This window comes from Amblyomma mixtum, chromosome 3 (assembly GCF_055824585.1).
Source record: "Amblyomma mixtum isolate Tamu chromosome 3, ASM5582458v1, whole genome shotgun sequence".
NCBI lineage: Eukaryota > Metazoa > Arthropoda > Arachnida > Ixodida > Ixodidae > Amblyomma > Amblyomma mixtum.
Window position 1 is genome coordinate 219,216,731 of NC_143014.1, and position 130,594 is coordinate 219,347,324.

At 45.9% G+C, this 130,594-nt stretch overlaps 2 protein-coding genes across 2 annotated transcripts; both read right to left on the reverse strand.

Moving 5' to 3' along the window:
* Positions 1-1,624: 1,624 nt before the first annotated feature.
* LOC149353725 (nose resistant to fluoxetine protein 6-like) lies at positions 1,625-53,882 on the reverse strand. The gene is made up of 16 exons (XM_089582753.1): positions 53,837-53,882; positions 46,207-46,796; positions 38,584-38,795; positions 35,391-35,502; positions 30,369-30,453; positions 24,576-24,667; positions 23,674-23,850; positions 17,512-17,605; positions 15,864-15,956; positions 14,163-14,328; positions 10,014-10,096; positions 8,757-8,879; positions 7,758-7,878; positions 5,625-5,814; positions 3,690-3,832; positions 1,625-2,533 (listed from the first exon to the last, which is right to left on the reverse strand). Exons 2-16 carry the CDS (start codon positions 46,562-46,564, stop codon positions 2,321-2,323), a joined length of 2,262 nt encoding a protein of 753 aa, XP_089438879.1. The 5' UTR covers positions 46,565-46,796; positions 53,837-53,882; the 3' UTR covers positions 1,625-2,320.
* Positions 53,883-57,629: 3,747 nt separating this feature from the next.
* Positions 57,630-113,059, reverse strand: LOC149353726 (nose resistant to fluoxetine protein 6-like). Its single transcript, XM_089575852.1, has 15 exons — positions 112,750-113,059; positions 110,765-110,976; positions 107,603-107,714; positions 101,504-101,588; positions 97,394-97,473; positions 94,972-95,148; positions 90,190-90,283; positions 87,990-88,076; positions 86,874-87,039; positions 80,895-80,977; positions 69,605-69,727; positions 68,466-68,586; positions 60,388-60,577; positions 59,460-59,602; positions 57,630-57,862 (listed from the first exon to the last, which is right to left on the reverse strand). The coding sequence occupies exons 1-15, from the start codon at positions 113,057-113,059 to the stop codon at positions 57,650-57,652; spliced, it is 2,196 nt and encodes a 731-aa protein (XP_089431978.1). The 3' UTR covers positions 57,630-57,649.
* Between the last annotated feature and the right edge of the window lie 17,535 nt (positions 113,060-130,594).

Consider the following 130,594-nt stretch of genomic DNA (forward strand, 5'->3'; position numbering starts at 1 on the left):
TTTCTAACACATACACCTGTGTTTGAGAGAAAGGCTATGTATTCATAACTGGGCGCGAAGCAAATGCCTGTCCTTGCTCCTCAATACATGCGTAGTGTAATATATTTTATGATCGTGTATGAAGGCTATTACAAAGGTTTCATCGAGGTTCCCACTCTATATGCTTTCGAGATTAACAGCACGCGTGATTTCCGCACGTGTATCTTATATATAATTTCCCTGAAGGTTTGGTCTGAGTACACTAAAGATGCCGCTGCTGTGATTCACGGCGTTAGCAAGCCACCCTCAAAAGTCACACTACGCGGCGACGACACAGTGACCATTTGTGGCAGAATAGTCGGCCTGAGCACGTGCGCTCTCTTTTTGAAGCCAAAAATTATTCAGCATCGGAAGTTGTTCTATTCAGTGCCATGCAATTAAATATTGATTGAGACAAAACTAGAAACAAACAAGTTCCTGCGTGTCGCGCAATGCGAAATATGTGGCTTGTGTGACATTGATAGCATGACGTCGTGATTGCTTCAACATGCTTCCCTTGTCCCTTTAGTACACCTGCCACGGTCAAAAATAAGCGCACCGTACATGCAGACGTTAACATACCTACCTTAACAAAGCGAAGTGTCATCGTGGAGCACAGCCTGCACCAGCACATTTAAATACAGAAAAAGTGTTTATGTGTTCGTTGTAAAACAAATAAATCTATTTAATCGTTGGCGATTAGCATGTATCCTGAAACAAATACCGCATGAAAGTTTTCGTGCTGCGTGCGCAAGCAAGCGGTAACATTGAAGCAACCGAAAAACAAAAGCGCTCCGGTTTTGCGAAGCAATGTAGATTTCAGCTGCTGTATGGAGCCAGCAACTCCTACCCCGCGAATTGTACTTAGAGTGTACAGCTTACTTATGCCACTCAACTACCTTAAAGCAGTGGTATGCTGCGTGGGAAAAAGTCAACACATGCAGGGTGGCGCGCATTACGTCGCTTGGCGTTCCTGACAAACTACTTGCTTCTTCGGGCATCAGCCGCTGGCTGGCAGACGCCGTTTGCTGTCTGCTCTAGAAGCTCAGTAAACATGTTAACTTACATTCGCCACGAGTGGCGAAGCCGCATTGCATTAAGCAAATTAAACCTTTCATTAGAAAGCAACGAAAAAGTAAGCCGCATGCGGATTTCCATACGCGTCCAACCGCCCGAATCTATCACTGTATCCGCTTATTCACTCGGCAACGACGGAAACAAGTAGAAAACACTTTTCTTGTAGCCCTCTTCAATGTGGCACCTGTAAACGCCGCGGTATGGCGATGATTTTGGCGTTTTTTTAGGTTGCCTTTCCGCAACACAAGACGCGGTAGCTCCATTCGTCCTGTTATGAAGTGCGGCGATGGCCGCTAGGCGGCGTTGATGGTAGGCGGGGAAACTCCAGCGCTGTTTCCCTATATGCGCATGGTAATTGTGAGCTTGTATTGCTTAAACTGTAGGCAAAGTGGCTCCATCACAAACAGTGATAACGCCAAACGAAAACGAACACAAGAAGCCAAGCAAAACATGTTCAGAATTTATTTTTTACTTATCTCGATAGCCCATAATTCTTTGGAAATATCTTAGAGGAGCTGTGGGATAATAACCTAACTAATGTTTAAGGTGTGAACTTTATCCTGCTACGCATAACCAATGTCCCCGTCGAGCATGATTAGCAAATAGTAAAGTTGGGTGGGCTGACACGTCCCCTAAACTATTCTGTAATGCCATGAAAATCTGTACAAATGTGATGCAGAGGAGGAATTAGTAGTGCTAGCCTCGCTCTGAACCTCATAGACAGAGCAATTCACGTTTCAGGTTCTCTAATTTTATTTCGACAATTTACTGGTCCATGCTAATACTCACCTTCTGTGGAACTATGAACCAAGTGTTGTGAATGATTGATGAAATCCAGATGGGGGATGCAACCTAATATTTGTCATAGCTATGACAACTACTTAAGGTCTACCTCTCATCTCGGTTTCATCCATCATGTACAAAACTGTTCTCTAAAAAATATATATATATACATTGATGATAGCGGTGCACCCTGGCTGGCGCCCTCTTATCGTTAAGCTCAGATTTTTCCTGCCCTATTCAGCTATAACGTCACCGTCTCTTAATAAAAGCCGAACATATGAATGATGATTTTGGTTTCAAGTTGCAAGAATGATGACTGTTATGGCCTTGCGAGCTGAAATTTATCTGGTGACCCTTTAGGTGATACCAGCGGGCAGTATATTTTTGTGAGTGATTTCCTTGGCGTGGAAATCGCCTCTGAAGACCAGTATTCAGAATATAGCTATTCCGAATGAACATGGTTGGTTTCGGGCTTCTCCGCGGATGCACCGTTTATGCCCGCCTGATGCAATTGGTTGCGCTGCGCAGTCTTTCCCCTTCGGGTAAAGGTTCGAAAAGCCGACTTCTCCAGGGTTGCTGTTGGGCCCTCGCAAATCAGGAACTCCAAGTACGCTAGCAGGAAGCTCCAAGTCAGCACCCCAAAAAACAGAGTCAGCTGAAATAAAATAAAGTAAAAATGTTTTCCCTTTGTCAGCAATATAGAGAGACAATGCAGCTTCTACAAGGAATTCCATTATAAAAGTTCCCGCCATCTGCTTACTAAAAGTTGAGCCGTTCTAACGGACGGTGCGCAGAAGAGCATGCAGGGAAATCTCTGGCGGTAAACTTGTTCATTACTAGCAGAAAAATAACGCATTCATATATATAGGACGTCATCACAACATACGTGGTCTGGGAAGGAAGAATACTAACCATTTGCAGGTTTATTTTGGTGGCTTATAATGTTCAAAAAAAAGAAGAAAATAGGAAACACCTCCTCCTCAACCTTCGAAGTTAAGGGATTGCCTAATTGAGTGCTATCCACCTATCCGATTCGCAGTCCAAATCATTTTACCTCCTCTTTTTACTAGTAGGAACCTCCTTGATGCTTTAGCCATGCTTCTCTCCCATGCTCCTTCAAGTCCATCCATCTAACATATGCCGTAACTGTGGGAGATAGAGTTCTTTTTAGCAGCACATGCGCAACATACACGTGAAATGGTCGCTTAGCAACACGCTGTCCAAAGAAAATTCACGCCTTGGCCTAGCTGTTCACGTAATAATGCTGACTTCGTTGTGGCCGATGCATACACAATCACAGGAACGTGGATGCAACTGCCGTGATCGCCACCTTGTGCGTGCCTTTTCTAGTTCTTAAACCACCGCACCTAGATAATGCAAAGCGGATTTCCATGGTTACACCGCTTATTCCTGCGGAGCACAGATTCGTTTATTCTTTAGTCGCTAACTTCACGACAACGAGAGCTAAGCATGCGAGCCTCAGTCGCATCGAGGTATCGAAATGCGAATTTCACATCGAGGTTTTTAGTTTCTGTGCTAACAGGGGATGCTTGTGTAATATCGAGATTAGTTGAGGAAAAGAAAAATACCCTAATGGGATTGAGAATGGTGGACCGAAAGAGAATTTCAAGAAGGTTGTTGGCATTCCAGCTAAGGTGGCATAACAAACCTTCACATGGTTTTCTGCGCGTCGGTTTTAGTGTCCGAAGAAGCTTGCGCTGATGCTTTTGCTGTAGGAGCTGCCCTCTTAAAAGAATGTTCTTTTTTTGTTTTCTGACGTTTAGCAGAGCGCGCATGGCAGAGGCGGTCACCTGATTGAAGTGCGAAAGGTATAGACGTTCCCTGGACGCATGCAGCAAGAGCAAGATGAAAGGGAAGTGGATGAGGTAGACGCCGCATGAAAGCTTGCTCAGGGGCACGAACACATTCGACGATAGGAACCGCTCGAAAAATCCTGCGAGAACAGAAGACCCGTCGTTAGAGCATTGCGAAGTCATATTAATCGCTTCTCTAGCTCAGCAACTGAGCTAAACTTGACATAGCGCGTTCTGATTAGACGATGGTTGTGAAGGTGACTGCGGCGGTACAGTACTGATTTCCAGCCTGCCCTACCAACCGAACGTTTTATGTACTTGGCCCAATTAGATAATTAAAATGCACCACTCGACGCTGCACACGTCGTTACCTTGACAGCGGTGCCAGCGCCATTGGCGCTCACCCATGGTTCGCGTTCTGGTCGTTGTTCCTGTTTGAAGACACGAGTGCGGGCCAAGAAGAGCGTCGCAGGCCTCTGTAAGCATTTGCAATCCCTTTCGTTGTCTCAAAGAATTGTTCACCTAAATGCGTCATCGAAGTTTGCACAATACGTCACATTTTTTTTTTCGTTTGAAACAACGCTTGTTGTGCTAATGAAGGTATTTTCCCAGTGCATACTTCCAAATTACGCATTTTGATAGCCCAATAATTTTTGCCTGACATCGCATGCGCGAAATACGATCGATCTAATTCTTCTCCACACTAGGCTTTAACCGAAATGTGGTTTTTATAGGTTTTTCTGCACTTCGCAAAACTTGTTTTGGTTTCCGCTGAAATTTTCTTGATCGTAGAAGAGGGTGCCTATTCTATTTGAATTACATTAAAAAGAATTCAGGGGGGGGGGGGCAATTTGTTGACCTAAAGTGCGGTGAGGCGAAAGCCTTAAGCGCGGTGTTGCTGCTTGTGTCACTGATGTGTGGTTAAGGTGTTAATAAGTGCACATTTGTTTCCGAATCTTAAACGCTGGAGACACTGGAGGGCGTTTGGGAGGCATCCGTGTGATTCGACGCCTTTCTGCAAACGCTCTCCAGCGTCCTGGACAAGGAGAACTACATATGCGTTGGCATAGAGTAGCGTAGCCATTAGCACGCTCGGCTGCGGAACGCCAGGATGGTGGTTCGAATTCCATCATGCACAAAGATTTTTTTGTTTCTGGCCTGACTAGAAAAGCGTGACACCTCTGCTAACAACCTTCTGTCGTCAACCTTTTGTCGACAACGATGAGGCAGTAAAGGCTTTGGCCTTAATATTTATTTTTGTCACCCTTTGCTGCTGGTACAGGGACTGCCGTGCTCCCCAATCACCGTCTTAATGCGGAAGACTTGATGAGCTGTTGGCTGCATGCAATACAAAATCATCATGATCATTATGGAGCCGGTATAGCATTGAATTTTTAAAATTCATTCTATTCTGAATCTTTTTCCTCGTTCTGTGGCGTCACAGCCTCCTAGGACTGGCATCTACCTTTGAGCGTGTCGAATGACAAAAATGTAACAGAACTGAAGGGAAACCATTGTTACATATTACACCGTATGGTGAAAGTAACTCAGAAATGACAAGATGCGTTCGAGCGCAAAGCCGTTTCGTTTCTCACTTGCCTTTATCCTTTAACCTTTGCCCAAGGACTGCGTATTGCGAAGAAAGCACTTGCACATTCGTTGTCATAAATGACTGACGATATTGTTGTATCTAATGGTTTTTCAACCTACCCAAAGACCGAATTCGCGAAGGTATTCGTTTGCGCGAATGGCTTGTCCTAAGGGATACCTTGCCTGCTGAGTATTTGTTATATTGATCGCGCAGAGCGCGGCTGAGTGCAATAGTTGTGAGCCGTTCCAAGCGCGACTAGCTTTCCAAGCTCGACATGGTGACAAAGTCAGTGGTTTTACAAAGCACTGCAGCTCTTTTGAGACATACTGTAGCAATCTTACCACCTCTGCCCGTGGAACAAGCAAGCGTGGTCCAGGCAAGAAAAATTGACCAAAGGAAGCGGTCAGAGACGGTTGCCACCATTTTCACGAGTAGGGACGTAGGGTCCGGGCTTTTGTACCAAGGAATCTTCATGAAGACGACGCAGAGGCAACAGCTGATCGCCGCGCACCATCCCGCTAGTTTTATACCCTGGAATAGATGAAAAAGAGTGAAACAGCCTTAATGGCCCATAATGCCATCCGCTCCCGGTGCAGTTAATTTTTATCTCAGTTTTTCTACTCCTCTCAGCTACGCAGCCATGCGTGACGTTACATTGGAAGCCCAGGTGCAGTAAAGGCGCTGCATGCAATCATCCGTCAGTATGGTGCGTAATTTTTATCGGTTTGAAAGACTTACGTCTATTATGAAAGTCAGTACAAGAGATTCGAGACATTATCTTAATTTTCATTGTTTCGCTTGCAAATAGCTCATAGAGAGCTTCTCTCTTCGTGATTTCCTCCGGAAGTGTTAATTTACCAAGCTTATCGATGTTCCTGGCACGACTGCGTTTGTTGCCACCTCCAATGAATCTCGAATTAAAGGTTTTTGCGGAATGATTTCTGATGATGCAAGTAGTAGCTTAAATATCTTTTTCAGCATTAAATGGGTACAGCGGACTCTTGGGGACTTTCCTCCTTTCCATGAGAGCATTGAGGGCTTTAGAACTTAGAAAAATGAATTCATTGTTAGACAAGGAGACGTAGCAGTGCCTGATAGGCGCACTCCGTAAGAAAATCACTGCCACTATCTGGAGAACATGTGCTACACGAAAATATTCTGGTAACACTTGGGAACTTTCAAATGTCACTGCACGTTAGATCACCGGAATGTTGAAAATTCTACTGCAGTGTCTTAGCAATTGAGCATCTCCATGAGTGCTTAGCACTTTCGCGAAAGGGCGAAACCGCGTACCAGCTCAATAAGGAGAAGAAATGGCGCTCCGGTTAGACGAGGTTAACATTAGAGACATGTTTCTGACACTCTTACCGGTTATGAAGACTGTATCATTCGATTCCTGTTATATTCGTCGATAAACATTATGCGTTTTTGCGCAATCGCAAACTAGGCTCTAATCCTTAATACCATGAGAAGACCAGGTAGCCATCAAAACTTCCCACTGTCTTCTCATTAAGGCTCGACCAGTCGGTATACGAGACCGGTAAGCGCGCTTCCTACGCTTTGCGCGCAAAGAATTGTTGGCAGCACAAAAAATAATTTAAAGGGCGGTAACTGCGCTTTTAAAGTGCGCCCTTTTCGTTGGCTTTGTAAGACATGCCCAATAATGTTTATCGGCCCACCACCCTGACTAGCATGTCACGTTCTATGTCCGGCACGTGGTCGCCTGCTCGTTGCCATTCGTTTCTTTGCAACTTCCAAGAATGTTCGGTCTTTACATTTTCTAACACTGCAACCCGTGCTCTTTTGAAGAGCCAGCAGGGTGCAGGTGCAGTTTGGGCGTGCAAGAGTACCTTTACCATAGGATCGCCCCTCCTCGAAAGAAATAAAAGAAAGGTAGTTTGCTGAAGATCATGATCCCCTTACGAGAAAGAGGGCATGGTGAGGTCACGCCTGCGAATAAAAAGACGAAATCGCTTGAGTGCGACGCCTGTAACTTTGTTATTCTGAAGTATTGCTTAAATTCTTGCTATGGCGTCATGGTAAATACCTCTTAAAACAGAAGAAGTACGCAGATATTTGACGAGAATTGCTTTACGGGCCATTGGGCGCCTTCATACGATTCGTCCTTCCTGTATTGTGGCACTAAATGTGTCGGAGCAGCTTGCGTTGACGTTACATTAGGTTTTCGTACGAACAATACGCACACCGGGAAAAAAACAAAGATTTCATTGCTCTTCCGTTTCCGACATCAGCTTATTCACTGCTTTCCAGACAAGGAGATACTGATGTAAAAATGCGCCAGTGGTAACCAAACTAAGGCTTCGAGCTTTCTGCACAACCGCCTTGATACCCAGCAGCGAACATTAGTGCAAAAAGGGCAGGAAGCCCTGCTCTATATTATCTATATTATCTACATCTATATTAATTGCGCGATGCTCCTGGTGCGGCACTTATATTCATTAATTGTAACTTACCGTCGACATTTTCAGACGCCTGAAATCGTCCATGATAAGGAATGTCATGCAACCACTGAAGTAGCACACGGCGTGATATGAAGGGCGTATGTAGAAGGTGTTCAAGGTCTTAAGCATAACGCTGAAATGAAAGAGGGCAAGGAGGGAGTATATGAAATAAAACTTAAAATTATACCCTTATCAGCATGCATACGATCGCTTAATACGCAGACCAGCTTATTTTGAGCCTGGTCGTACGTGCGCTCCCTGACTAGTACAACACATGCGTCTGGTTCTGTATCTCTTTTGCGCATTTTGTAGGTAAAATATGACATTTTTTTGGTTTTAAGCGCGAGCGCTACTGCAGAATTCGCTTTCATTTCATCCAACATCTACTAATATTTGCTATGAAAGTTGTAAAAGGAGTGTGATCGCCGAAGCGAGCTCCGTATTATTCTGGCCCTGACTGCACGCAATACTTCATTCGCTTCTGAATCTTCTTTGTTGTCGGTGCACTTAACGTGACCAGCTCTGAGAAACGTGTACAATGCAGATCACTTCAGGTCCCCAGCCGGAAGCCGGCGTGTTTTGTTTGGAAATTAATATCCTGTGCAAGAAAAGAACAAAAGCATGTTTTCAACAACCACAGCTTTAACTCAGTTTGATAACTTGGCAGAACCAGCCATTAGATAACTCGGCCACGGAGCCCGAATGGCAGGAGTAATAAGCTTGGATTTATCGGTATGCGCTTGCACTGTACAAGGGAAGTTACAAGCATTTTAAGGTAGAAGCATCAGAAGCAAGTGTGACTGCAGACGACACCAAGGGGGCTGTTCTGCGTACTTATAACGCTTTTACAGCTTGGATGAGCAGCAAGGCTGGAAAGGTGAGGACGTTGAAATGTGCATATTAAGCGCAGTTAGTGTACGGCAGGGTCCAGTGGAGATGAAATCAAGACAGTTATTTTATAATACATGCACACGTCTGACCAGTAGAGTAGATAACACGTAACGCCCTCACCTCGCTTTGAAGCCGGGAAGCATCATGAATGGCGTAATCTCTGAGTCGCACACAGTCCAAGCTGAGATGAAGCAGGCCAGCAGAGACAGCGCGGCCAGCGCTCCTAGCGTCGTCGCTTTCCGGCTGTGCAACGTTCATGTGATGTATAACGAAACAAACGGCAACGATTCATTTTTTTTTCTTTTATCAGCGTAATTTTTACCGGACGCCACCTTCGTATTATGCGGCACAGAGTTTGTAGGGAAATTTGTGCGAGATTGGTGCCACATAAGAGAACTGCGTCATTCCATATCACACCACGAGAAACTGATCATGAAAGTAAGTGATAGAATAGATCAGTTACGTCAGCCGATGAAAAATGCCTTGACCACTCAGGATACACATGAACGCGCGATAAGTTGGTGAAATTTCCTGGCGGCTCAAACATGTTCGTTCTTCGATGATCTCCTTGAAAGTAATTTTTCATATTCCATGTCTGTACTCTTGATCCGTATTGCACCTCTTTGAGTTGATTTCAGCTCTTCTACACACCCATATATATATATAAGTCTATAAAGCCACCGTTTTTGCCTCTTTCACATTTGCTATACCGTAAGGCACTATTTAGCAGAACCATTCATTAGTATAAACGAGAAGTACTTTGATTTGGGCTAGTTGGTTCATATCTTGAAAGTAGTTCATATCTTGAAAGTAGTGGCGCCCGTCCTGTTGTGTTCGTGTCTCCTTTGTCTTTGTTGTTTTCGCGCCGTCCGAACTACTTTCAGTATAAACGAGCTAAACTCAAAATTTCTTTCGTTGTTCCTGCAAACCCAGCACTCACAGCTTTAGTTACCGGAGCAAATAGGGTTACGGATTTTTAATGCACCTAATTACAAGCTGTGCACAGTGGCTCCTAACTCGAAGCATTTGCCATCCTTAAGCGAGTAGAAGTGTGTGCCACTTGGGGCAAACTGTAACTGAGTTCGTTTGACATCTTAGCTTGATTTACACGCTTTCTTACCCTATGGAACCGTGCAAACATCGCATATTATATATCCAAAGCTCTGGTGAAAAGATTATATCCACAACATCTTACTGCAAAAAGAGCTCCGCTCTAGGCGGGCTGCTTTGTCATAGCTATCATTCTGGCAGCCTCGGAGAGTGCAAACAATATTAAGAAAAAAAAACTCTTTTACCGGCCAATCGCATTATGTTCTTTGTGATCCTAACCACAGAACGATTCAAATATCTATTTACAGTTTTAGCGGCTGAACTTACTTTTTCAGGGTCAATAAAACGAGAAGAGAAACGAGAAAAAGTTGAAAGTCCACGGAGAGGCTCCATGTGTGGAGGAACATCGTCTGCCAAATAAAAAACATTCATTCTCAACTTAGTGAACATTTTCGAGTTTAGAATGGACACTGCGAGCTAACGCACGAAAACCAAGTCAGCAAAGAAGCAAACATAAAGCAATTTATCCCATCATGCCTGTAAGGCTGTCAAAAATAAACTGCCCCACATGGAGGAATCCGTCGCAGCAAGAGGCAGGGCAGAAGGAAAAAAGTGACCCACTGCATTGGACGCACAAATGATAGAAGTATTATCCAGTATTGATGGTTTGGACTGACGTCATAGCAGCCGCCATGTTGGTGCACTAGGACGGGTGCAAAAGCCTACGAGCTTATCTAATCCGTTTATCTACACCTGATTTGATGTGAGCTGTGGAAGCCGTACGTGGTCCGCAATATGGTGCCTGTGGCGACATGTGAATACAATCTATATACTGAGGAAAAAACTTCTCGGAGGGGCAGATGTCACGCAGAACAGCAGCATGCTAAGGTAAAAAAAGGTGGCTGCCATCGCTCTTGCCATTATTTTACCGCTGCGTGTATTCATCCTCCTTTTTACTGATCAGAACGCGAGGCTCACTCGTGTAAGCTTCGCAAGTGAATTTGGAGCGGATGCGGAATCCACAGAACAGCATCTGAATCCGCCTCAAAGCGACCGCGTTGTGACGGACCAGAACAAATCAAACAAGCTCCTGCAAGGAATTCGGTTCCACTGGTCACTCGCAACCGGTTCCGGAAGTTGTACCGTCAACCCACGCGCCAAATTTTCTTCTGGCATATAAGTATTAATATGGAACAAACCATATCGGTTCCCTCTGTATGTGCGTCCCACGGCAACCGCCACGAAGACTCAGTGGCACATATACTATATACATACCTACGTATCTTTACATTAAGGCATCAAATGAACCTAAGATAATCGATTTTTTCTGGCGCACTTCCAACATAATTTTTTCATGAATTATCTATAGTAGGATACAACTTAAAAACTAACGGTTCCTAACACTGCGCCACGCAGTCCGCGGCGTTGTGTATTACTCCGCTGGCCAATCGGAATAGTAAATGGAATCAACTTTTTAATGCTTGATTATATATTAAACAAGACAAGTGCCAAAATTCTGTAACTTGCAATTTTTCTCTTTTGATAATTGCTTCTTGATTAGGTAACAAGAAAACTTTGAGCAACGGACTACTTTTTCGTCGTGGAGAAATTCTGTGCGGCGGTCCTGAATATGGGCGGAGCTTCGCTGCACACTTTAGTTTTATCTGACTATACAGTAGGTACGACTTCCGACGTCGAAGCAGCTGCTCTGTTGACTGCATCAACTAACAAGCATAGCCTAGGGCGAGACGACCTGTTTCCAACAGCGTAGAGATCGCACGTGGCTGGATATGTGGCCCCTGCGCATAGTCTCCAAACCTTGTTTGTTTATTTATTTATTTATTTATTTATTTATTTATTTATTTATTTATTTATTTATTTATTTATTTATTTATTTATTTACAGCACCTACAGTGCCCAACGGGCATTATTGTAGTGGGAGTACCGAAAAAAAAGGGGGAACAAGAGTAATTCGTACGTACATACGTTCATTCATACCCCGCGGTTACCGACAGGTCAGCAACACTTCCTTTCAAACATCTAAGAAAAAAAAGTACGATTCCGTTGCATACATTTAATACGCAGGCTCTGCACGACATAATAATATACACCAGAACTAAAGTGAAACAAAAAGCCAAACTGCACCAGACACTCTGGTGACAAAAACATAAAAAACATTTAAAAAATAATCAGAAGTCAGACATGCAACACAGCAGTTGAGTTGAGAAAGATGAAGAAGGAGCAGTAACAATATGTTCAGGTAAATTATTCCAGTCATGGGTTGTTTTCGGAAAGAAAGTGTATTTGAAAATATTGACCCTACATCTGTATTCCCGGATTTTCATCGAGTGATCAATTCGATGAGATACGTAAGTTGGTGGCTTCGTGTATATGTCCCTGTCAATGCCTGTTCTGCCGTGGAATATGTTATAGAAGAGAAACAATCTGAGATATTTCCTTCTGGTTTCGAGCAGTGGCCAACGCAAATCATTTCTAATTGTTGTGGTACTTTTTCTGAAGTCGTAATTGCCCGAAACGAAGCGGGCTGCATGTTTCTGCAAACGCTCAAGCTCGTTTATGTTTCGCTTCGTGTAAGGATCCCAAGCAGAACAGCCATATTCTAATACTGGACGCACATTGGTCAAGTATAAAATTTCTTTAAGTTCAACGGGGGCTTGCCAGAAATTTCTTCGAATAAAATTAAGTGCGCGGCTGGCTTTAGATGATAAGTATCGGACATGGGTATTCCATGAAAGGTCGCTTGCAAACATGACTCCCAAATATTTGTATTCTGTAACTGCAGTCACGCCTACCCCACCCAAGAAAAAAGCTATTGATTTTAGGATTCCTTTTCTTTGCGAATGAGATTGTGTTGCATTTCGACAGATTGAGGGCCATATTCCAATCTAGACACCAGGAAAAAATGTAATCAAGATCATTATGCAGCAGTTCCGAATCTTTTTCACAGAGGATACTGCGGTAGACACAACAGTCGTCTGCATACAATCTTATTGAACTGGTCACATGTGCTGGCAGATCATTGATATAGATCAAAAACAGATTTAGATCAAAAAACAGTTTTCCCCTCTCTTACCCTCCGCCATCGGCCCCGTAGCCCTGGGGGAAGCGAGGAGCAAACGCAGTTTCCAGAACTGTTTTACCAGTCTACATGCACTGGATGTTGATCACAAATGTGATAAATGTGTAAAACCTATCGAAGGTCTTCGTGCAGAAATGTGGATTAGTATGTCCTAGGCCACATGCACTAATGTGGGAGTTGCAGTCGTTGCGCGGAACAATGCCCATATAAGTTCACTTATGATAAACCACGGCTTTTCATTGTGTTTAGAGCAGTAAGCCTTGATTATATTACTTACGGCACTGACTTTTCGTAAGACGCAAGGCTGCACTGGAAGCACGTTCATCCTCAATTCCGTCATTATATATTTTCCAGACGACTGAGTAAGAAAGAACCACTACTTTAATCTCTGGACGTGGATGGTCGTTAGTATGCTTTACGAGGAAAAAATGTTGGCAACGACAGCACAAGAGCAGACAGAAAGGTACAGAATTTGTTGCAAAAGTCGCATACGATTTTGTAAAAAAAGGCAATCCCATAACATTGCATCTGATATCACCATCCCTGTATGAGGCTGTTACAGCGCAAAAAAAATCCCGGACGTCAAAAGGTCCCTGCGGAACCACCGCGGTTATTCAGTGGTTGCTGAGTTCGGCTCCTAGTCCAAAGTTCGCAGGATGAAGGCGCTGTGTACAAGGGCTCTCATGCTGTATGACGTCAGAGAACGTTAAAGAACCCCACTCGGTCGAAATTATTTTGGGGAATCAACTACGGCGTTATTCATAACTAATGGGCGGCGTCAGTACGTTAAACGTACCTGAGTACGAAAACATTCCCTGCCTTCGAGGCCCGAGGCACTTCGCAAAACTCTATTAATGCATTATAATTGCCCCATAACCACGAGAAAGTTTGGTCAGTTTGTGAGGTCGTATTCAGCACCCTAGTAGAGATGCAAGTCGCACATGTGCGACGGCAGTGAGCATCATGAATAACAAAAGAGTTGCACTTCTAAAGCAAACGCTGAGTGGAGGGTATTGATGGTACGGTGCTTTAATGGCTTGGAGAATTACTTATAAATGCATACAAGATACCTTTCATGGTGAACGTCGCGTCGTTCCTACCATCTCTTGCACAGCGTGGACAGTTCTTGTGAGTTCTGCGTTCACCCACGACGGAGCACGATGACACCTTAGAATTGCCTCGTACACTGAGGAGCACCAGAAGGTGACAACGAGCCTCCGTATCCGCGAAGGTGTCGCAATCACAATACTCGTCCAAAGAAATACAACTTCAGGAAAGTAATTTTGTTTTCTCGGGCTCTGATGGGTACCTCCGCGATAGCAATGGTAACGGAAACCTTGGAACGCGAATTTTCCAAGTTCAACAGCATAGCTTACCCGGACTGAGATCTCGGAAAAGTTTCTGATCTGAAACAGCAGGCGCCACCACTCTTCCGCTATCTCGACGTAAAACTTGTCGAAGAACGCCTTGGAATTCGGTCCGATGACGAAACATGGGAGAACGTAAAAGCATATAATGACAAAGAAAAGCGGAATGCACACCCTGTAAGGAAGAGCAAAAGAAGCCGTGTAAGTGGGCTGGTCATGTTTATTTTTCGCCCGAATGCTAAATGTTCAGCTTCTACAAACTGCTCGGGCCGCATTCGACACAGGAATTCAGCTTAGCTCTAAGTAAAAACCAATATGGCATTCTAAATGCTTTGCTATAGAAATTTAAAAACCTGCGTATATTGAAACGAAACGCTGCAGTATCGCATTTAAATATGTACTATCACAACAATCTTGGACACAATTATTTTTTTTCTTCATAGTTTTCATAGGGAGCATATTCTTGAAGAAAAAAACTAGCTAGTGCAATGGTAGCGCAATACCTCTGAAGTGTGTGTGTGCGTGCGTGCGCGCGCGCGCGCGCGTGTGTGTGTGTGTGTGTGTGTGTGTGCGTGCGTGCGTGTGTGTGTGTGTGCGTGCGTGCATGTGTACTGCCACTGCAAATTAGAAAAGGAACGCTGAAACTTGGGATCAACGTTGCAGGAACTTAAAGCAATGGGTTTGTTGCGTACTCTTTTGCCAAATTGGCTTCTGAGGGGAGAGACACTGCAAGCTTGGTGTGGCAGTAATATCAAGTTCATCATGCGCAAGAACGGAAAGGAACTAGCGTCTCTAGCGCCCCGCTTTGCGAGCATGGAGAACATTGCAAGCATTGCCAGAGGACGACTTAAAAGTGGTCGCAAGGGGTATGTTTCCTGTGATGGAGTTTTGCAGCTGAGAAGAACCTCTCCTCAAATTCATGTCTTTCGTCATATCCGAGGGAGTTATTGGCTTAAGAGAAATTATTAGGCTTAAGCCGAGGCGCACTTTCCGCATTGGAATGCGCTAAAAATTGAGCAGTGTTCTAATTACAAAATTGATGGGCTGATTTGGATACATGAAATTATAATGTAATCACATTTGGAAGCAACAATTCTTTTTCCTGCTTTTTGAATTTTTTGTGACCAATGCTTCAACGATATAATACCAAGAATGTTCATTTTTAACGGCGGGTAACTTGGCAACAAAAAGAAATGTAAGTGTCTGTTAATCCTATCTCTGACAGCATATAAACGGAGTGACGGATTCCCACTTCACTTTATTCTCTCCGTAAAATTCTTCATACCCCATGAAAGTGAACTTTTCAAACCCTTTCTTTAAGAAATATTTGAAAGATTTCTTACAATATAAATTTATTATTTTGCACGCACGCCTTGACATCTGAGGTGTGCAAAAACCTTTTAACTATTTAGGGAGCTGTACCTTTGTGAAAATTAAATTTCAAAGTGTCAGAAATTTTAATAGGAATAATTTTTTATAAACTGCACCGAGAAAAATAAAACTGCACTGGAAAGATGCTATGTAGCAAGACTTCTTGTAGGTGCAACTTACAATAAAATTAGTGTAATGCTGCAGAGCGCAACCGTACTGGTCTTTGTATCTATGTAGGCTGCAGTCAATCTTCAAGTGCATCGTACGATGTACCACAGCACCACTTGTCTGGTCATGGTGCCAGATGCACCGCGAAGATAAGAGAGTGTAGATTCTTGCCTGATCAACCGTCGAAGCACAGCGACCGCGACAGCAAAGCCTAGGGGCGCGTTGCTATTTTGTGCCATGACTATGACGCACAGGAAGAATCCGCTGCAAGACAAAAGAATGTTCGTGTCAAAGCTACTACCAACGTCCCCAACTGCCACTTAAATCAACGCGAATCAGCACGCCGTTGTTTTATTCAATGACCTCATCTTAGTCTTTGCGTTTGTGGTAATTCAGAAAAACATATCTTGCCTTACAGAGTATACGACTGAATATTAACCGTTTGGAGCTTAAAGACACGTACAAAAAATCTTGACGCGGGCGCCATTCGACTGGTTTTGCTCTGTTCGTTACGGCTTCTCGCTAGTTGCTTGGGCAAGACTCGTTTCAGCAGTCACGAATCAGCTGAAATGAGTCTAGTGTCGTAAGTGATTCGCCATTGTAAATGCACCTTGTTCCTAAAACACTTTTTTTCAAAAAATTACTCCGTCAATGCCGAAAATCTTGTTTGTATTTTAAATAATGTATGCACCACAAGTAGCAATAGGTATGCTACCAGACACTTCATTCACCTGACTGACACAACCTAAGAATAAGCACATCTAAGACTTTGCACTCGACGCTTTAAAGCACAAAGCGGGGCTGCTTGGGGGCCGGCGCTTGCATGATTAAATGGAACAACTCATTTCATGACGAACAATGACCAGAACATCTTGGATTAAATTTGATTTAAAAAATTTGGTGGATACCGAGCATCATAGCTCCTTGTCCGCACCCTCTGACCCTCTGGGCAGTATCCACCGATTTAGAAAATTATTCACGTAGCGGTGGAGCGCTTAAGGGCATTTGGACTTTATTTCTATTTAGATTTAAGCTGCTCAAGTGTATTACTTATTAAGTGTATTATTAAGTGTATTACCCTTCCAATCGTACGCCTTCCAGAGCAGCTAGAGAGCACGGATACATGGCCTAGAAAGAATCCTCTCGGGCACTGTATTTTCTATAGAGACATAGGCGAAGCCATTTCTGGTACCATGGGTTTCTTGTATAAGCGCAAGTACCCGGACGCATGAAAGAGTCGCTTGCGCTTGGGCACTTTAGTGGTGCTACACGGCACAAAACGCAGCCGGCGTCTCCTGACGCCTTGCATGCTACGCTAAAAACATGAAGCGTTGTTTGCAACTATGATAGTTCTTGTACTAGATGCAGATGAACATTTGTGTCGTGTTTTTTAAGTAGCCGTATGTTTTTTCGTATTTTTTCTCTACTATACCCACTGATGCATGGGCCATACAAGGGATTGCAGTAGATATAAATAAACGAATGCACAAAAATTTACGTGCTACTTTCTAGTCGAATACTGTAGCTTACGTTGGGGCTTCGAAACCTCCCAAGACAAATATGGCACCGGGTAAAAGGAACACTAACTTACTCCCCCTGCGGAAATGCGGCGTCTATGCTCTTATATTTCCAGAGTAATCTTTGCTAATTCTGCCACAGTGGAAGATGCTTCATATGGTAAAATGTTCGGAGTGCTGCGCTTGTCCCTTTCGTCATTCTTTTGCTTTTTCGCCTTTGGAGGAACACATCAACCTTAGCGCATACCGTAACTAGCGAAGTCGGTACGAGCCTTTTTCTTTACCATGTTATATGTACTTGCCTGAGAAAATACATCGTGTCAACACTGTTGAAAGCGGACGTTATAATCATGCTGTCCCATTCTGAAACACTGCGGAGTATAAGGAGCTGATTTCCTGAAAGGCAATAATTTTATTGTCACAATCAATCGTACATGCCAACACAGAAATGAGAGGCAAGCTCAAGTGCAAAAACAGCAGGAATTATTGGCAGAATAATACGCATCTTTTGCCTCATTTTCCTTGATAATACATGTACCATGTAGAAAAACGCAATACATAGCGACGCTCTTTGTTAGAAACCACCAGTCCAAAGATTTGCATGCATTGGAGTCGAAGATTTTATTTTTATTCACATCGATTGCGATGATGTCTCTAAATGCGCCTATAAATGCGGTTAACGTAATTTCTTGGGCTAATTGCTGCGTTGATTTGGTAAACGTGGCAGTGTCGAATCTCAAAGAGGTTGTCTTAGCAACACACCCCTTGCCTCTTTGTCTGGATGTTATCTATTCTGGCGTGTCAAAAGTTTGATTTTAAATTTTTCCTCAGGAGCTTCTCTTGCCTTTTTCCTTCAGATCTCCAGCTACTAGGAGCTTGCCAATGTTCTGCAATAAAGAATAATGAAATCCTTGAGCATGACCTGGAGATTATTATGGCGATTTTCATTACTGCTGTGCTGGTCACAACAATACAGCGCCTGATCAACTCGTCAGCCAAGTTTATTTCCCGAGAAACATAACTTCTCCCAGACACATTTTCATCCGACCAATTTGTTCTATGTGCTCAGCGCACATTGATTTGAAGAACAGAATTCGTCTGGCTGAGTGGTCGAGAAAGATTTACACTTTTGTCACGTCATATAATAACCAGTTTATCTCCCATAGTAACATAATTTCTCTATGAAAAAACGGCTTCCGACAAGCGTGCTCTCTTTTCCAAGGCATGCGGATTTGAAGAACAAGATTCTTTTGGCTGAGCGGTCGATAGAAATTTCAGCTTTGGTCGCATACTTTCCCCATGAGAGATTGGCTTCCGACCAGATCGCTCTATTTGGTCAGCGCGCATTTATATGGAAAGTAGAATTTGCTTGGTTGGGTGGTGCAGGGAGATTTACGCTGTTGTCACTTTAGACAATACTAAAGCTTATCCCAGCGTTGACGACAAACTTCTGGTCAATAAGCACTTTTGTCTGGGCGAGTTGGTTCATAACAGCAATTAAAGGAATAAACTTGCACAAGGGGATTACAGAATGAAACGAAACAGACGGGAGGACAGGACAGAGCGCTCTGTCCTCTCCTCACGTCTATTACGTTTTCTTCTTCAATTCCTTTGCGCAGGTGTATTCCCCTAAACCTCAGGTCTTTCGTTTGAGGAACTCTTTCGTTTTCAAGACGGTTTCTCTTCGCGTAGATAAAAGCAGTCTAGAGGTGTTCCTCAAGGTTCTCTACTCTTCTCATTTTTATTTAATTTTTGCCTCTCTTCCATACTTCTGTGTGGTGATGTCCATCTCTCTGTGTATACAGACGACATCACTTTCTTTTGCTAGTCTGCGCACATCCATATTCGCCGCCATTCTCAGCAAGCTTCCGAACAAGAGTTCTGGCTTGGTTCCTTTTCGTCCTCACTGAACGCGAATAAGTATTTGATTCGTGTTGTTCTTATTGGCCATCCAGTATCCGTATCTTTCGGAACGCTAGGAGCCGATCACTCAGATTGACTCCCATAGATATTTTGAGGAGTTTCATTTTATCACATTTGTTTATTGTCTTAGAACTTAAGTTGTGAACGGTGCATATTCGTTCTGCCGACCATATATCGAGCGCACTGTGTGGAAAGAGGTGCACACCTTGGGTGTGCTCCATCGTGTCAGCCGCAGCAGGTCTGGCACGCAAGGAGACACTTTTGTTACGATCTGTAAGCGTTACCTCCGCCGCATGCTTGAGTTCCCGGCGTCTCTTCCTACTTACAATTACTATATCTTCCGGTGTATAAGACGCGCCTTTTTTTCAAAAATCTTGCTGCTGCGTCTTATACAAAGGTGAGTCTTATACGCGATTTTTTCAGGTTTTTTTGCGTGTTCATAAATTACTTAGGTTCATGTTCAAGTTTTTTTTTCTCCGAAAAACTATCACTACCAATAACGCGGTTGTAACACGGTTAATATTTGAATACTGGGACCGCCGTGCGCAACATTCTTAGGTGAACTTTATCATGAAACGGGGATGACGACTTCCGGGATCACAAACACATGGCCGTTTCGGAGGCCCCAAGCAAAAGTAATGTGAAATGCCAAACGATGACGACAATCGCGCTTCTCGCCATTGTCAAGACAAGCCGGCGTTCTTTTTTAGTCACGCTTTCCAACTTTGTTTGCTCCGTGTACGTAGTGCGAAGAGAATGTTTCAGCTGCGTTGCCTCCAGAAATGGGCGAACTTTCTGATAGCGCATCCGAAGATGAAGACTTCGATGGTTTTAAGTAAAAAAAATGTTGTTATGGACATAAGGAGAGTTCATTAGTTTTTTCTTTCTTTTTTTGCTAAACGTGGGCGGGCATGGCGCGAGTTTTAACTTTTTAGATGACTCTCATTGGTACGGTGCATTTCGCGATATTCACGCAAGTGTGTTTAATTAAGCTTCAATAGCCTATCTGGGGTACGTCTTGAACATAGGTGCGTCTTATATACCGAAGTTTTCAATGACGGCCTGCATATATGGGGGGTGCGTCCTATACACGGGTGCGTCTTTTACACCGGAAAATACGGTACACAGCGCAAATACAAACATGGACAAGGAAGGTAACACCACAAAGCGCTGACTTCAACAAAACTTCATTGCTGCGCGCAGCGTATACATATACCATATCTCGCGCATGCGCAGCAACGAAAGGAAGAAAAGGGAAGATGTCACGCTTTATCTGGCACCGGCATCACATTGCGCCAGGACCAACTCTCCCACGAACGGGCAGGCAAAACACAGGCTAAAAGACTATAGCGCACGAACCCAAGAGGCACAGAATGAAATCCGCACATTCCTAACTCACTCCTGATTAGATTCCTGAAAATGGGCGCTTTTTTTTTCATTCTAAAACACCGATGGCATTCTGACACAATCGGCCGCTCTCTCAGCGATTTCACAAGCTTCCGCTATCTCCCTCACCGCTTTATTTACGTATTTGAGAACTATCGTGGTTCTTTCGAAGAAGGGACCGCGTTCCTTACATTGTCCGCAGTCACGGCAGTGTATGCCGAGATGGCGAGATGCCCCGATGACACAGTTATTGTGTTCCGTCAGCTTCTCGTTAAGACATCTGCCCGTTTGGCCGATGTAGGCTCGGCCACAGGGAAATGACATTCAATGAACTGCATTTTTTGCGCACCCTACATACGGTTTCCGGTGCCTAACAGTGCAGTCATTGTTTGCAACAACGATGGAATTCGCTTTCCTGCACAACTTGGAAAGTTTCTCTGGTGCAGAAAACACCACACGCACCCCTGTTTCTTTGCCTTTTTTTTGTTGAGGTCGTGGGCGATCACATGCATGTAAGGAATCACGGCCACTTTCTTCACCAGATCTGTGTCAGCTCCACCTTTGTTTGAATCATGAATGGCGCGAGTCAAAGTTTTTGAGGTCGCTACCCTTAACGTTAGAGGCTTGCGGAATCGATGTCGGTAGTACCAGTTAAAGCACCTATTTCAAAGCTGTATCGTGAATATGGCTACAATTCAAAAAACTAAGCTGGCTGTGGATGACGTTGCAGAAACTGGTCTTGAGGTGTTTGTACCCTGATATATTATCGTCAACCATTCGAAACGCATGTCTGGAGGGTCCATGACTGACCTGTCGTATTGCACTAATGATGAGAGGTGGGTCATATGTTGTGACCTCGCCATTTCGGGTCAGCAGTGGAGAATTATTTTTGTGTATGCGCATGTAATGCAGCAAGATAGAAAAGTGTTTTTCTTGTCCTTGGCAATCCTCCTCCGCACGGATCGGGAAATTTTACACCTAGGAGATTTCAACTCTGTATGAAACCATAAGGATCGATCAGTATATCTTGGACGTTATCACCTTAGTTTTTCTGTTCTCACCAAGTTAGTAAGCACAGCCTTGTCGACAATGGCCCATTGAAAAGCGATAGAATACATTTCACGCATTTCTAAACCCCTTCGAATCCCAGACTTAACAGGATTTGCGTTTCTGCTGGCACATTACCTACTGTGCATGCATATTATTTTGGGCCGATATTTTTCAGCGACCACTGTATGGCGTCTGTTCAGATAAGAAGGTACACTCGGCTCCTTCACCAACCGCGGTAGGAGCTATGGAAGCTAATTCCCTCCTCTCAGGTTACATTTTTCAGCATGTTGTAGGTGCTTGCTTCAAAGAGCTCGTGCAGATCTCTGTCTTTCAAAAGTGGGATTTTAAAGCAGGAGGTTAAGAATCTCCTACCCAAGCATTATCACGGATAACATTCTTGAAGCGCCTTCACCTTCGTGAATTGAAGCGCACCCTGAACGAATTGCATGAGTTGGAAATAACTGCTCCGGCATCGTATCTTGATAATATCAACAATATTAAAGGGCAGTTACAAAAGTTTAGCGCCGAAAAATGTCAGGTTGCCTTGACTAAGTCGCGAGCATGGAGGTTTCTTAATAAACAGCCGTCTCGCCGCGCGTTTAACGATGAACGAAAGCGGCTCTTAGGTTGTAGAAGGTTTTAGAAATTAGATGCGGAAGTGATATGTACACTGGCAGGCCAGGTATTCTTGGTGCTTCCTTTTACATGCGGCTCCAAAGAGCATCATATAGTTTTTTTTTCAACATTTTCCACCAATGGCAACACCTTCCATAGCGCACCTGCCATGTGCCACTGCACCGGTGCTCATCTGCCCACCAAGTGGCTTACTTGCCATGGTGTAGCCGGTGGTAACCAGACGAGAACGTGTGGCGCTGATTGGGTGGCACCACCCCTAAGCGCCTCGAACTAAGCGGAATGAGCAGCACCGGTTGGGAGGAGAGCGTGACTCGAATTATGGCTGCATAGTAGCTAGCGGAAGAAGTAGGGGTGGTAATTAGGTGGCAGCGTGGTACCACTTAGTAGCTAGTAGGCCGTAGCTCTAACGGACAATTGACGTCATGATAGCACACATATCGGCTGCTTTCGTTCGACGAAGACATTAGCGTCCGACTGTGCGTGGGCGAGAGTATGTGAGCCTACAACCGTGGTGTGAAAACCATAGGTGGCACTTGTGTAAGCCCTCTACGTTTATGAGTTTCGTGTCTTTGATTTTTCAGTTGGTGTAAGCGAACTGTTTGACCTGAGTGTGCAAGTTCTCGCAAGGGATCATAGCGGATGACAAGCAAGGCTGCAAAGCTTGGCCCGCCTATGATTTGCGTTGTACCGCTATTTCAGAAGAGTTGACAAATTGGTGGAAGTAAGTTACCCCGCCAACAAATAACGCGCATCCGACACGCGTGAAACTACAGAGGCAAAACGCAGTCGTTAGGCAGCATGGAGTTTTAGATAGCGTAACAATAAAACAGCATGTTGATGAATCTTAATATCTGAACCAACCAGTCGCACTAGACACTGTCTTAAAGTCTCGTCGGAAATGGGGACCTTCGTTCTCACGAAGTGAACAAGTTAAGATTATGCGCAGTTAGTGGCATGTTAAGGCAGGTGTACATGAAGCAAATAAGAATACTATTAAGCTGCTGTAGCATCAGGATGGCAACTATAGCTTGTATACGGCAGGTATAATTTTGTACACCAGGTTTTTGCGTTGCCTTAACAGTTCAATATCGCGGCGCTTTTACGCAATCGCGAGTGCAGCTCAGCGCCTTCCATGGTCACACGCTCCCCAACTGTACCGAGTAACAGAATGCGAGCAGTACGTTGCTGGTGACTTTTCGACGTTCCATAGCGACAGTTGCGCCATTGCCACGTCTTCTGCAACGCGGCGTAGCGAGCCGTGGTGCGCTCAGGGTTCGCCTTTTAATTTCAGCATGGTGTAAGTGTCGTAGTGAGCTTATATATGGGATCGCATTTCAACGCCGTCTGGAATTGGACACTGTCATATTTTTTGTCTCGTCGAGCCCTGTTTTACTTCTAAACGCGCTCAACGGAATAATCAAAGCGCGGCCTCTATGCAACCATTACTTCGCACATCAAATTAGACTTACCCCAAACGTCAGACACAAGGCCATATGTATGTGCAAGTACGGTATGGGCTGAGGCGAAGAATCGTAGCCCGTGGAAAAACTGCAGACGGTGGCTGGGGTCAGTTTTTTCGGCTGTATGCAATAATGTCCGCGTATTCGCCGCCGCTGAGAATGCGGTCAGTATACTGTGAAGCAAACCTGGAACATAATTGATTTTATGCATTATCTCAGTGGTAAGTGCGTTGTAGTAATGCCCCCGAAGCATCACTGCTGACAGCTGGCTCAGCAAGAGCGCTTCTTTATTATTTTCTTACTTAGGTAATTAGACAAAAATACCTGCTTAACTTTCGTGCAACCCGAGGAGGTTGAAACGTTGCAACTGGTAAGATGTAGGCAGCCCATAAATGGCACAAATTCATATTTACGTACCTTATCGCGCTGGACACATGAATAGAAAATTTCAAATCTTGACTGCAGCAGCATTTGTTCTAAATATCCAGCGTCTTGCATTAGATTCTTAAATTGGCCGTACAATTAACGCCTCTTTGTTAGCGGCGCGGCAGACGCTGTCAGCAGGCGAACGACCCCATTATTTTTCTTCTTCCAACTTTTGGGGGCCTCCGGAAATGTTTGGTATTATTTTCGGCATAATTTTTAAATGGTGACATTTATGGTTTCTTGCGACGTTTAATCAAACTTCGGGCAAAAAAATCTCGTGGTGAAGGCCCCCTTTTTCTTGCTCTAATTGGAAGTTACAATTCTTACACGCAGCGGCCGGCACAAATCTTCCAGGTTGCCTGTGTAAATGATAATAGAATTAAGTGTTTCTTCCGCTCATAAGAAACGTCTGGCGTGGGTTTCAAAAACTGTGCCAGAATCAACAGCCAGTTAGTTGAAACGCCATCCGTCGAATGGGCACTCACCGTTTTTATCCAGGTGCTCTTGTTTGGACTGCGTGGCGAGATCGATCAACGTTGCGAAAATTACCGTGACGACAAGTAATCCTAGGAATGCGCTGGAAAACGAAGAAGAGTCATTAGTATGCATAACATGCTTTGTAATAGCCAGACATATATGCACAAAAATTATTGATGTTCCCTTGCTGCGCTGCTGTCTTTGTATTATTTCTTTGCATGAGTGTGTGGCCCTTTACACTTGCTCTAGCAGATTTGTAGATCTTGCACTTGAGGAGTGCTTGAAAAACACTCGTACAACGTGCGAGTGTTTTTCGTACAACGCCTGTTGAAATATCACTAAATTCTGTAAATAGCTGGAAGTATTTTTAGAACAGCGGGAAAGATAATGTTGCATCGACGGTAAATGAAAAGGAGGGTGGTTATAGCATATGGGTGTCTCAGTGGTTGAAACGTGCGAGGTGAAAAAGCGATTACATCATTTTATTGGGTCGACCGCGGAAGCTGTTGGTATGTAGGGCATAACGTCAAGCTGCACAAGCCTATGGTAGAGACCACGGCGGAGGACTCCAGATTAATTTCGACGGCGTGGGACTCTTCAAGTGCTCCGAAATCGCGCAATACACAATTGTTTAACATTTCGCTTTCAGCGAAATGCATCCGTCGCAGCCAGGATTTTATTACCCAGACCCCACGCAAACAATGGGAGGTCTATTTCCAAAGCATAGGAAGAAGCAGGCGTGCGCGTTGCCGAACTAAAGCCCGGCAGCGCCAGGCTATCCCCCTGGCAACGGCCATGTACACTGTCTCCGTTCACGCACTTTCTGAACCATTCTGAGGCTTATGACCCTCAAACAATAAGTCGTTCAGGACGATAAGCCCCATTATGAAGCTTTACTCCACGCATTGAGCTAGCACCTCCACGTAGGAAGGCTGCTGCTATTAAAATTACGATGAATTGCAATCACAGATTCCGAGCCCTTCTAGATACAGTTTCTTTGACACTTTTCGGAGCAAGGGTGCACGAATCGCAGGTCGGGATCGCGAGTAGCATGTTTCAATGCCAGACTGTGAACAATCGCCGAACCAAGGTCGCCCCGCGCAGTAGTCTAGACGTCTGCGCCAGATTCGGCGGATTCAAGGACAAGTCCGCATGCCGTATTTCCTTTAACAGAGCGCTTCCTTTTGTCCATGGAGTATCTAAATATAACTTGAGGGAAAGCCAGGAGCGCTACACTTCGTCCACGATCAGAGGCGCATGATTACCGGGAAGATGAGGTTTTCTATTTGCTTTGGCTAGTGTTAGGCTCAAAGCGTGGATTGTATCTCCTATAGGCGGTGGAGCCAGCTTTCGCTCTAGATGGTACTTAGAAACTATGCTTTTGGCATCTTACTGCCTCCCGCTCTGAAACAGACAACGCATGCGCGTGAAAGACCTAAAAATCCGGGGAATCTCTTCGCCAGCGAAAAGCCAACTTCTACGGCGAGCTCTGGCCGGATCTCGAGTGTTCTAAACGGAGATTTGGGGCGAGTGCTCTCCTACTTTCTCGGCGCTCTGTCGCACTGCGGGCGGACCACTCTGGAATGTGAGAGTGGAATACCCCATTATGCTTTCAGGGATTGTTGAAACAAACGATGAGTAGAGCACGAAAGTGGTCTGCGCGAATTGTTTGTGGAATCAGGCAGGTAGAAGTAGAAAGATATTTGCACTCACCAGTTTCCTAGTTAACTAAATACGGTCATTACATTTTTACTCACTGCCTGCCGTGGTGGCTCAGTGGTTATGGCACTCGGCTACTGACCGAAGAAAGGCGCGGGTTCGATCCGGGACACGGTGGTCGAATTTCGATGGAAGCGAGATGACCGTGCACTGTACGATGTCGGTGCACATTAAAGAATCCCAAGTGGTCGAAATTCCCGGAGCCCTCCACTGCGGCGTCCCTCGTAGCCTGAGTCGCTTTCGGACGTTAAACACCGTAAAACCCCTTAACAGAAACTTTTACTCTGTGCAATGAGCATGAATCTTTATGTAAGAAACAGAGAAGGAATCGTATTTTTAGGGTATTTCATTTGATAGAATTTTCCGTATTACAAGATCATTCCATGATATGCGCCTTAAATTTGCAACTTAAAACATGCGATTCCGCGTCCATGACTTCAATGATCGACGCCTAAGGGCCAACCTCCATCGGGTAATCTTCTATTCAGGAACTGTCGCGGCGAACGAGCTCGACCGGCGCGCCTGCCTGAATTTGTCGCACAATCCTCTATGCGAGGAAGGAGCGATTGCCTCCAGCGTGCACTGCCATTTGTCCAGGCACAGTGTTTAACCGTCGCATTGACGCTTTCGTTAGTCGCAGTGGCTGCAGACCGACAAAGGTGTGGCCTAGAATACGATCAAAGAAGATACAAAAACATAATATAGCGTAAAGAAAAAAAAGGTTTGGCGGGCACAGGCATTCTACCCTCTATGTCTTAGTAGCAGTAGAGCCAAACTGCCCTTTTTACAGGCCGCTACAAAGTTTGGCTGCCGCCGCAGGTTTCTCTTTCTTTCAGGGAAGCCGGCCACTAATTTTATTGCATTAGCAATGCTACTGTAGGTTTCGCCTCGTCCCGTAGCCCGGATCGGTAGGGACGGATGACCTTGAACAGCGTTGCTTCAGCCGCGCTCCGCTAGATGACAGCGCCGTCAGCGCGCCACGCGGCAGCGGCGCCGAGCAGTTTGCTCTCTCTACGACACATGGCGCCACTAGGAGGTCCGCCACTTCTGGCCTTGGAAGCCGGAGTTAGCAGCCATTGGCGCGCAGTGCATTGATGGCATTCGAATGATATCGGTTAAGCAATTACCCTAATTTCTAGTCAGACCACAAAAATAAAAAACACCGAGTAGGAAATTGGCCGAGTTGGGGAGTCGAGCCAGGGTCTCCGGAGTGCGAGACGAGCCCGCTAACCACTCCGCCATGCCATCTCGATGGTTTGGAATGAAGAAAGGCGCGTCTAGTGAATACGGTGCCTTCGTTCACTCCCATTTTCCTCCCTTCCCGTTACGGCGAGGTTCAGGTGTCCACTGAGATATGCGAGACAGATACATTTCGTTTCCTTAAAAACCGATTTACCGACGAGCAAGGCGTACAGCCGAACGGGCGATGGCGTTCTGTGGACTCCCTGGCAGCGTGGCGGAATACCAAACATGGGGGTGCCCATGCTCCTGAGCTGTAAAGCGTCTATGAATGCGCGCTTGCCTTGGCGTGAATGCTTTGCTATGCAGTCCTCTAAGGAGAAGTGGCAGCGACAGGAAGAAGCGAGAAAGCAACAACGTGCACAAGGGACGCCAGAACATCGTGAAGAACGTCTTGCAAAGCGTCGTGCTAAGGATACAGCTCGGCGAAGACATTCTACCTCGCAGAGTGATTCCACGTCATCGATCACCAATGAATCTGAACACCTGACTGGTCAGGAACGCCGCAATGCTACCTGGCGAAGGCAACGCGCCGAAGAATCACCAGAAGAACGCGCGCACCATTGCTAACGCAGTTCACCTGGTTTAACCAGAGCTAATCCACTGCCAATTTTTTTTTAATATAGCCTTTTGGATGTATGAAGATAGATTTTTCGAAAAGCCATACCTCTGCTAGTTGACGTCAGGAAACAGGTGAATCATGTTACCTAATGGGCTGGCATTTAAAAAATTAATTTTTTAACTGTTACAGATATGCATGTGGTTGCGATGAAAGTTTTTTTTGTGAGAGTACGTATGTTTTTAGAATTTCTAAAACGCGATTGCCCTTGTCGCTGGGGCTTAATAATGTTTGCCTATTTCACACTTAGTTTAAAAATTGCGCGCCGCTGTGTGCACACGCGATGTCCATCGAATCGCGTCACTCCTCGGCGCATGCGGAGAACCAGAGCAAGATTTGTGCGACGATAGGCTGTTCTCCACCGCGTGGGAACAATGCGGACTCCCGAGAAAAAGATTTTACCAAGATCTTTTGGTGCAAACAGCCGGTTTTCCCGCCGCTGCATGGTGGTAACACAGGCGGATTCTCGCGTTATTCACAGGCTTTTCGCTCTTTCTAAATCGGCCTTTATTGTGACATAGCTGCTCCTTATACAGAACACAGAAGCAAAAATTGAAGGAATATTTTTGTAAGCTCCACCTGTCGCTATATGCCGTTGGCAGACGACGTGTCACGAGCACCAGATTTGTCATATAGGAAGAACGCGTAACGCGGCCGTGATCAGAGGATTCTACAAACGGAAGTGTCTGGGAATACGGGCGCCTCTATGCTTCCTATATTAACATGCACGCTAATAGCAGTGTTGGGAAAGTTATTAAATGATTTAAATTATTTAGCAGGTTGACGACAGTTCTCTGTTGATTTCGTGCTGTCCCGTTCGTGAATGCTATGTGGAAAAATAAGGCTTTCCCATAAGGCTCATCCTTTGCATTTAAAGACTCTGAACTCTTAGTTTTAAGCATCTTGTATTTCAGACATGCAGACTTGTCACCGCTGTTCCTTCATTTGCGGTGTTCCGTACTCAGCTTTGTGCACACCTCTATATTCATTTACTCTCTTCGTTGATTACTTTGTGACAGAAAGTCACTTCAGCACCACCTATAACTGAAGTTATGTTATCGATGTTTGGTGCTAATTATTCAGAGCAAGTAAACGCAGACCGTGTGAAAGACATCAAGTAAAATAAAAGAAAAATTTGTTAATGTAATTTGTGGTAAGTTTCAGAACCGCATGGACGACGCAGTGAAGGAACCACAAGAGGTGGCCACTAACCAGCGTGTCTTTAACCGAACGTGCGCTTTAAGTGGCAGAGAGCAACATTTTGAAGATTGCACATTTTTCTTTTGTAACAACAAAAAAATGGCCCATTTGTAAATTTCTTACATAAGAAAAGCAGCAAATTTTTGCCGAGAAAAATTTCTTGCAAGAGTAGCTACTGTACCTATTGCGTATTTCGTTGCTCGACACTATAATCTTTCCGAGCTATGGCGATCGCACAACACCTAGTTTCCACCATTCTACTCGTCAAGTCAACGAATACAATAAGTTGGACATACAGCTGCAGAGGAGGATCGCCTGTCCTTGTAGCTAGCAGGCAATGCTAAGAGCCTGAGCCTGCTAAGATTTCTTAAAGAAAATAGGCTCCACGGCCTACTTTACCTCATGCCACATGCGAATCTTCCCTTTACAAATCTCCATCGCATCCAGGTGCCCAGAAGGGAGCATGCTCGCTAATAAAATAAAACAAACACCCCTTCGAAAATCACGATACAGTAGTAAATGGTATTCAAATTAAGAAAAGACTGCACAAAATGATTAACACGTACGCTAATTAAACAACGTCTTTACTATGTTTACCGACATGTTGCCCTGTGATAGGATACACCGATAGTATCAATGTTTCCCAGCAGTACGCCACTCCGCTTAGTTTTGTGCCATTTTTTTCCGAAATAAACTTCCTCGTGTCGCGAGCTGTATTGAAACAAAACAAAAGAATCCAATTTCCTTTCTACCACATTTGAATGGCAGGCTTCCGGCGCTTGTCAGTTCTTCGCCGAGGCTTCCGTAACCAGGCTTGATCAAGTAAATCGTTCAAGACATGGCCTTAACTGTAATTGAAGTACGCTTTCTACGGGGGACTACATGCGAAATTGTAACCGAACGGCGAATGTGTAACATGGTACTGAGGCTCTACCGACTGTTTCCTTTCCCCGATCAAAATTCGGTACTTTGAAAGTTTGTCGCTATTTCGCTGAGATATTCTTCTATTACAAAAGCAACTTACCTGATCCCTAATTGTGCTTTGCTCCATGGTTGAGGCTCGGCTGTGGTGCAGTCCGACACTTCAGCGGTGATCACCGAAGGCGTTACTGTAAAAGAGAGGGTGACTCGAGCTATAAATAATCTATAAGAAGGCTGCCAATTTGCCAGAGCTGCTTGCAGGCAAATTGGCCTGATTGTTTATGTTTCTTATGTGTTCGTTTAAGGACAACAGTGTCGACAATTCATACTCCTAAAATGTGCTCTTTACCATTGAAAAAAAAAAGGCTACCAAATTACATGCGTGAAATAAATGCAACCGAAGATATTTTCCGGCAGACATCGCTCGCCGTGAGCGGGCTCTTCAGCGAAATGAGACTGGCAAGGCTAAACGAGCGGCGCAAACCACAGAAGGACGAGAAGAGCGACTTGCCAAGAGAGGGTGTGAAGAAGCGACAAAGGCAAGCCACCGGCGACACATCGGTCTCAACTACTTCTACCACCGACTCTGAGTCGCTGATGGACATCGTTAGCTTTCGCTACATGAAACTCGGTTCGGCAGAGTTGAACCTGTGTAATTTTTTAGAGCGCAGCTCTTACGCGCCCGTTCCTGCGTTTCGCGGCGTCACCGTTGTCCGTTCTAACCAGCTCCGCAGCCGAGGCAGCGCGCTGCTGTAGTTGCGCGAGCTCCTGGCGCCATCTCCCGCGACCTCCCGATAACTTAATCGCTCTCTTCGCTCCTCCTCCAATGCCACCCCTGTGCGGCGGCAATCAGAGCGCCGTATCGGTGGCGGCGGATCTCGATACGTGCACCGCCCGAGCCGAAACGCATAGCTGCCGGCGTTCGCCACTGCGAACCGCCTGCCTATATAAATAGTTTATTCCCTGCCAGTTCTTTCTGTGCCATGAGCGAGGCAACCGGTGGAAGGCCTTCGTCTGCTGCTGCTGCTAAAGGCCGATTCACACGACGGACCGTTCGCCCGCGGCCCGCGCACTACGTATTCATGCGTCATCACATTGAGAGGCGCGCTGCCGGCCGTGAGAGGCCGCGGCCGGCAGCGCGCCTCTCAATGTGATGACGCATGAATACGTAGTGCGCGGGCCGCGGGCGAACGGTCCGTCGTGTGAATCGGCCTTTAAGTTGCCAGAGCAGAGGCCCAGCACCGTCGCCGCCAGAATCCAGAGGTCCGTGCCACCGAAGCAGAAGCTTAAGGCCGATTCACACGACGGACCGTTCGCCCGCGGCCCGCGCACTACGTGTGCATACGTCAGCACTTTGAGAGGCGCGCTGGATGCATGGATGGATGGCGGCCGACAGCGCGCCCCTCAAAGTGCTGACGTATGCACACGTAGTGCGCGGGCCGCGGGCGAACGGTCCGTCGTGTGAATCGGCCTTTACCGTCACCGCCGTCGAATTCTTGGCCTCAATCTATCGCAAAGCTGAGACCGCTGATGAGCTGCGCTCAAATTTCGCATTCGGAAGTAACGTAATCGTAGGGAAATTTTTTACAACCTGATTTGGCTGTTGAAAAGGGAACGTAACTCGGTCCACACGTTCTATCGGCATTACGAAGAATATACCGAGATTTAGCTATTGCTTTCTTAAAGTTTATAGGGGGTGCAAGGGAGCTATAAGGGTATACACCCTAACTTTATTTTGTTGTTTCTTCGCTTCCTTGCAATCTTGGGTCCGCCACTTTAAGGCCGTATCATACCACTCCTGGAGACTGAGGTGTAGCTAAACATGCCACAGCAAGGATAAAATTTGCGAGCTTTCCATTCATTTGATCAACATTTTCTAAAACTGTTTTTAAAAATGGCTTCCGGTATAAAAATTTGATACTCTGCTCAATGAAGCTCCCAACGCCGTGGTTTCGTTGAGATGACTGATGGTGGGGTGGCAGGCTGATTACAATAGTCAATAGGAAGATTATCTCCTCCATGTGTGTTGTTCAAAACATCCAATTTAAAATCGATCACAGTAGATGATGCGCTAGAAGACAAATCGAAAGCGCTAATTTTCACCAATGTTGGGGAGCAGTGTGTAGGTTTACCAGTGTTCAGTAAATAAACATCACTACAGAGCGTAAAATCCTCTCTCAGTTGGCCTTTTGAGTCAGTTTTTTCACTTCCCCAAAACCAGGATTGGGCGTCAAAATCTCCAACTACTAAATACACCTCCGGTAGCTGCCCTGAAAAGTCTTTCAATTTATGCACGGTTACTCTGAGGTGTAGTTGTAGATATATGCAACACACTGTTATTGTTTAGTGCATTAGCAGAGTGGCTGCTATAGCTTTACGCCCAGTGTTTAATGCAAGCTTGAAAGCTGCGACGTCATTTTTTACTATTATGGCCACGCCACCCGACAGCCGGCTTGCCCGCTATTGGTTGTGGTGAAATACTATATTTCTTGAGCATATTTTTGCGTTAGGGGTCGACATTTTTTCTTGTATACAAAAAGCCACATGTGAGAGTGTAGCTAAGATGTCTTTTATGTCTAGTAAGTTATTTGATAATCCTTTACAATTGCAGTGGAATGTGAAGGCTGTCTTACGCTGTCGGAAGTGAAAAAACTAAGACGTTGTTTTCGGCCCCATGATTTGGGGCTTGTGTTTTTTTTATACTCTAAGTAGTTCCGCGGCCCCTGTGATGTCGACGGAACAGGGCTTCCCTGGCATGTTGTGTTCATCGCCTCTTCAGAGGCGCTCGGAGATCGTGCAGAACGCACGGTTACTTGTGAGTTAGACTTCGTTGTATGAGGCGGTGATCTTGAGGTCCGCTGACCTGGTGGCCCGCACAGCCTGCTCTGCGGAAGGTGCAGCAACGCCAGCTGCTTCCCCCGGGGGAGCGAATGGCGCTACCCTAGGCTCACTCTCTGTCGCCTGGGCAGGAGCCGAAGACCGCTGTGATGCCGCGCCCTGTTGCACCACAGCGGCGTAACTAGTATGTCGAACCAACGAAACTCCCTTTCGAGCTTCTCTGAAAGTAATGTTCACTTTGACTTTTTGTGTTACTTATTCTTTTTCCTTGTTCCAGGCTAGACATGACCGTGAGTAAGCCGGATTGCCCTCACAGTTTACGCAAAGGTGAGGTTCAACTTCACAGTTTTCAGCGGGATGGTCGGACGTGGGAAGCACATTTGGCGCATGTCTGTTGGCCAGGCAGCTCTGCGAGCCGTGCTTGTGCCTCTGGCATTTATACGATGAATGTGGATTGGGTATGTATTGTCTGAATTTGAGCTTCGTGTAGCTTACCTACACAATATCGGGAAATATGCTAGACGAAAAGGTGAGGAGAAATTACTTCATTGTTGTTTCCTTGCTGTCCGTCTTAATTTTTTCCTGTAGACATCAGTAACATTTTGGTGTTTCAGTCTTCGCAGTAGTTAATTCTCGCTTAGGTATTTTAGGTCATCATCCGAAATCACTCAAGAACTGTGCTGAGGGATCGTTGTGGGCTGATTGTTAGAGGAATTTTCCTGCATGACGTGATTTCTGACAGTTTCTCATATTGAGCCTTATAAAGAATTTTCAGAAGCAGATCTCCGTTTACCAAATTTCTCCTCTTCTAGCCTTGTCCTACGGCACCGGTTCGGGTTCTCGAAACTAGGGATGGTGATATAAGCCGTGCAGTTTTTTCAGGGTATGCGCTGTGCACTACGTGATAGCGTAGAAATTTAGACTTGTTTCCAAAGAATTGATAGTCTCTTGGGTGCGCCCTGGTTTTGGAGTGTGATCAGTGGAGAGAAGGCAGCAAGAAAATCTACTTTTGTTCGCCTATAGTGCGAGAAACTCATCATGGAGCCCAGCAAGAGTATGGGACATGAACTTGTAAGCAAGGCCTGCCCAAGCGAGCTGTGCACACCAGCTATAACCTAACACGGCGTAACACAGGGAAGTAGCCACAGGGAAGTAGCCACCGAAGGTGAACCCTAGCCGCCTGGATAAAAGGAAAGCGAAGACGGGCGTAAGAGACAGGAGATTTGTAAGAAAAGGATATTAATGTGAAAGACAGAAGGATGGGTAAAGGCGACTGCCGATTTCCCCCGGTCGAGTCTGGCCCGAGGTGCCGCCTACAGGAGCCTGGGGCCAAAGTGGTGTGTTGCCTCTGCGGAGGGGCCATAGGGGTTCTAACGCTCCGCACTGGCTCTACCGCCAGGACCCCCTTTTTCGTGGATACGACGCTGCCACGCACGGCTAAGCGTGGGTGCTCTTGGGGCCGTTATATCACACAGTGCACACAAACACCTGCTTTAACGGATGCCCCCTGCGTGCCAGGTATGTTTCAATGTCCGATTATGCAGGACAAGTACCCATGCAGCAATCAGGCGACCGCCGGCAAAAAGCCAGCCGCGGCACTGCTAGCAACACTTTCTCCATATAAACATCAAGCGGTCCAGGATTACGAAATGTAGCTGATACAGAACTTTTCCTTCAATTTCGCGTAAAATTTAAAAAAAGCAAAATAATTGTAGCACGGGTGCGGTAGCAAGTTTTTCTGTTGCAACCGCGCCATACGCCGCCGGCGCGGTCTACTGTTCACGGCTCCATGAAGGGCGGTGACACTCCTACCAACCACTTCTGTCGCCGAACCGACTTCCGGCTGCGGTTTCATCGCCATTATAGGCATTGATCGACTGTATCATTGACTATATTGATCGGCTATATCGTTGCTCAACATGAAAAGTTGAAACATATTTGTTCGTGTAGTATCTGTAGCTGCGACTAGGCTCCCATATCTACTCCGCGATTAATTTACCATGCACCTCTGGCAGTAGACTTCGGGATCTAAAAGGCAAAGTGGTAGAAAAGCTGCAACTGAATGTGCACACTAGTTGTCGTCCTTGTGAGTGCTGAAGAAGGCGGGTTTTAATGCAGGAATGCATTTAACAGCTGCATTTTCACCTCTTCTTGTTCGCATTTTTTATTTGGTCTCTTGAGTTTGTTGAACTCTCAGCATGAGGTACCAAATACTCCAAATTGCTCAAGTAGCCGCTGTAATATCCCCTAGTTATCGTGATTTGAACAAGAAACCTGCCACAAGTACCTGACTCCACGAGAGCTTGTACATCTTGCTTGGAGCAGTCGTCGAGAAGGCAGATTCCGAGGCGAACAAAGTACGTATCAAGGTGAAATAATTGGTCCTGGAAGTCAAGCAACTGAAATAAAAAGGGAAGAAGATAAACACCTCTAATATCAAGTTCGAGGTAGATCTCTAAGGTGCACCATTGCGAAGAAAGTGCATTTCGACAGGAATAATTGAAATCGAATCGTCTGTACGGGAAGCAACATTTCGGGGCGTGAAAGCTTTGGAAGACAAGCATTGTACAAGCAGGTCAATAGGGGCCACGGTGTCGAGGAAATTTTTTTTCGCGCTCCTTTGGAATTTAATTTTAGGCCTTTCAGGATCGGTTTGAGTAGAGCTCTGGCGAGTATTCTGTTTCAGTTCGAGTCTGCTCATGCGGGATCAGATGAAATGCACAAACCAGACACGGTCTCCATGCAGCCTAATTATATTTAGTTCAGCTTCGGTCAGAGTCAGCGTGATAAAAAAAAAACTATATTGTCGAGTAGTTGCAGGCTCGCATTTCAGACTTCATTTGCAAGCTACACACCCACGGCGTTTCATGCATGCGGTAATCTGAATTGTAAGGCAAGGATTTCTCGGGCGACACTGCAGTTAAAAAGAAAACTGAAACGGATCAAAAAGAACCAAGCAGAGTGTCATTCTCCAGAATTGGAACAAGAAATCATTTTGCTTACTTCTCAACTAAAGCAGAACACTGTCACTGACAAACAGCGTTACTTTAATGAATGTTTGCCCAACTTTATATCACAGTACCCCGAGAAATTCTGGCGTTTGATCTCCCCAACCTCAAGGATCAATAGTGAGTTTGAAATCAAAGGTGTTCTGGTCAGTGATGCACAAACTATATCTAATGTATTCAATGAACACTTTAAGTTCGTATTTACTGATGACAATAATATCTTTCCAAAATTTGAAGCTTTCCTGCCGCCTCTGGATTACCTTGTAATTGGTGAGCATGTCATTTTAAACATGTTACTTAACTTTGGACCAGAGAAGAAATAACCTGGACCAGAGAACACACCTAATGCCTTTTTGAAAAGATATGCTCAGTGGACATCAAAATATTTGTTTTTTTTATTTACAAGTTCCTTAAATGAAGGTCAAATTCCGAGAGACTGGGGGACTGCTAGAGTGAAACCGCTTCATAAAAGTGGAGACAAGCGATTGATCAATAACTACCGCCCTATTTCACTTACATCAACTGCTTGTAAACTACTTGAACACATAATTCACAATCACATATCAAACTTTCTCGAAGCTAATAATTTTTTTACTAAGTATCAGCATGGATTCAGGAGGGGTTACTCAACTTGTAGACAGCTAGTCGAAACTATACATGATTTTGCATCGTCAATTAACAATGGAACGCAGACTGATGCCGTATTTACGGATTTCTCGAAAGCTTTTGATAAGGTTACTCACGAAAAGTTACTTTATAAATTGGACACAGTACTTCGAAACGAACAATTAGTAAAATGAATTTCAGCCTACCTTTCAAACAGAGAACAATTCGTCGTTTTTAATGATCAATCTTCTGACAGGCTTACAGTTCACTCTGGCGTCCCTCAGTGCTCTGTTCTTGGTTCTCTGTTGTTTTTAATATATATTAATGATCTTGTTGCTAACATTCCTGTGAAAATAAGACTTTACGCTGATGATTGTGTTATTTATACAGAAGTAAGAAATGTTTCCTATCAGCTATTACTTAATAGTGCGTTGCAAACAATGTTCGCATGGTGTGAAGCATGGCAAATATCCATTAATTTTGAAAAAATTGTACTAATGAGAATCACCCACAAAAAGAAAGTCTTACCTTTCAATTATTGTATTAACGGCATGACACTGACAGAAGTAACAGAATATAAATATCTATGGCTCTGGGTCACTAACACTCTTAGTTGGAATAAACATATTGACTTCATAACGTGTAACGCTTTTCGTAAACTGTTTTTCTTGGGACGGGCATTGCGATTGTCTACCCCATCTGTACTCCTACTTGCTTACAAATGTATTGTTCGGCCTACCTTAGATTATGCTTCCATCATTTGGGACCCGTTCACGCAAACTAACATGTATAAATTAGAGAAGGTTCAAAAGAGGGCGGCACGATACATATATAACAATTACCGACGTACATCAGTAACACATCTTTTAATCCAAGCTGGCTTTCCGACAATATCGGAGCGAAATCGTCGTGCACGACTTAAATTTATGTATCAGTTAATCAAGCGACACTACAGAACGGAACTCACCGATTTGCTTGTTTTTTCGTCCGGTTATGCGTCGCGACAACGACACCAGCTAACTTTAACTCCTTATCGCGTTCGAAATAACTGCTTTAAATACTCATTCCTTCCACGAACTATTTCCGATTGGAATAACCTTACTAACACTGAAGTGCTGCAGCCGTCGCTGACGTTGTTCTCGCAACATATCACCTAGATTTTATTGCATTTGCTATTTCACTGTTCTGTTGTATATGTTTAATTGTTGCATTCCCAACGATGCAGAAGAGCTTCAATTTGCATTGTTACTTTTTGTTTACTTTTGCCTGTTTTGTTCAACTGCTTAATTTGTATCCCCACCCTGCTAAAATCCCAACTACGGGATTGCAGTATCAATAGATAAAAAATAAATAAAAAGGACTTATGCGCTTTGGAAAATTTAAGCGTTTTGAATGGCCTTATCGGGCAAGCTATTTGTTGAGAAGGCTGGCCGATGTACTCATTAACGTTACCTTCAGTTCTGAATAAAATACAGTTTAAGAAATATACCTAAACATTGAGGAGAGACCTTTCTCAAGAAACGCTTGTTATGAAAAACAGACGTGCACATACCTCATGTACTACCCTGAAGGCGACACTGGGAGAAACAATGACGCAACCTCAACGGTGACCGCATTTGGTGGTGTTCCTCTAATATGTCATTTCAGTATTGCTCATTCCGAGAATGCAGAAATGTGTGCTGACTAGAACTCTTGAGCGCCACCTTAGCACCACGGGTGGGAATATAAACAACGTACCACGGCTGAGCAGCAGAACGCTTAAGCCACGGAGCCGCTGATGTCAAAATCAAGGTCTAAACTTGAGCTTGCTTGATGCAAGTTCACCTCAGTTATATGACGCTCCAGACACAGGTTGGTTTCACTTACCCTGGGATTTAGGACGTCCGAGAAATATGTCAGGAATCTCTGCCATGTGGTAAAGTTGCTGAAACTGAGCTCAAGGTTGCAATACTGGCCCCTTGACAGCTCATTTCCCGAAGCACCGCGCACCTCGGTTTCGATGCACGAGTCGAACGCTCCGAGCTCCACGCGGTTTAGTTGGAAGAGGCCCGTTGGGTACTTTCCACTCGCATCAAACACTGCATGGGCACGTAACCGCCGCTGAAATCCTACAGGAGGCAAGTGCCCGTTGCTTGGATTCAATACATTTTCATGCTCGTGTCACATGAAATAAAATATATTATACTTTAATGACAAATGCAGCAAGAGCGAGACAACCTCACGTATTAAAGCAGAAATAATAGCAGCGCGCTTTCAAACGCTCATCAACTTTACAGTAAATACGCTAGAATCGACTGGCAATTTTTTTCATTCTCCCGATATCCGCAACGGGACATGTATACCTGTCTTATTTGGGGTTAATTGTTCTCAACGTTCACTAGTGATTGAACTTGCGATGAAATCTCAGCTCGTGTTTTTTTGTATATTTCCGGCCTACTGGAATGAATCAGCTTCATCGACGCAGTCGAGGCCCGCTACTTCGCAATATAGAAGAGCAGGCTGAGCGATCACGTCAGTTATTACTTTAAGAACAGCAACAAGCGGAGTAATCCAAAGGTAATCCGTTATGAGAAAAGCGAATCCCTGCTACAGCTCGAGCCCTTTTCTGGCGGCACTAGCCATGGAGAGGAGCCCCGTATGTGTCATTTTTGTTACGAGGTGCAAGCTGGTCATTGTAAAATCGAGTGAACGGTAGTTGTCGCCGGGATAATACCCGTAGTATCTCTCTGTTTGGAGGAACCAAGGCGATATTTTTGCAAATAGCCTTGCGCATACAGCAATTCTTATTTCTTATCGGCCTATTACGATTGAACTATTACCTACTGAACATTTGGATTTGGATATTAATGACAATTTCCAGACAAGAAGTCGCATATATGTTGAATATTCGAGTCGTATCCAATCTCATTTACACAACATGGTAATTCATGACATTTAAGAGCCATTCTAGCGCCATCTAGTATTTGCTCTGAAGACGTCAGTAGGCATTTAATTTGTCAAAGGTCCAGTTTATGCGGTTAGAAACATTTTCTTTTGGTGAAAGTTAACGATTTTCTTCTTGACTTCAATTTTGTTGCAACGGTGGTCGCAGCTAAATGTGACAAATATATGAAAAGTATACAGTGAAAGAGGAGTAAGTGTGAATGCTGTCAACTGCATTTTAATAACAGTATGAAGGCCATGAAAGTAATTTTTTTCGGTTCAAGTGCTTAGTGAATAGATGAGATGCAACTAAATCCTGAGAGTCGTACAAAGTGTTGAGAACTGCGAGACTGAACCGTTTTCAAATGTTGAGCATTTTTCGCTCAAAACTATCTCTGCAGCAAGCACCAATAAAACAAGCTTGTTTTTACCACGCGTGTTGTTTTCGTCGATGTTTTTATTTTGAGATATTCTTTTCTGCCGCTCACTTGATAACAGAAATCATGCCTTCTCGTGATGCATTTCTTATTATTCCGAAGCTTATAATGCAAACTGTAAATAAAAAGTTGAATTCTCTTACGTGATTTTGAACACTGAAAGCGCGTACGATAGATTTATATGCCTGATTCAAGCGATGAGCTCGCCTCTTTTGAGGCATAAGGATATATTTTCTGTGATGTACTTGTCAGGACGCTAAAATCCCGTTTCAGAAGCAAGTGAGTAATTACACCTAAATCATCCTTCGTGGTCTTCTACAATGCTTCGCTATCTGGCAAGCCGGCGGCCAGCCTCTGCGCGCTGAACGAATGGTTGAACGCCAGCAGTAGACAGGTGTGGAACATCTGGCAGCAACAAAGCGCCCAGCATAGTCACGGCTTAGCGGCGGTACACAAAACGAAATGGCATGGAGCGCATAGTCTCTTGAAGCGCAGTGTTTAGAAAATGCCACGAAAATCAGTGCGTGGTCCCTGTTCTTATTGTAAGAGTCGATGTACAAGATAGCATTGTATACATAGAAAGGAGGATGGTAGGCATAGATTTTGCGGTGACTTGCGCCACTGCGCCGCATAGTTTCCTGAGTGTGCTGGTGTAAACGCCATTCCTCTAACTGTTAAAACTGCTGCAGGGGCAGTGTGACGGTGGAGATGCTAAAGATGAAGATTCTGGCCATTTGAGCACTGGTGGCGCAGGGAAGGGCCTCCGTCTCCAGTACCTGGTGGGGTAGTCGGTGGCGACCCCAAAGTACCTGTAACCTAATGATGACCGCGAAAATGGCTGGCGTAAGTACATGCAAAACCAGTGGAAAGGAGTTCGCGGCGCATCAATGGGCTTCAGCAGTCCGGCCAGCTTGACAGGTACTGTCTTTCGACGTGGGCACGGGCGCCGCATCTTAACGTATTTTTGGACAACCTCAGCAAGCCTGGGCTAGTAGTGCATCTGTCGTGCATGTGGCAACGTTCGAGCGAAGCCGAGGTGCCCGCAAGGAAGCTCGTCTTGGCGTGCTTACAATTAAAACTTCGTCGCCGAACACTGTCGGAACCAGTAACAAGTGCAGCGTGCCTGAGGGTCCGTACTTTCTCCTCTAGAGGACTGCATGCCGCAAGGAAAACGACGACAGCCTGCGCCTGAAGACACGGCGCGGCCATGAGACGTGTTCTTCGAGACACCCTACGCGGGGTCCCAACTCGGCGCCATCTCTTCGTAGTTGAGCGTCGTTTTAATCTTTACGTCTGCGTGATGTTAGGGGAGTTTGCAAAACAGTCTTGGAAAGAGTAAATGACAGTTTACAGGCCTCCTTTTTGATCAGCGGTTGCTATAGCATTCACATAAGCCGTACACTGTCATACCGATAGTCCCTAGAGTTTCTGGAGTTTTCATAAATAGCCACGACAAACAATCGGTGACCGCCTCACAAACTTCACCGCAATATACTACTGCAGTTTATATCGGCAAATTTTGGTATTCCAAGCTAAAGTTCGTTACCTCAAGCTCACTTCACTGGTTCTGCAGGCCAAAGGCTCCCTGGCCAACACTGACTTATTGGCTTAGCAGCAATGAGAGGTTCTCATCCGCGATGCCATGGGTATCACTTAGGTTGTCGCACTCCACCATGATAAACAATCCGGCGCTGAAAGCTGGCCGGCCTCGTTCACCGTCGTCGGCAATGACGACGTCATTTGTTAGCATCACCATTTGTTCTTGGAGGTACATGGTCGCACTATTTTCCCAAAATAAATCCACGCAGATGGTCAGGTACTTTGAGCATTGAGCCAACGCCGCTGTGCAGCCCCTTCCTTACAGCTCATTACAGCCAGTAAAGGTTTCGCCACGAATCTCTATTCTAGCCGTGCAGACGCAGAGCGGCGCCACCCCATGGTCGCTTGCTGTCCGTATTTGGGTCCCGTGCCAAGGGGCCATAACGATTCGCAGAACAGTTGCAAGATCATGACTTGTAATCCATAAATTGGCTCTGGTATCTACGTTGGCAGACACGGAGTGTTTGTGAGCAACAATCAGGATTTCAGCTGAAACCTGCTCACTTCTTGGAAAGCGCGTCGGGGTGGGGACGGACTGGCGTGACGCTCGGTTCGTTGAACTGGGGAGTCAAGTGGAGACTGCTTTCGTTGTCGCTAGTTGGTTGTAGCGAAGGGTCGGCGGCCATATTGTAGGATCGAGTGGGTGAGTGGAGAATGTTCAAAATGCCAGATGACGGCAGCTCTACCCCCGGAGGTCACCATGCTCACTTTTCTCATGGTGGACTAGAGGATTGCCTCAGGGACGTCTGACGATTTGGTAACGATAAACTGACGTGGCCACGGCGACCTGTACCGGCGTCGTGACGGAGGTGCAAGTGGAACATTGACCCTCAGGTACTGATAGATGTCCCAGGGTCATTCACAATAGCCTGTGGCGGGGTGCGCTTGGCGAAAACCCTCGCAGGCCCATGCGACAGTGCGGACAGTGGTGTAGGAAGTGGCCTACTTTGCCGCAGTAGAAGCACAGGGGCCGGTTGTTCGACGTGCTCCACACGTTTGCTTTCCTGACGGGTGGTGCGCGTCAGGCAGTGCCGTCGAATACGGGAATCGCTGGGGCGATGCGGCAAGCGCAGGACAGTACAACACCGGTGGTGCTGAAGCAGGGCGGCGTAGAGCGTCGTGTGTTATGACATACGGTGCAGGCTACCCGGGAGTTGACACTGGCTACGCGACTCGACGTGTTTCTTTCCGAATAACACATGCGATGGCTCAGATACAAGGGTGTTGCTCGACATTGTCAAGCTTCTGCAGCTCTTCGGGCACGATGCTCATTACAAGCTCACGAAAGGCCTCCCTCTCGTTGCCGGGCATCGGCATGAGGAAATCCACAGCAGTTATAACGCGCAAACTTTTATGCCACCATACCTGTCACTTCCTCAGCAAAATTGACCTCAGTCCTGGGAGCCTTTCGCACCAGCCCTACGAACTGCTTCTCTTTGACAACTCGTGTAGGATGCCACACTTTTTTCGATTCAACATTGAAGGGTCAGCGCGGTTGAAGAGCAGCGTCATATTCTCCGTGAACATGGTGCCGCTGCGTTCAGGTCTCCAGGGCAAGTTCAGCGCTCTCCTTCCGTTCGTTGCTGCTGAAAGTCTCGAGCAACTGGCGCCGGAAGTCGCACCAGGCGCTGCTTCCGGGCTCGTGGCTTTCAAACCACGTATTATCGGTGTGTTGAATGGCAAAACTGGTAATCCGCAGCTTGCGTGCTTCGTCCCACAGGTTGAACGGCGCAGTCCGGTTGTAGCTGTCCAGCGAGTCAGCAACTTTCTCAAACTTGTCGCTTGAAACGGCGCGGGCGTACGAGGCACATGGAAAAACAGACAACTCACGGAATGCTGGGTGGTCTGGCTTCACTCTGTGGCCGCCATGGATAGGGGTGGTGTGGTGAAAGAGCAGAACTCAGGAGCTAAGCCTCTCAAGCGGTGGCCTGACTTTCGAACAGGTTTTGTGTTCACGAGGTGTAGCTGCGAATTTAGAAGCGCCTGGGAGCTCGTCGTCTATTTAGAAATACTAAGCGGCTCCACCAAACTGTCACCGAAAGCCGCTAGAGCGTTGAAAAATTACGAGGAACTTTAGCGTCTAAAGTGGTGAAAGGCGAAAGCCTGAGAGTTGCATTCTGCTACGCGATTGTTCACTGCACATTTTGTTGGTGCATTAATTAACTGCCAATTAATGACGCTTAAGCTTCGCCTTTAGGAGTGGAACGCGACAGCGTGTTGTAGCGCTGCCACGGAGTCCAAGGAACGCCGCCACCCGTTCGGCGCGATGCGTTGCCCTTTGAACGCAACGCTTTTTGAGGAAAGGAAATTGTCATCTCGGTGGACACCTGAGCCGCACCGTGCAGGAAGGAAGGAAGTGTGAGTGAAAGAAGAAAGAGGGACCGTAATGAAGAAAATGAAAATTGTATTTGAGGAAAGGAAGTTGCGCAGTAACTGTCTCACATATTTCGGCGGACACCTGTCAAAATTAGCGCGCGGTGACGTCACGACAATTTGGACCAATCTGAAACGCGGACAAATACGCCTTACTCGTTGGTAAATTGGTTTTTGAGGAAATGAAATGTATCTGTCTATCATATCTCGGTGGACACCTAAACCTCGCCGTAACGGGAAGGGAGGAAGATGGGAGTGAACGAAGACACCGTGTTCACTAGACGCACCTTTGTTCATTCCAAACCATCGAGCTGGCATGGCGCAGTGGTAGCGTGCTCGACTCGCACTCCGGAGACAGGGGTTCGATTCCCAAGCTCGGCCAATTTCTGACTCGGTTTTATTTATTTATGTGGTCTGACTAGAAAGGTTAATTCGACTAATTGGTTGAGTAAGCAATTAACTAAACTCAGTCAATCTTTCTTGGAGCATCACTATACGATCCCTTTAATTGGTTGCATGGTTAGTAGCCAAAGTACTATTGGCCCCGTTTGAAATTCGCGCACTGTGACGTCACGACCGTTTCGACCAACTGAAAAGCGTGACATTTTTTGTCGACAGCTCCTGCTTACAACGATGAGGCATTAAAGGCTTCCGCCTTAAAATTTTTTACTAGGCACGAAAAGCACTAGGCACTATACGGAACGGCTCAGATGATGGACGCTCGAGCGGAGAAGACGAGAAAGTCAATCAAACGCGAATTAACCTTTTCCGACCGCATGGCGGCTAAAGTAGCGTGACTAACGCTGTGGCAATATTCATCAGTTCCAGCCCCTCGCTACTAGAAACTTTTATGCTAATATCTTACTCCAAGGTAAATCGCGTACTAAAAATTCCTTTTTTTTAAACCGTCAAAGACTGAATCGCCTTGCCTGCTTGTAGGGATTCAGCTGAATCGGCTGGCGACTTCTAAAAAGCCTTGCATGCACAGCATTGATCGTGTTTCCTCGTTTTTGTACTTTTGGCTTGCATTCTCACCCCACTCGTCTGTTCTGCTCTCCTTGTCGCACTTTGTGAATTTTTGATTTGCTTTATACCTTGTGTATTATTTGCTGAAGTTTCTTGCTCTCGTTGAAATGTATGTCTTCATACTCGGTTTTGTGTTGGAGATTATCTCCGGCTCAATGCACTCTACCTTGCTCGCCTACTTAGTCTTTCTTGGTTGCAGTCTGATTGCAATAAAAAAAAAATTCTGAAGGCACTTAAGTCTGCTTGCGTGGAGGACTGCGAAAACAACTGTTTTGAGCAAAGGGAAGATTTTGGGGGAAAGGACGCAGTAGCTCTCAGATATAAACATCTAGGTGGACACCTCAGTCGCGCCTTAAAGCACGCAATGAAAGAATATGTCATCGTTCCGAGCCCCTGTCGCAAGTTAATCTCCAGCTTCACATCTCGACATATAAGTGGACACCTCAACCGCATCTTACGGAAAAATGTAGTCTCAGAAAGCATGCAATTGTAGGTGCATGTGGCATTGGTCCGACCCCTGTCGCAAGCTAGCCTCCTACTTGACTAAAACTTATAAGCTATATACAAAGAAAAATGCTATGACACCACCCAGAATGCTGTAAGACGAACGGTTGCTCAAACTTTTGGTGAATTCATGCGGGAATACTGTAGCGATACTGGAATAGCGTTTTGCGATGACCCAGTTTTGGAATTTCACTTTGTTAATTTGATCTGCGCATTTAGCTAGAATATACTTGCGCATTCCTACCTAAGAATAAAATCCTAATTAGTAAAACTTGTCAGATCTTAGTTCTCCTCACCTCTTCGGGCAAATTTAGTAGTAGTTATGAGGCTTCATTGCCAGTGCAATACAATTCTAATTCCAGTGATGTGTCTCACTTATTTTAGAGCCTCGCGCACTTTTTATGATTCCAGTTCAGGATTTCTCCCGCTTATTTCCATCAACATATCTGAGAATTTCGTATCCCGGTATCTTTATGTATTGCAGCATGCATCTCACGTCATTTAGTTGAAAGTATAGCGTACCCTTGACATGGTGCAGTTTTTATGAGTTTACATTTTTTCATTCCCACCCGCAGGATTTCTGAGCACGGAAAATTCACCGGACATACAAAAGCAAGCGTTCACTCACGTCTCAAGGCCCACGGCTCCATATTCTCGAATGCACGAAATGTCCGGTGTAGCGCTGCTTTGCACACGGGTCGCACATCGGCCCCCAGCAGCTTGCCTTTTAGTGAAGCAGGCACATGGATGAAACTCTCGGCGACGACTTCTTGTAGTAGCCGCTTGAAGTAAACGTCGTCCTTCGCTATCATGTCCTCTTTCGTCGCCGACGCTGGTGTCGCATAGTTCACCTTGGAAATGTCTGGCGCACTGTCAGCACACGAGGACTGAGTTATCAGCAAAAGCAGGATGCCTGTAGTCAAGAGACTTGCTCTCGTGAATGGGCAGTTGCCTGGGCCACTTTCTGCCGGGCTTGGAGAGAGCATTCTGACCAAGCGCGTCTCAGAGGATGGCTCAAACTAGGTGAATGAGTGCAGTGCAGGCTGCCAGTTTTTTTCTAATCGAACTTACCCCGTATGAACGGAGAGAGCATTGTCCTAAGAAGGAACAAGATACGCACGCCTTTTGAGCACCTTTTAAAATCCAGCGTATAGAGCTCAGTCGCTTCTGCTTCAGTCGGACCCGCAGGACTAGAACTCCATCGGCGCAACGGTCTCCCTTAACAACGAGAAAAAAAGGAGCCAGGTGGTTTTTCTCTGAGGGCACAGAGTGTCGATAGAGGTTATCAGGCAATTTAACTGAAAGGACTGCATTCAACTGAATTAAATAAGCGTGGTCAAATCACGCAGCTGTCCTTGTGTGCCTAGAGGTAAGAACTACATTACTGAGCACACGCAGAAATCATCGCATGCCCAGCGGAGAACTGCAAATGCTCTGTATGGTTTTGACGTCTCTAGTGATTAATTTATTTTTGGGTTGTTACGAACAGCCCGAGCGAAAGAGCTGCCATTCTTCTCTATCAATTTATATTTTCATGTTATAACGCTGTAATTATAAAGTGCACTTGCATGCCCTTATCAGAGCACTAAATGAGAAGTTGCTACAGGTAAAGATGTACGTTATGCTGCTCATTCACAAAAAAAAAAAAATAAATGAATGGTGCGACGCCACAGCAGCGATCTAATATCGAGCCTTAAGACACCTAGCATAGGTCGCCGGTACGAATCGCTGCCGTGAGCTAGGCTCTAGCATAGCTAGGAAGTTTATGCTGCAGGAAACGCGAAATTGTATGCCACCACCCCGAACCCTCTGCGCCAAATGGTTGAGCCGCAATGTTCATATCAAGATTCCTAAAGACGTGGAATTGGGGTACATAGGTTGCCGGTTCGAATCTCTGCCGTCAGCTAGGCTCCAACTTCACTATAGTAAGTTTATGCAGCCCCAAACACCGAACGATTGGCCCGCGAATTTTACAAGAATGTCGGGACTAAATGGCTCGACTTTGACGCCTGCCAGACAGGAATATATGTAGTGTGTTACAGGTAAGACTAAGTAATGTTAAGAAATATGCTTTCGAAGGTAGAATTGCTTTTCTTGAGCAAAGTGATCAGGTGCCGTGGTAGACGTTACGAAATGGGTTCTAAGTGCTATTTAGGGGAATAATTCACTAAAATTTACTCATTAACTCTTTACTTATTGCAGTTAGGTGTCAGTAATTAGGAAATTGTAGAGGACTATCACTCAACCCGATATCCGTCCTTAGATTTAAGAAAATGTAATTGCGCACAGAACTGCAGCGCTCAGAATCTCCGCTCTCCAGACGCGCGCAACGGACTCCATGCGGCAGCTGAGCGCCGCAAAGTCACGCCCCCGTGTTGACGTCACTCACAGTTGGACTCGTCACACGCACGCCGCGCTTTATCTTTGTCCCGAATAGCGTCTAGCGGCGTCGTGTTCATCATGCGCTGGAGCCTCCTTGCCCGCTCAAATGAGACCTTTCATCACGAGCGCCGAGTACGGCCACGACATGCAATCCTGTGAATGCACTGCCCGTAGCGAAATAGTTTTGCTTTGTGATACCACCGAGGTGGCTTTCGAAAAGCTTTTTATGGCTTCTGCGCTTCGAAATTTAGGTATTGATTCCGCAAAATACAGCCAAACATGCACTGTGGTCTCAGTCATTAAGCATTAATTTCTTCCAGAACGCTGAAGGGCTGAGAACAAACGCTCAAAATTATGGCCTTGCATGCCAATAGATAACTGCGCGCGATGATTCACTGAACGCACAGCACTATCATGTCCTCTGTGACGTTCGCCAGCGCTGCGGTGATTCCGCCCTTGGTATCCTGGAGGCTTGGAGCTGTTTGGTACACTATCCTTTTTACATGCCGCCCCCCCCCCCCCCCCCAAAAAAAAAAAAAGTGCAATGGGGTCAAATCTGGTGACCTTGGTGGACATGCGGCTAAAGTGAGGCTTCCTTCCGCGTTCATGTATGCAATCACCATGTCGACTCTCTCAGCCCTCGAAAAATGGCTATACGCAGCTGCATCCATGTGGAGTGGCGGAAGGATAAAATATTCAATGCTAACGCGCTCCAAAAGGATTTTACACTGCGGGTATCAATACTGAACATTTCTCAATTTTATTTTTTCGTAATTCACGGCCGCGAGCGCTGGGCGGCAGTGATGCCAAGTCACATCTGGCGGGCGAGAAGGCTGCACGCAGACCGTGGAGTAAGGAAAATTTATAGTTTTTTCCTTCCTCCATGACGCAGACGGCGGCCACGGCGAGCCACTTTCCGATCGAGCCGCAGATAAAGCGCGGCGTCCGTGTGACGTGTCCAGCGGCGAGTGACGTCCACACGGGAGCGTGACTTCGCGGCGCTCGGCTGCCGCACGGAGCCCGTTGCGCGCGTCTGGAGAGCGGACATTCTGTTCTGCGCGCAATTACATTTTCGTAAATCTAAAGACGGATATCCGGTTAACAGATGATCCTCCATAATTTTCGAATTACAAATAGGCAGCTACCTGCAATAACTAAAAGGTTAATGAAGAAATTTTAGTTATTTATTCCCATAAATAGCACTTGGAACCCGTTTTATAGCGCCCGCTACGCCTCCTGATCACTTCGCGCAAGAAAAACTACTTCATCTCCGTAAGCCTGTTTTTTTTTTAATACCTTAAAGTGTTCCCTGTAACACCCTGTATATCGGATCGACATAGTTTAGTTTCGAGTTGCGCGTTGTACTTTTGTATGTGTTCTTTTTTCCTCTGCATTGTAACCCCCCCCCCCCCCCCTCTGTAGCGTCCTCGGGCCCTGAGGGCAATTAAATAAATAAATAAATAAATAAACTAAGGCTTCGCATGAAGTAAAATATTGGCTAAGCTCTGGCTTTGCTTGTGCCTGAATTCAAGCGAGAACAGTAGAATCCTTGTATTCCAAGAATCATTAACCCAGCAACTGAGGACTGGCAGCCTTTCCTATCCAGCCAACAGTATAAAGACCCACTTTCGCAGGTGAACCGGGAAATAGGGGCTACAAAAGCCAATGGGCTCCTGGAATGACGGCCTACCTAACCAACTGCGATTACTCTATGCATTAAACTTTTCTCTCTCTCTCTCTCTCTCTGTAGCTTAAGGTTTAGTTATAGCAGATATAAATGGTTTAGCTATTGTAGAACTGTATGTTTTAGCTGCATTAGACGGAGGGGTTGCCCTGTATCAATCAATAATGCAGTCAAGAGTTTTTTATTGCAGATACAAAAGAAGGCGGCGGGAGAAAAAGCTGCTTTGTTTGCCGCTTCACGAGGCCCCACCCGACCGTGCAGCAGTCATTTGCACAGCGCAGACAGTTGCTTGTAAATTGGGAAATATTTTTTATATAACTTTCATAAAGCAATCATATTTAAAGTGCTAGTAATTAATTAATCAAAGCAAACCTAGTTTCCAAAATGATTTCGAAAGCATCAAGTGTACAGTTCATAGGAACATTCCGAAAACGCTTTTGGATGGCATTGTCAGGGTGGCTATTTCTTCAATATCGGGGCAGTTTAGTGTATACAGCAGCGTGTGCTTAATTTGTTTTTCGTACATGTTACGGGAGAGGGAAAGAAACTGTGGTGATTGATACCTATACAGTTGTGTTCGTAGTTTTCATCAGATTTGACAAATTTAGCAACGTGTCAAAGTTTTGTTGCACTGTATTCTTTCATTTCAAATTCTAAACAAACTTGTAGTCGTACATGTCGGGCACTTTTAGTATCCCATCTTTTAGGAATAGCGGGCCTGTATCTTCCAGGAATGTGATGTTTTCAAAAATGCGAATAGCCCTCTTTTGGATTAAGATTAGTTTATTTATGTTCGACTTGGTTGCATTGCTTCAGACGATGCGCAGTACCATAATTGCGAGTTGAAAACTGCATGATACAAAAGTTTTCTAATGCTTTGTGGGAGGTTGTGGCGGTTTCTCTTTACGAGTGCTACAATCCTGCTTAATTTGTGCAATAAATATTTAACATGTTCATTCCAGGGCATGTCTTCGAAAAATAATAGGCCAAAAATTTTTCACGCATTTTTCTAATCCGAATGTGTACAGACTGAGAGTGATGTTAGAAGATATTACAGGTAAGATTCCGTGTGTACGAAACAGAATACATTTCGTTTTGGAATCAGTCATCGTCAAAGTGTTTTCTCGGCAACATTATTGAAGTTTGTGACAAATACGACGCCATATTTTCCTACTTTTTGCAAATCTGCCCTTGCAGTAGATACTGGGCAGTCATGCAGTCTTCAGCATAAATAACAAATTTAATTCCTTGTATATTTCGACATTGTGATTGATGTAAAAAAGACAAATAGTGGGTCCTAAAATGCTCCCCTGTGGAACACCTGGTGGAATTTCGTTAAGTAGCGATTAATTTTGATTTATCTGACATACTGACGCTGACCATCTAGAAAGGGCCTAATGCTGTGTAACCACGGAAATCATAGTGCTTCAATTTTTTTCAAAATGTTGAGTTATTAACAGAGTAAAATGTCTTGCAGAAATTCATGAATATTCTTAGAGTCGTTTTTTTTCTAGAAATTATCTAGTGACGTATTCTTTTACATTAAAAGTGCGTTTTCAATTGAGCGATGCTTTCGGAAACCAAACTGGTAATTCTTTATCAGGTTCTGGTTCCTTGACAAGCTTTCAGTGCGAGTTGCTATAATCTTTTCATGTACCGTTGAAAAAACAGGAAGAATAGACAGCGCACGATAGTTGCCTAAGTTATTTTTATCCCCTCCCCTGTGCATAACGTGTCTCGAACAACTGCATATTAGTAGGAAAAACGCGTGTCGATAGAGTAAAATTAAATACATGCGTTGATGTAGGGTGCAATAATATCAAGAACGTATTTCATTGGTCTCACCTTTATATCCTCTGAATCATGGCTGCTTTTAAGTGTTCAGGTAAAAAATGTTACCTCTCAAACATTAGCAGGTTGAAGAAATAGTAATTCCGGTATTATCTGCAACAGAAGACGAGGCTTCCGGACAATAAGCAGTTTTTCCGATATCTATAATCCGCAAGCTCTGTTCCACAAGCTTTCTCGTTATCGATATAAATGTTTTGAATGAAGGTACGTATCCTGCCTATTTGTTTAGTATCTTAATGAAATTATTCCAGACTATGACAACGTTTTGTAGGCAGTGAACATCAAATAAACGCGCATTGTATTCGTGCTTAAATTTTTAATAGCTTTGTTTCATTTCCTTCGAAATGACAAACCCTCAGTTTAGAGGCGTCACGGAATCGCGCAAAGGACTGATACTATTTCCGCTTTCTTCTTATAAGCCTGGCTAAGTTGCAGGTTATCTATGGCCTGCGGGACCTCTATGATCTACTGTGCGTTTTAGTGGGACGTATTCGAAATAATATTGCTTAACAATATTTCTAAAAGCTTGTTACATGGTGCATTGGAGTCCGTAATTGTAAAAACTTTCGCTCCAGTATGTGTGTGTAATTGTTTGTTGGAAGTGTTCTCAGGAATGGGGTGTTATTTCATGGTACATAACTTATTTCACTGTGCGCTTTAAGTTAATAGGGCATTTCAACATTAAAAATGTGGGCATGTGATCACTCAGAACTTGTCCGAATGTCAGGACACCTGATTCGTAGTTTACAGGGGAAAAATTCGTAACGAATAAACCCGATGTTGATGATGTTAAAGATGCTACCCTTGTAGGGGCGGACATCACATTCCGTAAGAAATTTCATTGTACAAGAAGTAACAAGTCTCTGGCAGGCTCTCTGGTCTTCGAGACATCAATGTTTAAAATCGCCCCATACTGTATATAAGTACATAAGTACATAAGTACATAAGTGTATATAAGTAGTCATTAGAGTTTGCATTGGAAACTAAGGGGTCAAAGAAGTTCAGGAACGGGGCAATATTTCAGTTTTTGGTCTGTAAATCACCGAAAATGTGTTTTTGTCCTTCTTAATAGACACAATATCATCGTCGGTGGTAATGGTGTAATAATCATGCGCAACTGGAAAACCTGGTAGAAGAGTTTGAATGGATACGCCGCCTCCTCTATTTTTTTTCCCCGTTTGGAAAATGGCGGTACCCCCTCAGAACAAAATAATGACAATCTTCAGTGTACCATTTGTCAGTTAACATACATACATCGATTAGTATTCCATAAGCCTCAAGCAGCAAATGTATTTCATGATATTTTTGTTTAACAGATTTCGTATTAAAAAAAAACAGTTTTAACCATTTGTTTTCTTCTGTAGTACTTAAAAGGCTAGTAATAGCTTCGGGGCAAATCCTCTCTGCGCACATTGTTCAAAATGAAGCTAAACAGCCGAAACTCCTACGCGGACATCGTCCTTTTCAACTGACTTCACTAATCAGTAAACCGCTTTTGTTACTAGTCGGCACCACCGAGAATGATTCTTTCCAGCGCGCGAAAATGTTACCAGTTTTTTTTTTCACACAAACTGCCACCCAAATTCGTGCTTCCGCAAGCGCTGTCTTTCCTAGCAACCTCTTCGCAAAGGATCAGAAATGTTCATTAATGTAGATAGGCTTATCCTTCTCAGGATCAGGTTCTAATTGCGTCGCTACAACCGACTTCGTGAGCCTTTTCTTGTGCGCCTTATCCAAAACCTTGTCGCGTTTCTCTCGTCGCTGGAATTGGAATATTACGTTTGTTTCGTTGTTTCTTTTGTTGGCACCTGATGACGCACGTCTACATCACTCTAAGATATGGGCTCAACGGTGGCGTTGCCAATCTTTTCTAGGATACTAGGAATGTTCCATTTGGCTCTTCACTGATAGCTTTGGTTTCCATGTTTTTGATTTGGTGCACTGCTAAGATTTGACAAGCTTGTTTTCGCATTCTACGAGTCCTTTCTGAGCATGCATACGTGTTGCCCCAGCTTTTTTGTTCTCATGTCTTTTTTTCATTGAATGTGACTTCGGGAAGTTTAATTTCTTCATCTAGCCTCCTGCTTATAAAACGCACGCCCTCTTTCAGGTCATGCATTTCTGCACGGGAACCGCGGTCTTCTGTTCGACGGCTTCCATCTATTCCCTCCTTAAATGCCTTCATTTCCGGATTCAGTTCTTCCCTCAGCTCTTTCACAGCTTGTGCAAGTTCCTTCGACATTTCAAAATCTAGTTAAAACACCTTAGACACGCTATAAGTTGGCAGTGACAGCAAAGCAAAATGAAAAAGGCTTAACTAGTGTGCGGAAAATCTACTAACCTGCAGTATGCAGAAGGAGCGGTTAGCCACTGCGCTCAATGCTGTCACTGTTGCCAAGTGGCGAGCATGTGATACTTGCTGAGTTTATATAGACAGGCTGAAGTCACGTGCTTTGAAGACGATGTGTCCTTTGCAGCTCTCTTTTACGTCGGCGTGATGACGAAGTCGGAAGAATTAATGCGTTGCCGGTCTGGGCCGATAGATACACGTTAGATAGTGGATACACCGAAAGTGCTGCTGCGGTCTGCAATATGCAGATGAAGCGGTCAGCCACTGCTGCTCCTTTTCCTGTCACGTTCATCCTTTTTTCCAAATGGCACGGCTATGCTTAAGAGCTCTTGTGAGTTTTCCGGTTGCTGCCTCCTCCCGCTGGCATTTGCGACGTTTTTGCTCTTGCACAACCTTCATCTCTTACCAGTCGACGTCAAGCGGAACGGCATTAGGGGCCGAGAGGCCTGGATTAGTCTCAAGTACCGGGGGGCTGCGTCGGTCCACAGGAGGTTGGCGTTGCGCCGTCGCCGCTGCTCTTCCACGCTGTCACTTGACATGTAACCTCGAGATGACGTCATACAGCTGTGCACTGCGCAAGCTTTGCGCCGGGCAACCCCTTAGAAACCGCAACATACACAATTGTCCCTTTGAAAAAAGAACATGCTTCATCTGTGACGCGAAATTGAATCGCATTGGGGACGCCTGCCAGAGGTGGGTTCTGCCAGCGGCTTTCTGCCTCCAAGTTCGTCCGCTGAAAGCAACTGTTCAGAATAACAGAAATTAAATGCAAATGCAAAGAAAGTGTTCGACCTCGTCGTTTCCTTTGTTTGGAGCTTCACTGCGGAACGGACATATTAATACTGTAGAGTTCGTAAAAAATCCGAACTCAGCAGTTGTAATGGGATGTAGTAATATAACTCTGCGAACAATAGGGTGCTAGAAAATGACCCTATTTCCGGCGTTCATATCATATCGCTACGTGTGCCACATGACTCCACAAACTGGTCTTCTTCAGCAAAATGTCGCAGACCATCTGCACGTATGTGTAACTCGAGCCAAGTACACTGGAAGTCGACTCTTGGCAATGCAGACTACACTAAAAAAGCCGTGTGTGTATTTCGAACATTTTTCTATCATAAATAGGCTAACTGTTCTTTTCTCTTCCACATGGATTGCAAACATCTCCACCTTTAGCATTGATCCTAACCTCTAACCACCCGCAATAATCAAACCATGGCATCTTTACAAAATCAAAGTCAATGCAGACTCAGGACTCGTGCCAGCGTGTTGGCGTTTTCAGTTTTTCATTCGCCCTGCAGGAAAAGTGGCAGTAGCCCTTCATAAGGACGCGAGGAAAACGCAGCGCAAAATTCTAGGTCGTATCGCGTAGTTAACGAAGAACTTCGCAAAAACTGGCGTGAAAGCTAAAGGCTCAGTATTTCGCACCAGCGTAGGTGTGAGAAGAAATCGCAGTTTAAAAACCACATAAAGACGATAATGAAATAAAAAAAGCTTAGCCTGATGCAGAAAATACGACAGTCGAAAATACAAGCTCCAGTTTGGCAACGTCTCATTACAGGATTTCTTAAAGGATTTCTTAATCAACTGTTGGTCGGGGTCGGTTGAAATATGGAATATAGGATTCCGCTATTTTTTTTTCCGGGAGCGACGAGTGAAATACTTTTTTTGAAAGCTGTGGGTTGTTTCAATCAAGTTTTTCTTCGCTGTGTATATCTTGACGAGATCCTGAGGGTGTAAAATCCGTATATGTAAAGATCTGGTCCAATCCAGCAGTTTTCTTTGCGAGACTTCGAAGAATCTCGCTAATACTTTTTTTATTTTCTGCAGAACTCGAACAAAATGGAGGTTAATAATTTCGCCACTGTTTTATACAAAGGAGAACAAAGAATGCCTAAAGGCCAGAACGAGGTTACCAGAGCTGCCTTTAGACCACAGTTAACAATCCTTCCCGAGCTCATTAATATACGAGAACTCGCAGTGATCGCTCTATGGCAGTTGCGTTCGTCAGATGAGAGCAATTTCGAGGCCTCAAACTCGGCGGCAGCGGCTGCATTTTGATCGTGAAGTAATGCTGAAAAGGTTCTGTATTCAGATTTTAGCTCATATTTGACGTCTCTGATAGCCACAGGTAGCTCACAGAAAAGGTTTGGCTATGCGTTAGTAAGAGAACGTGTTTCTCTCTTTTTTACCTCTGTTTGTTTCTTCAGAGATTAGCATTGTTTCCAATGGCTGCTATGAACATTTTTTACTTTTCTGAATGTGTCGCGTACGCTGGCACTGAAATAAAGCGAGAGAGAGTTGTAAGTACCTTTGATAAGCGCACATCTTCGCAAATGGAACTACGCGCCACTTCTAAGGTGCCTATTATCGCGCGCAGTGTGACTTGTAACTCTCTCCGGAGCGTGCCGCAGAGCGCTTGGGGGCGAGCTCACAGCGCACGTGACGTGCGTGCAAAAAAAAGGCGAGGGTTTGGACATACCAGAGATGCGCATCGCCGCTGCGTTAAGGCATTGCAAGAGCGCTCATCGGCGCGCCCGGTTATTACTTCAATGAACGATCTACTTCGCGAGGGAGGAGGACCATAAGGGAGGGTTCAGGGGTGACGCGCATCTCTGGAATGGCGAAACCCTCGCCTTCTGCCTGGCTGCCTCGTTGTGAGCTCGGCCGCAAGGGCGCTGCGGAGACGGTGGCGCGTTGCAAGTCATACTGCGTGCTATATATAGTACGTGGATGGTAATTGCGAGCTTGTATCGCTTAATTTCTAGGCAAAGTGGTTCAGTCCCGAACAGTGCTAGCGGTATAAGAAAACGGAAGAACACAAGAGTCCAAGAAAAACATGTTCAGAATTTATTTCTTTCCTCATCTCGATATCACCTGATTCTCAAGCAATATCTTGCTATAGATGTTTGCTGTGCTGGTTGGTTGGTTTATGGGGTTTAACGTCCCAAAGGGACTAAGGCTATGAGAGACGCCGTAGTGGAGGGCTCCGGAAATTTCGACCACCTGGGGTTCTTTAACGTGCACTGACATCGCACAGTACACGGGCCTCGAATTTCTCCTCTAAAGAAATTCAGCCGCCGCGGCTGGGATCGAACCCGCGTCTTTCGGGCCAGCACCGTAGCCACTGAGCCACCGCGGCGGCTATAGATGTTTGCTAATATCACAAATATTAATATTGCTTAGAGCGTGAGCTGTATCCTACACCACTTAGCCAATGTTCACGTCGAGCATGATTAGCAAATAACAGATGTTGGGTGGGCCGACACGTCCCCCAACTATTCTTAAATTTCATCAAAACCTGGACAAATGTTAAGCAGCAGAGGAATTACGATTGCTAGCATGACACGGAAGCTCATAGACAGGCCAATTCACGTTTTATGCTCTCTGTTTTACTTCTAACGATTTGCGGGCACCTGCTCATCCTCATTTTCTGTCCAACTTTGAACCTATGAAAACAAATTAAGTTCTATCTCCCATCTCGGTCTCATCCATCATTTACAAAAGTGTTTTCACCGAAAAAATATATACAAAAAGTAGATAGTCATACACCCTAACTGGTGGATTCTATCATATTAAAGGCCAAATCTTTGTGCCCTATACACCTATGAAGATCACCTTCTCTTAATAAAAGCCGAATATATGGATGATAATTTTGGTTTTCAAGTTGCAAGAATGACAACTGTCATGGCCATGTCAGCTGGAATCGCTCTGGTCACTCATTAAGCGATACAAGCGAGCAAAATGTTTAAGTGATTAGCTTGGCGTTAAAATCGCCCCTAAGGCCACTATTCAGAATATGACTTATTGCGAATGAACATGGTTAGTTTCCGACTTCTCCGTGGATGGACCTCTTGTGCCCGCCTGATGCACTCGATTCCGCTGCGTAGTTTTTCCTCTTCCGGTAAAGATTCGAAAAGCCGACTTGTCCAGGGTTGCTGTTGGGCCCTCGCACATCAGGAACGTCAGGTACGCAAGAAGGAGGCTCCAAGTCAGCACCCCAAAAAACAGAGTCACCTGAAGTAAAATCGGGTTTTCGTCTTACTCACCAACACAGCGAGACCACGCAGCTCCTAGAAGAGACTCCCGAATGACAGTTTCCCCCACCCCCTCCCACCCAATCTTCACGCTAAAAGTTGAAGCGTAGTAAAAGATGGTGCGCATAAGCGCAGCCATGGAAATCACTGACGTTAAATTGTTTACTACTCGCAGCAAAAGAACGCATTCATATATAGGTATTAGGCGGTAAATACAACATAAATGTTCTTATAAGGCAAAAGAGAATGCTAGCATGTATATTTTCCATTCCTATAGCGCTCAAAGCACGAGCGAATTCGGGAATACCTCCTCTTCAGATTTTTGAAGTTAAGGAACTGCCTAATCATATGCTGGTATGCCTTATTAAGTTGCCCGCTATCAGCCCAGGGCGAATCCATACCTAGTTAGCAGCCCAAGTAATTTTTCTTCCTCTTTTTGCTAGTTTTAGGCTCCTTGACGGTTTAACCATGCTTCTTTCCCATGCTCCTCTAAGTCCACCTATTTAACATATGCTGTAACTGTAGGAGATACGGGAGCTATTAGGCGCACATCCACAACACACGTGCGACATAGGCGTTTAGCTACGCACTGTACCATGTACGCCATTCTCTGACAAAAATTTTGAAAATTGGAAAATTGTAAGATAGTGTTATGGGAATATTAAAGGTAATGGTCCATTCTTCTGATATGTAGCAAAATCTTTCTTTTGCAGTGTTTCCATTGGTCGCATCGAACAGTTAAGACTGCCATAGAAAACCAATGGGGAATGCTCTTGACCATAGCAAAAACGTTAATAGAAAAAAAAATGAAAGACATCCATCGGGTGATGTGCGGATATATTGATTGTGATAGTGAAATTTTACATTATATGAAAAAATTCCCTTCATCAATGGTTTCCCGCTAAAAAATGCTTCTGTCCAGAACTGTTGGGTACGAATGAAAATTAATCTCTAGAGCTGGTTTACTCGTTACCTGTTCAGGTAGTAATGCAGATTTACTTCTTCGAAGGAACGCGGACACAACTACCGCTATCGCCATCTTGTGCTTGTCTTTTCTAGTATTTAATCTATAGATTGCAAAGCGAATTGTCATGTCTAATGACCATATTTCACGGCGTATTTCTGCGGAATACAAATTCATTTCATCTTCACAGGATAACTTCATGTCAACGAGAGCTAAGCGTGAGGGCCGCGATTGCATCGAGGAATCGAAATCTGGGTTTCAGATGGAGGTTTTTATGTTTTTGTGCGAACAGGCAATACTCGTGTCGTATCGAGATTAGCTGAAGAAAAGAATAAATACCTTAATAGGCCTTAGGGTGGTGAACCAGAGAGCCCCGAAAAGAATTTCAAGAAGTTTTCTATTGCTGCTAATGTGTCATAATAAATCATTCACGTATTTTTCTGGGGGTATGCTTTAACAGATATATCTGCTTGTGTAGGGGGTGGTGAGTGGTATCTTTATAGTCCAAAAAACTTTGTGCTTATGCTTATGCTGTAAGAGTTGCCGTCTTAAAGAAATTCTTTTTTTTTCTTTTCTAACGTTTAGCAAAGTGCACAAGGCCAGGGGCGGCCACCTGAGTGAAGTGCGAAGCGTATAGACGTTCCCTGGACGCATGCAGCATGAGCGTGATGAAAGGAAAGTGGATGAGGTAGACGCCGCATGAAAGCTTGCTCAGTGGCACGAACACATTCCACGACAGGAACCTCCCGAAAAGTCCTGCAAGAACAGAAAACTCGTTGTGAGGACATTACTAAGTGAAATTAATCACTTGTCTTGCTTAGCAACTAAGCTAAACTTTACATGGCGCATTCTGATACCACGATGGTTGTGAAGACGTCTGTAGCCGTAGAGCAGTCAATTCTAATCTGCCCTGCGAGCCGGACCCAATTGCTTACTTAAAATGAACCACTCCATCTCTGCACATGCCTTTATTATATAAAAGCTGCCAGCGCCTTTGGCGTTCAACCATGCTTCGTGTTCTGGTGGTCGTTGTTCTCGCTTGGAGACATCAGTCCGGCCGAAGAAGCAGCTCGCGACCATAAGTATGCGTTTATCCCCTGTTACCTCGTCTCAAAGACATGTTCAGCTATAGGCGTCATCCAAAATTACAGAGTACGACACATTATGACAACATGCGTTCGAGTGCAAAGCCGTTTCGTTTCTCACGTTTCTCACAGACTCCCTAATCTCTGGCAAAGCACTTCGTATCGGCAAAAAAGCATTTCCGCATTCTTTGTCATAAAAATCTCGCACCATTGTTGAATGTAGCGCTCCCGAAACCAGGCCAAAGACCGCATTCGCGAAGGTGTTCGTCAGCGTGAATTGTCTAAGTGACACCTTGGCTACTGAATATTTGTCTGCTTGACTACCCAGAATGCCGCTGACGACCATAATTGTGAAGGGTTCCAAACGTGACAAGCTTTCCAAACTCGACATGCTGACAAAGTCAAAGGTTTTACATAGCCATGCAGTTCATCACAAATATATTGTAACACTCTTACCACCTCTGCCCGTGGAACAGGCAAGCGTGGTCCAGGCAAGAAAAATTGACCAGAGGAAGCGGTCACAGACGGTTGCCACCATTTTCACGCGTAGGGACGTGGGATCCGGGCTTTTGTACCAAGGAAGTTTCATAAAGACGACGCCGAGGTAACAGCTGATCGCTACGCACCATCCCGCTAGTCGTGTACCCTGGAATAGGTTAAAAAGAACGCAGCAGATTTAATGGCCCATAATGCCATCCTCTCACAGTGCAGTTAATTTTTATCTCACTTTTTCTACTCCCCTAAACTTCGCAGCCATGCGGGACGCTAAATTGGAAGCCCAGGTGCAGCAAAGGCGCTGCATGCAATCATCCGTCGGTATGGTGCGTAATTTTTTTCTGTTGGAAAAACTTTAGTCTATTAAGAGAGCCAGTACAAGAGCTTCAAGACCGATTACTAAGTTCATTGTTTCGCTTGCAATGAGCCGGATAGACAGCATCTATCTTTATGATTTCCACGGCAAGTGTTAATTTACCAAGCTTACCGATGTTCCTGGCAGAACAACGTTTGCTGCCGCCTCCTCGGCGCTCAGTCACCGTCTGCAATGAATCTCGAATGAAAGCTGTTTTTAGGGATGATTTCTCATGACGCTAGAAGTATCTTAAACACATTTTACAGCATTAGATGGGTTCAGCGGGCTCTTGGAAACTTCTCTCCATACCATGAGAGCACTGATGAGAGCACTGACCAACTGAAGAGGAACGAATTCATTGCAAGACGGGGAGAGCGTGCGGTGCCTCGCAGAGGCACTGCGTAAGAAAATCATTGCCGCTCTCTGGGAAACATGCAGTACACGAAAATAATCCGGCTGCATTTGTCGGCACTCAAGCGTCACTACAGAGTAGATGACCGGAATATCGAAAATTCCACTCGAGTATTTTAGCAGACGTGCATCTTGATGAGTGCTTCGCGCCTTCACGAAAGAGCATAAGCTGATCCCTGTTGCATAATGAGACGAAATGGCCCTCAGATTAGACAAGGTGAACTCTGGGGACCTGTTTAGGACACCATTACGGGTTACAAATCCTGTATTATTCGACTGCTGGAATCGGCGTCCGTAGACAACATGGATTTTTGTTCATTCACAAAATAGGCAACTAAGTTTTAATAACATGAGGAAAGCTTGAAGTGAATAAAAATTTCTAATTTTCTTCTCATTAAGTCACTAGCAGTCGCTATTCGAGATCTAGAAGCATGGTACCTACGGTTCGGCATGAGGAAGTGGTTGCAGCACAAACCATCCTTTAAAAAGGGGTAACTGCGCGTTTAAAGTGCGCCTCGGCTGAGTCTAGTGAATCACAAAGCTACAATGTGCTATACATAATATATTTCGAGGTTGTAAAGAACAACCTCTTCCGCTACACTGGCGTACCGCTGGTGAGCGTGGTACAGTCGTGAAAAATATGAGTGGGGAACACAGTTGGAGCATTCATTTATTGATTACTCCGTTATTATTTGTGACAAGCGCAGTTTTTCTCTCTCTTTAACTAGTTTTCGTCTCCGCCAACAATATCCCAATGTCGTTGTGCAATTTAGTAGAGAAATAACCAAGAAATGTGCAATTTTCTGTGTGAAGTTTGTTCCCTCTCATATTTTTCACGACTGTACGCAGTCGGATACAACTCAAAAACAAAGTGGAGTATGCCCCTCAAAGGAGGCCATGCAGCCAATTGTGTCGACCGATTGTACTGACGTCCCCGTTAATCCTGACTTGATGACAATCGGGAGACAGCTGTGGCTGCTGGACCTCCTCTGAGGTCTGCTGGACTTTCGGCCTCTAATTGGATGAATTGTTGCTCAAGATAGATTAAGATCTTGCCTTACCGGCAACCCATTCTGCGGAACAGGAAATGACGCATTTAATTGGAGAACGCTCACTGAACTTGAAGATGGGGGGGGGACTCCCGCCGACACTAAAGGGCCGTAATATCTGGTATGGACGTTGTGAACTACAAAGTGGAGAACGTAGTTGGCGGAACTCAGATCGCTATCTTTCAAAACTTTCGAGCCATGCTCACTACGAAAGGCACTAAAAACTGAAGCCAGAGACCACTAGCGCTCCCTTTCACAACGTCCAGTGATGAAATGGACGCGCCGGCTATGTAAAAGACGCCCATTAATAGCCCGCTATCCTGACTGCCATATTACGCTCTTTCTCCAGCCATTCGTTTCTCTGCGACTAGCAAAAATGTTCGGTTTTTATATTTTCTTGCACTAAAGCCCCTACTTTTTATAAGGGCCAGCAGTGGGCAGGTGCAGTTTGGGCGTGCAAGTGTACCTGTGAAATGGGATCGGCCCTCCTCTAAAGAGGTAAAAAGGAAGATAGTTTTCTGAAGATCATGATCACCTTACGAGAAGGAGGGCATGGTGAGGTCACGCCTGCGGATAAAAAGACGAAATCGCTTGAGTGCGACGCCTGTAACTGTAATTCCGCGGTATTTTTTAAATCCATACACCCAGCAATGTCATGTTTAAATTCCATTAAAAAAAAGCCGAAATATGCAGATTTTCTAAGATATGGGCTTTACAGGCCATTTAGCGCCTTCAGACGAGTCGTCCTTGTTGTCTAGTGGTACTAAAAATATTGAAATGGCTTGCGTTGAAAAAAGAATACATACATGGGAGAAAAACAAAACTTTCAATTGGCCGTTTCCGACACGAGCTCATTCGCTGTTGTGCAGACCTGGTGGTATTGATGTACAGCAGACGTAGTCAGTATTACCGGGAACCTGCCAGTGGTGACCGCAGTAAGGGTCCAGCTTTGCACACAACTGCCGTGATAACCAACAAGGAGCATGAGTCCATGGTAGAGAGAGGGTGTGGTTGATGGTCCTTTGCGATCACAAAAATGAACAAGGGAGGGGAAAACCTCAGGTTGCTGGAGCCAACGTTTCGACAAGGGGACTTGTCTTCGTCTGGGCAAAGCGTTCATCATTGGCAGGGATTAAATAGGGCCTTCGCTCCGAGGAGGAAGGCTCCGGGGGATGGGGAAGGAAAGTGGTGTGAGAGGGGATGCGTGTCAGGAAGGGGAGGGAGGTGAACCTTGATTCGTTAAGCTGCAATAGTGGAAAAACTTATATCCGGGGGGTGTGTAATGAACAAAGGCTTTGAAGTCAAAAGAAAACATTCGACAGAAGTCTGTCTGGTTGGGAAATTTAATGTTAGGAGAAGGTAAGTGACGCCAACCAAGTAAAATACAGGAAAAACACGACGTTTCGGGACCGGCTCGGCCCCTTCTTCACGGTGTGACTACGGGCGAGCGCAGCTTGGCTTTTTAAGCCCCTGTGTGGAGGACCTGCGGGTCAATGGCCGCAGCCCATGGACGTAGGATGAGGGGAGAGTCCCCAGGGAACGATTAACATTCTCTCGTGTTTGCTGTATGTGCCACGACTCGAGTAGAAGCCTCCTGCGTGGGTTAGCTTCCGTTTCCAATACAATGGTGCTGTCGAAGTCAATTGGGTGGTCACGCCCTTCACAGTGTTCGGCCACGGCGCTGCGTTGACGATTCATGTGACGGACGTCCGCTTTGTGTTGGTTCATCCTTTCCGCGAAGTTCTTCGTTTCCCCTATGTACGACGCCGGGCAGACGGAACACGGAATTTTGTACACGACGCCCTGGGCCTTTTCTCTGGGCTGCCGGTTTTTTGGGCGGGGGAGAAGGCGACCGATAGTGCTGGTCGGTTTGTGCGTTGTCAGCACCCCTTCTTTTCCGAGAATGCGACCGAGCGTCTCGCTCACGCCTCTCACGTAGGGAATGCAAACACGTTTCCGCTTCTGGCATGCGTCTGAGGAAATAATAGACCGGATTTTGTTTTGCCTTTCTTGCTTCCTGATAATGCGCCGGATGAATGAGCTTGGGTAGCCGTTCTTTTGGAGGTCAGAAATGACTCGGTTCTTCTCCTTCCTTTTATCTTCACTTGAGGAACATATGGAGTCGGCTCTCTTCAGTAATGACGTCACGACAGATGCTTTGTGCGGGATGGGATGGTTCGAATCGAAATGTAGGTACCGTCCTGTGTGGGTTGGCTTCCTGTGCACCGAGGACTGCAGGCCTTTGTCGTGCCTTGTAAGTAGGACATCCAGAAAAGGCAGGCTGCCCTGCTGTTCATGTTCAGCAGTAAATTGTATGGCCGGTTCAACTGAATTTAGATGACTCTGGAGGTTTTCTATCTCTGAGGTTTTCACCACACAAAAGCAGTCGTCTACATAACGGAGGAATAACTTTGGCTTGGGATTAAAGGAGGAGAGGGCCCGGCTTTCGACGTCTTCCATGGTTAGGTTAGCCACTGTGACTGAAATTGATGCCCCCATAGCAGTTCCGGTTGTTTGCTTGAAAAATTCTCCGTTGTAGGTGAAAAAGGTACTGCGCAGACAGAGGTCGAGAAGGCGACATACCTCATCGACGTTGAGTGGAGTTCTCTCGTGCAGCGTTTGGTCGTTTTCGAGTGCGCGGCGAGCGACGGACACAGCAAGGGGAACCGGTACGCAGGTAAATAGCGACACCACGTCAAATGAGACTAGGCTTTCGTCTTCCTCCACGGTAAGGTTCGAGACAAGTTGGACGAAATGCCGCGAATTCTGTACATGCGTGGGTGTTCTGCCGGCGAGCGGCGCCAGTACCTTGTGCAGGTAGTCAGAGAGACGTCGCAGAGGAGACAGGGTGAAGTCTACAATTGGCCGAAGGGGGACGCCAGGTTTGTGAGTTTTAGGTAGCCCGTAAAAACCTGGAGCTGAGCCGTTTCTGGAGATGAGGCGGAGGTAAAGCCATTTGAAATCAGGATGCCGCTTGAACATCTCTGCCAGGGTTTTGTTGAGTGTTGCCTGAGTGTTTGAAGTCGGATCCTTGCGAACCTTCTCATACGCCCCACTGCTCACCTTGGTGTCATCGCCAAGGTACCCCCCAAATTTCCGAGCAATCTGTCTCAACTGGAACGAAAAGCCCTACGCGGTCTCAGGGACGACACCGACATCGTCATACTCCCGGCAGACAAGGGCAACTCTACAGTGGTGATGGACCGACGCGACTACGAGGAGAAGGCGTCAGCCCTTTTGAGCAGTGGGGCGTATGAGAAGGTTCGCAAGGATCCGACTTCAAACACTCAGGCAACACTCAACAAAACCCTGGCAGAGATGTTCAAGCGGCATCCTGATTTCAAATGGCTTTACCTCCGCCTCATCTCCAGAAACGGCTCAGCTCCAGGTTTTTACGGGCTACCTAAAACTCACAAACCTGGCGTCCCCCTTCGGCCAATTGTAGACTTCACCCTGTCTCCTCTGCGACGTCTCTCTGACTACCTGCACAAGGTACTGGCGCCGCTCGCCGGCAGAACACCCACGCATGTACAGAATTCGCGGCATTTCGTCCAACTTGTCTCGAACCTTACCGTGGAGGAAGACGAAAGCCTAGTCTCATTTGACGTGGTGTCGCTATTTACCTGCGTACCGGTTCCCCTTGCTGTGTCCGTCGCTCGCCGCGCACTCGAAAACGACCAAACGCTGCACGAGAGAGCTCCACTCAACGTCGATGAGGTATGTCGCCTTCTCGACCTCTGTCTGCGCAGTACCTTTTTCACCTACAACGGAGAATTTTTCAAGCAAACAACCGGAACTGCTATGGGGGCATCAATTTCAGTCACAGTGGCTAACCTAACCATGGAAGACGTCGAAAGCCGGGCCCTCTCCTCCTTTAATCCCAAGCCAAAGTTATTCCTCCGTTATGTAGACGACTGCTTTTGTGTGGTGAAAACCTCAGAGATAGAAAACCTCCAGAGTCATCTAAATTCAGTTGAACCGGCCATACAATTTACTGTTGAACATGAACAGCAGGGCAGCCTGCCTTTTCTGGATGTCCTACTTACAAGGCACGACAAAGGCCTGCAGTCCTCGGTGCACAGGAAGCCAACCCACACAGGACGGTACCTACATTTCGATTCGAACCATCCCATCCCGCACAAAGCATCTGTCGTGACGTCATTACTGAAGAGAGCCGACTCCATATGTTCCTCAAGTGAAGATAAAAGGAAGGAGAAGAACCGAGTCATTTCTGACCTCCAAAAGAACGGCTACCCAAGCTCATTCATCCGGCGCATTATCAGGAAGCAAGAAAGGCAAAACAAAATCCGGTCTATTATTTCCTCAGACGCATGCCAGAAGCGGAAACGTGTTTGCATTCCCTACGTGAGAGGCGTGAGCGAGACGCTCGGTCGCATTCTCGGAAAAGAAGGGGTGCTGACAACGCACAAACCGACCAGCACTATCGGTCGCCTTCTCCTCCGCCCAAAAAACCGGCAGCCCAGAGAAAAGGCCCAGGGCGTCGTGTACAAAATTCCGTGTTCCGTCTGCCCGGCGTCGTACATAGGGGAAACGAAGAACTTCGCGGAAAGGATGAACCAACACAAAGCGGACGTCCGTCACATGAATCGTCAACGCAGCGCCGTGGCCGAACACTGTGAAGGGCGTGACCACCCAATTGACTTCGACAGCACCATTGTATTGGAAACGGAAGCTAACCCACGCAGGAGGCTTCTACTCGAGTCGTGGCACATACAGCAAACACGAGAGAATGTTAATCGTTCCCTGGGGACTCTGCCTGGCTCGCAGGACTCTCCCACCTCCGCACCCGAGGCTGAGCAGGTCCTCGGGGCGCTCGAAAGGCAGGGACCCAGCGAGCCGGCAACGGCGAGCGGAGACCCGCGCCGAGTAACGGCAGCCTCGTAGACGACGTAGGCCCTCGTCGGGGCGCGCGAGCGCCCAACTGCAGGCACAAATAAAGTTTACTCCAATCCAATCCAATCCCCTCATCCTACGTCCATGGGCTGCGGCCATTGACCCGCAGGTCCTCCACACAGGGGCTTAAAAAGCCAAGCTGCGCTCGCCCGTAGTCACACCGTGAAGAAGGGGCCGAGCCGGTCCCGAAACGTCGTGTTTTTCCTGTATTTTACTTGGTTGGCGTCACTTACCTTCTCCTAACAAAGGCTTTGAAGGGACGGCGACGGGGGGAGGCGCTGTAGGACCTGAAAAACTCAGATAAGAGGATTAGTCAGCGTGGTACAGGGAAATGAGAAGAAGGCAAACAACATAGGCTGGCACTGGAAGGCGGAGTATTTCCAAGGAAGGACAAGGCAGGGGGGGGGGGGGGGGGGGAGGGGAATGGCTCGAGTTCAGAGAAAGCCAAAAAGGTGGGGCGGAGGGGGTAACAGGAATGTCATGGTTTCCGAGAACTGATAATAGGGGATTAGGAGAAAAAAAAAGGGGGGGGGGGGGGGGTGAGTCACAGGGAGACGGTGAGAAGGCCGGAAATGTGGTGGAAGATATGATGTGGGAAGGGTGCAAAGAGCGATAGTATACTCGGAAGTACTTGTATTTGGCCGTGTTGGTTCATAACTTTTCAGGAGGACACAGGGGCGCAACAAAAAGCCGGACATAGAAGCAGACAGCCGCCACGGTGGCTCAGTGGCTATGGTGCTCGGCTGCTGTCCCGAAAAACGCGGGTTCGATCCCGGCCGTGGCGGTTGAATTTCTTTGGAGGAGAAATTCGAGGCCCGTGTACTGTGCGATGTCAGTGCACGTTAAAGAACCCCAGGTGGTCGAAATTTCCGGAGCCCTCCACTACGGCGTCTCTCATAGCCTTAGTCGCTTTGGGACGTTAAACCCCATAAACCAAACCAAACCAAACCATAGAAGCAGACAGGGACAAGCCCTTGTCCCTGTCTACCTCCACGCCCGCGCCCCCCATCCCGCCCCTGTGTCCTCCTGAAAAGATAATATACTTATGCGAGGTTCTAGGAAATGGTCTGAGCACGTGCAAGACATTTGTTAATTTAAAATTATGCTAACCCTGGAATGTACCTGAGAGATTCCAGGTGCTTTTTAAAAGCGAAGGAAGCCCTGTCCTTCCGAGTGATATCTACATAAATCCGATTACGGAGTGCTCCTTGCGTTTTTCAAAGAGAGCTTCAACCCCAAATTTTGTGCTGCAGGTTACAATCATCGGGAATGCACCTAAACGGCGCTTAAATTCGTTAATTGCCACTTACCGTCGACATTTTCAGACGCCTGAAGTCGTCCATGATAAGGAATGTTATGCAGCCACTGAAGTAGCACACGGCATGATAGGAAGGGCGTATGTAGTAAGTATTCAAGGTCTTCAGCAAAACGCTGAAATAGAGGAGGACAAGGAGGAGTAAATAATACAACATGTAAAATTACACCCTCTCAGCATGCACTGTCGCTTAAACCTCAGGGAAGCTTATTTTGAGCCATCGTGTGCGCGCGCAGCCAGACTAATACTACGCAGGCGCCTCCATCTTAATCTACTTGATGCGTTCCTTTAGATGAAATACGAAAGTTTCTTGCATTTAAACTCGAGCGCTACGGCAGCATTTGCTAGCATTGTATTCACTACCTACTAATCTATGCCACGTAAGTTCTGAAAAGGGTTTAATCGCCAAAGCGTGCTCCGTATTATTGTGGTCGCGATTGTACGCGATACCCCATTCGCTTATGAAAGCTTCCTTCGTTTTCGGCGCTTTTAACGTGACCAGCCCAGAGAAACATGTACAATGCAAATCTCCTAATGTAGCTGGCACGAATGTGGCGCGTTTTTTGTGGAGTATCTTGCGGAAGAAAATAACAAAAGCTTGTTTTCAAGCACTGAAGCTGTTGATAACATGGCGGAACCAGCCATTAGATAACTCGGCCACGGCGCGCGAATGGCTGCAGAGATGGGCTTGGGTTTATCTGGATTGGCTTCCAGCACGCGAGAGAAGTTAAACATTTCATGGCAGAAGCATCAGGCGCAAATGCCACTCTGCGGACGATGCGTAAGGAGCTGTTCTGCGTAATGGGAGGAGGCCCTGACCAGCGACAAAATGTAACAGCAAGCCTTGATCATCCAGCTAGTCCACAAGTCAGCTGTTCCCAGCGGAGCCCTGGACTAGGGGCTCCGACCACCTGGCTCCTGAGAATTAAACTACTGTCATTAAAAAAATTCTACCGCTCTCTCTTATCATGCTTCTACAGCTTGGTTGAGCAGCAAGGCTGCACAGGTGAAGTTAACAAGTTCACAATAAGTGTTTTGACTGTACAGCAGGGATCCGGCGGAGAACAAAGACACTCATTTCACAATTCATGCATGGGTTCCACGTGTGCAATAGATAACAGGTAACACGCTCACCTAGATCTGAAGTCGGGAACCATCATGAAAGGCATAATCTCGGAGTCAGACACAGTCCAAGCTGAGATGAAGCAGGCCAGCAGAGACAGCGCGGCCAGCGCTCCTAGCGTCATTGCTTTCCGGCTGTGAAGCGTTCGGGCGATGAGTAATGATACAAAAGGCAAAGTTTCATTCATTTTTCATTGAACACAATTTCTGCGGGACACCAACCTTTGTATTTTGTTGCACCGAGATTTTACGGCCATCGGCCATGTGTACTAGGTGGTGATCACGTAGCAGAACTGCATGACTTCTATCACACCACCAGCGACCGGTCATGAAAGTCAGTGACAACGTAGTCCAGTCACGTAAGCCGATGAAATATGCGACTACCAATCAGGATGCACTCCTACCTGAGATAAGTTGGTGCAATACCCCTGGCGCTTCAAATGTGTTCGCTCGTCGTTAACCATCTTGGAGGTAATGTTTATATAATTAGTGAGTATGGTTGCAATCCGTACCCTACTTTCTTGGCCTTATTTGTGCTCGTCTCAGCATTTATATGTATAAGCCACCGTTTTTACCTCGTTCATATTTTCTACTCCATAAGACGCTCTTCAGAAGACGCGCTCTTTTACATCACTATAATCGCGTTTCCATCATTTTTCGTCGTTCTTCCAGCTGGCACAGCTCTTAAATATTTACTTTCTGGCCCAAATACTGTTGCTGATATTTAACATGAAATTCTGAGTGCCAGACAGTCGCAGCTAATTCAAAGCAATTGCCATTCGTTCGCGCGTTGAAGGGTCCACCTGTCAGGGCAAGCTATTGATAAGTTCGCGTTAAATCACCGCTCGTTTTGCGCATTTCTTACATACTTAAAAGATGCACACGTAACAGACTATTGCTCCAAAGCACTTTCTAAGCAGCGCTATCTGTAGTCATCAAGAAGACGTACCATTGTCGCGAATCGGGTGGACGCGTCCCCGACTGCTGGAGGGGAACGCTTTCGCGTGCAGGTTCGAAGAACAACGGAATAGAATCAAACAAAACTAAACGAAGCCGCGTTTATATTTTAAAGGAAAGGAGCCAATGAAAGGAACGAAAACACCAAGGAAAACACACGCTAGGCACGCGTAAAACACGACACATAAAAAGGAGAGAGTTCACCGGCTACACAGCGTCCCAGGTGGTGCGGGCATGCCTTGCAGGTAGCAGAGACGCGGGTTGGCGAGTTGTGATGCGTCGCTGGCGTTGCGTTCAGGGAGGTGGTGGTAGAGCGCCAGGAGATGAGGGACGGAGATGACACGGGAGACGCTGATGAACTCTTGTCAGTCGCCGCCAAGAACTGGGCAGCTGCAGCAGGAGAACTGTAGCCGGGTCCTGTCGATGGCGTTCCGCAAACACCGTAGGCTTGTGCAGCTTATCCAAGAAAACCGTGGCAGCAAAGTGGCGATCGCAGTAGGCCCGCGTCGTTGATTCAAGGGAGGTCCACGGCAGCACAGACCCAAAGTCTGACGGCTGCCACCTCCACGCTTGAATGAGGCTTAAAGGTTTTGCGTCGGTGATCCAAGGGAAGCCATTGGCAGCTCGAACCCAACGTCCGACCGCTGCCACTTCCACGCTTGAATGACTAGGCTCGTGCTGCGGTGTCTTTCTCAACACCTCGGTTTGCTGACACGTAGCTCTACGCTCCTCGTGCCTGCCTCGCGCACACCACTCGCACGCGCACACGCGCAACGCGGGGCTGGCACGGACGGCGCTCCGCTGTCCGACGCACCACTGCCAACACGCCGCGTTCCAAAAATCCCTCACCAGTGTGGTGTGTACATCACATATGCCCCCCCCCCCCCCCCCCCCCCCCCGTTTCGGAAAAGTTTTTTTCACAGAAAAAACTGCCGTCGGTGCACACAACACTTCTGTTCATGCAGTAAACAGACAAGTTAGATTTCGCCGAAGTCCACGAAGGCACTGTACACAGTCACACATGGAGGCACATGGAAACGCGCACACAGGGGTCAACACATGGGGTCGAACACTATACATCTGGCAAACGCAAGATGAAAACTATACAAAACATCAGAGATAAACTTTAAACACGTCTATACCATACAAGTGAATATGTACGCACTGAACAATCCATAACCTGAGAACGAAAGAAGAAGAAAACAAAGCACAACCTCTACTACAATGCATTTGCACCGATCAGAAACACCGGATTACAAAGCACTGCACATTGGGCATCACCCTCTGGTAACTCACAAACAACTCATGCAGAGAGCGCCTACGTTTTCGGAGCCCTTGATATACTCTACACGAAACGTATACTCTTGCAATATGAGGCTCCAACGCAATACCCTGCTGTTCAAGTGTTTTGCTTTTGCTAAATATTGCAGGGGTTGGTGGTCTGTCTGAATGATGAAGAATGTCCCGTACAAGAATATGTGGAATTTCTCCACCGCCCATGCTATCGCCAAACACTCGCGTTCGATCGCTGAGTAACGAGATTCGCGAGGTAACAACTGTCGACTCGCATATGAGACTGGGTGGAGGACTCCATCATGCTCCTGCAGGAGAACGGCACCTATGCTGACCTCGGAAGTATCTGTGCGAAGCACAAACTGCTTACCGAGAACTGGAGCTCTTAATACGGGCCTGGAAGTCAATGCCTCTTTGAGCTCGTCAAACGCGGTCTGTCGCTGTGGTGTCCAAGAGACAAGGTTGCGTTCCATTTTGCACGTCATCTTCACGAGTGGTTGGACTTTGTGCGCATAGCCAGGGAAGAAATCGCGGTAGTATCCGGCGAGCCCTAAAAAGGAACGTACTTGCTTCTTAGTCTTCGGAAGCGGCACGTTGGCAAGCTTTTCTACCACTGTTTCCAATGGTCGGATTGTTCCTTCTCCGAGCTGATGTCCAAGAAAAGCGATGTTAGTCACTCTGATTTCAATTTTCTGCGGTTTGATCGTGAGGCCGGCTTCGCGCACCCTGCTAAATAACCTGTTTAAAGTCAAAAGATGTTATTCCTAGGTAGAGGTCGCTACAAGAATATCGTCGATGTAATGAACGACATTGTCTAACCCTTGTAACAGAATGCGCATCAGGCGCGTAAAGATAGCCGATGCTGTCTTAATGCCGAAGGGCATATAGACGAACTGATAGTGACCGGATTGGGTAGAGAACGCTGTTTTGGGTCTCGATGCTTCCTCCACAGGTACTTGCCAATAGCGTTTGGCAAGGTCAGATTTTGAAAAGTAACCCTTGGTTCCAGCCTCAGTAAATATTAAGTCTCTTCTTGGAATGGGCTCTGTATCAGAGACCAGAATATCATTGATGCGTCGAAAGTCGATGCAGGTCCGATACGTGTTGTCTTTCTTTTTAATCAGAACGAGCGGGGAATTGTACGGAGATTTTGAACGTTCAATGACCCCTAATTTTATCATCTCGTCTATCTCCTTTTCTACTACGTCCTTCATGGCAAAAGGCAACGGGTATTGCGGGGTATTCACGACTTCAGAGGTCGAGAGCTTGAGTTGACACTCCACTGGATTGGTTTTCCCGGGAATCTCAGAAAAAATGTCTGCATAGATGTCAAGTAAATTCTGAATCTCTTGCTGTTTGCCGTCATCGAGCCTGGTGGAGATCTTCACGGCTTCAATTCCCCTACCGAGGTCCATGCTAAGGGTAGGTAGAAGTTCTTCTGAGTCACCTTCTTCGATTACGACGAAAGATTACGCCTGCACGGTCTCTTGGGACGCACGCTCTTCGTACCGTTCGAGCATATTGATGTGCAATAGTTTCTTAGTGCGACCCAAATCGATCCAATAATCCACATCATTTTTTTTGCCAGAAACCACGAATGGACCTTTCCACTGCATGAGAAGTTTATTTTGGCTACTCGGTAAAAGAATGAGGGTGCGATCTCCAACCCTTAAATACCGCTTCTTGCAATTCCTGTCATAGTATCTCTTCTGAGATTTTTGGGCACGCAGGAAATATTGATGTGCCGCAGTAACAGTTTGTTCGAGGCGTTCTCTTAAATCAAGGACATGCCCATATGTCGTCTTTGTCTCTTCTCCCAGCTCTTCCCTTGTCCAAAGATCTCTGAGGACTGCCAGCGGTCCTCGCACATGTCGTCCGAATATCAACTTGAAAGGAGAAAAGCCTAGACTCGCCTGCGGCACCTCCCTGTATGCAAACAGAAGCGGAGCGATATAGTGATCCCAAGTTTTGGCCTGCTCTTGACTGAGAGCTTCCGCAGCATCTGCTTGAGTGTGCCATTAAATTTCTCCACCATCCCATTCCACATTGGGTGGTAAGGGGTCGTGCTGAGATGTTTCACCGCCAAGAGATCATTGAGCTCGCTCATCATTTCCGAAGTGAAACAGGAGCCCTGGTCACAGAGGACCTCTCTCGGAAAACCTATTCTAGAAAACATCTCTATCAAACCTTCTGCCACGGTTGCTGAATCTACCTTTGGCAGAGCCACGGCGTCGGGATACCGCGTGGCGAAATCGACGAGAGTGAGAATATACCTACTCCCTTTTACCAATGTGGGAGACAGCGGACCGATAATATCGACAGCGACCCTACCAAAAGGAGTGTCGATAAGAGGCATGCGTCTCAACGGGGCCTTCCCTACTTTGCCCTTCGGGCACGTCCTTTGGCAGGTGTCGCACGACCTGACGTACCTTTTAATCTCTTCCTGCACTCCCGGCCAATAGAATTCTTCCAGAACTCGGTCTGTGGTCTTCTTAATGCCCTGGTGCCCCGCCAACGGGCTATCGTGGGCAAGCCTTAACACCTGCGGTCTGCAAGACTTAGGGAGTACAACCTGTCGAACCTCTCTGCCCTAGGCGAGATGATAGAGGCGGTACAGCAAACCCTTTTCGACATAATACGAGTGCGAGCTGCCGTGTTTGCCATGAAATACCTCTCCTATTTTCAGCCAACACGCCTTCAATGAACCATCCTCTCTTTGCTCTTTTTCTAACTCCTCCTTGGTGAACTGCATGGCACCGACGCTTAAAGCCGTATCTTCCCTACTTTCCTTTCCAGCCAATACCACTTTTGGGCCCTCGCTCTCGCCATTTTCGCAGGATACCTCGTCATTGAATATGCCAGGACGTAATTTAGCTACGGGCCTTGATTTCTTCTAATTAATATCTGGATTTGACGGCTCACGGGCCTCTGGTATGTTTCCAATTCTGACATCGTATAATGGGGTCTCCATGCACTTCACCAGGGCCGTCCCAGTGAAATAAGGGGAAGCGATGTAGAGTTCTGGTTCGGGAACTTCCAGACTACTGCCATCAACAAGGAACACCGTAGATCTCGAGCCGGTGAGAGCTGAGTCAGGAACTAGGGCATCCGCACAACCACCGTATTACTTCCCGTGTCCCGTAACAAACGTACGGGTAGGCCACGGAGCTCTCCTTCTAGGACAGGCATGTGTTGCGTGTCTCCAGGATTTTTGTGAACAAGTCCGACCACCACCTTATCCTTAGCTGGTTCAAGCATATCTGCTGTTGTGGACATCGCTTCAAGCACAATACTCTCTGGCTGAACACAACAGTACGACTGCTTTTTATTTTCCTGCTTTCTTGAGCAAGAACTTACATCATGCCCTGTTTTCCGGCAAAAAAACGCAATAAAGCTCCTTTGGCTTTGAGCGACAGTCGGCAGCCTTATGTCCTAGACGATTACAAATCAGGCACCTCAATGGCTGTCTATTTGATGTAGCATCCTTCTCTTTCGGAACGCCCATCTCGAAAGGATCTTTGAACACAGACAAGTTTCTTTACCACTGGGCCTCTAGAAAGTTGTCTGCTGCCTCAGCCATTTTGTCCAGCGTCTTGCATTTTCTTTCCCGAAGGAAAATCGCCAGACGAGTATGGCAGTTCCTCATGAACTGTTCGGCCACCACCGAGTCACGTAGATCATTGTACGTCGTGGCCGTTCCCGACATCTCGACCCATCGATCGAAAAGACTGAGCAAGCGCGCTGTGTATTGCTTCCCTGTTTCTTTATCCAGCGGCTTACTCTCACGAAACCTTTCGCGATAACCCTCTGCTGTGAACCGAAAATTTTGTAGCAGGGCTAGCTTCGCCTTATCATAATACATTGAATCTGCTGGAGATAGTCGACCGAACACACGGAGAGGCTCCCCAGTCAAAGACATACTGAGTGCTGTAGCCCATTTTTCTTTAGGCCAGCTGTGCCCTTCTGCGATACGCTCAAAACGTTTGAGGTATGCATCTAAGTCATCCCTGCGATCATCGAAAGGCGGGATCAACTTGTGTGGGCTAACCGCTGCTGAGGGCACCGGTGCAGGTTCTCGATTACCCCCCCCCCCCCCCCCCCCAGCTTCTGCGACCCTTAATTGGAGCTGCAATCGCCGCTGTTCAGCCTCTGGTAGCAACTTTGCATGCTCGCGTTGAGCTTCTGCTTGAGCCTTTTCGTGCTCGCGTTGGGCTTCTGCTTGAGCCTTGGCATGCTCGCGTTCGGCTGCACGTGCAGCGCGTTCCTTCTCCTGCTCAGCGGCAACCCACGAACGCAGCTCGACATCCCTCAACCCCATCTTTTCGCCTAATTCAACCAACTCCTTGAGCGTTGCCATCGTTTCTTTTTACAGACTCAAGAAAGGAAAGGAAAAAAAAACAGGGCTTCGTCCTGTCGTGCGGACGCCAAATTGTCGCGAATCGGGTGGACAAGTCCCCGAATACTGGAGGGGAACGCTTTCGCGTGCAGGTTCGAAGAACAAAGGAATCGAATCAAACAAAACAAAACGAAGCCGCGTTTATATTTTAAAGGAAAGGAGCCAATGAAAGGAACGAAAACACTAAGGAAAACACACTCTAGGCACGCGTAAAACACAACAGATAAAAAGGAGAGAGTTCACCGGCTACACAGCGTCCCAGGTGGTGCGGGCATGCCTTGCAGGTAGCACAGACACGGGTTGGCGAGTTGCGATGCGTCGCTGGCGTTGCGTTCAGGGAGGCGGTGGTAGAGAGCCAGGAGAAGAGGGACGGAGATGACACGGGAGACGCTGACGAACTCTTGTCAGTCGCCGCCAAGAACTGGGCAGCTGCAGCAGGAGAACTGTAGCCGGGTCCTGTCGATGGCGTTCCGCAAACATCGTAGGCTTGTGCAGCCTATCCAAGGAAACCGTGGCAGCAAAGTGGCGATCGCAGTAGGCGTGCGTCGTTGATTCAAGGGAGGTCCACGGCAGCACAGACCCGAAGTCTGACGGCTGCCACCTCCACGCTTGAATGAGGCTTAAGGGTTTTGCGTCGGTGATCAAGGGAAGCCATTGGCAGCTCGAACCCAAAGTCCGACCGCTGCCAGTTCCACGCTTGAATGACTAGACTCGTGCTGCGGTGTCTTCCTCAACACCTCGGTTTGCTGACACGTAGCTCTACGCTCTTCGTGCCTGCCTCGCGCACACCACTCGCACGCGCACACGCGCAACGCGGGGCTTGCACGTACGGCGCTCCGCTGTCCGACGCACCACTGCCGACACGCCTCGTTCCAAAAATCCCTCACCAGTGTGGTGTGTACATCACAACCATCTCTAGCAAAAGCGTATATACCACAGAAGGCGGCTGTTCAATAAAGTGCCAGTGGTTTCTGACGACGTGTGCGTCGTGTCGAGACTAGCCCAATGCACTCGCGTCGTTTCTTACCCATAGCTTTGCGATTCCCTCGCTCAGCGAAGCGCGCTGCTATTATGCGCGGTACCCTAGTCAAACGGGCCGTCTCACCGCGGTTATGCTGATCTTCGATTACCAAGCTTAACTGCGTTTATCGCGATTCGCGGTTCGCCGTTGACACACGGCTCGCCAAAATTCTCGGTTTCGACATCCAGCGGCCATTTGTTTGCAACGAAATGAAGCGGTGATCGGCATAGAGACGCATGCGTTTACAAATATCTCACAGTGCAGTGTCTATAGAGTGCCGCCCGAAGGCGCTGTACGGTGGAAGCACTGCCTCCGCCGTCGTACACACATCGCCGCGCCAAGGCCGCGCCTCCCGCAAGCGGCCGCGCCAAAGCAACATCTCTACGGTGGACCTCTGGCGCCAGCGTCGCGAAACTGGGCAAAATTTTCTTGTTCTCTTAAGTAATAAGCCCTAGGGAAAGGAATGTAAAAAAATGAATGCTCCTTGAGGATCTCGAAGCCTTACCGAATAGCTGGGTGCGATAACTTCAATAAAAGATAGTTTCTGTTCACAAACGCGTAGCAGGTGCCGCCTGAGCAGCGCGGCTGGCCCGATTTGCTTGCAGGAAATCGATCATATATCTTTATTTTAATTTGTAACAATGAAATTTTCTTATAGCAGTGGTACGAGTGCACCATTTACTATAACACTCGCCAATTCCAAAGCACAGTCCACTGTGCCTTCGATGCGAAAAATATTAGGCCTAGCGACGACCTGGGAATAGTGCACTGCCACAGCGCCATAGATGTAGGCCGCCGCGCTCACGGGACCCACTGCTGAAAGTGTTGCGAACTGGTCGCCTTCTTGAACGATACAACAGGGAACGGACCTTTTTGGACCTTACGGCGCTAGAACGTGTAGCTTGAGCACCTCCGGACTGTGCTGCAGTACGCTGTTGCATCGCCGTCGGACAGCCCTCTATGCAGTGCCTATTTTAATGTGTGGCTCTTGAAACGTCATTTCTTGCGAAAAATGTACGTTTTTGAAGAAGGGCCAGCTCGTGCACTTTTCGCACTCGGATGCCGACGGGTACTTTCCGTGCACAGACGCCGCCATTTTCTCTGTTAACGACGAAAACCTAGGTCGCCAAGCTCGGTGCGCGATAACCGCGGTTGGCGGTGTAACCGCGCGGTTTGGCACGCCGTGTAAAATGCAGTAACCACAGTTAGCGAAAACCACAGTTAAGGTGGTTGGTTTCCGCTCTCTGTGGTTGCCGACCATGCACGCGCCTTCAGAAGGCATTCGTGTTGCATTGGACATCAACTGTACCCGTCGGCTTCAAATTTTTATTCGTCTGAGTACGTCAGACAACTAAGTGCCCTTCGAACAGGTGCAGTGTGAAAAAATACAGTATACACTCGTGCGAGGGCCGTACCCTTGTAAGGAACCCTCCCTCCCAACTTGGCCGCCGATAAATAAAAAAAGAAATGTCGGGTGTTCCCAAAGGGGGAATTGCGTTTCATGTGTGCATTCCAGCGTAATGAACATGTTTAGGGGCTAGTTGGCGGTGCACTGTTTCTAGAACAAGTGTGAGCGTGCATCCTGTCATGTCTGTCTGTGTGCTCGTCCAAAATAAGTATCGTTTGATTACTGTCCTGTTCTGGCACCCGCAGTACTTATGTGGAGCGCGGAGTCATCTCTAAAGGACTCATCTACTATCTGTCCTGTTCTGGCACCCACAGTAACTATGTGGAGCGGGGAGTCCTCTCCTAAAGGACTCACCTACTATCTATTCTATTCAGGTTGCGCCAGCGGGTACTGGAATGCGACAGCTGCCTGCGACTCGCAGTATGACCGTATACCAACGACGCGTCGTTCCATTCATGATCCACCTGGAACCGCTGTCGCAAAGAGGCGTATGCTGGAATATGTCAGTGCCTCTTACAACAGCCAATTTTTTTCTCTATACACGGAGCACCGACGACTGCTGCCGCGGGTCCCTTCATTATTTCCCTCTTATGGCACATGTGACCTGCTATGTAAGAAATCGTCGATCTGAAGTACTGTTGCCAGAACTACACTCGTTGGCCATTTGTATTTGCTGAAAGTAGTGAATGCGCTTTCCGCGACCGCCGAAGTCGCAGACACGAATTTCCGCTGACTCGTTAAGCCTAGTCGTCGTGGTGTAGAGGCCGGAGGGCCGGCGTCGACTGAAATTTGTGGGAAAGTTCACCGCACATATGCAAATACGAAATGTAGCCGCTCAATTCGTTTTTTTTTCTTCTAATATAGCTAAGGTAGAGACAAGCGCAGGTATTCAAATAGTCCGTCGGCTTATCGGGCTTGAAGTTCTCTCTTGGCCTCCAATCTGTTCAAGATAGATCGGGCGACCGTTCGCCGATCGGTTTCGTTGGCGTTGCTGGCCTGAAAACCTGTCTCACTACGACGATAGGCGACCGTTGATCTTACTCGCGTCGTCGCCGGTATAATGTGAAAGTTCTGTGCGTCAGCTAAGGCACCTGCCAAGCAGCCCATGCACCCGCCGTCAGCGTCGCATCTCCTTATTGTGACCAGGCCCGAAGAAAACCTACTTTACTGTTAACACATTTAGCGTGAAAACACTCATACGCTCACTTTCACCGATCAGTGGCTCCTTTAGTACAGTGCCTGCAGCGTCGTGCCCGTTCTCACAGTACTGAGATTGTCCGCCTTTTTCAATGACTGACCTTGTGGTGGCGCCAGCATCTCACCCAATCTCGCAAATTTTACTTTCTTAACATTAATACTTGTATATGTTATTAATGCAGATGATTTTTCATTATTTTTAAAATAATTTGACGGGTACAAAGTGCGCAGATTTCTGCAAGACAAGTCTGTCAGAGGGTAGTTCGGTGCCGTGTACGCAACGCGGCGCCACGCTATTACACAGTTTGGGGGAGAGAACATGAGAGGGAAAGGCAGCCACTTAGTCCCCTCACAATGCCGGCACTGTCTGAAGGAGGCACTGCACCGTCACAATCACAGGCTTTTGTATTATTCACTGAAATACAAATCTCCAATACTTATAACAACCATGTAAGAACCCCTTTAACGATTTTCGAGCCCTTCTCCCCTCGAGGCAACCTATATCGAGCGTCCATCCAGAGCAACGTGCTGTTAGTTCAATCCCCTCGTTACTTCGCTGAAGCAGTCCCCTGAACCTTGAAGCCGAGGAAGGTCCACAGAAGAATTTATGTAAGAGGACGCTAAATGATCACGCGTTGTGGCGGCACAACCTATTTAAACATAAAACTTCGAAAATAGGCAAACCGGCCCTATATCGACGCACAGCTCAACCTAGCTAGAAACGCCATTGTTATGTCAGTGCATTGCATGCACGTCGTATGGCTTTTGTGCGGTTAACTTGCTTATATTTTGATCACTGAATGGACGGCCCTAGCATGATGACAAGCTGATATTCCCAACCTCTTACTACTATATGAGCTTCGCGCCAGGCAGGCTGCTTTGTCATAAAATATCATCATTGGCAAACACTCTCTAAGGCTGCCAGTATGAAAAAAAAAACTCTTACATCGGCCAGTCACATTGTGCTCTTCGTAAACCTGGCCACAGATCTACTGAAATATCTCATTATACTTGTACCTCTTGGACTTACTTTTTCAGCATCGATAAAACGAGAAGAGAAACGGCAAAAAGTTGAAAGTCTGCGGAGAGGCTCCACGTGTGGATGAGCGTCGTCTGCCAAATAAAAAACATCATTCTCAACTCGGTGAATATTTTCGGCTTTGCAGTGAACATTGAAAGGGAACGCACAAAAAAAACAAATCAGCAAACAAGCAAATACCAAACAATTTATCCCATCATACCTACAAGGCTGTCAAAAATAAATATGTCCTACATGAAGAAAGCCGTCGTAGCAACAGGCCGGACGGGAACGAAAAAAAAGCGACCCACTGTAGTGGACGCACAACTGATTTGGATTTAATCTAGTATAGATGGCTTGCACTGACGTCATGGAAGCCACCATGTTGACCCACTAGGACCATTGTAAACGCCAACGTTTTTTGATAAGCACAGTTCGAAAACTGGCTCCGGAGTGACGGACCTGTTCTGTCGCCATTTTAATAGAGATTAGAGAAGTATAGCATATCGTTACCGTGTTTGCGTTACCGTTTACCGTGTTACCGGACGCCGGACTTTCCGGTTAGCGCTGCGCACGCTAGAAGACGTTTTAGCATACCGTCTCTCCCGCAACAGGTTGCTGTAAGGTGAAAACGAATGATGATGATGGCAGACGCCCCAGCATTAATTACAAACAAAAATACGCATGCGTTGCAAGGATTTCTTTGGAGTGAGATACTACATGCTCTTTAATCATCTTTTTCTCTGCGTATAAAGACGTGCACACTACTTTCCTTCTACCGGCCGGCTCAGCGGCTTTAAAAATACCCTGACCAGTAGACAAGTTACAACACAGAACGCACTGGCCTTGCGTACGCTGCGCTTACTACTTTGCGAACGCTGTGAAAAAATGCAGCTACAACATTTGTTTGCCGCGCGAAGCGTCGCTTCTTTGGATGTTTGGATGCATGATTTGGATGTAAACATAGTGGCGCTACCTGGTGACAGTAAGTCAAAGCGCTTGAATTCTGGACTGGTAAAATTTTTTTTCTAAATTTAGTGGTGAATATGACAAGCATTACAGGATTTTTTTTTTGTTTTTGAAGGAAGAAAACTGCGAAAAAAGAGGAAAATGTTAAAGCTGGCACAAAAACTAGAGTTGTCGTTGCTACTTTTGCTACGTACGCGGATAGCTAGGATAGCTAGGCTTTGGCATAACTCCCTATTTATAGCATATCGTTACCGTGTTTCCGTTACCGTTTATCGGGCTCGGCTAGCGATGTCTGCGCATGCGCGCCCATTACCGGGCCGCTAACGATCGTAAACAAATATGGCGGCGCCCTGCACGGCCGCTTCGGACCAAAGACAGCATCGCCGCCGCATTCTTCGGCGCTGTTTGCCGCTCTAAATGAAAGCATTCGCTTTTAATTGGCGTACTCTCACTCATAAGTCGATGTTTAAGTGACAACTAGCCCATGTTTCTGAAATAATTCAGCGATTTTTGAACAGTTAAGCCTAACTAACTATCCGTCCTATCCGTGTACATAGTCAAAATAGCAACGACAACACAATAGTTTTTGGGCCAGCTTTTACTATTTTTCTCTATTTTCATAGTTTTTTTTCTTGAAAAACAAAGACATTCTGGTAATGCATGTCATATTCGTCACTAAATACAGAGAAAGAAAAAAGTTTATCCAGTAGAATTGAAGCGCTTTGGCTTGCTGTCACTAGATGCGCCACTATGTTTACATCACATATCCGAATATCGAAAGAAGCGACGCTGCGCACGGTAAACAAGGCCTGGTAGCCGCCGTAGCTTCGTTGTTTACAGCATTTGCAATACAGTGAGCGCAGCGTACGCCAGCTCAATGCGTCTTTTGTAGTTAAATTTTCTACATTCCAGGGTATTTTTAAAGCCGCCGAGCCGGTCGTTAGCAGATAAGTAGTGTGCACGTCTTTATGCGCAGAGAAATAGATGATTAAATTGTACGTAGCATCTTGCTCCCAAGAAACGCTAGCAATGCTTGCGTATTTTTGTTTGTAATTAATGGTAGGGAATCTGCCATCATCGTCACTCGCTTTCGCTTTACGGTAACTTGTTATGGGAAAGACGGTATGCTAAAACGTCTTCCAGCGTGCGCAGCGCTAACCGGAAAGTCCGGCGTCCGGTAACACGATAAACGGTAACGTAAACACGGTAACGATATGCTATAACTCTCTAATCTGAAAGAGACGCAAGCTCCATCTCTCGCGTAATGACAGTAGTGCGTTAGTTTTCTTGGTATTCTCTTCGCCGCCGCGACGCCCTTTGGCTGTGCTTGGTCACGTGGTCAGTTTGCTGCATAAATGGTCCACGTTGGCTCGTTCCTCCCATCGTCTGCGCTGGGCACGGCTGTTTGTAGCCGCGCTTCGTTATCGGAACTGACTTCTTGGATTTCGGATGCTCGGGGTTGAGCTGTCGGGTGTAGATATCGGCCTAAACTGAAAGCCCTTCTTTCCGTGGTTCCACGGGGCAAAATTCAAGAAACACGACGGGCCGCTTGTCACCTCGTGGTTTGGCTTCATAAAATCGCGGCTGTGAAAAGTAGATTTGCAGGTCCTCTTCGTCAGCCGTAAACAGACAGCATCTCTGCTGAGCGTTAACACGTACCTTTCTTGTCTTCCTAGTGATGTGAAGCGCAACAACGCTTTCACTTCGCTTAGAAAACCTCTAAAATTGCCACTGAAGTCGCAGTAGCAGCACTAAATTGCGCGAAGTGAGAGCCCATTAGTGCTTACCTCGCAGCACCGACTGCAGAAGAAAGTAACCGTATTGGGGAGCTTTTCTCTTGGCTTCATTTAACAGTTGTGCTAAGGAATGAAAGATTGACTGATTGGTATTTTCAGAAGTAGTTGAAACACCTACTGAATTCCGCAGCCTCCGCTTTTGTGCAAACTCCCAACTACTTCATTAAGTCCACTCGTTGAATACGAAATCTGACGCTCAGAAGCCGTCGAAACGGCTTCTATGCGGCTTAAGAAACATACTTCGCCCCGGCATGCATGCAGCTATTGGTAAAGAAGCCTGAACAAAGATCTTTTAACTTTTCATGACGGAACACGGCATTCCCTCGCTACAGCGTCTCCCTCAAAGCTTTCCCAGCTGGGAACTGACAACGAGCTTTATTGCGCCACCTTGAAATCTCAGGTTGTTTAGTATGCACATCTTGCAAGAAAGAAGACTGAGATTTTTCAGAGCGCGATAATAAGAGTGCTTAAGAGAAAATTTTCTCACAAAAAAAAAACGATAAAAAGAGACCTCCGGACACTAAGGCGCTAGCTTTCGCACAAGCTTCTTCCTCTTTTATAGTTGATTCGCCCATGCTCTAGCTCGTGCGTGCCTTCGATAAAGATAGGCAAAGATAAAAGCTCCAGAGAAAAAAAACGCTATCGGAATACGTTAGATGAGTCTTAATGGTTCATAGAACTGTGTTATGAAACATTTGGAGCTGGCTAATTTTGGCCATTTCGTCGTAAATCGATTTCTGCAAATGAAAATTAGGAAAAGAATTTTTAACAATGAAGACTCGTTTCTCTCGTTCTATTTTTTTATTATACGGCCGATGCTCCCTTCAGTTCTGTAGCCCTCGCCTCTTTAACGTTTCAAAGTCGAAATAATATGGGAATGTTGGCTTTCCAACGCATATTTGACGTTGCCGGCTACTATGGTGGTTATAAATGCTACTACACAGTCTTGTTTTCGTAATCCAAAAGATATCAAGGCGAAAACTACGTTTGTATTCCTTAAATGCGTTCAGTGCAAGCTGTCACTCGCAACCGGTTCCAAAAGTTGTACCCTCTAACCACTCGCCACATTTTCTTTTGGTACATTAGCGTTAATATGAAACGAAATCTAGGGGCATGCTGTGTTTCCGCGCCTCGTAGAAACCATCACGAAGGCTCCATAGCACGGACACTTACATATCCACGTATCTTTGCGATAAGTCGTCGACGCAACTGATGATATTAGGTTATTTCTAGCGCACTTCACAAATAATTTTTTGAATAAATATCACCCAGTGTACGTACAACTTTTCTTCATTGCAGCAACTGCTCTATTGACTGCTTTAGAAGCTATCCAAATTAAGCAACGTGAGAAGCACAGCTTAGGGCTAGACGATGTTATTCCAACAGTATAGCGATCGCATGTGGCTCCACACCAGGCTCCTGCACATGGTCGCCAAAACTTGTTCTCAGTTTTTTCTTCCCTTTTATCTTACCGCTATCGGCACCGCAACCTTGAGGAATCGAGGTGGAAACGTGGTTCCCAGAACGGTTTTACCAGCCTACTGTGCACTTGTTGTTGATCATAAATGTGTGAAACTTGTCGACGTTAGAGCCTCTTCTTCGCGCAGAAATGAGGATTGCGCTACTTTCAGCTACTGCACTAATATGAGAGTTGCAGTCGTTACGCGGGACCACGCCTTTAGATTTTTACGTATTAAAAATCGCGGTTTTTTATTGTAGTTAAAGGAGTGGCTGTGAAGTTTATAACTTATGCTACTCAGTTTCAGGAAGACTCAATGCTGCACCGGGACCACATTCATCGTCAGTTTTGTTAATGTGTATTTTCCAGAAGGCTGACTAAGAAAGAACCGGTCCTTTAAGCTCCGGTCGGTGGAGGTTACTATGCTTTACGACGAAAAAATATTGCCAACGATAGGACGACAGCAGAGAGAAAGGAACAGGATTTGGTTCAAAAGAAGCGCATGACTCCGCAAGAAACGGCATTACCATAACATTATACGTGATATATACCGTCCCTGTACAGGGCAATTACAAAGCAAAATAGTCTCTGACTTTAGATTCATAGATACCTGGTAGTCATCATACCACTCCGGGCGCAGTTTGCAGCGGTTGAGCGACGCGCCACTCACCTGCGATGGTAGGGGCTGCTACCGATGGGGCTCATGAGACCCGGGTTGCTCTTTCCGAGCCTCCTGTCGCGACCAATTCTTAATTAAAATGCCACCTGCATAGAGTTTCTTACTATTACCTAGAGGGAAAGCTGGCAGCCCGTCTATGGGAGTTTGCATGGCGACCCCTCGAGACCACTTCAGCCACCATGGGCGCTCAAAGCATCATGGAGCGGTGAGCTACTTGTTGCGGAACTGCAACTTTTGGCCAAAAAATAATAAAAAATAAAGCTGTTTGATAACTACAAACGTCCTAACATTCAATATTTTGTCTAATGATTGCAACAAACGAGCAGAAAAGCATTTAAGTGCAAAGTTTGCCCAAAATAAGAGACGACTCGCTCTCCTATTGGCCAAGTAGTGAACACTATAAAAACTAATATTTCGTAATTAACAGGCGCACTTTTAAAAGTAAATATGTTTTCAAAAAAGATGTTGCTTAAATACTATAAGAGGTTTTTTAATGGCATTTCGGAAATGTGAAACCTTTTATTGGCGTCGTGTGTCGTCGCGGTTTCACTACTATGGGTTTTGAACACTGCGTTCGCGCGAAAGTCGTCTGCGCACACACGAACAGCGTTTTCGGAATGAAATGTTTTAGTAGTGCCACTCTATGTTCCCAAAAAATTACGACTATGCCGCAACAAGTAGCTCACCGCCCCATGATGCTTTGAGCGTCCATGGTGGCTGAAGTGCAGCGCCGCCAGCTTTCCCTCTAGGTAATAGTAAGAAACTCTATGGCCACCTGGATGCAAAAGACCTTAAATGGTGAACACTCTGTCATGGCTGGCATCTCCTGCACAGCGTGGACGGTTCTTAAGAGTTCAGCATTTGCCACGACTGCGCATGATGACACCTTACACCGCTTCGCTCACTGCGGAGAATACGAATGTGGCAACGGGCCCCCATGTTCGCGAAGGTGTCGCAATCACGCTAGTACTGGAAAGAAACGTAACTGCAGGACAGCCAAAATACTTAAGTTTTCTCGGGTGCTGGTAGGTTCCTTGGGGGTAGCAATAGTGACAGAAACTTTGGAACGCGGCTTTCTTAAAGCTTACCAGGATGGTGATCTCAGAGAAGTTTCTGATCTGGAAGAGCAGGCGCCACCATTCTTCCGCCATCTCGGCGTAAAACTTCTCGAAGAACGCCTTTGAATTCGGTCCGATGACGAAACACGGGAGGACGTAAAGGCATATAATGACAAAGAAAAGAGGAATGCACACCCTGTAAGGAACGGTAAAAGGAGGTAAGTTAGACACTCCACATTGCTATCCGCCGTCCTCATATTCTATTTTCAGCTTTAACAAACTGATCGGGCCGCGATCGACACAGAAATTCAGGGCACGCTATCTGGGCACGCTTGGTGAGAGGTTAACTGCTATATCAATAGCGCTTTTTTTATTGTTTTTTTTTGTGGGGTCGACACTTCTTTGGGAAGGGCGGGGGAGGAAGGGATCACGGGAGCGGGGAAATACTCCTCGGTTTCCGCGTTGACGGGAAGCGCGCGTTTTTTGGCACCGGGGGCGAGTTTACGGCGCCTCTTCGTTCGTTATAACCGACTGGTGTGGCCATGCTTGTTCGTTTTATCTCGGAAAAAGTTCCACAGCCCTAATATATATGTTGAAGGTAGCTCCACTCTTGTTCGTAATAATCGAGCGTTCGTTATAACTGCGGCTGTTATAAGTGGGCTCGAATGTGTTTCGGAAAAAGTGGTTTTATGAAAACGAAATTTTCAAATGTTAAAAATGTTTATTGTCGTAATTCTTCTACAAAGATCCCAAGGACAAAAACAAAATGGCACTGGAAGATACGTTATGTAGTAAGACTTCTTATGGCCGCAACATACATTAAAATTAGTGTAACGGTGCAGAGCGAAACCACACTGCTCTTCGTATTTATGTAGGCTGCCGCGAATCTTCATGTACATCGCACGATGCAACACAGCATATATGGAGAGCAGAAAGTTGGGCAAGTTGGTTGATATGCATACTGAAAAAATTGCGCAGGAAAAATGAGGACGAAGCAAAGACAAGACCAGGAAGAGCGCTCGTCCTGGTCTTGTCTTTGATTCGTCCTCGTTTTTTCTGCGCAATTTTTTCAGTATGCAACACAGCATGACCTGTTTGATCGTGGCCCAATATGCACAGCGAAGATGCCAGCGTGTAGAATCTCACCTCATCAACCTTCGAAACAGGGCGACAACAAACACAACGGGCCCCTTGCTCCTTTGTGGCATGAGAGTGAAGCACAGGAAGAATCCACTGCAAGGCAAAGAAAAGGGTCGTGTCAAAGCGGCTACCCACGCCAACAACTGCCACTTAAATCAGCATGAATCAGCAGTCAGTTGTTTAATTCAATTACCGATATTAATCTTTACGTTTATCGTAATTCAGAAAAATTAGCCGTGCCTAAAGGAGTACGAGACCAAACATTAATCGTTTCAAGGTTACAGATGCGTTCGAAGAATCGAGTCGTGGACGCCGTCCGACTGGTTTTGCTTTGTTCGTTACGGTTTCTCGCTACTAGTTTCGGCAAGACCCATTTCAGCAGTAACGAATCATCTGAAACGAGTCTTGCGTCGTAAGTGATCCTCCATTGGGAATGAGCCTTGTTGCTAAAAATAATTTCTTAAAAAAAATCTCTCCGTCAATAGCGAAAATTTGTTTCGTATTCTCAATCGTATATATGCCACAAGTAGCTTTAGGCACGCTGCCACGCACTACATTCACGTGGCGGAGCCTAAGAATAAGAAGATCTAAGACTTTGCAATAGAGGCTTTCAACAACAAAGAGGGGCTGCTCGGGGGCCGGCACTTCCTTTATTAAATGGAACAACGCATTTCATGACGAGCAATGACCAGAATATCTTGGATTAAATAAGATTAAAAAAGTTTGGTCGATATCGGGCATCCCAGCTTGTTGTCGGCACCCACGGGGCAGTATTCACAGGTTTTTGAAAATTCATTCACGCAACCAGGAAGCATTGAAGTGCATTTCGACTTTATTACGGTTCCTATTTGAGCTGCTTAAGAGTATTATAGTCATAGAAGGAAACGGTTCCGCCTCCATGGAGTGCGCCCCCCCCCCCCCCCCCCCCCCGGGGATATTCTGCTAGTGAAAGCATTGCACAGTCTTTTTCTAGAATATACAACTCTACAAGGTTATTTATTTTTATCTTTATGAGGGTTTTAACCTCCCAAAGTGACTCAGACTATGAGAGACGCCGTAGTGAAGGGCTCCGGAAATTTCGACCGTCTGTGGCTCTTTAACGTGTGTACTGACATGACACAGTACACATACCTCTTGAATGTCACCTTCATCGAAATTCGGCCGCCGCGGCCTGGATCGAACTCGCGTCTTTCGGATCCCGGGTTCGATCCCGGCCGCGGCGGCCGAATTTCATCAAGTTTGGTTTCGGTCTTGCTCTGTTGCTCATTTTTGCGTCGTCACAGGCTCCAAATCACATGAATGTTAGATAAACTCTCGGCCTGCCTCCTTCGAAGTTCACGTTTTGCAATGCTGCATGCGAGCTCCACTACTCGCCTTAGAAAGAAGCCTCTCAGGCTGTGTATTTTCTGTGAAGGCTGCACATATTCGAAGGTGATTTGTGCCACAATGTGTACTTCTTGTAGAGGCCTGCAAACGCCCATGCACATGAAAGAATCGCTTTCGCTTCGGGTCTAGAATGGCGTCATACGAGGCGAAATTTAAGTGGTGTCTCCTGAAGCCTTCGTTGCCACGCTGAGAACGCGAAGCGTTGTTCGCAACTCTGTGTCGATGCCGAGGAAGAGCACTTTCAGCACAAAGTTGCAATTTTCGGCATTCGCTTACGCAAACAGAAGTGCCATTAGCTTCGTTACAGCATCTACCTCCTTTGATCCATCGATAGCTCTCACAATTTATTGCACCAGATGCAGACGCATGTGTGTGTGTGGCGTGTTTTCAGAGCAATTAAATTTTTTGTTGTTTTTTTTCTCTACTATCCTCACTGCTGCATAGTCCGGAGAAGGGTGTGAGTAGATATAAATAAATAGATGAACAAATAAATACAAATCTGTGTCCTACTCTTTAGTTTTATATTGTATCTTGCGTAGGGCTTAGAAATCTCTGAATTCGAATTTGGCATGGGATGAAAGGAACATGAGCTTAGTCTCCTACGGAATTGCTGCATATTCTCTTATATTTACTGAGTCATCTTTGTAAAAGCTGCCACAGTGGAAAATGCATCATATGATAAAATGTTCCGTGTGCTGCGCTTGTCACCTTCGTCATTATTTTGCTGCTTCGCTTTCAGAGAAACACTTCAACCCCAATGCATACCGTAAATAGCGAAGTCAGTTGTGGGATTTTTTCTTGTCATGAAGGATTTACTTGCCTCATAAAGAACATCGTGTCAACACTGTTGAAGGCGGACGTCAGAATCATGTTGCCCCATTCTTGAGTACTCTGGAGTATGAAGAGTGGACAAGCTGAAACATAATTTTTTTTTGTCACAATCAACCGCACATCCTAACACTGAAACGGGAGGTAAGCTCAAGTTCAAAAACAAACCACGCATTGTTGCCAGAATATTTCGAATCTTGCGCCTTATTTTCCTTAGCAATACATGTATCTAATGGAAAAACGCATTCTACACTGGCACTTCGTGTTAGAACCCACCGGTCATACGTTTGCATGTATTAGAGTCCGAAATTTTGTTTTATTTATTTATTTATTTACAATCCTCTTAAGGGCCCTCGAGCGAGAGTATTGCGGGGGGGGGGGGGGGGGGGGGGAGCGACGTACACACATACCAGAACAAGACGTCACAAGCACGCAAAGTAAAACTAATATCTAATACAGCAGTAACATGAAGTAAAACTAATATTCATAAAAACGAAAGCGTGAACAATGCCAAATGAGCACGAAGAGGGCGTATACGCAGCAGTTCATAACATACTCACTAAATAGCATAATGCACATAACATAGAAAGATGCAATACAAACTCAACTAGCGCACATAGTTTTGTAGCAGCAAATTTTGAAAAGACTAAGTAACTTCAGTAGACTAAGACTAGTAACTTCAGTGTGATGGCAGGCTCTTCCGGTCTATTATTGTGCTAGGAATGATCTTGCTTGAAGTGATGACCGGCACGTTATGCGTTTGACTTTGTTATTATGGTAACGCTGCGATAAGACTGCAGGAGATGGAAAAAAGGAGTCATTGGGGAGGGTGGATTGATGACACACTTCAAGAAATTAGGTTTTTATTAAGATTGGTTACGATCATGTTAACGCCACTCAGAATTCCCATTTCTGTTTTAAGGGAAGTGAATCTTAGGATAAGACGGAGCCTTTAAATGCGCAAAATGTAATTAATCTCTATGACGAAATGCTGAGCTGATTTTGTCATAGCGGCAGTGCTGAATCCCAAAGAGGTTGTCTTAGCAACCCACCCCTTGGCTCCTCGTCTGGATGTTGTCGATTCCGTGATGTCAGAATTTTTTTAAATTTGTTCACAGGAGCTTTTAAACAACATCAACGGCTCCCTGAGGTATTACTGGATACCCAGCTCCTGACAGCTTGCCAAAGATATTCTACTGAAGAAAACTACAAGCCTTAGGCGTGTTCTAGACATATTAGGCCGATTTTTATTTCTGTTCTGCTTGTCAAAAAAATTGAGAGCGTTATCCACATCCGTCAGCCCAGTAATTTCCCTAGAAAAATAAGCGCTACCCGACAAATTGTCTTCCGACCAACTTGGTCTATGTGATCAGCGGACGTTGATTTGGAGAGCAGAATTTGTCTGGCTGAGTGGTCGACAGAGATTTGGCCTCAGCAATGCAACGTCATAAGTGGTATTGCTGCTATTTCAATTTGTGTACGCCTGACATCTCCGGTCCTGACAGATTTCCGTAGTCGTTTTCTTTGGTCTTGTGCCTTGTCGTCAGGTCAGGCTTGTAAGGGCTCCTGGACAAAACGGAGTTGACATCAATGGTTTGGTTTGGCATCAATGAGAAGACGGTCTTTTTCGCATTGTCTTCATCGCTTTCTTTTGTGATCGGGTGCCTGTTTCGAAGCGTTTCTCTTCCTGAAGCACTCCAAATCGTCAGTATCCTTGTTTGATCACATACGGCATTTAAAGTGCAGCTGTAATTCGGGTCAACGCCATTATGGTCGATGCGAGGTTGGTCTAACAAGTCTTCGATGTAGGATTCCTCCCTTAAATGTCTGCATAGACCTGGATGATGTCCCTCAGCCCTCTGCCCTTTCTGCAATAAACCTAAAACTTCGCATAATTATTCCTATTCTGTCCCCAATTAGCCTCCCTCCGCATACTTTTCCTCAAAATTCCTTTCCAAAATTTCGGCTCCCTCTGCGAGTTCTAAAATGGCTTCACCTATGGGGCAGAAACGTGGAGGACAACGAAAAGTGTTAAACTTAAATTGATGATCACGCAGCGAGCTATGGAAATGAAAGTGATAGGTGTAACGCTAAGATTCTGGAAGAGGGCAGAGTGGGTCAGGGAACAAACGGTGGCTAATGACATCCTAGTTGAAATCAAGAGGAAGAAGTGGGTCTGGGGAGGGCACGTAATGCGAACGCGAGATAGCCGATGGTCCTTAAAAGCAACGGAATGTATTCCAAGAGAAGGCAAGCGTAGCAGAGGCCGGCAGAAAGTAGATGGGCGGATGAGATTAAGAAGTTAGCGGAGATAGGGTGGCCCCAGCTGGCCCATACCAAGGTTAATTGGAGAGATCCGGGAGAGGCCTTTGTGCTGCAGTGAGCGTAGACCGGCTGATAATGATGATGCTGATGATGGACGTTCGCTCCGCTGCGCAGAAGTTCATTTCTGCTCCCCTGTAATGATTCCCTGCCTGCACGCCCATCACGATGTTTTTTAGACCACTTCAGCCACCCTTTGCTTCGCCATTCTTAAATAAGATTATGTTCTTTTTTTATGTACATGGTTGGTGGTTCTGCTTTTGCTATTCATATTTTTCTTCTCCCTGCCTAAATTATGTTCGGTAATACCAGCTTTCATTCCTTCCTTGCGTGACCAACCCCCCTCGCGTATATGAGGCACTCTGCAAGTGCACAAGAAATGCTCCGTTACTGTTCTAGTTTTAAAGCCGTCTTTTACGTCAGGGTACCTAATAATGCTTCACTGAAAGGTAATTGTCACCGCTGGGCGCTGTCTTTCTGCAAGGGCACAGGCAAAAGAACGCTCTTCACGACTGCACCGCAAAAATTGAGGCTATGTCCAGCATGCTAAATGAATATCGGCAAAAGCCAAAACCACGCACTTGCAAGAGTTATGGACTCTATACTACCATCCCAGTAACTGAGTACAATAATCTGTAAAGGTACAAGAAATCGCTGCAATGTCTTGAGCTCAGTTATGCTCATTTCATGTACAACTTTGTAATAGACTTTTTTTCATAGCTGCGCTAAGCTGCTGCACCCTGCCGACACTATAAACGCTACCGGACTTTCTCCACTCAGCATCCTCGGATTTGTTTTATCAGGAACTGACTTAAAGCACAGCGAAGCGACCGGTATTGGTTGGGCGAGATGAGGTGAGCCCACAGCGGTTGACTGAAAACCACTTGTGGCAATAGTGTAAGCACACCACGATTATCAGGTTTGTGCCTGTGATTTTTCAACCGTCTCTGAAAGTGGCTTCCAATAAAGGTGCGGCATCCTCCAGCAAGAATTGTTTTAATGCGTTGCTTAAAAATGAGTTTTCTGCAGTCAAATTTAAGCGTCTTGGCGCCTTTCCCTCTCCTCTCGTCACTTTCTGGCACGCTCAAAGGAGGCGCTCCTCCGCCGCTCTAACAGCGGAAATTCCCCAGGGAGCGGAGCTTCGACTCGCCGGAGCGATGCTGCTGACTAGCCGCAGCCATAGAAGCTGCGTTACTTCTAAAACTATCTAACCAATAGCCATCACTGTACAGCATTACGCAGGACCGTGGGACGTAGGATGGCGCGAGTATGAAAAAGTCCCCGGAAAGGACTTGCCAACTTTCTCGCGCGATTGTGGGTTCTGTGCTACGTGTAGAAGTGTATATTTGACTCAGGTGTCCATGACGAGAGAATGCAGTGATTGAGCTAGCTTGTATACTGTCCTCAGAGGGTGTTTCAGAGCCTTTTTAAGCGAGCTGCATGGTCTGGTGTACATGTTTTCACTGTGGAATCAATGCGGATGACAAGACAGCCTCCCAAGCTGGGCTCGTCTACGAAATGAAACGTACCGCGCTTCCACAAGCGTTGACAAATTGGTGGAATTGGGGTACACAGCAGAGCAATAATGCGCCATGGGCACGCGTTAAAAACAGATGTAAACGACCACTCTTTCAGCAGCAAGCACTTTTTATAGAACATAAACAGAAAACAGCACGTTGATGTATCTTAGTACCTGCACCATTCATCCAAGAATCATATACTGTTAAGCCTCGCCGAAAAGAGGAAGCGCCCTGTTCACGTCGAGGGCTTAAAAATATGTGCACGCAGTGGCAAGTTCGCGCAGATGCATGTATAAACATACTCTTTAGCTGCTGTAATACTTGGCATAGTAACCCTAACTAGCACTATACGGCAGGTTTTCGCGTTGTGTTCGAAGTTCAGTTCTTCGCGATGCTTTTACGGAATGCGAGTGCACCTGCTCAAAGCCTTCAAGTTAAGCCGCTCCTCCACACCTAGTCGAGTGAGGGAATAAGAGCAACACGTTGCCTGTGTCTCCTCGCGCTGACACGAAAATACTCGGGGACAGCTTTCTGTGGCTATGCAGTAGAAGCAACGAGCGCGCGCCGCCAGCTTAAACGCCTATCTCGCCTCGTCGTGAACGGGTGATAAGAGCGTGATTGTGAAAGCCTTGCGCCTCGACCTCGTAACTTCCACTGCATAGCCACAGAAAGCTGCCCCAGAGTGTAGTGTCGCTTGCCGTGTCAAGCCGTGGTGCGGTCCGCGCTGTCAATCTGATTCAGCGGTCTGTGAGCTTTCTAAACAACTCATAAGCGTTAACGCATTTAGTCGCCATCTGCTGTAGAGTGAGCACACATTGCCAGATTTTTGCTTGTTTCGTGGGGTTCTTTTCAGTTTTCCTAAACGTAACTCTCTAAAAGGAGCAGAACACGGCTTCTACGATCACATTCTTCGCACATCATGACTTACTCACCCCAAACGTCAGACACGATGGCGTACGTATGACCGAGTACGATATGGGCAATGCTGAAGAATCGTATGCCGTGGAGAAACTGCAGGCAGTGGCTGGGGTCAGTTTTGTCAGCCGTATGCAATAATTTCCGAGTATTCGCTGTCGCTGAGAAGGCAGTCAATAAACCAGGAAGGAAGCCTAGAACAGAATTCATTCCCTTCATTAGTGCTGTAGTGAATGAGTTGCAGGAATGGCACGGAAGTAGAAAAAGAATGTGCATTTAAAAAAATGTTTTACATATAACCAAGCAGTAGGATGTCCCAGAACTCGACGCTGTCTCCTATTAGTGGATGAATAAAATTTTTCAAAATAATATTTGGAGAACACAAAGGAGCCTAAAAGGAAAAAAATGAGCCAATGCAAATGGGCAAATGAAGGAAGAGCAACTTGAAAAATTCATAAAAGGTTTTTATGTTGGAATGAATTGCATCAAGTTGCACCATTTGAGAATGTTCCCTGGCACACATATGAAATAACACAGGTATGGAATATCAGAGCCGATATGCTATAAAAACTGTTTGGTAATATCATAACGCTAATATGATATTACGGTTAGTAGCTGGTGTTTGAAATGGCACAATGATCACGTTTGCTTGACACGAGAAGGCAGTTTGTTCCAAATGAGTTAGGATATAAAAAGAATCGTGTGCCTCTTCGGGTTTGTGCCAGCGGCTGGTCGTAAAAAAAATGTAGCCCTGCCCAATCATGTTTGATTAGTGTTGATCAGGGCTTCCGCGATGATTACATCTGAGGACATGGTATTCTACAGAAGTTATGAAGAGGAGCACTGCGAAATTAAAAGTAATAAATCAAGTGTAGTCGTTCACTGTGGTATGACCTGTAAGTTGACTTACGAATAGAATGTGTTTCCCCATGATATGATGTAGTTAATAAAATGACTGTGAATTAATGCATTTTAGAGAGATATTAAAGTATTTAAAGTGAAAGGGCGCGCTTAGCAATAGTCAAATGCTAAAAGAACATTTTTCCTTTCGCATGCGGTGTGCTTACTGCGTTTAAAGTTTGCGCCTAGAGTGACAATATTTTTCTTGTCTAGAATGACAAGAACAGCGAACCGACCAAGTGACCAGGTTTTTAAAAAGAAAATGAGTTAAAATGAGCGATGGAATATGTTGTGGAGCCTTGCTACCGGAGCTAAATACCATGAACGTTATCTTAAACGGATTAATCAGTCACCACTTGTGATCACAACAGAGTAAAATATTATTTAGGCACGTAGTGGGCTTTGTTGTTAACGAGTTAACATATTTATCAGTAGCTAAAATAGTACTACCATCGGGGTAGAGGCAGGGTACTGATTTAGAAAAGCATTTGGGAAGATCATAATATAAATTAATATCAGCTGGGCGAGACACCAACCTTGAGGTTGACCTGTAATGTTTTTATTAAAGTTACAGAGCACATTAGATATGGACACAACTTGTTCTCTCTCCGATAAGTAACTTTCGATAAGTTTTAGAGGCACCTCTACCACCCATATATCTAAGAGTTGGTAATAATTTAGAGCGGGTGATATGAACAAAAGCGTTGGTCTAATCATACACTACTGCTCCAGCGCAGCATCCTTTAATAATGGCTGTTTTAATTTTGTCAAACAAAGCAACTAGGACCATGTTAGTCGAATATCCCGAGCGGAAGCTGAACTGGTGAGTCAGTGCATTTTTCTGTCACTTTGCAGAAAAATGTTAAAATGTCAGTGGGGTGATAACATGACAGAGAATGGCGGTCACTCTTCTTAAAACCTAGAATGAGATTGGCTTTCTTCGGGTGAGGAGGAGTTAGCCCTGTTTTAGATACGACGTTAATAATATGTTAAAAGAGGGTAGGCCATAAGATGGATGATCAATTTAATATTTGGAGAACGAAGGCAGTCAAGCCCTGCACTTATAGGCTTCACTTCTAAACTACGGGTTTGAATTTCTTGGGCGGTAACTGGTGCCAAGAAAAATTACTTTACTCAACTAGTTAAAGGGGAAAGACAGGAACCAAGTAGACGCGGTGTGATTAGAGATGAAATCTTAGAATATCGCAATGTCAAAAGGATGGGCGCGAACGGGGCCTGACTCTTTAGTAATTTTTCAATGGGCAAATCTTGTGGCAGTGTCAGTGTCTTTGGTGGTGACCACGCTGATCAAGCTCCAAAGTCGCGTTGCGGTGCCGACCAAAAACACCCCGTCGTGAATAAGTACTCTGACGAAGGAATGCAGATATTTTTTGACCAAAACGTATGGTGGGGAGTGCATAAAATGCGCTGAACGTTGCTATCGGTCGGTACCAGTGTAAAGGATTTAGAAGTCTACTTCAGTCAAGTGACCGCTATGAGAGCGCCTCGCATATTCGACTCGGCGGTGTGTCCTCTTACTCTGGTTCAGACTACTTCCGATCTGCACGCTCTCGGTCAGAGGACCAGCGACACCAGTCGAAGACACCAATAGTAAACGTCTGGCGGGGTTTCAAAACTCGCGGGATTTCCACAACCCCGTCCCACTCGACTCACAGCCAAACGTTGTGGGATCTGCTTACCGCTTGTTTAGTATCGACGTGCTCGTTATAGTTTGCTTCAGACTCAGACAAAATCTCGGCTCCGAGTCATGGGCTTCGCCTCACGGGACGGCGGCACCGAATCGTAGTGAGCGCGACTAGTCTGCTGGAGATCTTCTGATGGCAAATTTTTGTGTCTCAGTACCGCGTGGAACACACGTCAGGTGTCTGATTCGTTCTGTCGCCTGGATACACCTGTGCCCTTTTAAATAGAAAAGCACGCACGTTGGCGCTGTCTGTTAAAATAGAAAGCTGTGAAAGTTTTGTAAAAATTCATACCTTAGAAGAACGCAAAAAGAAAGTGCGCAACATAACGTATTAATTCCATCGTAAACACTTCTCTTTATCCCAAAAAACAAAGAATATTTCAGGAGAGATTTTGATAGGTGAGATAACATATTTAGAAAAAATTTCAAGTGGTAAAAACGGGAAATCAAGTAGGCTAAGGAAATAGATACTTCATTCGGTAGGCCTCATCTTCTAAAAAAAATTGCATTCTTCGCGTGATTTCCATGCTCTGAGAACATAGACAACAATTTTTACCGTAAACCGGCACGTTTAGCTGGTGTAGCGGCCCGTAACTCGAGTTCACACGGGCCAAATTAAGCCACAGCATTCACCGCGAAGCCCGACGGGAACAAGTTACTGCAATCCTTAACACGGCAGATCGAACAGAGAGGCCTTAGCGAACAGGCGTGCTTTCTAATGGCTCTAATATTCCGTACGTAACATTCTTATTTGCTCTTCGTCCCATAAAGGAAAGTTTAAAGGTATAGTAGTCTTGACATTCGATAGATAGCGCTTTACAGTATAACGTGGTTCTTTAGGCGTTCCATGAGGAGCGCCTGCTGACATTCAATATCATCACCAGCAAAAAGAAAGTTATGCGTTTATTACACGACTGAAAAAAATCCAATTTTTTGATATCCAAATTAATTGATTGCGTTCATTATCCGAGTGCGCTCATCACGGGGCTAAATACGGTACACGCGACATGAATCGCTTCGTCCTGCGTGATTTTTATTTCATTTTTTCCCCCTCAGCGTTCACAGAACAGGAACTTCTTTATGATATCGAGAGCACCAGTAACGCATAGAAGGTATGAAGAGGACAAGAAGACAGAGTGGACGCAGCTTGTGGCAGTCACGACTGAATGTCACGTAATGTACTCGTTTGTAAAGCAGTTAAAAAAAATCTGAGTAGTGCAACATGGGTTTGAACTTACAAGCTATGCTTGAAGAAAGTACTAATGTTGGGGACAAGAGTCTCCAGGACACTCGAAAAGCTATTTGGGCGCGCAGTTTTCACGGTTTCTACTGATGACGTCATTTCACTAACACACGCCACAGCAACCAAATTTGGCTCATTTATGAAACAACAGCGCGAAGAAGACGGGGACAACAGGGAAGACGACAAAACGACAGCGCTCGTTTTGTCGTCTTCCTTGTTGTCCCCGTCTTCTTCGCGCTGTTGTTTCATAATGAACCGGTACCAACTCGCCCAACTCGGACTTCTTCTGCAGGTCAAGGCCTCCAAGGCACTGCTCCGCTTCTTGCGAACTTCTGGCCTGCATGATAGGCTGTGACTTTAACGAACGCCGACTTTTCATAGTGACTTCAATTTTCTGCTACTCTCTTTTCTCTTACATCTTTTATCCCCTCACCCCTTTCCCCCCGTGTAGGGTAGCAAACCGATTATTCTTCCGGTTAACCTCCCTGCCTTTCCTCGTCTACCTCCTCCTCCTCTTCTGCAGGTCTGGCGTTCATCACCACAAATGAGGTTTTGTTGAGACCCCTTTCATTAACAAGGCTGTTGACTTCAGTTGCTCCTCACGAGTTCTGAAGACTGTTTTCCCGGTAGTACAGGGTCCGTCAAAAGTTCCAAGGCCACAGGGTTTGCTTTTGAGCAGCATAGTCGGGCTTTTGAGATACCCTCGAAGCTCAAAATATCTGTAGAGAATAGAAGAAGGATCGTTCTACCATCTGAGAACCTCGATAGCTCTATCGGAATCTTAAGTGCCAGGATATACCGATGAAAAGCGGACCATGTGGCCTGGGAACTTTTGACGGACCCTGTACATCCGTAGGCACTGAAATTTCGCATCCATAATTATAGAAACGCATACATACGTGGTACCATTGGGCAGTAAAAACGAGATCGTAAAAATATCGCTTCAGTTTCAATGTTTCGTTAGCGAGGTGTGTACAATTGCCAGTATTCAGAATGGTGCAGCATACAGTGCCCCCTTTAGTGTTGAACTTTTTAATCAAGTCTCTATGTAACCTCGAGAGCAGGTTTGTTTATGGGGTCTGAGTGGTGCTCCGCAGAGAGAAGGAATCTAAATTTCCACGGAGCTACTTTGTTTTCCATGCAGAACTTTGGCTAGAACTTAGCCGTGCATGCATGTCAGCGACAAACGCACGCGCAGTATGCCCCAAGCAGAGAAGCGTTGCTTAGCAAGCAAAAAGTCGTTTTGTTTCCTCCGCAGTACACTACTTCAGCGTGCGTTTGTCGACACCAGCAAATTAATGACAATAGTAGCAGAGGAATGCATGCTCACCTCTTCTCACTTCTTGGGCTGTGTTGGATTGCAGAAGGAAATCCAGCGACGTGGCGCAGGTCACAACCATAGCGAGGGAGCATATGAATATGCTTCAAAACGAAGCACAGAAATTAGGATGCTTGACAAGCTCTGCTTTCCGCATGCATGTAATAGTCATCGTGTTTTTCGTATCTAACATTCTTCATATATTAGTCTTGTATGCCCCTCTAGACCCATTTATCTGCTTCAGACAGTACGCAGGCTGCCGGAATTTGATCATATCTTTTGAAAAGTACTTGCGGCTTCTAATCTAGAATTTTAAGCCTGCGCGATACATATTTTCATGCATCCCATTTAGCACCCGCCTCATGAATGGCTTGTTCCTTAAGCGCCTTTTTTTGCATTATGTTCTCGACTCACCAACCAGCCCAACTACAGTCTGTTCTGAAAACGTTTCTCGGGAAAAGGGTAAAAAGGTACGGGCGCGAGAAAATGATTCTGACACTCACAGGAAGAGGATGTTCGATGGCAAGGAAACTGCACGGTTAATATGAAACGGGGTGAATTTTAGGCTACTGAAGCTAAAAGAGATGAACAAGGGGCCAGCAGCGGTTCGGTAACACTCTCTATGTCCACGAAGAGCGTCTTCGCTGGCTAATAGAAGCCGCTGCTTGTTTATGGGGTTGCATCAGACCCACTCAGCTCAGATAATTAATGCATAACGGCAGCAGCTCTGTGTGGGCTAGCTGCGATCGTTATCACGTACTGACACGCGCTGCACTCGCTTCAGGGGTGAATGCTGTGACAGTTGAGTACAAACACGAATTGGTTTCTGGGTGATTGAATATCCGTTTCAAGCAAGGTCACAAGCAAATTATCGTCATCGACGTTTAAATAGTACAGAGCACATAGACACATACCGTACGGCGGTGTTCTACAAAAGCTAAAAGTAAATCCTTTCGCGTTAATTGCGAAATATTGCAGCATATCTTGGACAACACAAGGCAAAAATACGTCGAGTGGCATCGAGACAATGCTTCCTTTGGTATTCGTCTACCACTTTGCAAGAACACACTTCGGCTTCATCCGGAAATAACGAAAAGAACATCGATTTGCCTTAAAAACTCTGGGTGTGGCCTCGTTACGATCAAAACTACGTGAACGGAAATCGCACTACAAAATAAACGTGGTTCAGAAATTTCTTTCAGTGTCTGTTTTCCAGTGTCTCGGTAATAACTTCATGCATATAAGATTTCGTTTTCTCCATTAAAAGTCGAAGAAGCTGAGTTGTAGTGCCTTTTAACTTGGGTATTTTGCGACACAGAAAAAAAAGGTGAGTGTTATGGCTTAACTTTTGAAAAAACGGGCAGATATGTGAAAATTACTTACATAGCTGCTGTTTGCATGCTGCTCCAAGGTTCCCGTTTCGCTGTGATGCAGTTCAATACTTCTATCTTCATCACTGAAGGCTTAACTGTAAAACACAGAAGTAGCTGCGCTGTATCTAATCTTAAACTTTTCTGGCACTCTCTGTTTGAAATGTAGGTAGACGTTCATTTGTAATTGTGAACAGCTATGTCCCGTGCGTGCAGAGCTAACTATACTAATTCCTGCGATAGTCACGGAATAGAAAGGATGGGCAGCTGAATGGCATGAACTTACCAAAGTCAAGAGACAATATTTGCTTTTGGAACTTTCACGTGGTGGTGCAATATTCACGTAAGGAATGCACTTTTACGTTAGTATATTTTCACGGACCATGATCACCAGCAGCGGAAGCTCCAGTTTTATTGACGCTTGTTTGCACTTGATGACTTACATGAATGCAATGCGGGAAAGAACAAAGGGTAGAACATTGAAATATGGTGCGCTGTCTTCTAAAGGGTCTTTCACGCAGCTTGACCCAAGTAAAAAAATTTGTTGGTGGTGTAAGATAGAAAAGCACAAAATATTGTGCGAAAGCACAGTTTTTGCAGCTGGACACCACCGCCATGTACAGCACCCGTCAAAAGATTGCACCACAAGGGGTTTGCTTCTAAGCTCTTCAGCGGTGCTCCCTAGCATGTCGAGTCCAAAGTGCGGGAGGATTGAGGACGCGATGCCATTCCTCTTTCGAGAGGTTGCGGTCGCTAAACATGCATAACGAGGCAAGCAGCAGGCCTCAGAAGCAAACCCCTTGGGCTGCATACTTTCGATGGGGGCTGTACCTCAAAGCGCCACTGAGGTGTCCACTTACCCAGAGAGCCAGTTAAGTGCCTTTACTTTCTTCAAAATCATTGGAGTCTAAACCTCCCGCTGGTTTTTGAGAAAAGAAAAGACGCACAACTGAATTTGTAGGTGGCCGTCGCCGCCTGCTCACAGCGCGATTGAGGTGTCCACTACTGGCGTTCTTCGTCGGTTTCTGCAGTGCGTCTCACACGCTGCCGTTATTTACATTTACATTTCTGCAGCGCCATCAAGGCATAATTGCAGGGGAGAATACATACATAAACAATCAATCGTACAGCATGTGCCAACTTTTTGTACAGGATAGGAAAGAATGGATGGCAGAGGATGAAAAAGAGCTTCAACAGAGCATTCACATCAGTCAATTGGTCGGGAAAGGACAAGAAGAGGAGAAGCAGGAAAACAGCAGGTGAACATGGGTGTACATCACAGTTCCGGCAACAGTGCTCGGAACTTTGCTTCGGACTGGCATTCAACAATACTATGAGGTAGCTTATTCCATTCATTAATGGCGTGTGGAAAGAGTGTTTGAACACGTTAGTACGGCATTTTATTTCACTTATTTTCCAGTCGTGGTCGCGCCTTCTGGATACAAAACGAGGGGGCATCAGATAAGTTTCGGGGTTAATAACAGTTTTTTTTAAATAAATGCGATAAAGGAATTCTAATTTTATTTGTAAACGGCGCTCCTCCAGAGAGTCCCAGTTCAGCTCCTGCTTAATACTGTTGCTTCGATAATTAAAACAATACTTATTGGTAACAAACCGCGCCGCACGATTCTCAACCCGTTCCAGCATACCACAATAGGTTCCGATGTGAGGGTCCCAGACTGCGCAGGCGTACTCCATAATTGGCCTGATGCTAGTGAAGTATAAAAGTTCCTTAGCCTTCTGAGGAGCGTCCCGAAAATTCCTTTTTAAAAAATTTATCATTCTAGATGCCTTTGCCGATATACATTCAGCCTGCTTTCTCCATGTCAAGTCAGCCGAAAAATGAACCCCGAGTTATCTAAAATCTGTTATTTTCGATAAAAGCTGGTTGTTTAAAACATAGGCAGACAAAAAAGGAGTGCGACTGCGCGTAAAAGAAATAGAGTAACATTTTGCAGCATTCAAAGCCATATCCCATTTCTCGCACCAGCGCTGAATGCGGTCCAGGTTTTGCTGTAGATTATTTGTGTCACATGAGGCTTTAATCGACTGATATAAGACACAGTCATCTGCGTACAGGTGCACCTGACAGGTAACATTTTCCAATTTGTCATTGACATAGATTAAAAACAGTAGAGGCCCCAGTACCGATCCCAACTACTCTATGGCGGTGCTGGTTTTCTTTCTCAGTTTCACTTGACCGGGCTTCACACAGACACCGCGAGAGCCTGGGCAGTGCGGATAGAAGTGATTTCGCGCTAGAAGAGGCGCATCGGATTTTAGTGAAATCATTGACATGTTGTGTCCCGTAGTGCGGCGGTCTGCAGAGTATATTTTAATTTCCTTCTAATTAGTTAATTAGTTACGCCTATTTGTCCAAGTTTATTAATATTGACTTTAGGGTCACGTGCCCTTCCTTCAGTTGTAGACGGGGCTAAGAAACAACCGATCCCGTTTTCTAGCTACGTATTTTCTGTGGCATCCTATTGGAGCATTTAAAGAAAGCCCGCGAAATATAAACGAAAACTACGTAATTGCGCTCTTGTGGTATCGCATTGCGACGCTGCCAAGCGCGTTCGGAAATAACAAAGCGTGCGCGGTGACCGCCTCGACGTCAGCGGCCGCCGCAGCTCTCAGCAGTGTTGAAAGTGCGTCAGCAAGTCCTTCCAGAACTTGGGAAGCGCGCGCCGTGAAATAATATAACTGATAGGCAGACCACCGACAGCCAGTTCAGACGGAGTGATTATTGAGCCATCGTACCGGCAAAGCAAAATATGAAGGAAAAACAGTAAAGTCGCACACTTCAAGGGGGCCTCCGTTTTCTTTATATGTGTCATTTTGCAGCCCGTCGAACTCAGCAGCGGCCGCTAACTTGAACGCGGTCAGCGCGCACGTTTCGTTCATTCAAGGCATGGTCAGGAGCGCTGGAATACGATAGCGCATCAGCGCAGTTACAGGGTTTTTCATATTTCACGGGCTTTCTTTAAACGCCTGAAGAAAGGACCACGTAGGAGATACGTTGCCACAAAAATCGTATTGGTTTTTTCTTAGCCACCTCTACAACTTAACGAAACGCACGTGGCCGTAAAGTGAATATTTAAAAATTGCATAATTCTTCTTACCTACTTAACTAATTAAGTGAAATTAGCAAAAATACCCTGAGGGACACCACACGAGCGCTGCGTAATGTCTTACTTAATAAACAGCGCTAAAGACAAGGACGAAGAGCAAACAGGACGAGCGCTGTCCTGTTTGCTCTTCGTCCTCGTCTTTAGCGCTGTTTATTTATTATGTAACCGTACCAACTAGCCAAGATGTCTCTTCTTTTGCATTATGTGTTTGGTTTCGACCAGCTCAGGTGCGCCGTTTTTTTTTAATCCTTGGTTCAATGAAGTTATGTGAACACTTTTACGTTCTACTCGTACTTCGTATCATTCTATAGTTTTCCGTGTAAAATGTGCAACAGCAATTAAAATGCGGTCTGCAATGTGGTCTATCTTTTTTGTGGTGTGCATGTATGTTTAGATCGAAAAATGCGTTCGTACGTCTAGGGGACTGCAGGGCACTATCTCCGCGGGCGCAAGACAGACCCGCTTGTAGTCATTGAAGGGCTCGTGTCTTTCTCGTAGAGGGTCAGGTGTAGGTAGGAGTGACGTCTGAAGATAGCAGTCAGAAGCACCAAAGGCAGACTGGGGGAAGGGGAGTGGGGAGATAGTGCGCTGGAGAACTGACCCAAGAGACCGTTATCAGCGGCCTGCTACTCGAAACGCAACGGGAAACAGACGATGATGGCAGCTTTGTCTGCAAGTAGTCAGCGAACCACAGCAGCGTCCTTCGCTAAGCTGGATGGGAGAGAAATTTCAGATGAAATCTTGAAATAAGCAGAAACGTGGCTCCTTATCTTGAGGATAGAGTCTGATTAAAGAAAGCGAAAGCGGTCAGCTGCATTATTTGTCTATGGACGCAACGAAAGCAGGAGGTATCGTCACGGGATCAGGAGCAAGCGTGTAGCTCTCACTTTGCGAGGCCCCACCGTGTTTCGTGGAACGTATCCTGACTGACACCTCGTCTTGCGTGGCGCGCCGGCAGTACAACTGTGTATTCATGGGCAGCATTGTCAAAGCACTGCTGGAATACTAGTCTAACGCGACTTCAAGGTTATCGCTGTGGTTGCGGCCAAATAGGATCAATAATTTCTTTTGTAGCGTGACGGGACCCTTCGGCTTGCCAAGCTTTGTATTGTTTTCAACCTCCTTGCAAAAATAAACGGCCTAGCTCAAGGTTGGTACCTGAAATAGCGCCAGGCGGAAAGTGGGGTGAAGATAGAGTACATGAGGGGACATAAACAAAATGGTGGAGGAAGGAACTGAAGCACCCCAAGGAGGAATAGAACTATCAACAAACTAATGTACAATGATAAATATACGCGCATATGGAGAAGACCTACGCACGTCTAAGTGATCTCTCAGATTTGTGTCACACACAAAGTTTCTCTGCAAACGAAAAATATCTGAGGGCTGTTGTGTCTAAAATTGTATAGTCAGAGAAAGAGCTCCTTAACTTGATATGTAGGATGCAATTTAACACAATGAAATCTTTAGAATTTCTAATGCTACGATCCCTGGCACCCTAAGAAGCGGCCACCGTAAAAGCACCCCTCAAACATGCCACGCAATGCATGAAACATGAACGACGACTTTACAGACACCGGCGCACAAGTACAGAGGCTAAATATCAGTAACACAAAGGGAAAAAAATTTTGAACTGGAATTCATTTTCTTTGTCCCCTAATAATCACGGTAGAAGTAAACAGGATTGCATGGTTTTTTTTCATATTCTTACCCGTCAATAATAAATCCATTCGAACAAAACCAGGCGCCAGAAACACTACCCCACGATGACCCCATAAATTCAAACTAAAACTTGAACTAAAAACGTGAGCAGCGGTTTCGCCAGCAATATTTCGTAAGCGCGTGGTGGCCGAACCAAACAACCAGGTCACCTGCGTTTCTTGCCTTAACACTGAACTAGCTGCGCAAGAAAGGAAATAAATTTTTTAGTATCTCTGACAATCCTGAAAAGCGCTTAGTGGCGCAGAGATTCAAGGTGTTTTATGAAATCAAAGAATCCCGAGGTACCCTTTTTATGGTGTACCCGGCATACAGCTAGCGCGCTAACACCAGCTGGGCGCAGGAATCGGCGCGCCATCCATTAGATTGGCGAGCAATGTTTGCCCCCTCATTGCTGGTCCTAATTATGTAGTGCCGAATATAAGTCATTTCATATAGCCCCGAGGGACGCACGTAAAATGACAGAAGATATTGCCGCTAATATTTGTAGTGTTTGTTCATTCTTCAAAGCTGCCGGCATGCCGCTTTATCGCTTTGTTTGCAACGGTAGACACGACCAGATTTGTCTCGATTGATCGCATCGAGGCGGAGCCGATTCTACGTTGTAGTAACTTTGCATGCTTTATCTCGAATGGTCACTATCATCTTTAAATTGAGCACGGAAGAGAGCGGCGGGAATTCTGTTTGACGACAGCCTTGCACGCCTGTTGCTACACCGCCGCCGAGTCCTTCAGTTCTTTGAGGGCGCAAGTCAACCCACATAGAGAGTTTCGTTTGGAAGTCATTCTCGCTGTTTTCCTGCTGGCCGCACTGTAGTTACCACTACGTGACAGTACCATCAACTATGCTTAAAAAGTGGTACTGGTGATGTTTTTCTCTATATATAACATCTAAAAACCAAGTATATACATCACATCTCTTCGTTCGCTCTTGTAGGTGAAGGGACACTAATCGATATTTATGCGGGTTTCTATTGATCATCTCCAAGTATGTATGCTTCGTCTGAGATGTCAGACTTTAATGCGTCAAAGCGCACTTCCTAAATAGAAACAAAAGAAGCGAAAGCTCAGCCGAGTTCGGGAACTAGAGAGCTTTGATGCGCACGCATTTTCCTCTCATTATTGGCGGCTGTAAACGTCAAATGATTACTGCAAACGGCGCAAGTAGTCGCTTGCTCATGTGCCTTGAGCAGATGAGCAAACCATTTTCACTTCTGCCATATTTCTTAGTTCACGTCTCTTTAAGGACTTTGTTGCAGGTACCTGAGTCCATGAGAGCTTGCACATCTTGCTGTGTGCAGTCGTCTAGAAAGCAGATCCCAAGGCGAACAAGGTGAGTATCTGTGTTGAATAATGTGTCGTTGTATTCAATCAGCTGAAAAGGAAAACAGAGGGCATTTTCTGCAATGCAGGTTGGGACCTAGAACAATATGTGGCACAACCAACGATGCGAACTGTTATCGCTTAAATCGTTCAAATTCAAGTCGATGTACAAAAAGCAGCATCTTGGGCGTAATGTGAAATTAATAAGCATAGCTTGGTTTGGTTTGGTTTATTGAGGTTTAACGTCCCAAAGCATCTCAGGCTATGAGTGACGCCGTAGTGAAGGGCTCCGGAAATTTCGACCACCTGGGGTTCTTTAACGTGCACTGACATCGCACAGTACACCGGCCTCTAGATGTTCGCCTACATCGAAATTCAGCCGCCGCGGCCAGGATCGAACCCGCGTCTTTCGGGTCAGCAGCCGAGTGCCGTAACCACTGAGCCACCGCGGCGGGGCAATAAGCATAGCTCTGGAAGCCCGATGGCCATTCCGATCGCAACGACTACGTATCGCTGTCGCCTCACCTGAACGATTTTCATTCAAATTTACAAGTTCTCCCAATAAGCAGTTCGTTTCTCAGTATGTTATGCGTGTCGGCCTGTTTGACTGACTGCTGCCACCACTACGCGTCAATAAGAGTGGGTCAGCTGGAACACAGAGCGACACTGTGCAGGTAACGACGGCAGGCAGCGCGTGCAGGGGCAGGGCTCGTTCACAATTATTGTACAAGAATTGCGCCGAAAAGTGTAATGCGCATTTTATTCCTTACCCGCTAGGCACTGGCGTTACCAGGACCAGAAAAACATGATATCTGCAGAGTGCTAGAGACACCAACCTAAAGGACGCCTAAATCCTCTACAGAGCGCTCATTTATTCTCTTGTATCGCTTCCTCATCGAGAATACGCTAACTATGCAAGGCTACCAGAAACAGTACAGGTCATATGCTGTTGGTTGTTCTTTTTTTCTCTGGGAAGAACACTCTTCTGCCTATTCACTCAATTCCGATCTTGATTAATCTCTTACGCGTGTTCTATAGATGCTACAATCAGGACAACTCGGTCCAATTATTGTTCTCAGTAAAAATGAGTTCCCTGGTTTTTTTTGGGGGGTACTGGACGCTTGACCGTTAGGAAAAGACGAATTTATGTTTGAGAAATTTTGAGTTTAAAAATATTCCCTTCACTTGTTTCAAACACGTGACGGTCATTCCTTTAAGGAGTGTTTTCCGCCCTTTTGAAGTAAATAGCGGTATAGCACACGTCCCTAGGATCTGCGCTCGAAAATCGGTGTCGACGCATGAATTTTACTTGCGAAGTCGGCCACTAATAGCGAGGCCTTTATTTATTTTGTGGTCGATTCTAGCTTATAAGGTTCCGTTTTCGATGAGAGTGGTCTCTTCATGATTAGATATCATCGTAATCTGGAAGAAAGCGGACGTCAATGACTTTAAAATTGCAGACCGATCAGCTTACTGCACGTTGCCTACAAGGTATTTACTACGGTGATCGCTAATAGAATCAGGACAACTTTAGATTTCATTCAACCAAATCTGCGGGTAGGCTAGGCTAATTGACAATAGACCATGTTCACTCTATCAATCAGGCAACAGAGAAGTGCGCAGAATATAACCGACCTCAATACCAGGTGGTGTCCCAGCTGAATATAGCCAAGCTTTCATGGTCTATGTAGGTTTAACGTCCCAGAGCGACTCAGGCTATGAGAGACGCCGTAGTGAAGTGCTCCGGAAATTTCGACCCCCTGCGGTTGTTTAACGTCCACTAACATCGCACAGTACACGGGCCTCTAGGATTTCTCCTACATCAAAATTCGACCACTGCGGCCGAGATCGAGCCCGCGGGTCAGCAGCCGAGCGCCATGACCACTGAACCACCGCGGCTGTCGTAATCAAGCTTTTAAAAAACACGGAATTTCCTAGCCACGTCAAACCAACTAAGAGTCATTTAGAAGTCTGAAGTATTTTTTTGTTCTTCAAATTTAATTGGGTAAGCCTAATTACCTCACTTTTCAATTGTTTACTTCAGGAGCAAAGTGTCACTGGAAAAGTTGTAGATCGCTTTCAGAAACAGCTGACTGAAATGCTTGCACCATGGTATCGTCTACGTAAAGTAGTTTCTGTACCAGCCTTAGACCATAACTCACACAATAAAAAAAAAATAAACTTCCATGGGACAACGGTTCCACTTCAACGTCCCAAGACGCGTCTTAGAGAACACAATTCGGCTTCTTCTGAAGTGCTTTCCGTGATGAGCCTTCGCATGGACGCTGGGGCAGTTATGTGAGCCAGCAGCCGGCCATGTGATAGCTTTCTTTTAAAGACAATAAATAAAGCTACTTAAATCGTGCCTTGATAAAAAAAATGCTGCTAGCAGTTTTTCTAGACGATCTACAACTTTTCCGTCAACACTTTGTTCCTCAAGTTCATAATTAAAGTGAGCTGATTAGGCTGATTAGGCAACAGACGGAACTTCAAGATAAGGAAAGTGTAGCAGGGGTCGTTAGAAAGTTAGGTGGGTGAATGAGATTAAGAAGTTTGCGGGAACAAAGTGGCCGTGACTGATAGATGTGAGGTTTATTTACAGATACGGGAGATGCCTTTGCCCTGCAGTGGGCGCAATAAGGCTTCTGATGATGGGGATGAGGACCCTATCGATGCAGGCCAACTTCAATTTGTCCTCACAATCCTTTTAACAGCAGCATAATGTGACAAAGGCTGCTTTAATTTAGTATCTAATGCGCCTTATTGGACGGCCCTAATGGGCAGGACTGCGCAATAAGAAATCTGTTAATGGACTGCTGTGGATCGATTTCAGCCATGTCTAGTTCTCCAGTATGCACAGAAGCCTCGTTCACGCTGGATCCTGACTTCTTTTTTATAAAAATTTGGTCAACACGACCACTAATCAAATGCGCTAGTGTGTGCTCGAATGCAGGATGGCAAATCGCCTGGGTGAGTAATCGCTGGTCGCATTCGCCATTGCGTGCGCCTACTGGCGTCCGTGTTGAACTTGAAATTTGGTTCTGTTCGGCGATATTTGAGCTACGTTATGCGATGCGCTCTACTAACGGTCGTTCTACTTACCCTGGGATGCAGGACATCGGAAAAATATTCCAGCAATCGCTCCCAAATGGTAACATTGTTCAGATGAAACTGAATAGTGCAGTACTGGCCACGTGACATCTCTTTCCCTGGAGTTCCGCGAACCTCCGTTTCGATGCATTGGTCGAAAGCTCCGATGTCGATGCGCGACCCTTGGAACAGGCCAGTAGGGTACTTTCCCGTCGCATCAAAGACTGCACGTGAAGGTAAAGACCTTCAAGTTCACGCTTGCAGCTTGTAATCATCCGCATAACGTGGGAAACAAGAAAAAAGTTAGAGGTGCACTTACGTCTCCTTACGCGTTGAAATGTGAAAGCATTTCGAGTTCGTTGCCTCCTCTGTTACTTAGAAATTTAATTAATAATTAATACGAATTGTGTTACCAGTTAATTAAATAATCATTCAAATGAATATGTCGATTAAATCAGTTATTGTGTTATTAAGTAATTATGAACGAATTACTAGATTTTGTTATTTATTAATTCATTCTATAGTGTTATTACTGTTAATGAACTAATTTCAATGCTATTTTATTGTTCGTTCAATTCGGGAAGAATTACTAGCAATTCACCGATTTCTTGGATTACTCTGAGTAATTAGCGAAACTAATACCTTTCCTATTTCATTAGTTATTGTATTTAGTAATTCGGTCATTTAAACGTTCCATTCAATTATTATTAATCGTTACAAATCATAACTCTTACTGGATGATCGACAGTTCATGAGGACATGCTCTGTCCACACTTTTCCTGTCCACAGCCCGTGGTGGCACTTTTAGTCCGTGCCACTCATGGGGAAAGAAATGCTTTCGCATTAATATGGCAAGGAGAACCTTCGCCATGCTACCAACGTCGACAGCACATGTTAAAATTATGTGTGGAGGGGCTTATTAAACCGGCAATAACAGCCACACTGATCTGGCTGCTGCACGTTGTCCCACGTGATGTGCAGCAACGTTTGATGCCACAATGATAGCCAACATGGTAATCCGCGTTTGAAAGATGAGATGTGCGAAAGAAACTTAAGCAACGAACGAAGCATATCTGCGCCTGTCCGTGCCCCTGTCTTGTGCTGCGCAGTTATTTTCCTCAAAACAACACTGGGATGCACCAGCGCATATTATTCGAAGATTATGTTTGAAACTTATATCGTTCACTACGAAGGAAACCGAAGTTGGCAAATGAGGTTCGTGTTTAACTGCTGCAATTTCTTCATAAGCAATTAAATTTTAGAATAAAATCATGTCTGCCGCAGGTTCCGTCCGCTCGAAATGTGATTCCCGAGTTTCAAAAACCTTTATCTCAGAAGTAGCAGTCCGTAGGCTCTGAGCCACTGTGCGCGGATACTATTTTGCTATTCTTAGTCCTGAGATGCAAACTTTTGTGCACCAACACCGAAAGTCACTGCTATTACTGTTTGCCAAGAATCATCTACTTGTGGGAGACACTTTTAGGCGCGGAAGCTTTCGCGCTTCGGTGCGGGTGAAATTTTATGGGGCCAATTTTGTGACGCGGATGGAGTGTGACAAAGAAGGATCAATTCATCACGTTTTTTAGCGTGATGCATTGTTATCATGCGCAGACAGCTTTTCCGTTAAATAAGGTTCATTTTTGGCAGGCGCCGTCACTCTACCCTGTCATGCTGGATTCTGTCTCTAGCCTGAAAACAGCTAGAGAGAACTTGACGAGCTTGCTAACACTCCGGCGACCATTTTTACCTTTTCCTCGATCCTAACCTCAGTTATTACTCTTGTGTAAACGGCTCGAGGCGTGAACGACTGTTTAGAAATATGTCAATACCATAGAGCTTACGCCTCCCATATTCTTTGTACACATGACCGCTAACTATATAAATGGTACTCATAACCATGCCATTTCTGCTAAAAGTTAGAGCTACTTTATTTTTATACTGCAAATGCTATACGATTTAGAACTGCGTTCAACATGTCAAAGCGCGGGCGCACTTACGCCTCATCGCCCACGGCTCCATGTTCTTGAAGGCGCGGACCGTCCTGAGTAGTGCTGCTTTGCATACAGGCTGCACGTCGGCGCCGAGCAATTTGTGCATCAAGGAGGCGAGTGTGATGGAGAAGCCGCTGACCACGACGTCTTGTACCATCCGCTCGAGGTCAGCATCGCCCTCTGCTGTCGTGGTTCCTGCGGTCGTCGAAGTCGCTGTCCGAAAGCCCACCTTCGAGGATATCGTCGTAGTTTCTGCACACGAACGTCCGATCACGAGCGGGAACAGTAGGCACGTAGTGAAGAGAGCTGCTGACATGAATATCGCATGGCTTCTGGCTCCTGTTGCCGCTGGAAGGGAGGGCATATTGCGCAAGTGCCTTGAAGGGGGGAGCCTAAGACAGATCTACTGCTATGCTGCAGCCTATCTCTCTCTGAGTCAGCTTGAGCACGTAAGTTGGGTGGTAGGCTTGTCTACTCGAAAGTCAAAAATACTGACACACAATATGGATTTTTTCTCGCTGCAGGGAGCGCAAACACTTCTTCAAGCGACCTTCTGAATGCTCGAAGCGTGTGGACTTGCATCGGGTATTTCGGCAGTTGTAGTCAAGCTCAAGCTAGTGCTCCGATAGAACTCTACTCTTTCGAATGAATCAACCAAACGTGATACTAGAGTAAAGAATGTCTCCGCTGAATGCAGAGGATGAACTGGGAAAAAAAAATGCAGGTTTCTGTATGACCCTACACACTTAACTGTCGGATACCGGAAGACACACGTACTGCAAAGAAATATATGGCAACTCCAGAGTGACAACCGCGAAACGACACTCCTGATTTTGCGTGAAACGCACCGCTGACTAAAGCAGGGTTTATTAACCCCACACCGTATCTCACTCACCCAGGTGCTATCGAACGACAACATCTAAAAATCAAGTAGAACGAACTCATTTTGAAGTTTTAATGACGATGCAGAAGAACTTGCTTTGGGGCTAGTTGGTTCATGATTGAAGTTCAGAATGGCGCAAAAGACACACACACAGGAAAAAAGGGGATGACAGAAAGAGCGCCAACTGCCAACTGAGTTTATTGCGGAAACACCCTCTTTTATAAGGCAAGCCATATCAACCACGAACCGCAAGCAGAAAAAACACATATTCATGGTTTGAATTCACATTTGAAACACCATCGGCAGAAAAAAGCCACAAGAACAAAAAAGCAGAATCTAGAACTACACGTGGCCGTCTAAGAAACCCAGCTCCTGGCGGCAGAGTTTAATCGATGAAGTGCTAATGCAATTGGACCCGTCTTTCTGTATATGATATGTTTCTATAATCTCTCTTTCAAACCTTTCCCTGCCTCTGCCGATAAATGTTGCCTGTTCCAGCATCGGTTCGCAATCTCTGCATTCCCTACAGTGATCCGGCAGGCTGCCCCTGTCATTGTTTTTAATTATTCTTCTGTGCTCGCTAGCTCTCTCATTGAAACACCGGCCAGTCTGGCCAATGTAGGCGGATCCACATCTGAGCGGTATGCGATATACGACTTCGGACTTGCATTCAGTGAACCGTATCTGATGATTGATAGCACATCTTCGGGGTCGTCTGTTCATCATGGAGCAAATTTTTGCAAGCTTGCATGGTGCTGAAAACAACACATTTACACCATATCGACCCCCTACCTTCTTGATATTGTGCGCTATCTTATGCATGTACGGTATTACCACCATAGGCCTCTTGTCTTCCTGCTTACTTTGCGTATCACCGCTAGAAGTGACCTTAATTCTTTGTAGCAGAGATTCACATATCGCTGTTATCATCAGATACGGGCAGCCAGCGCTACCCAGTTTCACTAGCTGCTTGTCAAAGCCGGCCTGCACACAATGATCGCAGGATTTCGAGAGAGCTGCGTGTAGGCACGTGACGGCTATGCTGCGTTTAACCAGTTTGGAGTGGGCACTGCTGAACGGCATGAGGCTTTTCTTAGATCGGGGGTTCTACACCCAACACACATGGTCTTTTTTGAGAAATCAAACAAAATGTCCAGGAACTGGATTTTACCCTGTTGAGGCAGTTCCCAAGTAAAGGTAAGGCCTTGAGAACTGTCTCTAAAAATGTTAAGAACATCAGCAACAACTAGTGTCGTCAAAGACAATCGCATTAGTGCGCAGTTGAACGGCACATCTGTTAGACGGGTTTTCCGCTTTTTTGATGATTATTTTATTCTTTTTGACGGGACCTCTCCTTTTATCTTTGACGACGCTGTTGCTGATGTTCTTAAAATGTTTAGAGACAGTTCTCAAGGCCTTACCTTTACTTGGGAACTGCCTCAAGAGGGTAAAATCCAGTTCCTGGACATTTTGTTTAATTTCTCAAAAAAAGACCATGTGTGTTGGGTGTACAACCCCCGATCTAAGAAAAGCCTCATGCCGTTCAGCAGTGCCCACTCCAAACTGGTTAAACGCAGCATAGCCATCACGTGCCTACACGCAGCTCTCTCGAAATCCTGCGATCATTGTGTGCAGGCCGGCTTTGACAAGCAGCTAGTGAGACTGGGTAGCGCTGGCTACCCGTATCTGATGATAACAGCGATGTGTGAATCTCTGCTACAAAGAATTAAGGTCACTTCTAGCGGTGATACGCAAAGTAAGCAGGAAGACAAGAGGCCTATGGTGGTAATACCGTACATGCATAAGATAGCGCACAATATCAAGAAGGTAGGGGGTCGATATGGTGTAAATGTGTTGTTTTCAGCACCATGCAAGCTTGCAAAAATTTGCTCCATGATGAACAGACGACCCCGAAGATGCGCTATCAAACACCAGTTACGGTTCACTGAATGCAAGTCCGAAGTCGTATATCGCATACCGCTCAGATGTGGATCCGCCTACATTGGCCAGACTGGCCGGTGTTTCAATGAGAGAGCTAGCAAGCACAAAAGAATAATTAAAAACAATGACAGAGGCAACCTGCCGGATCACTGTAGGGAATGCAGAGATTGCGGACCGATGCTGGAACAGGCAACATGTATTCGGCAGAGGCAGGGAAAGGTTTGAAAGAGAGATTATAGAAGCGTATCATATACAGAAAGCCGGGTCCAATTGCATTAGCACTTCATCGATTAAACTCTGCCGCCAGGAGCTGGGTTTCTTAGACGGCCACGTGTAGTTCTAGATTCTGCTTTTTTGTTCTTGTGGCGTTTTTCTGCCGATGGTGTTTCAAATGTGAATTCAAACCATGAATATGTGTTTTTTCTGCTTCCGGTTCGTGGTGGATATGGCTTGCCTTATAAAAGAGGGTGTTTCCGCAATAAACTCAGTTGGTAGTCGGCGCTCTTTCTGTAATCCCCTTTTTTCCTGTGTGTGTGTCTTTTGCGCCATTCTGAACTTCAATTTAATGACGAGGCCGTCAAGAAAAATAAGTATACTCGCCCTTATCTTTTCACGCTACGAGGCATCGAAGGCTTGTTTTTTAACGAGATTCGCTATGATGCGACAGCGGAAAAGTAAAATAAATAAATTGCAGCCTCTGCCAATGCCGTCAACCATAACACAATGGTATATTAGAGACTAAAACTGTGGTTCAACAGGAAGGCACATAAAAATAGAGATCCTGGCCTGTGCCACCGAGTTCATTGGGTAGTTTTTTTAACGACAACGGGAGGAAAATAATAAGCACATACGGATCCAGGTTCAGCGTCCCCGTTCCAGGAATGAGAGTTCGCTACGGATGGAACAGCCGCACTATTTGTCAGTGACAAAGAAAAAAATACAGCTGTAGCATGGAGCCCTCAAAGACGGCCGCAGTTAGATCTCACGACAGAGGTGTGCTCGACGTGGGCTGTTGCCGACAGTTTTCTGAAATCATGCTTACAACCAAGTTCTTTCGAGCAGTTAAAATCAAAGCAGAATAAAAACTGAAACGAAAAAGCCGGATCCCATGTTTGGTGATGACAAGGCCATTTCCATGTTAGGACTGCGGCTGCGACGGGGCACTCTAGCAGAAAAAAAAAATACACATAAAGGGGCTCAATTAAAGCAATTTGCATTCTAATGTATTTAGACATCTCTCACGCACCAATCTTCACGCTCCTATTTTCGAGTGTTTAAAAGAAAAAAAGAGCTTCCAGGCTTCATAGAGACCCAGAAGAGCCCAAAAACCAGTCTTCAAACGCGCGGTAACTGCTTCACAATAACGGAGACCGTCTACCGCGCATTGAGATAAAGGACAAAAACGGTGAAGAAATGAGATAGAAATTTTGGAACAAATAAGTCGAAAACATCATTCAGCGAAGGGTCATAACAGTACAAGAGGAAAAAAAAGAATGCACGAGCCTGCACAGCGTTTTTGTGCGGCTCAACGCACCTGTCTCCGCGCCCTTCTCTCCACGTTGTTTCCGTTGTTTTTCACATCGCTTCAGAAAATTATTGACGTGAAACGTACAGCAAGAAAATGTCACTAGCCGTCGGCCTCAGTGGCTGCTCATGTATGCGGAATGAAACGAGCATTTGAAGAAAACAATGGCCGTCACTGTGATCACTAAGTATATTATTGTGCGCAATGTATGCTGAGCGCGTCAATGCCATACTAATAATACAGTTCGTGCTTTTTGCATTGTCGTAAACTCTTCTAAGAGGATATTAAGGCGGAGGTTGTTAAGAGGAATGAAAAGGAACTGCAGCTGTTTCAGTCTGCTGGGGTGCTGCACAGCGAAGGGCATCGGTCCGATGTTGAGAGAATTTGGCTGTGCCACTGGTGGAAAACAACCCGGAGTAAAAGCCACTCCGACTCTCACTGCCTGAAAGAAACCACCTAATCTTGAAAAATATTGTGGGGTAGGAGGAACGCGCGTACATGCACGCTGTCTGAGGGAGTCAGAGGCACTGAGGTGGACAGGGAGTGCATCCGCAGGCAGGTAAGGAGAAGGTCATGATGTAAACCTGAGTAAACACTTCAACTGCGCTGTCAGGATAAGTCAGATGAGAATGAATGGAGCAAAACTACAGCATATAAAACTCCCTACGAGAGCTCCACTGCTTGGATTCACACAGAAACATGAAGACAGACAATAAAAGGTTAAACGCATGTCTTTCTTTTTTCGCTGCTTTTTCTGTAAATTCAAGCAGCGCTGCTTCCGTAAAATGCAGTTCCAACTAGCCCAATGACACTCACTTCTTTAGAGTTCTCCCAGAAATAGACGTATGAAAATGGGATATCTAACAGAATCTGTCTGAACAAAAACTAGCAGCCAGTTAGTGCGTTTTTTCCTCTATTTTATGCGGCCGAGCTAGCCATTCAACCAGTTCAAAATATTATCGATGAAATCACATATATCAGAAACTCTTCTTTTATCGTACCGTGTTTTCAGGTTTGTTAGTTTTAACTTTTGTAGAAGTACTTGGAAGCCATATATAACTCCCTTTAGAAATACGCTTCTGTACTCTCCACCTTTTCGCCACGTACGATGACAACGTCACTGCCTCATGTGAATTTCATTTAATTTAGACAAAGATGCTCTTGTTTTACGCCACTTCTTCACTCCCCCCCCCCTCCCCCAAGGCATGCTAATATCCGTGTTCTCTTCAAGGGTAGCAGAGTAAAAGACTTCTCTGCGCCACCCCCCCCCCCCCCCCCCCCCACTGGCCCCCATGTCCCCGTGCAGTCACAGTTATTCTGCGGAAGCCTCAGTTTAACTACTTTTATCTACAGGCCTTCGCGTCTGTTTGGGCTCGCCTAGGGCGAGAGAGAGCTAAGTGATTGCCGCGTATTGCGAACCTCCTTTTCGATCAATAACGGCTCTAGAGGCCTACCATCACCTATTTCTGTTAACAAACCAACATGCTGAATGCCTTCTTCATGAAGCGCTGATAAATCGAAAAGACCGCAAATTCACGTGGCAGTTGAAAGAGGCATGGATCACCTTCAGGACAACTTACGTGTCCTCCATGGATGTTATCTGCAGACCCTTTCACAGGCACAGTTCACGGTAAACGCCACAGGCGATGCCACTAGTACAGCCGCAGTCTGGAACCTTGCCGCTGTTTCGCGATGCATGAGTGTGAGCCCTTCTTTTGCAGCTTGTATAGACATTGCAGTGAGTCTCCAACCGCTGCTACTGTGCACGCACGAATGCCGAGCAAAATTGTGCAGCGATGCGCAGGAGTTGTAGGGAAAAATGTTCTTAGGGTCGGCTGGCGGAGTGAGGAGGGTGGTGTGTACATGTGGGGCAAGAAAGTTTACGGCACAAATTATGGCTGTGGGCCTCGTGCAGGCGACTCTGAGTGCTTCGAAAACAAAAACAAATGACTACCTTTACCTGACACGGGCGCTTGCAGTTCTTCGCTTGCAGTAGCGGACGGAACGACCTGGCAATCCTCCTACATGTGTTGTTATTTGCGTCACAGCGCTGTCACGCATTTTATTCATTCAATACACTTTTCTAGCGCACAGCTGAAGCTATCGCAAGAATTTGGCATGTTTATGCCGTTCCTAAACTTCGGGACTGGCGGCTAATGGTCGCCAGTCGCGCCAGTCTTGCCTATGAGCCTCCTTCTCAAAATCTTGCTGCCACAAGGTTGAAACAAGCTTCCTGGTACAAATACGCCGGCTTAAGGAAGCAGGTTTTCCTGATCAGACTCTGGCTAGAGTCACTGAAAGGATCTTGGCCAGGACCGGTAGGCCCGAGGTCATCGTGAAAGAGGATGCGACGAAAAAACGATTGGTAGGAATTCCCTAGGTCCACTGCATTTCACATCGCCTCAAGAAAATGGGCGCGAGATATGGGGTAAACGTTGTTTACACTGCGAAGAATATGCTTGCTAGTTTGTGCAGTGCTGTGCTCAAAAAGCTTGAGCATGGTGGTGTCCGCGGGAGGGGTAAATGCACGATAGCCCACAGAAAAAGGATCACAGATTGTGACACAGGTGTTGTATATTGCATTCTGCTTTCCTGTGGTATGAATTGAAAGGTGCTGTGTCTTCCAACCTCTCCTTGCAATCGAGGGGTTGCAAAGACTGCTTTCCTCACCTAGATAGAACAAATATCTTGTTCAAACACAGGGATAAAGTTTGCCGGGAGATGATAGAAGCTATACGTGATTAAAAACGAAGGAGACGCGTGTGCAGCATCACCGTCGGTCAGCCTGCAGGAAAAGGAAGTTCCTTTTCTGCGCAGTTTCTTGAGTACGAGTAGACAGTCCGGGGGGTTGGCTTGATGCGATTGCATTTGTTATCCTGTTGTTGTGTTCTTATTTCACGCAGGAATGATATGTCATAGGGTTCCTTTGCACGCATGGTAGTGATTGTTGTGTTTCAATTTTGTATTTTCTAACGTCTTTAAAGCTTTTTTTTCGTGAATAAAAAATTCAGTTGATAGCCTGCGCTTGTGTTGTGTCTCCTCGTTCGCTTTGGTACTCGTTTTTTTCTTTGCGCTGCTAAGTATGAATCCACACCAACTAGCCCAACTTTCTGTACTTATTGGCTAATGGTGCAGTATTTCAAATGAAGCGCGTAGGAGGACATCTATGCACAGCCAGAAAAATTTTGCATCACGTAAAATTTGTTTTGCTTAGTTAATTTGAGCTGAGTACAGGTCCCTGCACTGTGAATGGAAGCGAAGTTTGTGCATTCAGTTATGATTACTCTATAATTAGCGTGACAAGCACTCGTCTTCCGGTTTTGTAACTTTTCCTCTTGTACGTAATATCGAAAAATTCTTTCCAATTTTCGTCGCAAAATAACGAAAGAAAAAGTATTCATTTTGTTCAAGCTGGTTGTTCCCGCTCCTATTACAGGTACCTGCCGCGGAAAAAGATGATTACCAGCAGTGATCGATCACTGGTGCGAAATAAACGACACTCGCGGCGTTCCGGTTCACGAAAACGCCAATAATACGAATGGAACGTTTTGTCCAATTGTCAGTCTTGGGGGAGGTTGCGCAGAAAGTCATCGCCAGCACTGAATTTTATCTTTTTTTCTCTTTTCTGCTCAGTAGGTCATCGGTCATTTCGGCTATTCTTGACTCGCGACTGTATGTGTGTTACACCTCCCTGCGAACTTTTTGTCTTAATTTCACCTAAGCAGAACACACTAGAGCGTTCGACCGCATTTTCAGCAGCATGCACAGCTTTTCTTTGGAAGACGAAATTTGTGTAACGATAATAAATTGGTTATGAGGAAAAATAGCTTTCTCACTCTTAGTGGACCTTTTGCCCTGCGTCGTGCGAGAAGGGATGACGGAGAGAGTGAAAGGAGGAAGAGAGAAAGAAGCGCTGCAGTCGAGGCGTCTCTATTAATTTCGATAGCGTGGTGTTCATTAACTGGTACTGACATCGCAAAGCACAAATGCATCTTTTTTTGCATTTCTCAGCCGTCAAAACAAGGCTGCGCAAGAAAAAAAAAGTGACGGCGCAATACGCGCGCCTTCAAGCGTGCGTCCACTTGTGCTGTAAACGTTGTTTTGAGCTTGGCGGTGGGAACATCATTATTCGATCAGGACGCATTTCTCGTTGCAGCCAAAATGCAAAGTCCTAGAAGGCAAGCTTTCAGTACACTGGGCGCCAGGGCATACGCTGGCGCCACCTCTCGGCAGCGCCTGCCAGACGCTCAAAGTAGGATCACGTGCATCGTTCTGTGCCCCTGCGATTCGACTAAGGTCATTCAGTTTTCGCGTTTATAGATTTATGGTCCCATTAGCGCACCATTGGAGCCTCTAAATCAGCTTCTCCCCATAGCAACTCACCAAGTGAGAGAACTGTAGCAAGCAACACGACGAATTTGAACCGCCGGTACAGCGGTGTAGCGGCGGAAGTTCCCGAGCCGTCCTTCAGCGCATGTATTTATGACGCCATAGGCAACACAAAGCTGCTACGCCGCAAGTCTGAAGTAAGCGGTCAATGAATTCCGGTTAAAACACAATTTATACCTAGCAGGTGGGGAGCTGTGCACAATAACAGCGCATATCGAAGCAGTACAATATAAATTAGGACCAGTCAGGACCAGTCAGCGGATGGGGCGCCGCTCGGCTGATCCATTGCACTATTTTCGAGTAGGCGAGTACAACGTTGCGAAAGATGCAGAGTGATCTTTTCAGCCAGCTTTCTGAGCGTTGGCTGCTACTTACCGAAAAGTTTAGCGCCTACACCAATAATGAAACCTTTGGTTCCTTAAATGCTTGTTTACACACGACGCTAAACTGGCCGTGTTTCTCTCATATTTATGCCTTTTGAGTAAAAATTTCAGCTTACATCCGGTTCAGTCACTTACAACCGGCATTCAGACACTCAGCACGCAATAAAGCACCGTGACAGAAGCATAATTAACCAGCCGCTGTTACTGCGACAACACACAAATCAAGACGGCCCCGCCGCGGTGGCTCAGTGGTTATGGTGCTCGGCTGCTGACCCGAAAGACGCGGGTTCGATCCCGGCCGCGGCTGCTGAATTTCGATGAAGGCGAAATTCTAGAGGCCCGTGTACTGTGCGATGTCAGTGCACGTTAAAGAACCCCAGGTGGTCGAAATTTCCGGAGCCCTTCACTACGGCGTCCCTCATAGCCTAAGTTGCTTCGGGACGTTAAACCCCAATAAACCAAACCAAACATAAATCAAGACGTACAAACCCACCACGGTCTGTCAGTTTCTTCGGCGTTAGACTGCTGATGCCAAGGCCATGAGACTGAACAACGGCCGCGACGGCCACATTTCGATGGAAGCGAAATCCAAAAACTTCTTTGCGCCGTGCAATGCCAGTACTTGCCAGCAATACCCGTACTTTTTAAAGAACCCCAAGTGATCTAAATTATTCCATTTCCCCTCCACTACGGTGGCCCTCATAGTACACGCGTCGTCTCGGGAAGTTAACCGGACACTGAGGCCAAATTGAAGTCCATCTGAATCGATAGATCACTGCATCCTAACAAAATTATGCTACTTTCACTGAAAACGAAGATTTTTATAAGCTAGAAAAGGAAAAATAAATGCAATACAGGTTTCACCATCACCAGCGCGTTTCGCAAGTAAACTACGGCGCATCGACACAGTTTTTTGTGCGCGTAAATCGCAGGATGCCGAGTCATTTTTGGCGTATAGACGTGAGGAGTTTAAATGGGATAGCAGGACAATTTTTCAGCGCAATTTTCTCACCAATGCAAGTGTTTTCTACTGCCCCAAATATGTAAACATACCCAGTATGCGCCGTAGAATGGTTTTTTACAAAAAAAAATTAGATGTTTATGTGCTTAGTTCCCCTTAAACCCCACGCACCATATCACACCACACCACCAAAAGTGAAATGCTGGCACTTGGTAACAAGAAAAAAGTAAAGGGTATAACGTCGCGAGCATATTTCATGACGCAGAATTTGATTGGTTTGGTTTATTGGGGATTAACGTTCCGAAGCAACTCAGGCTACGAGGGACGCCGTAGTGAAGGGCTCCGGAAATTTCGACCACCTGGGGTTGTTTAACGTGCACTGACATCGCACAGCACACGGGCCTCTAGAATTTCGCGAAATTCAGCCGTCTCGGCCGCGATCGAATCCGCGTCTTTCGGGTCAGCAGCCGAGCGCCGTAATCACTGAGCCACCGCGGCGGGGCTGAAGCGGAATTTCACTCGAGCACTCACTGCGGCTGCAAATAAAGAGGACCCTCATGCTCTAGATGCACGCTAGCGCCATTTTCTGCATTGGCGGAGCTCGGGGGTAATAATGTACGAATCCTGAAAATAACGCATCCTGAAAGCAAATTCTATCGTCCGCCGCGGCAATTGGATGCCGAGCAGAGCACAAGCCAATACAGCAGAGCAAGCTGACCGCTCTGTCAGAATATTTAGCCCTATTTATCGAAAGCGGTCAGAAGTGGATCAATGAATTAGTGAATTTAATAAAACCTTTTCAAGCACTAATATATCAACTGCGCGGCTGCAAAGCTGGCGCCGGACGGACAGTCATCCACTGGAATAACCGGAACAGCGCTCTCAGGAGTGCGCTGGCAGCCATTGAAAAATTTAGGCCCAAAGGCGGTCAATGGCGTGGGTATAACGCAACCAAAAACGGCGTGGCGGCTGTCATCTTACTGCGCGCATGTAACATAAGGTTTAAACTTCCGTGCCTTGAATATGGCGAAAGAGAATAACAGAATAACAGAATATATTGGCCTCTGCTAAGCACTTTCATCAACCTTCAGTTGAATGCCATTGAGGCCCCACGACGCTCCGCAATCTCCGCTCCGCAGACGCCTGAAAGCCGCGTTTGTATCTGAGAGACTAATGACAGAAGATCGATTAGTTGCGGCTAACTGATGTCACGTTTATATTATTCATTCAACAATTATGTTCGATTACTGGATCTCACTCGTATTCTTTGGAAATGCCCTCTTGCGCCCCTGGAAGGGAAAAAAATAAAGTCGCTTCACCAATGGGAGGCTGTCCTACTCAGCTCCGATCCTGAAATTCAGACAAAGTTCGTCCAACTGGCCGAAGAAGCCGCGGAGCCAAGACCTTCTGGCCGTTGTTTAGGCGAGGATCCTAAAGCCCCTCAAACTGTTGGAAATAAAAGTTTTACAATCCAATCACGGTTGGTTTGTGTGAGAACGAGAGATCTACATATTCCTTTTACATACCGCGTCTGAGAAAGAAAAGTGAAATGAATGTGTTGCATGGGAAGACGCCAACGACGGCAAACTGCTCGCCATATTTCTCGCTTTATGTTTAGTCCGGACATTTTTGGGCTAATTAAGAAGAGCTGCCTTGTTTCTCATTGATTCACCAGCGCCAATGCTGGGCGGTCAGTTATTTTTTTTTGTCCTTTAAAGTGCAAAAATGAGTACAAAGGTTAAGAATCTTCACATGACATTTTATTTCACTAAGCTCCGAGTCATTGCAGAAACCTCAACACATATGCTGCAGCGCGCGTAGTTCATCAGCAAAATAAGTTGTGCTTCGTGCACATGGTGTGTTGCGTTTAACACGGTGCGCAAAAAGTCTCTCGCGAACTCCCAAGGCCGCTGCTTTGAAAATATTTGCAAGCACTCATCATTGTTTGGCACAGATCCAAATATATCGAATTCGCATTCTTATAAACTTATGCCCCTGAACTGAAATGTTACATGCAGTCGGCGCCACAGCTTTTGTGAACACATTATTACATCGAATAAGGCAACCTGACATTGCAGTATATTCTGTCAGAGGAATTCCGAGGGAGACATCAAGCACCTCGGGCCGTATTTTGCAGGCAGTCCATTTTCCATCTAGCTCCTATTTGATCCTCTGCCATTGGTCACTAAGGTAGGCAGTGATACGCAGCCAATGGTTACGTTCCGTCGCCAACACCCAATGGCCGGGTCCCTTTTGCACAGACGCCTGAAAGCCGCGTTTGTATCTGAGAGACTAATGACAGAAGATCGAATAGCAGCTAGATGGAAAATGAAAATTGGACTGCTTGCACAATCTAGCCCCTTGTTTCGCGCTACCGCGAGTACGCTACACATCCCCATAGGCTCCCTAATGCCCTCAAAACTTTGAAAAGCTAAGGGACAAAGATTGCGGAGCGTCGTGGGGCCTCAATGGCATTCAACTGAAGGTTGATGAAAGTTCTTAGCAGAGGCCAATATATTCTGTTAGCATTAAACATTTTCTTCGCAGAATGCACCCCTGTCCTTTTTCATTCCTCTAGAACCTGTGAACTAGGTGCGACAAGTTTCTCTTTTTTTAGTGCCTTGCCCTGCTCATAAGTATATATTTTTACATCATTCGCACCTTTCATTATTATACCAAGTGGCGCAGGAATAGGCGTTCACAAATTAATACCAATATCAGAGGATGACAACTACACGAAAGATTTTTTTTGTTGCGCAGCCTATGCAAGATGGTAAACACGAAGTGAGGACTAATCGTCGCCGTCAATCTTCAGTTAAGTAAAACAAATTGCGTGACTGAACTCGGCGGCCGTGTTTATGCTAAAAATTCAGGGAAATACTTTGTTGACCTTAAGTATAGTGAGGCGAAAGCCTTAAGCGCGGTGTTGCTGCTTGTGTCACTGTTGTGTGCTTAAGATGTTAAGCTTCGCCTCTAAGAGTCGAACGCGACATCGTCTTGCAACGCTGTCAGGGAGACCACAGAACACCATCGTCCGTTTGGCTCTACGCCTTGCTCGTCGGTAAATGGATTTTTGAGGAAAGGAAATGTATCTGTCTCGCATATATCGGTGGACACCTGAACCTCTCCGTAAGGGAAAGGAGGAAGATGGGAGAGAACGAAGACACCGTATTCACTAGACGCGCCTTTGTTCATTCCAAATCATCTAGCTGGCATGGAGGAGTGATTAGCGTGCTCGTCTCGCACTCCGGAGACGCTGGTTAGATTCCCGAACTCGACCAATTTACTAGGTTTTATTTATTTATCTGGTCTGACTAGAAAGGTTAATTAGGCTAATTGGTTAATAAAGCAATTAACTAAACTCCGTCCCACTTACTTGGAGCATCACTATACGATCCCTTTAATTTGTTGCATGGTTACTAGCCAAAGTACAATTGGCCCCATTTGAAAATCGCTCACTGCGACGTCACGACCATTTCGACCAATTCAAACAAGGTCGGCGTAGCTACTGCGCGACGGCGGCCGCCCAAGGTCTCGCTTTGGCTGTTGGAGTGTTGCTTTCGCAACAAAACTTCTAGGTGGTTGTATCCTGGGACTTTCACTTCACAGAGTTCTTCTCTCTTTACGAATGTCCAATTTAATCCGCATAATTACGTATGCAACACGTTGACGAAGCAGTGAGCAGTGTAGCCATAGAATGACAGAGAGGGTGACATGCCGCATGTAACGCCGAGTGACCTGTGCTGGTGGATGCTTCTCTGCGAACTCCAGTGTCACACGCTTCTCTAATGGCGCACTGGATAGCCAGAATTCCTTGTACTTTAGCGTGGAACGCAATCGCGTTATAGAAATTCGAAAAGCTTGCATGGCAACGACTACTAAAAATTGGCAATTGCAACCAGGCCCCTCTCTGCAGAATCTAACAATTAAGTTAACTATTATATTTAATCAAGCAGCTTACTAATTAACATGACTAATCTCTTTAGTGCCGCGTGTCTGCCACAACGTTGTCAGCGCTAACACATGCAGCCCACATCTCTCTTTCATCACCTCACGTACCTACAACCGCGATTCAGGCGCCCACTGACCCAGGGAGCCAGTTATGCGCAATTCCTTTCCTTAATAACATCGAAGTGCAAAACGTTGTCAACACCAACGCCGATGAACACAATGAACATCAACGGCCTATGGCTTCAGTGCCGCGTTTCTGGCACAAGTAGCATGCTAGGCTCATAACCAGGCAGCCCTCTCCTTGATTCATCAAAGTACCTCTCTCTCTGGCGCAACGTTGTCAATGCCGACACATACAGCGCACATCTGTCACTTTAAAGCACGACTGAGGTGTCCACGTTCCGAGACGGCCGTTATGCGCCTTTCCGTTTCATTCCAAGCTCCCGCTCCATTGGTTTCATAGCTTAAAGTGCGACTAAGGTGTCCAATGTCCCAGGGAGCCAGGTATGCGCCTTTCCATTGCTTTCAAAGCTCAAGGTCATTTGAAGATGAAAACAAGGCACACGGCGATCGAAGCCCGAGGTACCGTAGTGAAGGTTTTGCTTTAAATACTCAAAAGACGTTTGTATCGTTTTGTAAATAACTGTTCGCGGTGGCGCATTTTCAACATATTAAACATCACGATGAGTCTGGGAAAGAAATAACAATTAACTAAGCGACGCAAACTGATCAACAAGGTAATATTTGCTTTTAGATCATTCAAATGCAGATAAAAGATGAATGTGAGCAACGCATGCCTACCTGAATGTATTTTCACTTAATCTTGCTTGCCTGAATGTATTTTCACTTAATCTTGCTCACCAGCTACTGAGGGTTTTGCTAGAGGAGTGCTCACAAGCTACAGTTTTATTAATGCATTTAATTGTGTTCAAGGGTGTGGGACCACTTCCGCGAATACATTACAGCAAAAGACGAACGGTAGAACGCTGAAAAGTGTCGCGTGTGTCCTTTTATTGTTGTTCGTACTTCGTTTCAATGTAGTCAGTTGTGTTGTGTTGGGTTCAGTGGCGCATAAGCATCTAAGGCTATCATGCGGCAAACACAAACTATTCAAAATTGTTTTGTGTAGGATTTTATAAGAAAAACTGTAAAACAATGGTGGTGTAAAATGCCTAAAGAGCTTTTCGTACCATCTTGTCAAGATAAAGGGAATATTTTTTTGAAATGGCTAATGGTAACAGTTTTCAAAGAAGGTCGGGTGACATCAGCGGCCATCCTTGGCTGGATAAGAATTTCGAGGCTCCCAACCAATGAAATAGGCACCTGAGCCTTTATCTCAAGAATGAGAAAGTGGCTGAAGTGTATCAAAGACAAGTGAGGCGCTGGGCTAAAATTTACAGTTTATCAAGAAAACCAGCTTCTGTTAAAAAGCTAAAAAAATAAGGTATGTCAACAACTGCATTATCCTCTAAGAGCACTAATGGATTAAAAGGGATGTGTTCATAATAAAATTGAGTAAAATACTTTTATCTTAGTTTTTCGAGTTTTGAGCATGGCAGTAAAATATGGTTTAGTGTGAGCTCGTCTCCACATCTTTCGCAAACAGGTTTGACTTTATTAGTCACTAAGAAGTTATGTGTCAGGTGTGTGTGTGCTATGCGGAGACGACTGAACTTAGTGCTTCTGTGAACGTTGAACCATCTGAATTTAGTTTCGCCTCATCTCCTGGCTGACACGCGTGCCATCGACGTCAAATTCGCCATAAAAGAGCGTGTATAGCACGTGAAGACCGTGGCGGAAACCATTCAGTAAGACAATGAATTCTGAAGGACAAGTAAACTTGGATCAAGGGTGCGATGTGCCATTTATTCCGAGAAAAAATTTGAGACATTTATGCGGTTTCGAGTTCTCACTTCTCCTGCAACAATCCCGAGGCAAGCAACACGAACCGATGCTTGCTGCGGGACTGAATTCCCACTCTTCCTGGCATCGGAGCCGTTGCTGGTTGCGCGCGCGTTTCCTGTCGTTAATTGAGACAGTCTGTTCAATGCTGTGAATACCGGACGCAAAGGTTCTGCAGTTCAGCCGGAGGGGAGGGAGACACAGTGAGTGGGGGTGAAGCTGGACAGGTCATTATTGTCCTAGTAAGAATATTGCCTGCACATGCTCAGGTCGCGCAAAGCACCGATTGGTCAGGGACATTGACCTCTACTGGGAACAACAAAACTGATGGCGAGAAAATATTCTACAAACATTTCAGCAACAAGGAATAGGAGACCAGGCGATTCTGTGGTCTTGCTTTTTCCTCCAGTCTTCATTGTCGCGCTCCCGTTCGCGTGCAGCCACCACAGATCTATAAAAACGTTAACCCCAACACACATATATTTATGTCCATCCCTTATAAATATTGCAAACACGGTTAGCGAACTTTCACCTCTTTCACCTCGACGCACCCATCATCATCGTCATCGTTCGTCGTTCTCGGGATCGCGCGCTGTGTGCCGGGCTGTTTTGAGAATAAATACGTCCGTTCAAGCAGCGGCGTGAGCGTCCTGTTAAGTTTATGAGCGTCCTGTTAAGTGAATGGGTTGTCTGACGTACGACTGCCGCTTCAATTCGGTTTTCTTCGTCACTGCTATAGGTACCACCGCGCATGCAATACAGCGGATCTACAGACCTGGCTTTGTCTTTCTTTTCCAGCGACGATTTACGCGACAGCGTATACAGCCCGTTCGGTCGAAAAGTCGTCGACGTCGTAGTAGTAGTTGTCGTTGTCGGCACTGCTCGTCGGAAAAAATCGTATCATGCCAATACTTTGCCGCAGAATGTTCCAGATGGTGTCATACGATTCAGCGTTTGGTGCAGCATAAACTTAATAGTTAAGTTACAACCTAGATTCTGGCAGGAATTCGAACCGGCGACCAATAATGGGGGGCTGCGGGTGTCCACCGAGATATGTGAGACAATTACTGTGTCATTTCCTTTCCTCAAATCCAGTTTTCATTTCCTTTACTACGGCACCTCTTTCTTCTTTCACCCGCACTTTCCTCCCTTCCCTTACGGTGCGGTTCGGGTGTCCACTGAGATGTGAGAGAGTTACTGCGCCATTTCCTTTCCTCAAAATTGCATTGCGTTCAAAGCTGTTTCCAACGGGCAAGGTATCGCGCTGAACGGGTGATGGCGTTCCATGGACTTCCGGCAGCGCTGCAACACGCTGTCGCGTTTCACTCCTAAAGGCGAAGCTTAAGCGTCCTCCAATTTTTGTAAGGCCATCAAGTCGAAAGAGAAAAAATTTATTCATGTCGCAAAGAATAATTTGAGCGCAAGTTTGGAGCAATTAAAAACTAATCGTTATATTCCCTCTGTGTTGTAGCAACCACATACTCTATATCTTCAAGAAAATCGAGGAAATCTTTACAGCCAGTGTTCAGTTACGGCTTCAATGCGAAGGCTGCTCAACTTGGTTGCAGAGGAGGAGATCCTGGACAGAGGTTTTATTGAAAGTGTAAAGAAGAAGATGATCGGCAGCTGCAGCGGCAGAGCCGACGCGCGGCGCTAGACAAGAGCGTTAACTGTTTGAGCCAGGACCTGGCCTTGCCTGCTCTACCCGGCCTTCGCAACTGAAACTCTAGTGCAAAAAAAAATTCCTGTTTTACCTTGGTGGAGGTTGCGAGACTACATATTGGAGCTACACAACCGTACTGCTTCAGGAATTCTCTTCTTCGCAAGAAACAATTTCGCAGTATTAGCTGTATCAGGAATTTCTCCAGTGTGTACGCTGGCAAAGCCGTCGAAATGCGTCGCATAACCGGAATCTC

Coding starts and splice junctions, on each gene's coding strand:
- LOC149353725 (XM_089582753.1), bottom strand. CDS start 46,564: ATGCTCTCTCCAAGCCCGGCAGAAAGTGGCCCAGGCAACTGCCCATTC. Junction 17,606..23,673: donor CCTTGTGTCTGACGTTTGGG/GTAAGTCTAATT, acceptor ATTGCCTTTCAG/GAAATCAGCTCCTTATACTC. Junction 10,097..14,162: donor TTTCCGAGATCTCAGTCCGG/GTAAGCTATGCT, acceptor TTTATTTGGCAG/ACGATGTTCCTCCACACATG.
- LOC149353726 (XM_089575852.1), bottom strand. CDS start 113,059: ATGTCAGCAGCTCTCTTCACTACGTGCCTACTGTTCCCGCTCGTGATC. Junction 110,977..112,749: donor GGAGCCGTGGGCGATGAGGC/GTAAGTGCGCCC, acceptor CTTCACGTGCAG/TCTTTGATGCGACGGGAAAG. Junction 69,728..80,894: donor GTTTTATCGATGCTGAAAAA/GTAAGTCCAAGA, acceptor AACGCTTCACAG/CCGGAAAGCAATGACGCTAG.